General features: G+C 43.7%; 3 protein-coding genes across 3 annotated transcripts; 1 reads left to right on the forward strand and 2 right to left on the reverse strand.

Annotated features, from left to right (window-relative positions):
- Positions 1-14,859: 14,859 nt before the first annotated feature.
- On the reverse strand, positions 14,860-21,541 carry LOC307074217 (peroxisome proliferator-activated receptor alpha-like; the record flags this gene model as incomplete). The annotated part of the gene is made up of 3 exons (XM_079734238.1): positions 14,860-19,162; positions 19,658-19,901; positions 21,530-21,541. The coding sequence occupies 3 exons, from the start codon at positions 21,539-21,541 to the stop codon at positions 18,918-18,920; spliced, it is 501 nt and encodes a 166-aa protein (XP_079590364.1). The 3' UTR covers positions 14,860-18,917.
- A 13,951-nt stretch (positions 21,542-35,492) lies between these two features.
- LOC307074218 (peroxisome proliferator-activated receptor alpha-like) lies at positions 35,493-69,823 on the reverse strand (the record flags this gene model as incomplete). Its single annotated transcript, XM_079734239.1, has 6 exons — positions 69,700-69,823; positions 55,467-55,730; positions 53,286-53,452; positions 37,134-37,272; positions 36,019-36,224; positions 35,493-35,753 (listed from the first exon to the last, which is right to left on the reverse strand). Exons 2-6 carry the CDS (start codon positions 55,663-55,665, stop codon positions 35,493-35,495), a joined length of 972 nt encoding a protein of 323 aa, XP_079590365.1. The 5' UTR covers positions 55,666-55,730; positions 69,700-69,823.
- Positions 69,824-100,679: 30,856 nt separating this feature from the next.
- LOC307075074 (uncharacterized protein) lies at positions 100,680-102,048 on the forward strand (the record flags this gene model as incomplete). Its single annotated transcript, XM_079735581.1, has 2 exons — positions 100,680-101,881; positions 101,958-102,048. The coding sequence occupies 2 exons, from the start codon at positions 100,680-100,682 to the stop codon at positions 102,004-102,006; spliced, it is 1,251 nt and encodes a 416-aa protein (XP_079591707.1). The 3' UTR covers positions 102,007-102,048.
- Between the last annotated feature and the right edge of the window lie 42,131 nt (positions 102,049-144,179).

Here is a 144,179-nt window from a genome sequence, read left to right on the forward strand (position 1 = left end):
TAATAGATGTAAAAGATAAATGTTAAAGGAAGAAATGTTATTTTCCTGTGCCTAGCTGAGAGTATAAATGCATGTTACTGTAGATAGGGCAAGATACTCTTAGACATTGATGATTCGTACTAACAGAAGCTACAAGCATATGTGTTTTGTTAAAGCATATCTATAAGTTCAGTGGTGGCAGTAATAAGACACACAGTTCAGTTATAAAGAGAAGTTTATTACAATAAGAGTGAAGTGTAGCTTTCATGTTGAGAAAAGAGGAAGTAGTATATAGTGCCGCACACTTATACTGTCATGTTGATGTTAGTGATGTGTAGGCGGAGTGATACGTTTGGTGGGATGCGGCGTAGTTCCGGGGCTTGGGTGCACTACATGTAATGCAGGCTACACGTGTGGTAATAAAGTAACGTTCTTGGAGTTAAAGACAAGCCCATGGATATCCGTCATGTATGTCGAGTCACCCGGTCATGAAGAACTATAACACATAGTGTATTACTGGGTAATTACCACTGTTAATAAGAAGGTAAATACAGAGGAATTACCCGGTAAATATATGGTAAATTATAGTGTATTACTGGGTAGTTACCACTGGTAATAAGGTAAATACAGAGGGATTACAGCTGAAGTACTAAGTAAAACCTCCACTATTACCCATCAACTCAACTAAGTACCATGTAGTTGTAACTGTTTAAGGTTGGTAATAACTCAGATATTATTGTGTACTTCCTAGGAAATTAGACAACCAATTCTTCGAGACACCTATTAATTCAAGTTGCAATTGTAGTTATCCAAGGTTTATGATGGTGACAGCCAATGAATTACTTTTTCTTACATAGTTATTATTCATAGCTACACCCATTTAGAAAGGGTTTATTCGATTTACCTTAGAAACTATGGAATTACTTACCTGGTAGCAACCTCCGCAGGAACCGTTTTCCTCTAGTGTCATGGTACATCTTCTTAAATACTGGGTACAAAGCCATTTGTTTCCATGGTGTTACCACGTTATTACCATATAATTTGTAATAGATACATTCCATTGTCCATGCCCTGGAACTTATACCATGTATGTTCTGCAACGTTACTAAGTAAAACATTACAATTTACCCAGTAGGTAAGCTGAAACTCTACTGTAAAAGGAAGCTTTGTTTGTTTCCATGGTATTACCAGGTTCTTACCATATAATTTCTAATAGATTATTCCCTTTTCCATGCAATCAACACAAACTTGTACCATGTATGTTCTGCAACGTTATTAAGTAAAACATGACAATTTACCCAGTAAGTAAGTTGAAACTGTACTGTAAAAGGAAGCCATGTTTGTTTCCATGGTATAACCAGGTTCTTACCATATAATTTGTAATAGATACATTCCATTGTCGATGCAGTAAACTGGAACTTGTACCATGTACGTTCTGCTAGGTTACTAAGTAAAACATGACAATTTACCCAGTAAGTAAGCTGAAACTGTGCTGTAAAAGCAAGCCTTGTTTGTTTCCATGGTATTACCAGGTTCTTACCATATAATTTGTAATAGATTATTTTATACTTTTCCATGCAATCAACACAAACTTGTACCCTACATGTTCTGCAGCGTCGCTCACCAGTAGTTAAGCACTTTAATTTTAGTTATAAAACCCCGAACCACTGTTGATGAAAGACATATTAAAATTAAACAAAATCAAAGGCTTATCTTTCAAACAATGCATATCTCACAAACAGGCACTGAACACTGAAAGAATTGGAAAAAAAAAAGAGCCGTCCACATAAACTCAATTTAAATGTTACTTATGGTGTTTTGATAAAACACACAACAGTGTTATGACAAGTGTAGGGTTGCCACCCGTCCCGTAAAATACGGAATCGTTCTTTATTTGGCAATTAAATGTTGCGTCCCCAATACGGGACGCGATTTGTTCTGTATTTCCATAAATGTCCAATACACATGTCTGTCACACACACACACTAAATCTAACAATAATGATAAAAACAAAACACAGGGAATACCAAGGCCAGCGAAATTGTTGTGGCGGGATCTACGCAGGACCCACTCCGGTCCTCTGTGTGTCTGCGCATGCGTGTGGTGGTCACGGTTGCCTAGCGACAGACACCCACACACAAAACCCGCACCTTTTAAAAATGTCCACTGCACCCGATACTCCACCACGTCCTCAAAAGCGGAAACGCTTGCAGAAGTACAGACGTGAGTGGGAAGAGGCACATCCTTGGCTGGACAGCGTCAGTGGAGATGTTTACAAGTGTTACACCTTTCCTGTTCCTTGGCTCTCAGACCGTAGTCGGGGAGCACAGGGGAGACGTTCCCTCCAGGGCCGATGTCCTTTCGGAGGTAACACCCTTCACTATGACCGGCAGTGGGTCTGTTCACGGGTCGGTTCATAGGTCGGAAGACACGGGCACAGATTCTTGGCGTTTGGTACTTTATTTAACAGTACAGTATGGACTGACACTCGCTCGTTCACTCATTCGTCGACTCATTCGCTGACGTCACTCACACACACACACACACAGACATTCTCACGCACACACATACGCCACTCTCGTAACACTACCCCCACTCTGGATGACAATCAAAACAGAATTTCACTCCAGCTCAATAATAAACACCAACATGTCCATACAGATATACAGCCCCCATACACATTCAATCTAGTTGAAAGGATGCAGTATAGCTAATAGGCGTCGATTTAAGAGGAATGCCGATAAAGTGTAGCTTGTAGTACAAAGGCAAGAATTTAACAGTGTGTTGCGTTTAGTGCACATATTACAGTTGAGCAAAACAAACCTCGAAAAGGCATTAAAATACCTATCGCTCGGGCTACGAGTAGCATTTTAAAGGATAATAGTAGTTCTCTGTAATTACTCGAAATATTAACAGAAAAATACACCAAATGCAGTTTACCCCATAGTTCATACAACAACCATTACCGTCAAGTTTTTCTCTTTTTCTTTTTTTTTTAAGTATAGAAAATAACAATTAGCTGGAAGAGCCTATAACTTGACTTTGTATCAAACTTTTATCTTGAAGTTCTCTCTTTTTTTTTTTAAACATTGTAAACATTGCCCTTCAAGTCTTGGAACTGCCCATGAACAGGGGCACTCAATGAGCCGGGCGCTCAGTGAGCCACCCACTCACCAAACTGAGTCGGTGGTCTACGCCTGCACTGGGGCCTTTGAGAACGAGGGGTCTGAGGGTGCTGCACCGCCGCACCACCCCCACTGTCCTCGAAGTACACAGGGACGGAGAAGTCAAGGTGAGTGGTGGAGGGGTGAGAAGCAGCAGCTACAGGAATGTCCACAGCTGGATCTGATGAGGGAAAACTGGAGCTGTCATCAGTGTCGGAGAAGAGCTGGGGCAGACCCAGTAGAGTGTCAGCAGGATCTAAGTCGTCTGGGGGTGACACCTCCATTGGTGTCCAGCTCTGGGCTTGCTCCAGGGCCCAAGAATTATCCAGTGGGTCCCGGCAGCGATAAGGCTTTAGCTGATCGTGGTGCACCACCTATACTTTAGTCTTTGGCCCTTTCTGGATTCGATGAACCAGGTCGTCCAACTGACCCAGAACGAAGAATGGCCCTTCGTAAGACGGGAGGAACTTCCTCACTCTGTTCCTAAACTTCTTTGTTCCTTTGATGAGGTACCACACAGCATCACTAACGTTGTAATGTGTGCGGCAACAGTTCTTGTCATATTGTCTCTTGGCACGTTCCACAGACTCTCTGAGAGCATCTCTGGTGATTTGGTGCGCCAGCTCCAGTCGCTCTCGAAGGTGCTGAACATACTCAGGGGCTGAGGGAGCTGGTTTAGGGTCCGGCGGCAGGCCGGATACCAGGTCTAGTGGCTCACTCACTTCCCGGCCAAACATCATGTAGTTCGGGGTGAAACCAGTTGAACTGTGCTTTGTTGCTCTGTAGGCCATGACAGCGTAGGGAATCATGAGGTCCCAATCCCAGTGGCAACGCTCGGCTGTCGTGGCCAGGATCTTTTGCAGAGTGGCATTGAACCTTTCAACTTGCCCATCGGACTGAGGACGGAAAGGTGTGGTGTGTGTTTTGTCGATCCCGAACAGCGTGCACATTTTCTGGAACACCTCAGACTCGAAGTTCCGGCCTTGGTCACTGTGCAGTGTCTGCGGGGCTCCATAGCGACACACCCACTCGGAGGCGAGCACTTCAGCCACAGTTACAGCTTATTCGTTAGGTAGGGGAAAAGCTTTGACCCATTTTGTGAAATAGTCCTGTATTACCAGCAAATATCTGTTGTTGCGCTCAGTCTCATTCAGTGACCCCATAATATCCAAAGCGATGCGCTCCATAGGCGCTCCGACTCGAACAGTGCCCATGGGGGCTTGTGGTGTCTTCCGTGGCCTGGCTTTTGATGCGCAGCTGGTGCAGGTGTTACACCACAGGGAAACGTCCTCCCTCATTCTGTACCAGAAGTATCGGGTTTGCAGCCGAGCTACAGTGCGCTCTACACCAATATGTCCACCGACTTGTCCCTCATGCATCTGTCTCATGATGTCTGGCCGGAAGGTGCGGGGCAACACCACTTGTGGATAGAATTGGGTATCATCCAGGCAGTAGAAACGTCTTACCAGCACTCCATCTCTGATGTAGAGGCGTTTCCACTGGCTCCAATATGTCTTTGTGGCTGGGCTGCATGGTGAGACTGTTACCCATGCAGGACGTTCTCCGCTGGTTTCCAACCAGGTTCTGATGGGTGCAATGTCTGCGTCATCTTCCTGGGCTTGTCGCAGCTCCTCCAGGGACCAACCACCAAACAGTTCATTTTCTTTTGACTTAGTCAGGTATATTCTCTCGGGGGACCTTAAGTTGTTAGAGTCAGCTGGCAGGGCCTTGTCTACCCCCACTAGACTTACTTCTGTGGGAGCTGGGTGTCTCTCTACCCCCACTGGACTCACTTCTGCGGGAGCTGGGTGTCTCTCTACCCCCACTGGACTCAGCATCGCCTGGTTTATGTCAGAGTCCAAATTGCACTGCACAGCCTGGTGACTGACGTTCAACTGAGGAGGAGATGGGCTGGGGAGCTTACAAGGACAGGACTGACGGCAGGGTCTCCGGGAGAGGCTATCTGCGTTGCCGTGAAGCTGGCCAGGGCGATGGATGATCTCGAAGTTGTATTCGCCAAGTCTCTCGAGCCACCTGGCGAGCTGTCCCTCAGGCTCCTTCATCCTTGTTAGCCACCGAAGGCTGCTGTGGTCGGTGTGAAGCGCCGCCCTAGGAGATACTGGCGAAAGTGTGACGTGAAGTCGACCACGGCTAGCAGTTCTCGCCGTGTGGTACAGTAATTCTGTTCAGTTGTGGACAGCTTGCGGCTTCCATAGGCTAGCACACGTTCCACACCCTGCTGAACCTGTGAGAGAACAGCGCCGATACCGACGTCGCTGGCGTCTGTGTCCAGTATCATGTTACCTTGGTCGAGTGGGTAGCCCAGGATTGGCGCGGTCGTTAGCAGGCATTTGAGTTCAACGAAACTGGGCATGTTTCTTGGTCAGGGCATGGAGAGGTTCTGCAATGGAAGCAAAGTCTTTAACGAACCGCCGATAGTAGGATGCAATGCCCACAAAGCGACGGACATCTTGGAGTGACGTCGGTGTTGGCCAGTCCTGCACTTTTTGGACTTTGTTGGGGTCAGTGGCCACACCACTCTCTGAAACGATGTGACCCAGGTAGGCTACTTGGCCGCGGAAGAGGCAGCACTTAGACGGTTTTAGTTTCAGTTTGGCCTGGTGGAGACGACTGAAAACGTGGCCCAGCCACTGCAGCATCTGCGGAACGTCGCTGCCCAGAACGATGATGTCGTCCAGGCAGGTCTCCCACTGCATGCTGGCCAGCACCCGGTCCATCAAGCGCTGGAAAGTCGCCGGAGCATTACACAGTCCAAATGGCATGACATTCCATTCAAACAGTCCACTTTTGGTGCAGAATGCAGCTGCTTTGCGTGCTCTTGGGGTCAATTCGACTTGCCAGTAGCCGGCCGCGAGGTCAAGGGTGCTGAACCACTTGGCATCAGAGAGGGTGTCCAGCGTGTCCTGGATGCGGGGCAGAGGATATGCGTCTTTAATCGTGCAGTCATTCAGGGCTCTATAGTCTATGCAGAGGCGGTACGTCCCATCTTTTTTCTTTACCATCACTATAGGCGATGCCCAACTGCTGTTGCTGCCGCGGGCCAGCCCCGCCCCCAGGCTCTGCTGTATCTGTTGGTCAGCATCCTGTTTTTTCTCCAACGCCATCCGGCGTGGTGGTTGCTTGACTGGGAGGCCTGGCATGGTTATGATGTCATCCTGAACCAGGCTGGTCCTGCCGAGGCCAGTGGGTCCTGTTGAGAACACATTTTCATAGGTGCACAGCAGCTGAGCTAGCTGCAGCTGCTCCTCTTGGTTAAGCTCAGTAGAGCTCTGGGCATAGAGCTCCTGTAAGTGCTGGGGGACCGGAGGGGGGCTGCTGACAGTCTGTTCAGGCTGGTTGTGGGCAACCGCGTTTGCAAGCTGCAGAACCTTTACCGGCTGGAGGAGTCCCACGATGGCCCCCTTTTTAATGGTTACGGCACTGTTGCCCGGATTGAAGATGCGGAGGGGCATGGTCATATGGGGCTGAGCTTCCACTAAAACTTGGGCCACTAACAGTCTGTGTTTTTCAACAAAGCCTTTGGTGGGGCTCAGCATCAATCCCCCTTCAACTGGATCTTTAAGGTGGATGTTGCCTCTTACCACATACTCCTGCCCAGCCTCCAGCACCACCGTCCGGGCCACTCTCACTGCGTGCGCCTTTGGTTTGTTTTTGGAATCGAAATACGGCACCTCTTCTCCAAACAGCACAATCCGTTGATTTCCAAAATCAAGACGTGCCTGGGCCTGGCTCAGGAATGGATGGCCCAGGAGGGCCTCGTCACCAGCTATATCAGCAACCAGGAAGAGGACGCTCACCTGACGGTTGTTGATCTGGACAGGGATGTGAGCTTCGCCAAGCACGGGTATGTCACCAGGCCCAACACCGATCAGAGTCTCTACGATGGATGACTGAAGTGGAGGCCTGACATCTGGATGAATGGCGTTGTAATAACACAGAGGAAAAACACTTTTCCGAGCCCCACTGTCCAAAACAGCGCACACTTCTAGCTCGTACACAATCATGTGAATGTTCATTTCTTGACCCTGGGCTTTAAGGTGAAGCACAGCTGACCTTGAGCTTTGAGGGGACATGGTTGAAGTTAGAGCCCTAGCTGTGACCCCGGCCTGAACAGTTGTGACACCGAATCTCATCCCATTTAATGTCTCTGGAGCTTTTACCTCCATATGGTGTGTGACTGTGGCTGGGAGACGCAGGTATAAAGATGGCTGATGGGGAGGCTGTAGCATTCTTTAATTCCTCTTCGTCGGTTCCTTCTCTGATCAACATAGCACGGGGCCTGCGCTCAGCTATGCCACGGGCTCCTGAGTGCATGAGACCAGCGATATATGATGCTGCTCGCTTCGTGGTTTCATAGCGATGGGCAATGTCAAAGGCTTGGGCTAATGTTTGTGGGCGCTGCTCTAAAAGCTTTTGTACAATTTCTGCATCCCCTAGAGCATTAGTAAAGACTTCAACTCCTATGGCGTCCTGCTCAGCATCAGCCCTGTTGCTGTAGGCTACTGACACTCTCCCGTAGATGTCATCTCGCAAAACATGGAGAGCCTCACCTGGTTTGCGGACACGCTGTCTCAGCTCGATAGCTACTGCCGCTGCATGCTGCGAGGAAGGCCCGTATGCAGTTTCTATCTCCTCCACCAGGTGGACGTAGTCCCACTGGGCGGACCGGGGATTTCTGTGGATGATGGCCCCGGCTGCACCCACCATGCAGAACTTCAACTGGACAGCCATTGTCTTTGCAGACCAGTAGTTAGCTTTAGCACAACTCTCAAACCTGTGCAGGAACTCTGTCCAGGGTGTGGTGCCATCATACTGTCCGGGTCTCAAAGTGGGGACTCTTTCTCGATGATCATAGTCATCCTCACTCTCGGAGGAGGGCTGATGTGACTTTGGCTGCTCACCTTTGCGAAAAGAGCTCTTTAACTTCATAGTCTGACTGTGCCCTGGCTCAGGCGAATGTCCATAGTTAATATCCTTTGATGAAGAAGGGCAGGTGGTGCACAGGCATGTGGAGGCTGGGGGGCAACCAATCTTGGGGGTGCTGTGGATATAACTCCCCTGGTCCGAGGAAAAGGGGTTTGAATGTGGCGTTGCAATAGCAGCAGGTTGTGGAATAAAGTCACTTTGTCTGTTGGCCACACCACATTGAAAACGGTAGCTGTCCTCGTCGGGATTAATGAAGGGGTTCCAGCTCGAGAACTTGGGTTGAATGAGCTCACATGGCGCCGCCGCATGCTTCATTTTAATAGGCTCCACTTCAAGGTGGAACACGTTAGAAAGTCCATAATAACTTGTATTTCCTTCACTCATATTGTCTATGGTCTCTTCCACATCACCGTCGTTTATCGTTACGAACGGGTTGGACTTTGAGTAGCCGAAATTGCACGGGCTACGGCGGTTAGCGTCCACCATCTTAGCTTAGCTGAAACAGGTGAACAATGCTTCCCGCTTATTCTTTTGTCTCTTCTAACTTCTCCGGTTTATTTCACCGTTCATTCTTTGCTCACCACTGCCTTTCCGTTTGCGTGAGAGGGTCCCTTCGTGGTCGCCAATGTTACACCTTTCCTGTTCCTTGGCTCTCAGACCGTAGTCGGGGAGCACAGGGGAGACGTTCCCTCCAGGGCCGATGTCCTTTCGGGGGTAACACCCTTCACTATGACCGGCAGTGGGTCTGTTCACGGGTCGGTTCGTAGGTCGGAAGACACGGGCACGGATTCTTGGCGTTTGGTACTTTATTTAACAGTACACGTATGCTCCAAAAACACAACCAGACTCATTTAGTTCCTCCTAGACTGACACTCGCTCACTCGCTCGTTCACTCATTCGTCGACTCATTCGCTGACGTCACTCACACACACACACACACAGACATTCTCACGCACACACATACGCCACTCTCGTAACACAAGGCAAATCGTAAAATATGTCGGTGAGTGTTTATTTAAATATTATATATGGCTATTTAAAGAACAAATCATACTAATGGATTAAACGTTAATAAATGAATAAAATAAATATTATTTATTATTTTATTTATTATAAATAAATAAAAATGTTTGTAGAGCTTTCTGTGTATTCTGTGTCAAAATGTTTATATTTTTGTTCAGTGATCAGTGCATAAATTATATTATTAGTGTGGTTTAACTGTTTGGATGACCTGACTTCCTTTCAAGTCATAAGACAGGCAGCAGGCAAATACTGTTCAATTTAATTAACAATATGTCATCCCACTCCTCCCATCTAGGTTACCGCAGCTGAGGTGACACAGGTGTACCACACAGTCAGACACAACCTCAGCTACAACAGTGCTGACTGTGCACATAAACTGAATCAAAAGATTCTCCCGGATTCAAAAATTGTAAAAAGAAATGACTATCGGGAGAACAGAGGCAGTGGTTAAAGATGTCCTTGCTCCAAAGGCAGTGGTTGATGTTCTCAAGGCCCTCAAAACCCTTCCCATTTTCAATTCAGACAGATGCATCAAATAAAGACAACAGGAAGATGTTCCCCCTTGCTGTTCAATACTTCAGTCCAGAATGCGGGGTCACCAACAAAATGCTGGATTTCATTGAAAATGCAGATGAGTCTGCTGCTGGGATTGTAGCTCTCATAGAGCAGTCGCTTGACAAATGTGGTTTATCGTTTGATCAAGTGACAGCATTTAGTGCAGACAATACAAATGTGAATTACGGAATTCACAACTCTGTCTTCACCAACTTGAAAAAGAAACAAAAAGATCTGCTGCAAGGAAACTGCCATGCCCATATTGTGCACAACACAGTGAAGCATGCTCTTGACCAGGTCACTGTAGATGTGGAAAATGTTGTGCTGAAGGTCTATGCCTTCTTTTCCACATCTGTCAAATGAAGAGAATCACTCAAAGAGTTTTGTAGGTTTTGTGATGTTGAGTTCCAGGAAATTCTGCAACATGTCACAACCAGGTGGCTCTCCCTTAATCCAGCCATCACCCGGCTAATGCAAACCTGGATTGCACCGAAATCATACTTCATCAGCCTGGGGGAGGAGTGTCCCAAACAACTTCAAGCATTGTTAAAGCTCAGTGAGGACTCAACTGAGGAAGATGGAGACATTGTGTGTTTTCTGCAATAATATCCTCTCTCTCTTTGAGGAAGTTGTAAAGAAGCTGGAAAGTGATGAAACCACCTGTGTTGAGTTATATTCCATCATGGAAAACTTCAAGCAAAAGCTCACACAGAGACGAGATGACCAGTTCTATGGCTACTTAACGAAAGTGAAGCTGCAGCGTCTCCGTCCACGTGATGCAGACATGGCAAGGGCAGATTTTACTGCATTTCTCAACACAGCACTCTCATATGTTGAGAAATGTAGAGAAACTTTTCTGAAGACAACTGGTTGTTCTCACTGCAACCTCTCTCTCTGCACCATGGCACCATGACCTTTAGTGACATTGAGAGGGTGACCACCAAGCTCAACCTCATCCATAAAGTCAACATGGATGAACTTTATGATGAATGCTCCACAGCAAAACCCATTCTGAAGAGGCTCAAAGAAGATGCTGAAGATGAATGGAAATCCGCTGGCTCTCTTTCAAGTAGCTGACCTGCCTAACATGCTGTCTATCACTAGCCACATCCTGAGCATCCCAGCATCCACTGGATATGTGGAAAGGATCTTCTCCAGAATGGCCAACAAATGGAGTAACTGCAGGAACAGGTGCACCACAGAGCTCATGAGAAGTGAGCTTCTGATCACTCTCAACTTTGAGCAGTCCTGTTCAGAGTTTTACAACAGCGCTTTGAAAGACAAAGAGTTACTCAGTGCTGCAAGGAGTAACAAGAAGTACACCTGGAAAAATTAGTAACAGTTTTGAGGGAAGGAGTAATGTTGAGGGAAGGAGTAATGTTTTGTAAGTGTTTTTGTTGTTTTTTTGTACTGTTTTTTTTCGTAAAAATGTTCAAAGCGTCCCTATAGTTATGCACTTAAAAAGTTACATGAAGTTCGCAGTTTATTTAGTTTATATTTTAAAAGTTCATTGTTGCACACGCCACACAAAGAGATTTCATTCATGCACTTTATAAGAGAATGTTAATCGGTAATAAAGCATTTCAAGCTTTAAGTATGATTAATTGCTTTCTTGATCACCCCTTTACTAAAAACACCAGCACAAAATAAAACATACCACTGCTGCGGGTGCCCCGCCCAACAGGAGTTGGGCCCGTGGTGGGCGTCCCTTATTTTCATTTCTGAAAGGTGGCAACCCTAGTCACGTGACTAACATGTCTACCTGGAGGGCAACAGATGCCGACAAAATGGCGACGCATAGGGGCCAGCCAGAGGAATTGCAGCCTTGCAGACTTCCAATACTACAATCAATCAACTATTTAGACCATAAATGTTCAATTTAGATATCAAGAAAAGATAAACATACTCAAAACTTGTGATCCATACACAGCACCCGCTGTTGTGTTCATTGCTTTGAAGTTGGCAACGTCTCGACCAGAGTTTGGAGATATTTACGTTTATCTTATAGAGAGTCTGTCACCTTATACCGCACAAAAAATGAAAGCCTACAAAAGTACGGATAGCTAACTTTTTTTCAAGAGTGGATGGATTAACAACGTTGTCGTATGGGAGGTGAAAAACAGGAATATCTTCATAATCAAAGTAAAGTTGAGTGAGTACTACCATACGAACTTTCGTTCGTATGGTAAAACTGGTGACGTACTGGCAGATCCTTGATTAGGTTACTTAATTGCTAGAGAACATTGTTCTTGCCCGCCAGCCAGTCATTGTGACGTCACGTGCAAAGTATGAATACCACGGAATGTCCAGCTGGCGCAATTTCGCAATAACCCCAAAACAGTGGTTACGCCGATATATTAATCATAGAATACTGTTAGATTTAAACAGCAAAGACAGAGACATGTTAGAAGTCAACAACAACATAATTTATTGCAGCAATTTAAAATTTCAAAAATACATGCGCAGCCGAAATGTACCGATCATACGCCACGTCCCAAGGCAACCCTCTCACAAGGCATATAATAAAATCGAATTATTCCATTGCTCTTGTGTGGGAGGTCGCTTTCGAGCTGCACTTATGGTCTCCCCTCTGATTTTTATTCAACCATCGTGGTTAAAATGTCCTCATATTGATCAATGACAGAAGACATAGCCTACTGTACATGAATCATGCTGAGACCATCGTGTGTTGGAGAATTTCTGCCGGCATTTTTTTGTTGCGATTAATTGCCATAAAGCACTGTAGGCGCTTCCGTGAGGCTGTGATGAAGTTCATTATTTATTGGACAGTGTCTAGACAGTTACAAACATCCCTGACAGTGCACAATCGCCAAGTTGAGAGCGTGGTTTCTGCAGTCAATGTAGACTGCTGCGGGAAACTGTGCTGCGATGCATGCCTGAACGCTGCACGCTTTCCCGCTTACACTACCATCAAGGGTTTTTTACACTGCCAAATATGCCTTCGTATGTACGCCTTTTTTGCGGCATGGTCCGCACGTTTACACTGCCCGAGGTAAATTGCCTGCTTGAGCTAGCATCCCGATTTACCCTCCCGGACCCTACACACATTTGCGGTTTATTGGGTTTCACTTTGAATCTGATGTAAATACGATGGCTCCGCGGTTCCAGGGAGTTGCTTGGATAGAGGTGTTTCTACGCTGTCTCTACAGAGACAATGCAGCGATATCATCATGAGCAGTTCTAACTGGAGAGAAAGTGAAATCTGCGAGCTGCTGATCATGTGAGAGAAGGTTATGCAGTCACATTAAAAAAGACCTTGAAAGATGGTGCGATCTACGAGAGAGACACAGAGGAACTTTTCTTACGAGGCTTTTGTCGGGATAAAAAACAAGTGCTCAGCAAAATAAAGAATATGTTGGCGTTTTTCCACTTGTAAATATGATACTGAATTAATGGAATGTTGCATTTTTTATGTTTAGGCCTACACCAAAGATTCTAGACTAGAGAGTGCGCGCCAATCAATGAAACCTTATGCGGAATCAGATAAAGTCGGCTCTCTTTGCTGCGCAAAGCATGTTTCAGAAATTAGCACATTAAGATAAATGTAGTTGTCACACAAGCTATTTTTGTAATATGGAATTATTTCAGGGGGGAAAATGCTGTGAAAAAATGTACGCATGTGCGTTCAGGATTAGGACTGATATAGCATATGTCCGCCTAGGCCTAATCAATTGTGTTTTAATATCTTTAGAATTCATATTATTGCAGTCTATTCTTTTCGTAGGCTACTCTGCTGTTGGCCTTGATGGGGAGATATTTTAACCCTTTTTAACCCCATTTTCCTTCGACATTGCTGCGTCTCCCCCTCCAACAGAGCCCATTTCAGAACCGTGTCAGTGGACAGTTACAATCCTACGAACGTTCATGTTAAGAGGAGTTTCGGGAAACGCTCCAAAGAAATTAACGATGGTTCGCAAGCTCCATCGTGAGAATGATCGTACGAGCATGGATCCATCGTTATCGGGAAACGGGGCCCTGGATTTACAACTTTAAATTCTTCTTTAAAGTATCGTAGCGAAATACAGTTTCTGTTGTGTTTTATTTGGCATTTTGTGAATCCATTGATTTCTGTTGAAAGACTCATGGCGTGTTCCTGAATCCTCGGACACCAGCCTTCCGAGTTGCACGTTGCACGCCGAGTTGTTCGTCTTTGTGATTGTGTCATTGGCTGGTCGCTGTTATTGTTAGCTGCATTAGCCTCTTTAGCAAACCAGCCCGAAAACAAACAACACAACTTTACATTGTATTGCACGCACAGCAAGACCATGCAATGTATAAATTGTTGACCGGAATAAAGTAGCAATGTAATCAAGTGTGTAAGAGCATTTAAAGAGCATCAACATTAAAATGCCCAACGTGGTACAAATACAAAGAAAATAAATCTCTTCATGGGCGCAGCCATTTTATTGAGAGCGTCATCACTGCTCTCAGTCTATTCTCAGATTTCTGAAAGATGAAGACATAAAGGGGGTGTGCCTTCGTCCGAGGATTGAGGAGCACACAATCATTGCTCGTTGACCGGAAACAGAAAGGGGGGCTGGTTGTAGTCCTTTCGCCCGGTTAACAATATAATACATACATACATCCAGCAAAGAACAGTGTGCTGGCCAACACAGACTGATAGAACATCTTTAGAAGCCTGCCACACATGTCAAATAACCTGAGCCTTTAACTATGAGCCTTCTGAGGTAGAAGAGGCTGCTCTGACTCTTTCTATACAGGGCCTCTGTGTTTTCTGTCCAGTCCAGCTTATTGGTAATGCGCACTCCAAGGAACTTCTATGCGTCCACGGTCTCTATTTCAACCCCCTGGATGGTAAAGGGGGTTGGGGGCTACCTGCTCCGTCGGATGTCCACCACCACTTGGTCTTGCCGATGTTGAGCTGGAGGTGGTTCTCCTCGGACCATCTGACGAAGCCCTCCACCACACCTCTGTACTCGTCCTCCCTGTCCTCACTGATGCAGCCCACGATGGAGGAGTCATCCGAGAACTTCTGTAGGTGGCACGTTCCAGAGTTTAAGGTGAAGTCGGAGGTGTAGATGTTGAAGAGAAAGGTGAAAGTACTGTTCCACAGTAGTACTATGAGGTTTTTTATTGAAAATCATTGAAGGCATTTCTACCACAAGATGAACATACAAAGTTAAAATAAAAATAAAACATACAACACGTTTCATAATAATTAGCACATTTGTTTATTTACATGTAGTTCCATCAGAAACCATATACTGATGCAGATTGTTATTGATTTAGTAATAAACTATTGATACTGCTATACTGAAACCCCCCTTCCCAGAACACAGCTGTCCCTTTCATTCAGAACATTCTTTATGTATTTACCAACAGACAACCAGATCAACTGCCAGTTTGCTGGACATGGCTGTCAAAATAATAAAGAATAAACACTGGCCTTTGGAAGGAGAAAACTTTGTAAAAAGAGATGGAAGAGATGTATAGCGAGCCATGTTAGTCAGGGTATGGATATGATCGATTGCATTTCATATAGAAACACTACAATATACTAAAGTTGTGTTTGAACTTGATTTCTGCGTTGAACAGCAACATGTAGTTCAATCAGAAACCATATACTGATGCAGATTGTTAACGATTTAGTAATAAACTATTGATACTGCTATACTGAAACCCCCCTTCCCAGAACACAGCTGTCCCTTTCATTCAGAACATTCTTTATGTATTTACAAACCAGACAATCAACTGCCAGTTTGCTGGACATGGCTGTCAAAATAATGAAGAATAAACACTGGCCTTTGGAAGGAGAAAACTTTGTAAAAAGAGATGGAAGAGATGTATAGCTAGCCATGTTAGTCAGGGTATGGATATGATTGTTTGCATTTCATATAGAAACACTACAATATACTAAAGTTGTGTTTGAACTTGATTTCTGCTTTGAACAGCAACAAAGGTTCTGGTCACTAGTGATCTGAGCATAGTCCGCAAGAAATTGTTGACATAAGTGATGTCTGCTAATCTTTATTGGATGTGTGTTTATTAACATATATGCCAACCTTAAGTAGTCCATATTATACATGCCGTTAATGATTTTCTCTGAGCCATAATGTTAATCTGGATTAATTTCTCTGTATAGTTAAAGTCTTGTGAAAATGTAAAAAATGTTCTTAACCAACGGAGCAAATTACACAATTTGCGACACATGCTCTATGGACATGTCCGATTAAAGTGCCATGCACAGAGGACAGAGGACCATTAAAAAGTGTATAAAGTTTTGTGACGATAGCTCAATCAATGATGTCACAGGGTCAATAACAAAAAGGCACCACTTTGCCCGCAAAGGGGCGCAAAATCACATGTTAACAGCATTTACTGTGAAACCATGACTTGAATTCACTCCAAGGAGCTTTAGGAGACTTATCTCATCGGCCCAGAGTGGCATGCCCCCGCAAATTGCTAAAAAAAGGGTGGTTGCTGGGGTTGAGGCTGTGAATACCTTTCGAGACTGCTAGAAGTCCAAGACCTTACAATGTGATGTGAGGTACACATTTACATATTTGCAAACATCTGGAACTGCTCCATTATAAATTAACTGAAAGACACACCAGGAGGACTCTGGCCTTCACCTGCCCCGGTTCCATTTTACATATCTGGAGAGGTGTGCGTTACCTAGTGCGATGGATTCTGAGGGCTACGCAGGTGGCATAGACCTGTTTTAGCTCGGCATGCAGCTGTTTGACGCAGACGTATAATTAAATCTGATCATGGTTCCCAGCTGCTGTGTGTGAGAGTTCCATGGACACACAGCTGGTACATTTCATCTGAGGTAAAGTGTATGTGTTCCTTATTGCAGTCGATGCAGCAGCAAACTCAAGGGCAAGAGTTGGTAGTGATCACACCTTGCTAACAGGTAAATAATGATGGCGGCTGTTAAAGAAGCCATAATGTCATGGCTATACTCAGTTCATACCGTGTATATATATGCCCTCGAGATACAGAGTGGCACATATTGTGTCGCAAATGATCATTCTATCATATATCCTCATGTTTCCATCAACATTATACGGCCATACTCAAATCTGTAGTATCCATACGCACCTCTGTAGAGGTTGATATAGATCTCCTACCTCTTAGGGTGTGAGGGGCCCAGAAGACAAAGCTATCACTCTTCAAAGGCGTGGTTTTCTTAACGCGTATGTCACACTGTCCCGATATTGACATCAGATGGAAACACGATAAAGGAAATGTTCATATTCGGCTCTGATCGCAAAAACATCGGGCCATTCTTGAGGGCATCTTAAGCCATCGTTTGAATGCCGGTGGAGTTTCACAGCCTCTGGCAGGAACTTAGTGAGCATGCGTGAAAATTGCCGAAAGATCTTGCAAAGGTTCATTTTTGTGTTGAATTGGTGTGTCCATTTTACCCCTCGTAAGGCCACCGTGAGGGTATCTTGTCAAATCGTGTCATCTTCGTCATTACTTTGTGTGATCATCAGTGCCATCAAGCATTTTTCCCCTCATGAAGACAACACGAAGGAAACAAGAAGCTGCCCCATTGTCTTAGGATGGCAACACGACTATGTGAAGCCCTCACAATGCCGACGTGTAGCCATCGTATTAGAGTACGATGACATCAGTGGGACCACGGTGTCGGCAACGACAAATTTGAGTAGCTCAAGTGTTTCCCATGTGTCATGGTAACTTGGACATATAAAAGGCCAAGTCAAAATAAATTTGAAATAAAGTTGAAATGTACTGTATGTTCTCCTCCCAATAATCTCCGATCAGCAATTGAATTTCCCACGGACGTGAGGGCTTCGTGACCTAGTTGGAATGCATCGTACTCTCAATATGACGTTGTGTAGCCGTTGTGTAGCCATCGTGTGGCCTTCGTGTGTCCTGCGGGTATAAACTACAATAAAAATTCACATCTTCATGTTGCCTTTGTGTGTGGTTCGGGTGCCATCGTGTGACCTTCTGTGGGGCATCGTACTTGCTTCGGCTGTTCATTGGCTGTTGACGAAGTTCGGGAACATCTTCGTGCGAAATTCTAAATTCCATATTCGTATTGCCATCTGGTGTCAATTTCGGGACAGTGTGACGCCAGCATAAGAAAGAAACCAGCTGGTTATTTGGCTGCTTCTCACCTCGTGTTTCCAACCAACAAGAGTGTGAGAACCATTCATTTTGTTCATTTGGATTTAGGTTAGCAATGTGCACAATCTTCTTCTCTCGAGATCTTCTTTCATTGATTGACCATATCTGACCAGCCATATTCAGAAGATATTTGGATGACTTTGTTATGCTGTTGGAATGACTTCAACAACGGCTTTAGTCCAGTAACATCCATCTGAAATTATTTTTAAATCACTTAGTATTGCATGTAACCAATACTTTTTGTATACATTTGATCCAACATGGTAATTGTTGAGTATAATTGGTTTTAAGAGTTTGCATCATGGCAATACATATGTTCATATTAGATTTGCATTGTAATTGGAAATCGAGATATAAACCTGCTCCAAAGTAGCATCAAAAAATGGGTAGATATTTAAGGTGAATAACCACACATCCCTGTTACAGCCCAACCAGACAAATGAAGCATTGCACCCCATTGCAACAGATCATGTAACAGCTGGGGTCATAGTATGTCAAATGGTATGGGCTCAACAGTTGAACTTTGGTTAAAAGGATAATTCTGGGCCTATTCACAGATTGAATGATTCTAGCATGATCGGAAACGTTCTTTAGAATAAATGCGACATTTTTTATCTTTTCAAACATTCGCATATTTGCCTACCATTCTAGCTCAGCTACATCACAATATGAAGAAGAAAAAAACGCAGATTTTGGATATAATGGTTTCTACACACTAGAATCATGTTGGACAATCTGTGGATATAATGGTGTTTACACGCTAGGATCATGGCCTATTCAAGAGCCCCTGTGAATACGCCATGTGGTCCAAGATAGTTAACTTATCCTTTAACTTTAAGCTTATTAGTGTTTCTTGCAGTAAACGTTCAGCAAAGAACAAGCAACATTCAGTGACCCTTGGTTGACCCTTGTTGAATTTCATTTCCTGGTTTTAAGCACTTCAATCTACAATATTGTAAACTCCCCCAAGCAGCAACTAGAGGCTGCAGTGCTTTTCCTCACGTATTGTCTCTCTCTCATTGAGTACATGTCCCTGTAAATCAGAACATGCCTCTTTTTTACTCAGTACATGTCCCTGTAAATCGGAACATGCCTTTATTTTACTCAGTACATGTCCCTGTAAATCTCTTGCAGGAGCGGATGGAGAGACGTGTCCTCCGTTGTCTCGATGTCCTGCACCAACTGAGCATGCTCGGTGACCAGCTCCCGCAGGTCGGCCAACTTCTGCAGCAGCTTGGGGAAGAGGAAGGCATTATCACGGTGGTTGGCCACCAGGTGAAGCTGCAGAGCCTGCACAATGCTCTCCTGGAGTCGCTCAACCAGGGAGGTGTTCACTAACCCTGGACGATCTGACGAGACCGGGCAACGAGGAGAGGAGAGGAGTGTAGAGGAGAGAGGATAAGAAGAACAATTATGGAGGGAATGAAACCACAATGAGCAACGAAAACAAATGGATTTGTTCAGGACTCCCTCTAGATGAATATGAAAGCCCTGAATAAATTACGTTAACTAAACTAAATTTCGGAAAATTGCTATGCAGCATCTCAAAAGTTGATGAATATGCACATTTCTAAATTCCTCATACCCTCTCAAAATATGTATGGGGTTATGATTAATTAATAACGTTCTCTTTCCATCACATATTTCCAAATTCATCACAGTTCTATTTCTATCCTACAGAAAATATTTGTGCAATTGAACCGGAAAGCTCATAAAGTGTAATGAAGTAAAAATAGCAAAACATTCCTATGGAGAAGATCTAGGCTTTTTCAACCTTTCTCTAGAGAGGTCTTTAAAATATAAACGGGAAACGACCCTCTGGTGTGCGGGCTGGCGCACCGCACCTCCGCAGCAGATGATGGCGGAGACGAACAGCGCCAGGTCGCTGTCATCCAGCTGCAGAGCGTTGAAGCGCGTGGCAAACTGGAACTTGGGCTCCATCATGTCACTGAAGGGCCGCCGCAGACTTTTCAGGAACTCCCGGGTGATGAAGCCCCGGCCGCGCGCCACTAGGAGGCCGTCTTTATTCATGCAGGAGGCAAGGAGGGTGAAGAGGGCCTCGTACACACCGTACTTCAACAGGGTCACCTAGGGAACAGAACCGAGCACGGATAAGACACATTTCTACAATTCATTTCAAATTATATTTTGTCTGTGTATTTTGAGATTTATTTTTTCTAATAAAAATAAATATTGTATGTATTTTATATTAATAATGTAGTAGACCCTTGCCTTGTAGCAATAATGTACCTCTCCAGAATGACCCTATAGTTGCTCTAAAATAGAATGACCGTTATACGGTTTCATTGAAAATAACAGTTGACTCATAGGCTTCCGCCAAAGAGAGCAGTTTGTCCACATAATGACAAGGGCCCGGTTTCCCGAAACCTTCTTAAAGCTTTCTTCAGGCTACATCATTCGTAACCTCTACCTTAAGTTCTGCCTTAACATCTCGCGTGTTTCCCGAAACTTTCTTTGCTACGACTCTCTTTTGTACTTCGTTCGTTGGTAAGGTTGGTGTGGAGCACTCGTAGAACTTTCTTAGCTCTACCGTATTGATGTTTCAGCTCCTGACGCTAGTCACCGCCACTGTACAGTAACCTTTAGAAATCCCTGTTGCGCATGGAACTGCCTAATTGGCAGTGTTGTGTTTCACCAATGGTTTTAGGTCAGGTGTTTTAACAGTGAATGGAAGGAAGTGTTATGTGGTGTAGCAGGATAGACATGCAGGATAGGCCAATTTTATTAATTGTTCATTCCAAGTTCGCATCCGTAGCCAATTGATGTCAAATGAAACGGCATATTTTAATTAAGGATGTTGTCTCGGCTGTTCTTTATTTTTGGCCATGGGTACAGCAGGCAAGGTCAGCTCAACTCGCTTCCAACAATTTCAAAAACTTGCAACTTCAAAAGATTATTGTGAGCAATCGATTTCAGCACGTTCTTTCTGGACAGCGCCGTTTATGAACAACGTAAGGAGTGTTTCCTAATAAGACTCCTAAGAAACCGTTCGGGAACCACGCCTATAGAGGTAAACAACTTTGATAAGACTAAACGTAGGAGTCTTCATAGCGCGTTAAGAGTGGACGTTATCGGGAAACCGGGCCCAGCTCCTTACCAACAAAAATAGAACACTTATTAATATCAACAACCAAAGGAATAGTGGAGACAAAGTTCATATCACATTTTTATAAGATATTGCAGGAAGTTAAAAGAAAATAACTTTGATGTTAAAGAAAAATGGGAACTAGAAATGAACATAATAATCCCAGATGAGTGGGAGACTTCATGAAGTGAAGGACACAGGATAATAATAATACTAATAATAACAATAATAATAGTTCATTTTATTTTTTTCCGCCTTTCAAGTCCCTCAAGTCACCTAACAGAGTAAAAAATAAAAATAAAAATAAAAAGGATAACCATTAGTCCAAACTGGAAAGAAGGAATTTAAATTTAGGGATTTAAAATTTAGGGGGATAAAAGGCATAAAATACATTAGAAATAAGAACAAGGAATTCCTTCCTTTTAAACTTTAAATGTGATACTTTAGAACTCCATTTATCATATCAAAATGGAGCAACACCTCAGATCATTGCTGGAGGGTGTGTGGTTTGGTGAGAGGCCACACACATATATTTTGGGATTGTCCAATGATATAAGAATACTAGCAATTTGTACAAAAACATATAAAAAATGTCTCTGTATAGATTTACCTCTTTAACCATCACACTTGCCAACTGCCAACTGATCTTGAAGAGAACAGCCAAACATATTTGCTCAGAGTCCTTCTTTTAATAGCGAATAAGGCAATAACAGCCTCCTGGCCACAACCCCCAACAATTACACAATGGAGGGTAAGAATCCAAGAGGTTTACAACATGGAATGTACAACAACATTATTTCAACTGACAGCAGATGTATTCCTAAATAAATGGTCATCCATTGCCCTACATTTTCAATTTATATGAAGTATATGCAGAATTCATTTGTTTCCTATTTTTTATTATTTCATTTTCTTGTGTGGGTTTGCGCATGCACATTTGTGTGCACGTTTATATTGTTTAGTTTAATTTGCTTTGCTTTTCTATTATATATTCCTTTTATTATTAGTACTATTATTATTATTTTATATATTTTAAGGCAATGGTCATCTGAAATGTGAAAATTACTATTCATGCTATAATTATTACCAATTGTAGCATGTATTTATGTCATATCCCTGAGATAAAGATCTATCACATCCTTAATTACATCCAATCACACCCTTAATAACATCAATCACATCCTTAATTACATCACATCCTTAACATCAGTCACAACCGTTCAAATGAGGCTATTGATTTTCTGTTTACGAAAGGTGTCTGACTTGTTGATTATTTATGAAAATAGACATTTGGAAATGAAAGCTAAATTTGGAATAGTTTATTTAGCTTATTATATAATACTGTTCATGCTGACTGCTTTTCTTTTTGCTACGTGTCTATTCTGCGTGCTTTGCGCACCATCAAGGGAAAGGCGGTGGTTGAAAAAAATCTTATTAAGTCAACTGCTTATAATGGTTATTCATTTCCCAGTATCATTTCCTTAATTTAGAAGACAGTTTTGTTAATTTTTGAATTTTTGAAATTATTGGAAGCGAGTCGAGCTGACCTCGCCTGCTGTACCGTATATGTAGGCCTACTGTACTATTGGGGAAACACAACACTGCCAATATGGCAGTTCCATGCGCAACGGCGATTTCTAAAGGTTACTGTACAGTGGCGTCGACTAGCGTCAGGAGCTGAAACATCACTACGGTAGAGCTAAGAAGGTTCTACGAGCGCTTCAGACCAACCGTACCAATGAACGACGTACGAAAGAGATTCGTAGCTAAGAACGTTTCGGGAAATACGTGAGATGTTAAGGTAGAACTTAAAGTAGAGGTTACGAATGATGTAGCGTTAAGAAGGCTTTAAGAGGTTTCGGGAAACCGGGGCCAGAGCTTTTCCCATTCTTGATGACTTTGTAAATAGTGTCTAATTTGTAAGTACCTATGAAGTCTTGGTTGGATATATCATATTTCTCTTTGAGCTGTTCAAATGATTTTAGGACTGCTCCGTCAAACTGCTGGTCCAAAACCACGAAACCCCTTTCCTTCCATTTCCTTCCTTCCTTGTCCAGCCTAGCTGGGGAGAACTCAGTTGTTTGCTATCCTTATAGCTCTGGAATTGGTCATTGGAAGTTGAAGTTTTTTTTCATCATAATTGACCATATTTTGAAGGTGTTTTTACTAGGGCTGGACAAGTTAATGTGTTAATTATGTCACTGATTCAATCAAATAAAAAAGAAGGGGTATAAATATAAAAAACAATGCATGAAGTGAAAGTCAAACAATATTTTCCATAAAAATCTGCCTATCAAAGTTGTGTCCTCAGTTTCTGCCAACTCCATCAGATTTTCTTATAAGCCACAATAAATCAGGAAATAGCATGATCAGCTATATCCCTGAGGACCCCTTTTCATCTCCCTGTCTGTGGTGAATGCAACACTACCACAAATAAAAACCATGTCAATACCATATTTCTGTTAAGATACTTTTTTAAAACCATAGAGGATTGAATTTAAGCATTTTAGTGTGGTTATTGGGACACTTAGCAACTGAGGAAAAACTAGCTAACTGCAGTGTACAATACATGTTTTGGCAGGAAAATACATGCCCTTAAGTCAACTCCGTCAGACGTCAACTCCGTCAGGTTTTATGTCTGACGGAGTTGACCTATAAGCTGACGGAGTTGACAAATCCACCAAAAACCTCTTAATGTGCTAATATATCATTTGTGAATATAGTAAAGGGTTAAAATGTTATTTAAGGATTACATTTACACATAAATGTACATATATAGCATACATTACATTATTTAACCATACACATCTGACTTGTAGAGAAGGGGCAGGCAGTGGTCTGCTTATTATTGTATAACGTGTAACTTTCCCAGCACATATACATATATATGTATATCTCTACATATATATGTAGAGACAGAGATAGAGAGATGAGAAGCCAGTGTGTAGATTTTCATAACATCTGGTTATGAAAACTACATCCCGCACCTTGAGGATTTTACATCCATCCATCCATCAATCAATCATGTCAAGTAAATAGAAATCTGATTCTATAGTCTTATTTAAGTAAAATTTTCATTATTTCAATTTGTATTGTAGGAAAGCATGGCTAGACAGAAATTGTCAGTTGAGGAGCAAAGGAGAAGAAATAGAGAGTACTAACGAAAGAGAAGGGAAAAAATTAAACAGTGACCAAGAGAGCAAACATGCTATGCAAGAGAAGGAAAGACAAAGGTGGAAGAAGAGAGTTACAGGCAAAAAAGTAATACAAATAGACGAGATGGGAGACAGGGCAAAGAGGAATTTGAGAAAGTATTGGAGAGAGGCACAGAAAAGGTCCAGACAGAAAAGATCCAATGAAGATGCAGTGCTGGAGGCTCCCACCCCTCCAGATAGTCCGCAAGATCAGAATATTCAAGAATACAATGCCAGACACAGCAGACAGTCTCTCAGACAGGAAGGGGAGAGAAGTAAAACGAGAAAAAGGCATTCAAGAGCAATAAAAACTTTGAAAGAGAAGCTTAAAAAGGTAACAAAGCAACGAAACAAACTGACAAAAAGAATATCTTGAGGAAGAAAGGCTACAATTAAAACACCACTTGAATCCCCAGGCACAGAAACAAAGAAGATGCTATCAGGAAGCAAAATTAGGAATCCAAAAATCAAGAAAGCCCTTCTATTCCACAACATCCTAAGAAGAGAGCTGAAGAAAAACAAACAAACTCCTGGGCCAAGGCGTCAGGAACCAGCACTAAGTGTGTCATCAGGCAAGATTCTAAAAAAGTATCGTCTCCTTCACCAAATCCACCAGTTTGGGATAACCTACATGTTAATGAGAGGAAAGAAACAGACAAAGAAAAAGCCAACATTCCTAAAGGGTATAACAGAGACTGTTAAGGATTTCTTCCTGAACTCTGCACATGTGACCACTGATAAGACTGACACCATCACTAGGAATAAGATGAAGCAGCAGAGAATGATCCTGACAAACTCCATGATCAACCTCCACACTGACTTCCTCATAAGGAACCCCACTTTGAAGCTGAGCTGTTCTTCTTTCTGTACTCTGAAGCCATTCTATATTACAGCACCAAAAGCATTTGATCGAAAGACATGTCTGTGTCAAAAGCATGAAAATGCATACTTAATGCTCAAGGTCCTTAGAATATCTGGTGTTGTGAAGTCAAACAAACTGGATGACAGTTTTCAATTAGTTTGTTGCTCTCCAGCAAGTGAGGCCTGCCTTCTTCGCACCTGCTCACGATGTCTAAACAAAGGTACAGTTACAACCCAAGAGCAAGACAAAATCCATGTTCAGTGTAAAAAAAAATTCAAAAAATTCTTCCTTCAGTTTATGTTGTTTTTGTAATAAGGGACAATCTGATCTACATCCTCTTGTGTCTTATTTATTTAAGGAATTTGTTTTTACAATATTGAAATTAAAAAAAAAGTTTGAAAATGCAAATATTTAGAAATCTGGGTTTTCAGAATAGTGTGAAATCACAACTTAAGTTTATATATTGTATTTCATCACATATCAGAGTAACTAAACACTATTACAACATACTTCAGAATTTTAGATTCTTGTTGGATTCGAAGAATTACAATTTTATACTTTTTAGTGTGTCTGATGGAGTTGACACAAATCCAGTTCTGAAGGGATACATGTTTATTTGTTAAAAGTGTGTTTTTATTCAGAACCTGTTCCTTCACATGGTTAAATAGCTAAGACCTTTCTCTGCAGAAACATATAACTAATTAATATAGTGTGCGTTTAAAAAAAATGTTTTTGAAAACGTGTTTTGTCCCGACTCAAGAATCAGCGATGTGTTAACGCAATCTTATTTTAACGCGATTAACACAAATTGACACACATTCTTGTTTTTCCACTTTGAATTTGAAAGGTTTTGCTCACAGAATGTCAACATTCATATCAGAACTATTTTTTGATTTAGTTCCACTTACTTTACATTCAATTACACTTGCAGTAAGTCACTGCCTGATTACAATTGCAGTAAGTGACAGCCTGTTTACAATTCCCAAATCTGTGGCGCTACTTATTTATCTAATTTAACTACACTTGTAGTAACTGTTGGTTTACAATTTGTGGCATCCCGCCCGCGGGACCTCGGACTGGGCGGGTCCGAGGATCCGTAGTAGACGGGGTATACCATCGCCACCCTCCAGCCGGCGACAGAGAGCACCACGTCTCTCCCCCCAATCAGCGTGATAGGGGACACCTGGCCGGAGGGAGGGAAAGGACCAGGAGCCATCTTAAAAGGAGCACTAGACCGGGAGAAGGAAACGGAGTGAAAAAAAAATCCATGTTCAGTGGAAGCAGTGGGAGAGAGTTCAAGAAGACACAGTCAATGGAATCCACATCAACACTAAACTCGTCCAACACAGTGGCAGTCTTTCAGAGCTCATCGAACTCTATGAGCAAATACTCAGAAATGAAACCACAACACATGTGTGTTTAGTGCAAAACCAGTCAAAAGCATAGAGAAACACAATTGAGACTTGTGAAGAAAGTACAGCAATTGTTCACGTTGACTTTTCAGAATCCTGGAGATGCAAGTATCAATCTGAAGTACAGGCCTGCCATTTTGGACAAAATCTGCCACAGATAACGCTACATACCGGAATGTATTACATTAAGGGTGGAAAGGCAGGGTTTTGCACACTTTCAGAGTCAAAGAGACAGGATGCTGCAGCAATCTGGACACACATGGATCCAGTCCTAAAAGATATCAAAACGAGATATCCGCAGGTTACCACCGTGCACTTTTGGTCTGATGGTCCAAGTAAACAATATAAGAACAAGAAGAATTTTTTCCTTCTGTCTTGTATCCCCCCTACACTGGGGTTTGAAAGAACAACATGGAACTTCTTCCCCACTTCCCATGGTAAGGGCGCACCAGACGGCATTGGCGGAACAGTGAAAAGAACAGCTGAAAACCTGGTCCTGACAGGAAATGATGTGACAGATGGACACAGATTTTTTGAAAAGGTCTCAAACAGTCTGAAGAGCGTTCAACTGTAACACGTTGCAGAAGAAGACATGCAAAGGTACGATACACTTCTCATGCATCCTCTCAAACAGGTTCCCTCAACAAGACAAATACATCAGGTCATCCCACATGATAACAGGATCCACCACAGACAACTATCCTGCTTTTGCAGCAAGATGTTGGTTTGCCAGTGCTTCTGCCCAGCTACCTTCTATTTCCATGGCTACCCAGAGAAACAGCAGAGTGATACAAGGAGGGCAGCGAAGAAAAGACCTTTGGCCATGTTGTTGGAGGACATGGAAAAAGAGATGGGAGGGGAGATGGAAGAGGATCTGGAAATGGAAGATGTGATGGAGGAGGAGTTGGATGAGGAGTTTCTGAAAGGTCCCGAGGGTACTGTGACAGTTACGACTGTTAGCAGCCTTAATAATGGAGACTGGCTAGCAGTAGTATATGATGGCCACTGGTGGCTAGCCAAAACCATTGCTGTGGATACTGAGCAGCACGATGTGAAAGTGGAGTTTCTGCATCCCCATGGTCCAACAGCAAAGTACCAGCCTAAGCTTCTCACGAAGGATGACAGGAGAGATTAAGAACACGAGAGATCTACAGCATAGCCCGATGTGATGGACTTCATAGAGCGTGAGCATGTCCGACGCCTGTTGCTCAAGGCACAAGTGCAGGTTAGACAAAAATGAAATCTTAAGTAAGCTAATTGAACCTGATTGTAAGCTACAGATTTTGTGCTGCAGTATTGTTGTTAAGGAATGTCAATTTAAGATCACACCCAGTATGAAGTAGGCAGTGCAGGGCAATAACACATCCAACACACCCAACTACACACACATGCACATACACGTGCACACACACACACACACACACACGCCACTTTAAAAAAGAAAATCAGCATGAAGACCAAGTAAATGACTACTTCTACAAAGTAGAAAAGGAAGAGAAGAGGTGGATGAGGAGAGCAGGAAGTGCTGTAGGGGAGGTAGATAAAAACAGAGGGGGAGGAGGGCCCCTGGTTTCCCTTATTGTTTTTTGATATTTGGAAACGGTGTATGTGCAATATGTTTATTATAATTTGCTTTACAGTAAGTTCAATACTCTAATAACAAGGAGTAGTTTTAGTAGTAGTGTTTAAAAAGCACATTTGTTTAATAATCAGCAATGCACACACATTTTTTGTCAACACCGTCAGTTTTTCGTCAACACCATCAGATCTTCGTCAACAGATGTATGTTTTTGTTAATTTTTTGGTGAAAAAAAAATTCTTCCTTCAGTTTATGTTGTTTTTGTAATAAGGGACAATCTGATCTACATCCTCTTGTGTCTTATTTATTTAAGGAATTTGTTTTTACAATATTGAAATTAAAAAAAAAGTTTGAAAATGCAAATATTTAGAAATCTGGGTTTTCAGAATAGTGTGAAATCACAACTTAAGTTTATATATTGTATTTTATTACATATCAGAGTAACTAAACACTATTACAACATACTTCAGAATTTTAGATTCTTGTTGGATTCGAAGAATTACAATTTTATACTTTTTAGTGTGTCTGATGGAGTTGACACAAATCCAGTTCTGAAGGGATACATGTTTATTTGTTAAAAGTGTGTTTTTATTCAGAACCTGTTCCTTCACATGGTTAAATAGCTAAGACCTTTCTCTGCAGAAACATATAACTCAAATTAATATAGTGTGCGTTTAAAAAAAATGTTTTTGAAAACGTGTTTTGTCCCGACTCAAGAATCAGCGATGTGTTAACGCAATCTTATTTTAACGCGATTAACACAAATTGACACACATTCTTGTTTTTCCACTTTGAATTTGAAAGGTTTTGCTCACAGAATGTCAACATTCATATCAGAACTATTTTTTGATTTAGTTCCACTTACTTTACATTCAATTACACTTGCAGTAAGTCACTGCCTGATTACAATTGCAGTAAGTGACAGCCTGTTTACAATTCCCAAATCTGTGGCGCTACTTATTTATCTAATTTAACTACACTTGTAGTAACTGTTGGTTTACAATTTGTGGCATCCCGCCCGCGGGACCTCGGACTGGGCGGGTCCGAGGATCCGTAGTAGACGGGGTATACCATCGCCACCCTCCAGCCGGCGACAGAGAGCACCACGTCTCTCCCCCCAATCAGCGTGATAGGGGACACCTGGCCGGAGGGAGGGAAAGGACCAGGAGCCATCTTAAAAGGAGCACTAGACCGGGAGAAGGAAACGGAGTGACACGGAGGGATTATGCACCACGCCAGCGGACTAGAGGCTCACGGAGACCCTAGAACGAGGATACAGACTTTATTGACTCTTGTTAAATATACGCCGACTGCGGCTTAACCCTTGCTTACCGTGTGATTCCTACCGGGAACCTGACATTCGGGGAGACGGGCTTCCACAAATTGTACTAATTAACTGCCTGTTTACAATTCCCAAATCTGTGGTGTTCCGTAAGTTTCATATTCAATCCACACTGAGTAAGTCAATAAAACTCTCAATATCACTTGGTCTACTTTTTGCTTCTTAAGTACATTTGGTATGAATGATAATGTGTCATTCCATTTGATAATCTCATTTAACTTCAATTGGAGTGGATTTAAAATATAATTTTAAAAGTGTGATTAATCGCGAGTTTACTCACCAAAACTAAGCGATTAATCGCAAGTAAAACTTTTAATCGTTGCCCAGCCCTAGTTTTTACTCAATACATTAGCAATCTCCATCCCCATATGTCTTGATTTAAGAATGGGATTGAATCCAATGGCAAATTTGGGCATTCACTCTGCTCCATTCCAACCAGTCAGTGTCTTGGGATATTTAAGCAACCATTGATCTGAGTTGGGCTGCCCAATAATAGTTTGTCAGGCTGGGCAAGTCCATTTCTCCACTTTCTTTTGGGCAGAGTAGTCTTTTAAATTTAAGTCTGGGTCGCTTGCTTTACCAAATAAATTTGGAAAGCCATTTATCCAATATAGTAAAGGTGGAAACAGCAACATAGATAGGTAGTGATAGAAGAGAAAGAGCAACCTTGGAAAAATGTTAATTTGTATAGTTTATTTTCTTCATTATCAGAGAGAGTGGCAGGATTTCCCATCTTGTAAGTTCAGCTTTTATGTGGCCTATCAATTTCCCATAGTTGGCTTAAACAATTTTGATAGGTCTGTCGTAATAATAATCCAAGCATCTAAATCCTGGAGACCAGTTGAAATCAAGCCTTCTTGACAATTTAATTGGCCAGTGTCCAAATAAAATCATTGCCTCTGATTTTGATTGGTTGATTTGATAACCAGAGAGTTCTCCATATTTCTTTAAGGTGTCTATAAGTGCAGGGATAGAAAGGACTAGGAAACTTGTAAAGGTCAAGATATCATCTGTATAAAGAGATGTCTTGTGATCCTTACTTCTAATTTCTTTTATTCCCTAATTTTGTTTTACAGAAGCAGCGATGGGTTAAGCATTTATAGCAAAGAGCAGGGGGCTAAGACAATCCCCTTGTCTCAGCCTCCTCTGTAGGTCAAATAATTCATAACAACATCTGTTTACTCTTACACGTGATTTTGGATTCTTGTAGATTACTCTGACCCAATTTACACATTTCGAGGGAAATCCCATTAAAGATTGCGTTTTGTACAAAAAGTTGACCAATTTACTGTGTCAAAAGCTTTCTGTGTATCATATCGTATAAACATAGATGTTTATACGATATGATACACAGAAAGCGTTTGAGCACAAGTAATGATTTTAAGGGTTCTTCTTATGTTGTTAGCGTTAGCAAATTGAGCAAACATATTGCCCTAGGAATAAAAGAGTTCTTTGTCCTATTGGACTTAGAAAAAGGGACTCTTAGTCTCCGGCCTGAGGGAAGGGCCTCAAACGAACAATGAAGGGGATGATTTTTACAGTCCAATATAGACATTGCTTTCTGAGTAGTGCTGCACGATTTGGTGAAAAAGTCATATTGCGATTATTGTGGATATATTTCGGTTTGCAATTGCGATACAATAAACAAATGGTGTCATGAGTCTACTTGCTTGGTAATCAAGGAAAATGCACACAGATTTCTGATCATTTTAAAATGTTTATTTCTCAACTCAAATATACAAACTTAAACTAGCATAAAAAATACAAAAACTAAAAAATGTGTACAGTACTGTTTTCAAAATAACCATATTTTACAAAATTAAATAAATAATAAAAAAATATCGTTGTCAAAATAAAGGCATTTCTGCAGTGCAAACTTGTTAGGTTTTCTCAATAGTACAACTAAATAAAATAAATAGAATACCTAAGAAGATATATATAGATTTTTTATTAAATCGCAGCCTTTTGAGGTTATACAATCGCAAAGGCTGATATCGCGATTGCGATTCGATTAATCGTGCCGCACTATTTCTGAGTAACCTGCTTCTCATAAATGTTGAGCAAGGATACTTGTGGACAGCCAATCAACTTCCCAGCCACCTTCACAATATGGCAGAGGTTATTTTTGTCCCAAAGGCATCATTGTTGTCACTTCTTGCAAATAGAATCAGTATTAAAGCTAGGGTGGGTAATTTTTTTACTGTAATATTTGGCAAAACTGTCATAACAGCCAGTCAGCTATATGTAGGTGAAGTGCTCTAAGAATATCTGCACATTACTTTGCTCTCTCCTGCCTGTCTGCCGCCCCCAAAAATTGCCACCGCTCATGTACACTTTGACCAATCAGAGCGAGGCTCTGATTCTCCGTTGTTATTGGGTGTGGGACTGTCCGTTGGCCTTGGTAACGACGTTGGTGCGTCCCTGCGTGAGCGTTCACGAGCCTAGCAGTCTGACAGTTTTGCACTACTACGGCGGACAACAAATGATTAGCAATGTCTTTATCAACGGCCCCTAAATTTCCCATTCCCCGGATACCAACAACTAACACCGCTAAGACAGCAAAAAAAAGAGGAAAGACACTTGTTGAAAGGACATCTACTAAAAGGGAGGCGGAGAGAGCTCGAAATAAAACCAGAGTAAACATTGGCGTGGCTTATGATCGATGGAGAGTTACGTGACCTGAGAAACTTAAAATTGGATGCTGAGATGGCTACATTTCTTATAGACAGGTAAGGAATAGTGTTATCTCTCCATGGTATATTGTGAAGAATATGTAGTGTCGGCTGGTATGTTTTTTTACTAGGCAAAGCCACGATAACCGTTACATTACGGTTCTGTAATGTAACCGTTTCAATACGGTTCCGTAGGATGCCTTGCATCGGCCCATGGTTCTTTTGCGGTCCGTTTTATATGTTAGTTATGGTCACACTAACCTGTCGGAATAACACAGAGATTGTGCTCACACGTAGCCTAGCCCTCAACTCAACTGTGGACAATGTCCGAGTCACGTTTGTGTAAAAGCTACTTTGACACAACTGCCAAGATAAGCACAGCGAGGGAAGTGTAGCATATGATATTCCATGTTCCATATGAAATGTACAATTACTTATTACACATTTATAACGGCAATTGGCTCCCCTGATTTTTTTTGTTAAAGTATGACATGAAATAAACATACCTGCTCATTTGTGATTCGTTGAATCACACGGCCCGTGTTTCCACACGGGCCATGTCCTCTTGCCCTACCCTGTCAAGACCTCCCCGACCGCGACCTCGTCCCCTTCCTCTGCCCCTGCCTCTGCCCCTAGGCTGCCTACCTCTAGCAGCAGGCCGTCCGCTGACCCTATATATCCCACGTCCTGTGCTGCTAGGACCTGGGACATAATCGTCCCCAGACTCATCTGGGCTCTCTTCTTGTACACTCTTATAATGCAAAAAATAAGCGTTATTGTAGTATAATTCATCACTTCAAAACGTCAGTATATAATATTACTAGCTCTGGCAGCTTATGCTAACGAATTACAGTTGCAATTAGTTTACTATCTTGCTTGGCTGATACAGCTACTTTTCTTAGGCCTACCAGCGCAATTACAATGATTTAAGATAACATACATGGTATGTCTGTGAGTAAGATGTTGATGCTCAATATGTACTTATGTAGTTATCAGCACTAATGTTTAATTACCTCGGAATCGGACATGGTGTTTCGTCTTCCTATCAATGTAACTGAATTCACATGAACGCGCATAACTGACGTTCGGAGGGAGGAGCTACAGCAGGTAGAGCGTGGCAGGGAGGGACCAGAGAGAACACAACGGAATCTCAACGGCTGTTTTCTCCCAAATTACCCACCCTAGCTTTAACGTCAAATTTGACTTAATTGTCAACTCACTCACGGCGTCACCCGTCAGGCCATAAACAATGGATTGAATAAACTTTCTTATGGACACTAATAATGTCTTCTTGATAATCCCATGTTATTGAAATGGGTGCTTGATGTTGTGCGATTCGTCAGGATTATGTGAGGGGGTTCAGACCTTAACATGACACAGGGATGTTTTAAGTGCAAATGACAGAAAGACATGGAATTGTCATTTTAGGCAAGCATTTATTTCGGTAAACCGTTGCATTTTGAGTGCAATATTTATTTATAATATGAAAATATAAGACTTAAAATAAAAATAATAAGTCAAAATAAGATAAAATAATAATACATATATTTATGGGGGATTCATATATTTCAGACTGTTTCTGTTCAGGATTTTTTTAATTTTATTTTTCACAGACTGGGGGAGGCCAGCGGGGAGGCAATCCTCTGACCAATAGTGGCCGTGGCCCCCCCTGGCCCCCACGTGTCCACGCCCCTGGTTCTGACCCCATAGATAACAGTATCCAATCATTTTGTCCATCAGAGTTAACATGAATTTTCCAAATGTATATCCTGTGTTTATAAAGCACCTTATGCGACTGCTTAGTTGTAAGAATGACATATAACATCCACCATTGTGGAGAATAAGAACACACAAATAGAACAAGAAAAAAACAAACTTCCAAAATCCCAACTGTTCTAACAAGCATAGAATCAGTCTCAACAAGGATGGGGAGTTGTGACTGGTCTCTCAGGAGGTTGGCACACAGTGCTATTGCAACTGTAGCCTACGCTGATAAGCACAGATAGTTCCAGCACAGATCTAGGTGGACACGCCCACTAGTGATATCATATGGGGCAGATTTTCAAAACGGAATGAACTTGATCACCATGGAGAATGCTCTTCAGATCTGTGTAGGTCATTAAGTTTGCTCTGGTTGATGTTGAAGCCTCAGTCCAGTTATTCCGCAAAAGTCCCGTCTGGAGCGTCTCCCGTTTGTCCAATTGAACATGGATACCCATCTTTCTGAATGTTGTGGCCGCGTCTGCAAGGGTCGTGAATGTAATCGTTCCAGAACCCAGGTGAATTTTCAGCTTGGCAGGGAATGGCGATTGAGCTTTGATTTTCTTCTCTTTAAGTAGCTTCATCACGTCTCTCACTTGCTTGCGTATCTTCTGGATATCTAACGTGTAGTCCTGGTCAAAGAATATCTTCTGCCCTTTATATGGCACTCCTCCGCTATAGTCATTCCGGTGCTTCCATGCTTGCTGGATTACCGTTTCTTTGATTCTGTAGTCCAGAAATCTGACGATGATGGACCTCGGGGGACTCGCTGGATCTTTCGGTTTCATAGTGAGAGCACATCGCTCACTGACTATGTTTAGGTACAACTCTTCTGGCAGTGTCAGTGAGGTTCGGATGAGACTCAGTGTGTCCTTGTTAGATTCCTCATCTCCTTTCAGCTCATATATAAAAACGTTATCCCGTCTCACTCTGGACTCTAGGTCTTCCCATTTTGCTGACAGGCTGGAATCTGGTTAAGGTTAGGCTAGTTTTTTCAAGTTCTCCTCCAGGAGCTTAGAAATCAGGTTGCTGCATCGACCATGGCGTCAACGGAAGTCCTGACTGCTTGCTTTTCAATTTGGACAAAGAGCCTTTTGGTGTTTTTAGCAATCTAAACGGTTCAACATTCGGTTAGGCCAGAATTGCTCTGCAGGTAATTAAAGAAAAGCCGAGGGAGATACGGCGCACGATGAAAATGTGAGGAAAACATAAATGTCCTTAAAAAACGAATACCAAACTCTCCCTTTGTGTTTCTGGGTAAGTAAGAACTGGTGTTCTATTTCATTTAGTCTACAGCGTCTAGGCCTCGCTAACCCTGACCCTACATCGAGATAATGGTCAAAACCCCCCGCAAATATATATATTTTTTTTCTGCCTCTTCGGTTTTGTGTTATGCTTTAATGATAAGGACTAAACCATGCTGCAGTTCAACAGGATCAACTTGAATGACTGGAAGGTTCTCGAACTGAAGGTCTCTTGCATTATTCTTTTCATCGCACTGAAGGCCCAATGAAGGTGGGCCTTCATCACACTGAAGGTGCCAATGTGTATCCTGGATGTTTCCCAAACATTGCAGGATATAACTGAACTGACACCTAAAGTGCAGTGTTTAATTTGGGACCATTTAAAGCCATTTTAACCTGTTGATTAAGTGTTATGGTGTTAATGTGGACATTAACATGTTGACTCTATGTCACAAGAACCCACCAGTGAATAAAGTGTATCCGGCGAATTAAGTGTAAATATATTGTTTAGGTCACCTGGTCGTTGAGGTCGAGGTGAAGAAAGCCAGGGATGTTCTTGGCGAACTCCGTCAGCTCTGTGACCGCCTCCACTGAGGCGCTCTGGCAGCAGAGGAACAGCCGGGCCTCTGCCTCGCCGTGCCCCTCCACCAGGAGCTCCTTCCCAGCTGTGAGGCCTCTGACTGGGCCGGGGCTAGGCCCTGCTGCCCCTCTCACCTCCAGGGTTTGCTCCGCCGCCTGGAAGGTCTCCATGTCGTGGATAACAAATGGCTGGAGAGGGAAGGGAGATGAAAGGAGGGAGGAGAGGGGAAAGAAATTGGAGGGTAAAGTGGAGAGGAAGAGGTAAAAAAAAGAGTGAAAAAGAAGAGGCACAAGGAAAGATATAGGGAAAGGAGATGAGAAAATAGGATAGTGGAGGAGGGGAAAAACATGTAAAGAGGAAAAAAACAAGGATATTAGAGAATCTACATCTCAAAATGAAATGCCCTTTATTTTACCCATGTCCTTATCTGCTCTCCCCTCCCACCCCTCTTACCGGTTGGTTGGTCTTGCCGGTCAGTATCATTCTGGCCCTGTCCTTGTTCATGCTAAAGTTCCTCATGTAGGCCTGGTGGATCTGCTGCACCAGGACCTTGTGGTCGGGGGGCGTTAGGGTTTGCTCCGCCTCGCTCCTCCCCCCCATCCCAAATTCCACCTTCAACCTCTGTTTCTCCGACTGGGGAATGCGCCCGAAGCGGATCGCTGGAGGAGGAGGAGAGCAGGGTGGATATGGAGGAGGGCTTATTTCATCACTTGCATCAATCAGTCTTTGTGTCCCGATTACCGTCATAGCCGGGTTTACTAACTGCCATGTAAACACCAAAGCCAAGCTTCTAAATCCGCTTTTGAATGTGGAGGTAATTAATGCCATATATTTATGTCCCACCCCCCTGAAAATATTAGAACAAGAGCATGTTCAGTGTCTACACATACACCTACATTCCATATACTTCACATTGATAGGCCTTGGTTACTCTTTTCTTTTTCTTCAAATGGGAATTGTGGAAGATGGGCCAGATTGAATATAGGTCTGTTGTTAACACCTGAAACTTCATTGCTAACCGGATCCTTGTTCAGATTTCACTTTCCTGAGAAAATACTTCCTGGTAAAATAAGTCTGTTAAAATAGTGTGTAAGAGAAACCTTTGTGTTGTTCTTGTCGTTTAACATGGTCTCAAAGTCAAAGCCTTCCAATGGCTTGTCATGCATAGTTGATAAGAGGCTGTATTAAATGGGTCTGTTTGCCAACGTTTAGTGCCTGGTCAAGGTAAGAATTTCCAATGAAGTTTTACAATAATGAAACTCTGCCACCAACGTCCTGACAAGAAATCTGAAGTAAAATGTATAGCAGCATAGGGCAGTTTGGTTGTGTATTTACATAAAATCACAAATCTTAATAGCTGGTCATGCTGTGCGCATCTTTTTTTTAAGTTAGTGTAACTAAACGCGGGAAATTAAAGACGAGATCAGCGGTATGATTCCAAGTCACATTGAATTGACAAGTGTAACCAAGGCCATATATTCACATAATCACATCTCACTAATTTAAATGAGTAAGAATCAGATCAGAACTGAATTCAGAACCAGATTCAGAGCTGGTTGTATGCTCACCGTTGTGTGACATGCCCTCACTGAGACACTTGTGGAAGCGGCAGTACTGGCACTTGTTGCGGTTCTTCTTGTGGATCCTGCATCTGAGCTCACACTTCTCGTATTCCAGCTTCAGGCGAATCGTTCTCCTGAAGAAACCCTAGGGGAGGAGCAGTGTCAGGTCCAACCATCTCCTACTGTACCTGGAGGATACTGCTGAAGATCCCTGGAGATAGTGAATATCCTTATAAGAAATATCAGATAGCCTTTGAGCATTGCTGCAGCTATGTATCGAACAAGACACTGAAGCCTTGGTTATAGTCCAAAGAGGATGTGGAAGTGGCCCCACACATGGTTCAAATAGATTATATTTCAGGTTTTTTGCAAGAAAGTTTTACCAGAGATAGATTTTACAACAGTAATAAAACAAAAAAATATACACTGTTGGCCTTTTATCAGAGGAAAATACATGTGCCGTGATTGCTGTTCTGGCTGGATTAGGAAAGAGCTGTATTTATCAGATAGCTCCATTGGTGACGTTACTTTAATCTGATTGGCTAAATGTGCTGTCTGTCAAATGATGGAAACAACTCTACCAGGCTAGCCGATAGTGAGGATGGTTCTAGGTGTGTTCATAAATGATTTCAGAAAACATGGTTACAAGCTTGTTGTTGTGACTTTATGCCCTGTAAACATGATGCCCGCTGTAGCGGCACGGCCGCAGTTAACCTTTTCTCCAGCAGGTGTCGCAGAGGTGCAGGTTAACTTGAAGAACAATAATGAAATCTATATAATAGCAGACTACTTATTTAAAGCAATTGGACTCCACCAAAATAACTTATGAAGTATGTTTTCTAGAAAATTAGAAAATCTAGAAAATTTTAATTTAGCTACTTGTTTCCAGTAATGTACATTCATCTTACATATTAACCACAATAACCCTTTGAGACTATAGGTCCAACATCTTTATGCTACATTTTTATAAGAACATAAAAACATGCATTTAACTTATTTATAGATATTTTTATATTATAAAACTGCCTTGAAGCCTTCTGTAATTGTAACACCTGAATGTTTCACGTAATTTGCATATATATATAGGCTATGAATAAACAACGTTAAAAATGTTCGTTGTAAAAAAGGTTTGAAATGTTCCGGTTTATTGGTAAACACCTGTTTTAAAAATAATAAAAAACGTTATAGGCCTACATGCTTATTTTACCGCGAGATTTGAAAGAAAAAATATATAATTGGGAAAAACCTCCTTAGCAGAGTCATTAGATCTTTCTATGTGGGTAACAGTGTGTGTTTTTCATCAAATCCTTTCCTAGGCGAGTGTTGCTTGGCAGCTCTCTGCTTCATTCATAAAAACCTTTATTTGAAATTCTTCTGCCACTAATTTTGGCCCTTAACTACTTCCAGTTTCCCACTGCAAAACTTGTTAAAAATGTTTAATATTCAGCTTGTATTGGAATCGACGGCTTGTCTAATAAAAACAAATCCTTTCTAAAAAAAAAAAGAAGCGTAATTGGAATTAACTGGACGGATTGCAACGCAGTTTGCCCATTCTGCAACACTTCAAATACTTCAGACTTTTTTACCTTTAAACTTTGTTCAAATATTTAACAAATCACAACATTTTGATCTTTATACTTATCAAACAGATGTTCAATATACTTGATACTTCAAGATCCAACTAACACGCCCTTGTCGCTTCTGTCTAGCCTTCACTTCGCATCGACAGCCTCAACTCCACACAACTTTGCCTCCCAACTCCTTCTTGCATTGAAAATGTATTTGATAGCGCCGCCTCGGTGGCCAAGACAAAAGCCCAGTGTGAGTACACCTTAGCCTCAGGGCATGCACACGCCACGTGGAGATCTTCATTAAATCAATTCATTATTAGGAGTTCCGGCGGAACATGACACAAGATGGCGGCTTGACTTCTGCGCTCCCCGACTTATTAAGAAAATAGCCCTAAAGACATTGAGAATATTCAGAACAACAAACTGAAACAAATATGGCAGGGCTAGTAAGGCAGAGCTAGTAAGAAAGCAAATAGGAAAACTCAGGTCGCAACAGAGACACAAAATGAAGAAGAATGGTCTCAGCTAACGCAAGCTAGTCAAAGTAGTTCCCACGTGCATAGTGAGAATGATGGAGCAGAGCATACGACCTCTAGCTGCATATTTCGGGAGATAAAAGACTTCAGGCAGGACAATAACCAGCAGCATCGAGAAAAGAACAACACATAACGACAAACTCCTATGGGCTATGGGCAGGCTTATGAAAAAGCTAATGCATCGTCAACATCAAGGCTAAGCTAGTTGATCAAGAAGGGGATAAACGCCGGGATAACCTATGGATTTACGGTATACCCGAGAAGGATGAGGGCGACAATATGTATGGTTTCCTAGAGAAACTAAGGCGATAAACATTGTATATCTCGGAGCACATGGATGTCCGGATCGAGCGAGCACCTCGGGTTCAGGTCGCTAAACCAGGGGATGCATGGGTGAAACCCCGGTCTATTGTTGCCAAGTATTTCAAGCTACAGGGTAAAGGAAGAGGTGATCTACCTGCGGTGCTTAAGAAACGTTTTGAATCCTTTTAAGCGAAGAAGATCCTGAAGGAGTGAAAAAACTAAAATTCCAAAACCCCCACCAATCAAATCTCAGTCTACTATAATGATGGCATCCAGGCGTACCAGTTGCGCTAACCTGGAAATATTAGACCTTTTAAATAAATGTTTATTCCCTAGCTTGAGTTGCAAGGACTGAGATAGTTCTGTTTGATTAGAGTTACAAATACTGAGGACTCCTGCAGATAAGTAATAGAAAGTAGTCGGGACACAAAGATGCAGTGTGCATATCACTGGATGATATGCAACCATCTTTTAGGGCTCCTTTCTCGGAAAAGAAGAATTTCCCTTCATGAGTGCCTTAACATCAAAAGGCACTAGAAAGGCTTGATTAGATCGAACCTCACCATAGGAAGCAAAGGACACTAAAGCAGGTTTAGTGGTTCTAATGAATGAAATTCATCTTATACTTGTATATACTTTTGTTCTTAAAGTTCATAAATATTTTTGGGATGCATATTGTTTTTAAAAAAATACGCCACCTAGAGGGAGAAAGCAGGATGGGATCAATGTAGCACAAATGACTCAAAAGGCCTATGACATAACCAAAAAAATAAGACTAACCCAATAAAAAGAAGTACGATTCTGAGCACATCATTATACACATTATTACAGGAAACTCATTTTTAACTCGGGATGGGATTTTCAAAAGGATTTTACCCATCATACAAATCCGGCCATAGAAGTGGAGTTGGAACTTTGATATTAAATAGACTCACCTTTGAGAAAACCTCAGAGATAAAAGATAAAGAAGGAAGATATTCGTTGGTTTCAGGGAAGATACTGTAGAAGGTACTGTAGTAACAATACTAAATGTTTATATTCCACCAGGCAGCAAAATCTCCGTATATAGGAAAATATTTGAATTAGTGTCAGAAGCAACAGGCATCCTTATATGCGGGGGTGATTGGATTATACGCATCAATCCGAGATTAGACTACTCAAACTTTAACTTTAAATTAAATTCTTATGTCAAAACTGGTGGTGAAATCCACCCGACAGGGCGTGATTACACCCATTACTCTCATCCTCATGATGTGTACTAGTGGTGCAACGGTTCACGGGTTACCCGTGATCCGTACGGATCAACCCTCACGGTTCGGGACGCAAGTGATCCGCGGATCGGCGCATTTTTAAAGGACAATTCCGGTATTAACAACATCATCAAGTATCGTAGCAAAATACAGATTATGTTGTGTTTTATTTGGCGTTCCGTAAATCCCATTGAAACGGAAACCGGAACCGGAACCCGACATATTTATGTTTGGTTGTAGTCTTTTCGCTCGGTTCTCCGTATCAACAGTAGGGCTAGAACCGAGCGAAAAGAATACAACCAACCCCCCTTGCAATGAGCAATGAGTCTTCCAACCGAAATCAATGGATTTAAAAAAAGCCAAATAAAACACGACAGAAACTGTATTTCGCTACCATACTTGATGACAAAAAAGAAGATGAGGATGTCTGCATTGCCTGGGGAGAGTGTAGACTCTAAACTCTCCCCAGGCAATGCAGACATCCTGAATTTAAAGTTGTAAATCCAGGGTTAGGGATTATTTACTATCCATGTTAAAAAGAAGAAGGAATAATGCCTCAGATTGCAATTTTTTTAAAATATTGACTATGCTTAAAGGAAGCAGGATTATTACCCAATTTTTCACTTTATTTAGTTTTTACACATTTGAAGATTGTATTTAAAGTCACATTTGTCTTGTTATCTTTTTTGTTGTTGTTGATCCGAAAATGATCCGACCCGTGACTTAAAAACCGTGACACGATCCAAACCGTGAGTTTTGTGATCCGTTGCACCCCTAATGTGTACTCAATAACTTATACATATTTTTTGTTTTTATTAGAGTAGATCAGTGTGAACATTGAAATATTGATTTGTCAGGCCACACCCCAGTTAATAAGTTTACGGCAGAAATAATGGTGGAAGAATTGGATAAAGCTTTTTCTAAGCTAAAAACCAACAAGTCTCCTGGACCGGATGGATTCTCCTAAAAAGACTTTAGGACTGAATTAAAACCAAGCCTCCTATATTAAATAAAGCATTAAAAGAAGGAACGATCCCTCCTACGTGGAGAGAGGCTACTATATCAGCTATCCCCAAAGAGGGAAAATAATAGATTAGACTGGATAATTTAGGTCAATCTCTGTCCTTAATGTCGATTATAAACTATCTTACTACTATAATAGCAGGCCTGTCGCACCAGTTACTCAAGTTAGTCATGTGCGCATGTGCCAAGCAGTCTGCAGCTCACACACACACAGCACTCGCAAACACATACACACACACCACAGACACACGCACGAACATACAGGGAAGCGCACTCACACACACATGCGTGCGCACGTCAAGACAAAGGCAGCGACACATACACCGAAGCGTGCGCACATGCCCACGTACACACCGCACATCAAGACAAAGGCAGCGACACACCCGCCGAGGTAAGACGTTATGTTTTTAAACATAACGGCTCCGTCATCGACACACGCGCAGGTAAGAACACACACGCACATGCACACCCCGCAACGACACTCGCCCTTAAACATAACGGCTCTGCCATCGACACACGTGCAGGTTAGAACACACGCATGCGCACACACCGCAGTGACACTCGCCCAGGTAAGACTTTAAGTTTTTAAACATAACGGCTCCGCAATCGACACACACGCAGGTAGGAACACACACACACGCGCACACACCGCAGCGACCATTGCTCAGGTAAGACGTTATGTTTTTAAACATAACGGCTCCACCATCGACACATGCGCACAGATAAAAACACACACGCACACACCGCAGTGACACACACGCCCAGGTAGGACGTTCTGTCTATAGACTGTAGAAATTGCGATAAATGAAGGGAAGAGACAATTTCTCACCTCGACAAGTAACAGCAGGTCAGTCATTTTGTCGTATAAAAAACGTTAAACTCAAACATCGCACCGACCGGCATATCAACACACAAATCACGTGATCTTAAAGAGACGGTGTCCCTATAACACAATGAAAACATGTCAATAAGACAGTATGGTGAATTATGTCTATAAAGTCCACCACAAGACTACACCTTGTTGCTCGAATGTAATATTATCCTCCTCCCTGAGCCTCCCGAAATGTCTTGCGATATTGATATCCCCCTTCCCCCCTGCGGACTGTTTTAGTTATTTTATTTTTCTAATGTTTTCTGTGTATGCTATGTGTGACTGTAGGCTACTGCTGCCTGTCTTGGCCAGGACACTGGAAGAGATGTTTAATCTCAATGATGATTATTACTTTCAGAAATTTGTTACATTATCGACTGGGGTTTCCACATTAATGCTATGGATTTAATTACAACTAGAGTAATTAAATCCATACTAAAGTAAAAAAACTCTAGTATACATAAATTCTAGCAGGGAGAGTCGAAGCAGTCCTGCCCATGCTCATTCACACGGAGCAGACTGGATTTATTTCACAGAGACAAACGCATGAAAGTATTATACGTTCGTTAACTAGATCTAGCCATATTCAGGAACAAAATTTGCAGGCCTATTGGTTAGGCTAGGCACGGAAAATGCCTTTGACTCAGAAAGCTGGGATTTTTCTATAGGGTCCTTGAAAAATTTGGTTTCCATAATTTTTTATTAAGGTTTTTATTTTAATTATCAGCACTCTATATAATAATCAATCCGCCCAAATTAAAATCTATCAAAATCTATCAAATTAGAAAGAGACACAAGGCATTATATATTGCCACTGGCTCAGTGGACCAGACAAAGAAATAGTATCAAAGGAATTTGCATAAATAATGATGAACACAAAGTGGCACTATACACAGATGATATTTTAATGTTTTCAGTGGCCCAGAGCCCTTCATGGTCGACGAACTGGAGAAAGCCCTGCATTGACTGAATTGTGGTAAGGTAGCAGGTTATGACAACATCTCTCCAGAATTCATGAAACACCTTGGCCCCAAAGCTCTTACCTGGCTGGCCAAATTCTACACCCGGATTGTACATACAAACTCAATCCCTAAGAAACGGCGGACAGTAAAAGTAATTGCTATACCCAAACCTGGCAAAGACCATAAACTGCCAGCAAGCTACCGCCCAATATCTCTGCTCTGTGTCCCCTCGAAAATCTTGGAAAGCCAAATACTACAGAGTACATCGACAGAAGTAGAGTCAAAACTTAATGTAGATCAGGCCGGTTTCCGCAAAGGAGGCAGTACAGGGGAACAAGGACTGGCCCTAACCGCCTACATTGAAAAAGGCCTGGAGAGCAAGCTTAAAACAGGGACTGTGTTCCTTGATCTCACAGCTGCCTACGATGTGGCCTGGCACAAAGGCCTCCTGCTGTAACTCAGGAAAAATGCTCCCTGCCTGGGCAACAGCCACCATCCAAACTACAAACCCAAGCTCAGTCCTGCAACCAAGTCAAGCAAAAACAGTTTCCAGTGTCTTCCATCATCAAAACGCAGATGCCACCAAACAGCTAGACATCAGATTGGGTTGACACCAGCTCAAACACTCCCCGAACCCAACATACCTGGGAGTGACCCTGGACAGGACACTGTCATTCAAAAAACACCTATAAAGGAACAGCAGCAAAGGTAAAATCTAAACACAACTTCCTCTGCAAACTTGCAGGTGCAAAATGGGGTGCAGCAGCTCCCATACTGTGCACCTCAGCTCTGGCCCTGTCATATTCTGCAGCAGAATACTGTGCCCCTGGGTCCAGGTCACCCCCCACACACACACACACCAGGTAAACACCCAACTAAACAACACTATGCAAGTCATTACTGGGACTATCTGGCCAACCTCGGTCACCTGGCTCCATTTCCTATCCAACATACTTCCCACTAACACCAGACTAACTGAATTCACTTGTAGGACGCTCCAAAAGGTCAAAGCTTCCCCCCACTTTCCAATCAATACCGACATCTACAACCCAACACCCACAAGTCTCCAATCTAGAGGTCCAATTTGGAAGGACCCTCCACCCATTGACTTTGATGCCATGTCTGCTTGGCCAACAGAATGGGAATCCAAACATATCCAAAACAAACATCTGGTGTCAGACCCGACCCAACAACTCCCTGGCACCAACCTCCCTAGGAGACAGTGGTCCACCTTAAACAGATTCAGGACTGGTCAGGGTCCCTGCTTGGCCAGCCTTCACAGATGGGGAAGCAGCCCGAGACCACTGTGTGCCTGCGGAGGGGAGCAAACTATGGAGCACATTATTGAAGCCTGCCCTCTCCAAAGACTGAAAGGAGGTCTAAACTCCCTCCACAATTTAGATCAAGAGGCCACTGCTTGGCTTGAGAAATTTGCATTAGCTAAATAAATAAACTCCAAAACAAAAAGCCCATTACACTGAAGAAGACCCTAAATGCTGGGGAGGCTGTTGAAATCGGAATGCAGACCATTGGAAAATATTTTGGGAATGTCCATGGTTAAAACATTTTTGGTCATAGGTACATAAATGAATGGAAAAAATATTCCCCACGAAAATTCCTTATCACTTTGAAACATTTATTCTAGGTAAAGCTGACTTTTTTATGAGAAATATTGATAAATATTTGTTTCTAAAAAATATAATGGTAGCTTAGAAAAACCAACTAGACATGACATATTTAACACAATTAATGGGAAAAATCTTAATTTACAAATGGATGAATTCACTAAGGTATGGTCAAATTGACTTCATTCATGAAAAAGACCTAATGGATAAAAAAAAGAAAAAAGCTCCCAAATCGAACCCCTCGATGTGATGGATTGTTGCCCTTTATATTTATCGTTATTCTTATTATTGTCTATTCTAGTCTTGGGCAAGGAAAGCAATGTGCTACGTTTTTTATCTTATTTAAAAAAACAGCAACTCTAAAAAGGTGCTAGATTATCTACATACAAAGTTTTTCCTTTTTTTTTCCTTTCTTTCTTTCATATATTATTTTTCCGGTTATATTGTTCTAGAAAAGTAATCACAAACAAAAAACAGAAAGGGGAGTATTTAGGTTTTGCTGGTTACAAACAGTATTGATAGTTTCACATATACTGTTTTTATTTTCTGTAATAAACAAGCAATAACTTATTATCAATGCGTACACTGTTTATTATTAGTTTTTAATTAAAAAAACTATTCATTATAGATGTATATGTACATCTTGAATTACCTTTCATAGTCTAAGGGTGCCTTTTGGAGTTGGGCTTAATCTTACATTTATATAATAAATATGCTAATCATTAGAATGTTTTGGTGCCCCCTCCGGCACTTGCCCTACTCACAGCGCGCGTGTGTACATAGTGAAGGGCACTGGTTGAATGCCCTCAGGTACAAAACTGGTTTCTCTGTCCTCGAGTTTGATCAGCTCTATTGTTTATCAGATCTTATTTGCTTGTCCTGTAATCTGGTACTATTGTAGTGTCCATAATAATGTTCAACGTTGTACACCGATACATGAATTCAAGGCTTTAGGCAGTTAGGGACCTGGTTGACAGACTCAGCCATCCATGGACACATCACTCTATTATCACTCTATTAGTATTATTTAACCTCCACTGCCAGTCCATCCATACCACTGGCCCATCCTATCTGTCTGTACCTCCTGAAGCAGTACTGCCTCTCTGGCTTGGTCAGCCCCTCCAGGTCCCCGCTGCATTTACGGCTAAGGAACACTCCCAGACCCCAAGGAAAATAGTATTTTCAAAATATTTCTACTCAAACACACCTTTTTAAATATGCTTCACAACCTATGATTATTTTATGTTTTAGTTTTCGTATTACTTTTCCCATTTTTTTTTTAAAGAAATGGGGTCATGGTCCTGACACAGACCATTAAGATATTTTTTGTTTGTGTACGTTTGACAAAGCTGGAACAGCCTCGGCTTGGGTCTGGTGATGCGCGTGAAAACGTTCATTACCGTACGTCGAAAGGGGCAGGAGTCATGCTTCTTTAAAGTTTTCAATAGATCGCTGTAGCGTCCGCTAAGGTCCGGGGCTGGACTGGGACCAAAAAATGGCCCTGGCATTTTTGGCCATGGCGGCCCACCATGATTATTCATATGATATGAATGAACATGACAAGGAACATGACATACCAGAGTATATATGCGCACATTGTGTTGTTTCAAAAATGTAAATAAAGTGGAGTAGCCTACATGGAAGAAAGTAACCATGTTAAAAAATTGATACGGTACGGAACTTTCATGATGAAAGTTACCTGGTTATCTACCAATGATTAATCATCCATTTTAGCAAAGCAATGTTTCACTAATATCACATGATAACTGTAAGCTGTAACACCTGCAAACAATACATTTAAAGCCAGCTAAAATAACAAGTTGGACACCAAGTCTACATTATTTGAAAACAAAGGCTATAAAAGGCAACACACACACACACACACACACACACTCTAGGGCAGCATTACTCATTGCGCGGCTCGCAAGCCACATGCGGCTCGCCAAGCCTCTATTTGCGGCTCGCATGGCGGTAAAAATATACAGTGATATGATCATGCAGTGAATACAGATATTTAAAAAAACAATACAAACAATTATTTAAAAAATAAATCAACAGCGGCATTAAAAGGTGGAGATATAGCCTTGTCTAGAAAATATTTTTAAACTTGCTCGGCTCTACGCTGACAGCGGGGTTGCCAGATTGGCGGTTTTCCTGCATAACAAGAGAGAATGTGCTCTTTGGATGGACTTATTCTTATTAACTTATTCTTCAATAGCTTCCATGTAATGTGACCCAGTGTCTCCACATTATTCCAGAAAATAGCACACAGTCACACAAGTCTTAATTTTCCTCTCAAAGTGCACCAGATTGATGCATTCCAGGTTAAAAGGTACCAAATTTTCTTCCGGGGGAGAATGCCCCCGGACCCCGCTAAGGACCGGGTTCCCTCCACAGTTTCACAAAATTCTGTGGGAAACACTGCTTCAGGGAGGACATATTATTAAGCAGGCATACTTATTTATGACTGGATTTATAGCTCGTCCAGCAAGGACGAGGCTGTGCACAAAACTAGGCTTCTATTATTATGCATGTTTTAAGTCTGACTGAATAAAATTAGCCCTGTAATAATTTCCTATGTTGAGCATTTGCACACTTTCCGCCGACAATTTCCCCAGATAGTATTTAGTGAAGATGTACATACATCCCAAAACATTTTCATCGTTAATTTCACAGGCTATCATCATTTCTGTGTCATTCCAGTGTCTTTCTGACTGGGTACATGTGTAGCCTACGTCTGTGTACCTGTATCAATATGTGCAATCAGTAGGTGGTCACTGTGTCCAGTTGTAGGGTTTTGAGCCTTTTTTCTCTCAGCTTCTCTGCACCCCCCTTGCGCTTTTGTGGTTTCTTATCATCCACAGACAGCCACAGAAGGACACTCACTTCTCTCCAACCCCAGTCAGCTCAAAGGTCAAAATTTGACAACCTTGGTCAATTGGGAGGGGAGGGGTTGGCTGAGAGATTTCCTTGGACTAGCCCAATATCCATCAAGAAAATCTACCAATCTCAAATACTGTCACGTAGATAAAAAATATTGACTGTATACTTTTTTGATTCAATGATGATAGCCCCGACCCAAAATTGTGTGTCAGCCCACCAAGCATTGTACGCCCGATGGCCAGTCCACCCCTGCTAACGTCCTATTTGGATGAACTCAGCCTAGTTAACCTTGACTTATGTTTCTTTAAGCACACCAAGTTTAGTGATTGCCCAAAGTTACAAAAGGAGCCCAAAGGAGTACATCTTGAATATCGATATAAGCATTTCGGTATACACACAATTTCAACCACACCCTTTTGCGTAGTTATTTGCTCCTGATGGCTGTGTTTATAATTTTACAGACTTCACCTCTAGTCAGGTAGAACATGATGGTCTGCATATGGTATGTACTAAAGGATTTTTATCTAGTTAAAAAAACCTAGGATCCTTGTCGTTTTTAGTGTCACAAAATGTAAAATGGCGGGAATTCTATCAGACGGAAGTCATAGGTTAGTGTGGGAGATTTGTTCACCATGAGGAAGCACATATGGGAAAAGTTTCATGACTGAAACGGGATTAGAAAATGGGGTCAAAGTCCGCATTTTCAGTTGATTGCTATAGCGCCCCCTAACCCCCAATCAGGAAAATCTTCAGAGCAATGCATCTTGACCTATATGCCTTTAACTACACAAAGTTATATGATGATGATTGATTTGGTTCCTTCAATTTACTTGGACCATTGTGGGCTCTGGCGGCCATGGCGTTCTGTCAATTGACATCACATTGAGCAGTTATAACTCTCCCGCTCAAATCAAACAATTCGTCTCGGATCTGTGGTCATTTTAGTCCCAGGCCACAAACATTTTGAGGCCACGCCCTGATAGAAAATGTGTGGATGTCACCTTGTTCAGAATTTACCCTGAACAATTTTTGTGTCATGGGAGATCATAGGAGTCTTGATGTTGATATTAGCAATCTAGTATAAGTTTTAAACCATACCCTTTTGCATAGATATTGGCTCCAAGGATAAAACTAGGATCCCTAGTTTTTTTCAGTTTTTCACAAAATTCAAAATGTCGGAAAATCTATCTAGACGGAAGTTATAGGTTCTTGAAGCAAAGGTGTTCAGCATGAGGAGACACATATGTTGATCAAGTTGAATGACTAAGTCTAAGTGGGCCAGAGATATGCTTTCTATAGTGCCACCATTCGGTCAAACAGTGTCCTTTTTGCAAAGTAAAAAAAAATAATGAGTGGTTTTGGCTGTGTAGGTGTTTTTGGCAAAATACTAACTAGAAAATGCATTTCCTGCAGAAACGTGGTGAGTGCTGTAGTGCAAAGTGAGGTTGAAATATGTTTTAGTAAAGCCACATAGTTTAAGACTTAAAGAAATGTTAAATGGCTTAAATCAAGTGAAGGGATTTGAACAGAGTCCAAATGGAGTAAACAATGTAAACATGCATACCATTTAAAAAATAATAAATGTGGGAAACAAATAAAGTGAAGAGTTAAACAAATAGCTAATGTGATCAAGTTTAGATAGATTTCAAACATGATCTTCAAAATTATGTGTGTGTGTGGGGTGTGTGTGTGGTGTGTAGTGTGTGGTGTGTGTGCATCCACAGTGCGGCCAGTTTGAAATATGATCTGTTGTAGGCTATATCGTTTACAAAAAGGATATGATCCGTGTTGCATATTGTTTAAAAAGGAGGAGCAAAACATAACTGTCCATGAATAGCTTCGGCCTGTGAATAATTATTGAAGATATTAAGAAGGGTGAATGAGTGACGGGTCTATGGAGACTATTGTCATATTTACAATTTGTACTATTATATACATACAGATTAAACTATTTATATGACAAAAAAATAGCTTTGCCTGTTTCCCTGATAAGCTCATTTATTATTTTCAAGCATTTTAACCGCGTAAAAGTCATTATGATCATCTGTGATTCGACCATCGGTCTACGATGGGTCTGGCTTGAGGAATCAGACCCCACTATGACGATGAGGCTACGATAGGTCTGGAGGAATCAGACCCCACTATGACGATCAGGCTACGATGGGTTTGGAGGAATCAGACCCCATTATGACGATAAGGCTCTGATGGATCTGGAGGAATCAGACCCCACTATGACGATCAGGCTACGATGGATCTGCCTGGAGGAATCCAACCCCACTATGATGATTAGGAGTCAAGGACACCACTAGTCCCGTCCGTCTAAACAGTCTTTCCGATTCATTTGTCCTTTGACATTGGTAGGGACATCAACGTCCATTCCCAAATCTCTTTCCAAATGAAGCCACTATATAACTACCACACATCTTTTCAAACGTCTATACATATATTCAAAATCAGTTCCAACGATTTCGGTACTGATTTGATGTGTACAGACGTTTGTAAAGTTGGTAAAATGGCACACCAGAGCAATTTGTATAAAACCTGATACCAAGAGCAAACAAGGCACATCCAAAAAAAACTACACATCCAAAAAAAAAAAAACTTCAAATGTATTGTACATCGATGTCAGACATTTTGTAACAATCCAAATGTTTTCCATCCTGTATTAATCCTTTAAGCAGAACCATTGACTATGTAGTGTAGTGTGTGTAGAACAAACCGATGTCATCCTGCTGGCTCCTCTTGGCTGAAGGCCAACTAGGGGAAAGGTTACGCAGGAGAGCCACTAGCCTGACCCCTACCTCACCTGATCTACAGCATATACTCTCACTTACTCTCCCTCCCTCTCATTTATATTTATAATGTCCATCTCTATCTATCTATAACCCAGTGAACTACCCTTCTGGATGCTGTGATGTAAAATCCATAAGTTAGTTTTAACATTTAAACTTATTTTCTGTTAACTAGTTTGATTAAGTTCCCCTTTGTTGTTCAACTTTTGCAAAGAAAAGAAAAGAAACTGGGCTGTATTCTGGGCTCACTCTGCTAGATGAGTATATGTATAAGTAGTGTATAAGTAAGTAGGAGTATAAGTAGTGTATGTATACATTAAATCAAGTACATTTTCTCAAACTATTTTAAAAGCTATACTTCTAATACAAAGCTCAACTTTGCACAAGAAGCATCATGTGTCCTAGAATCAATCTCTCAAAGGAATTTCCATGACAATGAAAAACTCATCTGAATCACCTAAAGAAAGACTCTAGCAGATGCTCCTCCCACACGCCACCTGGATGGCTTAACTGGGCTCCTCCAGCACCAACACACAGATCGATGTGGCTGTAACTGTTTCTTTGAGAGTTGGCAAGATGTTAAACACAGAGCAGGTGGTGAATTCTAACATGTCAGAGCTCTCTCCTTGAGTCTGTTCAATCGATTGCCCAATATAGTGCAGGTGTGCAGCCTCACCCAGCTTGAGGGGCTAGTTAGTCTGGCTGGTTCCTAAGGCACCTTAAATAAACCAGAAACCACAGACAAACACCAATTCAGAGATTTCTCTGCTTATACCTTTAAAGGGCAATTCCGGTGTAAAATGGATTTGGGATATGTTTTGTATGATAACGAGTTGAAAAGTTTGTTTTGGAGCACAAAAACCGTATATAGACGCTTTCTTCAGTTGGATGTTTTTAGCCGATTCTATCAAAACGCTATAAACGATGGGGGCACTGGTAATGGTAAAAACTAAATCGCTATTTTAAACCACTTATAAGGCTAAAAGTAGCCAGACACTTCTTTGGTAGTATAATAAGGGTCTTAACATATAAATATATATTTATATATAATTAATAATTAACATAATTAATATATATAATTAAAAAGGACATTTTATGCACACAATACCATCAGTAGATCACCTGTCGACGCCATTTCGTTTTTAAGACGATTCGATAGGTAGATTGACGAACACAGAGATTGTGACATCCGTCAGCAACACGCAATCTCTGTGTTCGCCAATCTACTTGTTGTGATCTGTCATCTACTGATGGTATTCTGTGTATAAAATGTCCTTTTTAATAAACAATCTGTACACTTATAAAGTTCTCAATGCCTCGTTTTATATGGTAATACCCTTATTATACTACCAAAGAAGTGTCGGGCTACTTTTAGCCTTTTAAGTGGTCTAAAATAGCGATTTAGTTTTTACCATAACCAGTGCCCCCATCGTTCCAAGTTTATAGCGTTTTGATAGAATCGGCTAAAAACAGCCAACTGAAGAAAGCGTCTATATGCGGTTTTTGTGCTCCAAAACGAACGTTTCAACTCGTTATCATACAAAACATATCCCAAATCCATTTTACAGCGGAATTACCCTTTAATTGGTACAGTTTGTGTTTCCAAGCTCAAAGAGCACTCACAACGTGGCAATACAGCCTGCAGCATTGCTCAAAGCTAATCCATTGCCACTCATTATATCAAAGACAACACCTAAAATCATATCTTCTGAGGTGTGTTTGTGTGTGTGTTTTGGGTGTGTTCCTACAACGAAACTATGACCGAGGTGGGACCCCCTGGCTCGTCTAGTGTGCGACCTGGAGAAACCCTAACAGACAAACACACACCTTTTACCCCCCCAACCGCTACATTTGAAGCACCCACATGAAAGTGATGTACACGTATATGCAGTTGTATGTATGTGTTGGGTCACACAATACATAATATCATACAATATTAAATGTCTTTATTTTTGTAACTAATAATGAAACATAAAATTATGTTTGATTATTAATTTGAACTAATATGAAAAAAAACGCCTAGCCTACCCCTAGATATATGACACAAAGCAATTTGACGTTGACATCACATCGTAGTTATCGTGACCCTGGCTTCCCCCATCATTTGCCCGAGGGGAAGGAACAAATTGACACAAACATGCTTGATAAGATAATGGCTATAGCAGATAAAAAAAACTGAAAGGCCAAATGCACTTTTAGCCTAAACGCAAACACAGGGCTATTTGATTACCAGATTGAAATGACAATGTAACTTAAAAAAATGAGGTGGTTCAATTCCAGTCACTGCTCGGCTGGAGCACAGAGCACTAAAATCTCTAGATCTGTCTGGGTCTGGGTCTCACCTTGCAGCCCTCACAGGCGTGCACCCCATAGTGGAAGCCCGATGCCTTGTCAGAGCACACTCTGCACTGGAGGACAGGGGGAGGAGTCAGGGGGCAGGGCATATCCTCACCACCGGGATTCACACTGTTGGATACAGAGGACGGACTGGAGGCAGGGGTCAGGCTGTCTGCACCACCCAAGAAGAGGAAGAAGAGAGAGAGAGAAAGGGGTATTACCAATGATACCACAAATATACATAGCACTGGCACAATGCAGGCCACTGCCTAGGTCAACGGTTAAAGGGGACATATTATACCTGAAAATCTGCCCCTTCTGACATCACAAGTGGGCGTGTCCACCTAGATCTTGCTGGATAGATGAGCAACGTTTACTTCAGTCCACTGGGTAGGCTGGTAGACTGATCTATCCAGCACACATCTAGGTGGACATGCCCACTTGTGATGTCATAAGGGGCAGATTTTCGAAACGGCTTGTAAGGGCTAATCACACTCAAACCTGGTGGTATAATATTTCCCCTTTAAGGTCATGACCCCAGCTTAAAGGTGGCATTGTTTTGTTAGGCAAGTCTTAGATAGTCATAAAGTCTTAGATAGTCATGAAGTCTTAGATCGTCATAAAGTCTTAGATCGTCTAAGGTAGTTTTTGAAATCCAACTTGCTAAGCTATTTATTTAAAGATGCATTGGCAGATTTTAATGCAATCTGAAAGTTGTGGTTTGAATCAACTATGATTCTACACAACGTGTCACATGATTGATTGTTCTACCTAAAGTTGCAGGAGAAAGTAGGATTCAAAGTAGTTATATCAAGGATTTGTTTTGCTCTTTTTGCATTTATGTTTATGTCAAAGCTTGTGCAAGAACCTTTTCAAAGCATTCACCATTCCAAGTGCGAGATAAAATAATGAAAGTCTGTGAAGTGAACATTGTAGAAGCGTGGCTTCTGATGTATACAGCAAGCCATTCAATGTACTTGCACATCAATATCACTTGTGTCATCGTATGCATGCAGATGACGAAAAGGTGGACAAACATTCGGAACAGGCCACAACAAAACACAGCGGTCACCTGTAATTGACAACCGTCTAGGATAATGGCCGATCCACGGCATCGGTATCGGTCCGATATTGGCCCATTACGCTGGATCAGATATCGGAGAGGAGAAAGAAATATGATCTGATCTGCGCAGCGTGTCACGTGATAACAACAGTCAGTCGTCAATTACGCGCATGCGCATGAGAGCTACCGCATGAGAGCTACCTGTTGAAAAACCATGTCAGCAGTGTGGCTGTATTTCAACCTTAAAGAAGAAAAAAGTGCAACAGCCTGGGTCTGGCTGTTGCATGGCTCTCCACGGCTGTTGCCGAGGAGAGGCGCCGTCACATCACACGCACCAACCTCCGCTAGAGCAGATCACAGCTGTTGTGATAGCCACAAGCTTGGCGATCACAAAAGCTAACCATTTCGGACGTATGTGTTTATTATAAATCGGGCGTTTGTGTGTTGGGACCCCCATTTATATAGCTACAGGCTAGCTGCTTCTTACATATCCGATGTACTCCCGGTAGAAGCTAAATGCATTCGTAAACAATCTTTTTCACGTCATAATATCTAAACAAACAAAATGCCATATGAAAGAGACTCCAAGGAGTCCAACTGTACAAGCCTTATCGTTTTGTGAGCTTATCTCGATTAACTAGATGTGAAAGAATAACGTCAATAACACTTCCTGGTTAATACAAGTGATGACACACACGCATGCATTGCATACGCACAAGCACACACACTTCATTCAACCATTTCATACTATCAGCTGTAACAGCTCAGCTATTCTATGTATTATCTCAAATTTATTCAAACTTTAACCATTTAGCTATTTGTTTAACTCTTCACTTCATGTGTCCAACCATTTAATTATTTTTAAATGTGTGCATGCTTGTTGAAGCACCTTGCGGATTGTCATGCAAACTAGAAGAAAAAAAATCACCCTGGTCTGCTAAATGGCAAAAACAAAACTTCCAGGTAAATCGTTGATCACACAGTTGAATGCACATGGCAATTGGTCAAAATAAAAGTAGATTTAATGAACTGATTAGAGTCTTGACCTGTTGATTACCCTACACACACGTTTAGATCTTTAGACCATTTTCCAAGGCATAGGAGAAAGGTTGTGGCGACTCACCCAGTATGACGGTTCTCTCCGAGCCTGGCCCAGTGCTCTGAAGGTCCGGGAGGTCCAGTGAACCCAGTGTATCATTGCTGATGGAGCGTGATATGTCCTCTAGGTCATCCAACAGGTCACCGTAAAGAGGGCTGCCCAGCATGGAGAACCTGAGGCGGGCAGCCGGGCTGTACGCCTCCCCTGGGATGTCCACCATCATAGAGGGGGGCACAAGGACCCCTGGGGGTGCCTGCACACGTCAGCTAACTGGATGCATCGGCATACCTGTTGATGGACACACAGTAAGCCATTTGCAATGCTTGAGAATTGCTGCCGATAATAAGGTTGGGTCAACTTCTATTGCTGGCAAGACCAACAGGAAAAAACATTTCAGTTATCTTAATTGTCCAATTTTCATGAGAATATTAACCATTCAGTCAATAAGCAGACACTAATGTGCACAAGGTATTTCAAATAAATTGTATTAGATAGCAGATGAAGATTACACATCATGGCTTTGTTTCAATTTTAATCATTTCCTTAATTGGTGGCAAATATAGGCAACATGGCAGTGTACGGCCAATGCTTCATTACAACAACAAGTATAGGAAACACACTAATTATTAGTTAGGAAACATTTAGAGGAAGCATAGACTGCTGAGAACAAGGACCAACATAAGTTGTCTGCTTCGTTATCACAATAAACATAGAAGGCTGTTATTCAACCACTGCTGTTTCTTTCACTTAGTTATTGTATCCAGCTAGCTACCCATAGACAATATACTTATTTCCAAAGTGTTTTGTGTAGTTAGGTTATGCTGCCTGGTTAGGCCGTCTCAGTTAAAGGTTAAAGGAAGGCGCCATGCACCACACAGAACAAGACCTAACCTGGAATCTTCTTTTTCAAGCATTTCAAAAAAGAAACGTGTTCTTACCAATGGAACCGTTTCAGAATTTAAATTTAGAAAATCCAAGGTCAACTAATGTCAGTGTCATGTTATCATTAGCCTGCCCATCTAAAATATGGGATATACACATATAGTAATAATAATAATAATAATAATAATAATAATAATAATAATAATAATAATAAAACATTTTATTTGTAGAGCACTTTACATTCGAAAATCTCAAAGTGCTACAGAGTTTCAAGAAAAAAAAAAAAAAACATAATACATATACACTAAAAGATAAATTAGCAAAAGGCTTTTTTAAAAAGATAAGTCTTAAGGTTTTGTTTAAAACAGCTATAATCTGTGGGGCCTTCAGGTGGTCAGGAAGGGCGTTCCATAGTCATGGGGCAGCAGCGGAGAAAGACCGATCGCCCATGGTGCGGAGCTTGGTCTTAGGTGGTCTGAGGGTGTGTGTTGATGTAGAGCGAAGGGTGCATGAGGTGGTCTGGGGATTGAGGAGCTCCTGGAGGTGGGGGGGGGCATGTCCGTGGATGCACTGGTGGCTGAGGAGGGAGACCTTGTATTCAATTCTGAATGTGACAGGGAGCCAGTGAAGGGATTTGAGGATGGGGGTGATGTGTTCATATTTGTGCACCCTAATCAGGATCCTGGCAGCGCTGTTTTGTATGTACTGGAGCTTCTGGATGCTCTTGCCAGAGATCCCGATAAGGATTGCATTGCAGTAATCCAACCTGGAGGAGACAAAGGCGTGGACGAGCTTCTCTGCATCTGCCAGGGTGGGCCGGAGTTTGGCAATATTATGTAATAACTTGTTATAAACAATCAAATATGTATGGAACCTCTGTAAACAACCTTTCTGATTAAGGTATGTGTACTGTATGAATGATATCTGCAGTGTAGGGGTGTGGCGGAGTCATCACCCAGCAAGCTACGAGCCAAGGGGTCCCTTCCCACTGAGTCATCACTGCCCAGATGGACTGTCGGTCACCGTCATCATTTAGCACTCTCGTCATTATGGAGGAGGTGGGGGTTTATCAAGGTAATAGTATTGCAATAGTATGAGAGTATCTGTCGATACCTTTTATGTAGAAAATATTATTCACATGTTGAATACCGATTTTTCCGCCCCTGGCATGATAAATATGTCATCGATTTTTACATAGACGACAATTACATCGATTTGACCGATAATGTGTGCATGGGTGTTGACTACAGATGTTGCAATACTCAATATAAAATTGAACCGTTCAATCCTATCTACGGTTAAATTCTCGCTTAAGAATTGTGGCATTGTCGGTTTTGCAAAAAAAAGGAATAGATAGCTTTTAGATATGGTTCTCAGACGTCTCTGGTGCTTCCACAACAAGTAAAGACTCAAAGTGGTGGTTATCTCGACCATTGGGAACAAGGGAATTTGGCTTTGACTCCCTGAAGTCCAGATTGAACGGCGACATGGGTAAGGGATCTTTTCTGTTTGCGGACTCGCGGACTCCCGCCGGTCTCCCGGAGCTGAGCTCCCGGACTTCCGACTTCCAGCTCCTTCGGCGGGAGTCTTGGAACTTCCGGCGGCAGATCTCTGGCGGGAGCTCCGGTTGAAGCTCCGGCAGGAGTTCGGGAGTCCAACGGCAACAATCCCTTTCTCCTCCATGTCGCTGTTCAATCTGTATTTCAGATTGATGTGGAAGTGGAAGTACCAGAGACATCGGAGAACCCGACGAAATTTCTAGAAATTTCTTCTCTAGTGTCATTAAACAACATGATGTTGCATGACGTTTTGACCTTCAGCTTCACAACGGATATTTGAAGCAGTCCAATGTCTCTCATAAGTTTAACTGCGCAATGGATTGAGAATGATTTTATCCCGCGGAAACAGCTAGTGTGGGAACAGCTTCTTGATTCCCACACTAGCCAAGCGATCGCTGGAGCATTTGAGGACATGCTTCAGATGGGGGGCATCCCCAAAAGTTGCGGTCAGGCTGTGCTCCTGGAAAACGCAAAAAATATGATCAAAGTTATGAGTGATGCTGGACTCCCGAGCCTGCCGTGGGTCGCCAACACCCTCCAGCTGGATGTTAACGAGGGGCTTTTGGCTCAGAGAAGTGTTGATGCGGTGACAGTGGCACTTTGAACAGTTGTCATTTTAAACATTTCGCCCTAACATACTCCCGTCTGGAGGATATACAATTACAGCTCAAACGGCCAATAAGACTCCAACGTGCAGACTCGTTTGAATAGCACGTACTACAGTCTCTCATCGGGCAGAAGAGGGCCATAGGAATATTCGGGTCCGAATACAAGCTCCCCGACAATCTCACTGCTCACCAGTGGGCACTTCTGGAAAAGACTGTCCTGAATTGACCCAAAAATGTAGCTTCGCTAATGCATTGGCATTAGATTTGATTCCTGCTGTGACTTTGACTGACCAAAGAAACGGACAAAGACAATGGCATGAAAACGATGAAGGGAACGTTAGCTGCAGTCGTCAAAAGGCGCTTCACAGATAAAAACAAAACAAAAAAAAAAACACTCCTCTGCATTGCAACTGTACTCGATCAAAGGAAAAGTGTATTTCATTCTCTTTTTTGTGTGGCTGTGTGTTTTAATTGTGGGAGTGTGTGTGCAGGGGCGCAACTGCCTACTTTCTGGGGGATATGCAGACTCATAACAGGCTTCTTTCCACATCAGATAAGCATTTATGCGATAACCACTTGTTTCATGGTGCTTCAGTATTTTTGAAAGACACTGCCAGTTATTATACCCCACCACAAGGCGCGTGTCAGCAACTCTAGCTTCACCAAAAAGCTTACATGCAAAACAATAGACTCTACTAGAACTTTTGGAGTACAGTAACCAATCCCGCTCCACTTTCTCTCCATTTGACAGTACACGAAAACAGTATGCTTTCAACACCTTTTACTCTTATCTGAACTTGGACATGTCCCATCAGGACATTTCTGTGGGCCATTCTCAACCATGTACTGCCTCAATGAGTCCCCCATTTTGTGTGGTGAAGGCCATTCAGATGGATCTTCTGAGTTGCCCCTTGCCCCAGCCCTCTCCTCTGCACCTCTCTGTTCCTGTTCCTCTTCATCGTCAACTAGACCTCTCTGTTCCTCTCCCTCATCATCACCTCTCTGTTCCTCTCCCTTATCTTCACCTCTCTGTTCAACATTCTCCTCAGTTGTGATTGACTCGCCATGTCTGCCTGCACTAATTTCCCCAAAAGGACACAGTGAATAGGTTGGTCAGCAGAAATTAAAAACATGGGCATTTAGGTTTTTATGGCCTAACTAGTTTAATTATTCCTACCTGATGTCATCACTTGTCTCCCCTATAGGAGAGGCCATCACCGACCTCATGTCTGTCTCCCTCACCGCTTGCCTGTGTTCTTCTCCACTAAGTAATATTGTCAAACAAGCATTATTTAATAGCATTGAATAAATTACAAATCTTGCGAATGCAATTTTTTAATATAAATAATATTTAGAAATGAATCACTTGGTATCAAGTGGCTGTTCCTACACAAGTGGCTGTTCCTACCACCTAATATTAGACCAACCTGTTGCCTTCCCCTGTCTGTCCTGATTCTTTCTCTGTCTTCTTCTCTGCTTTCTCTCCATCCTCACACCTGAATGATATGAACTTTGTATTTAGGAGGTTTCAAATATACAGCAGTCAAACCACATAAAAAAACGGATTTTCTAATTTTAAATGATATCCTTATTGGATACATACTATTTGAACATGTTGGACCCAAAACCAAACAAAAAATAATGTAAAAACTGAGTTTAAAAATTATATTATTTTTAATTATTACATGGCTCTTCTCAATGCCGTGTAATGCTCCGTTCACTTGCATGGGCCTTCACAACTTCCGGCGGTGTCCTGTTCGCCCTGTCGGGGCTTTATTTTCCCGCGTTCTATACATTATCCTTTACCTATGTAGACTAATGGCTGCCACATTCAAAATCCTCATACTTTTAAGCACGGGAAAATTATATTTTTGTTTCAACTTTAAAACTCAGTTTTTACTGGGTCTATTGACATAAAACAAAGACTGGCATAGAGATTGAAGCAAAACAAAATAACCACAAACAAGTTCCATTATTTTTCTTGTCATGATCTTTTATATTGTAGGCTCAATTCCGATCAGTACACAGTTGCAAGACAACAGTAACCTGTCGTTTTACTAGAAGGCCTAGTAGATTTAGCTAACCTGAATATTTGCAAGCCTCCTCTTGATACACTGACATAAAAACGACTGTCTTTCAACCACTTTGAAAAGCTTTCTTTCAACCCTGCGCACTCTTTCTCCTTCCCAATCTTTCTTTTTCTATTTTGTGACCCAGAGAGCTTTCTTCTCTGCCTCTCCATATTAAGGTAGGATACCTGTCATCAGATGACAATAGAGTGGCGGAGTCACGCCCTTTCCGGTAGAGCCCATGGGACCTATGAGATCGAAAAATATGAATGGGTTTCAATGGAGAGAAAGTAATTATTTTCTGGTCCGAGTCTTTATATACCCTGGATTACACATATGTTGTTTGTGGATGTAAATGACAATTTTTCATGCAAAGAAAACTAAAAAAATTCACGAAGAAGTTTGATAAATGTTAGGTTTTGTGTGAGGCCGCTTTGTGAACTACAGCTCGTCGCTGCTCTCGACGCGAATGATACGTCACCACCCGCACTTGGAACTCCGGTACAGACATGGCGATCTCTCTGCTCCACTTCACTACTTTTTTCCAAGGGGAGGATAAAAGCATCGAAAGAGGTGAAAACCATTATAAGTCGGGGCATGTGGAGAGTTTCAGTTATGCCTATGAGATTGTCGGTCTTGTCCACCCCAGTTGCAGGGAGCGTGACGCTAGGGGTGTAACGGTACACAAAAGTCACGGTTCGGTACGTACCTCGGTTTTTAAGTCACGGTACGGTTCATAGTTAATGAAGGAAGCCTTTCACCCTTGCACAGTTAATCCTATGCACCCATCCATATGATGCATTGCACACATAATTTGGGTGATATGAATATAAGATGATTGCACAACAAGAGTGACACTGATCTATGTTTTTGTTTATTCTTTTAAAGAAATGGCAGAGAGGGAAACAAATCCAGTGTGGCAGCATTTCACCGAGCCTACTCCAGGAAAGGCTCGCTGCAACATCTGCAATTTGTTTGTGAGCATGGGGGCTGGAAATGCGAGGACGAAAAATACTTCAAATATGTGGATCCACCTGAAGCATCACCACGATGAGACCTATAATAAAGCACACAAATAAAAGGATGATAGAGCATCAGCTTCTACTGCAGCAAGTTCAACACAGCCTAATCTTATGCAGATGTTCGATGCCCAAAGGAAATGGGGTAATTCTGACACCAGGTCCAAAACAAGCTGATCTTGCCATAGTTCAGATGATTGCCACAGACAATCAGCCATTTACAGTTGTCTCTGATGTTGGTTTTAAAAGGTTGGGGACATTGCTGGAGCAAAGATACTCCCTCAAAACAGAAAAGTTCTATTGCACTGACCTCTTTGATGGTGTTCACACAAAAGTAGAAAACAAAATCAAGGAGCTGGTAACGTTAGAAAATGCAGGCCCCTATTTGTCATTTACAACGGATTGTTGGTCTGGGGACACAGAATCCCTAATTAGCCTGACCTGTCATTTCATTAACAGTGACTGGGTAAGGAAACAAATTGTCCTCAAAGCCATGCATGGCTCTCACACAGGTGAATATATCAGCGAGGTGTTCCTCAGTCTGCTGAGGCATTTGGGCATCGACACAGAGAGAGTCCTGCTTGTGCTTCACGATAGAGGCGCCAATATGGTTAAAGGGATGAGGCTCACCGAAGTACCAGATCTCAGCTGCAGTGCTCACACACTTCAGCTGGTGGTGAATGATGGGATCAACAGCCAGCGAGCAGAGAAGGACATTATTGCAAAATTAAAGTCTTCTGCTACCCATTTTAAACATTAGATACTGGCCAAACAGCGTTTGAAGGACATTCAAAAAGATCTTGACCTTCCCCAGCACAGAATAATCTAGTCAGTGCCAACACGCTGGAACTCCACTCTTCACATCATGGAGAGCATGCTTGAGCAGAAGCGGGCACTTACTGTATATGCAGGGGAACATTGAAAGATTGATACCTTAACAGCAGATCAGTGGACTCTTGTGGGCAATTTGATTAACACACTAAGCCTGCCTAAACAGGTAACACAGGAAATGAGCAGATCAGACTCATCAATATCATGCATAATTCCCAGCATCACCGTCCTAAAAATGCTACTTGAAGTCGAGGGTGCAAAAACAAGGGGAATCAAAACACTCCGCAACACTATGCTGGACAGTTTAAAGGCAAGGTTTGAAAATGCAGACAAGACCAAATGCTTGGTCCTCGCAACATTGATAGATCCGCGTTACAGGGGTCATGCCTTGGCATCAGGCGCACTGAGGTATGCAAAGGCCAGGATAAAGGAAGAGCATGCGGCTCTGTCTGAGGCTGAGAAACTGAAAAGGGCTTCCTCAGAAGATCAAGGCCCAGATCCAAAACGGATAAGGGTGGAGGAAGGAGAGGGGGAAGACGCTAGTCCGTCTGACATGCTTGAAAAGATGTATGCTAACCTTCTGGGGGCACACGGACCAACTTCTGAGGAGACTGATGATGATGAGGAGCAGCAGTTCACTCAGCAGCTGGATCAATACCTACGGCAGCCGTTGATCGACAGACAGACGGGCCAACCACTTGAATGGTGGAAACAAAATGCATCCTGCTTTCACCTTCTGGCACCACTCGCCAGAAGATTTCTCTATCCACCCCCCTCCTCTGTTCCCAGTGAGAGGGTATTCAGCGAGGTCAGCCAGATATATGAGAAAAAGAGAAACAGGCTGACGGGAGAAATGCAGAGCGTCTCTGTTATAACCTGCAGCTCCTAAACTGGGAGTATTAAGCATGTTTACTGAGGGGTGTGTGGGTAAAGAGTATTGGAAGTGGGGCAATGCGAATATTATGCACAATTCTTTTACGCACAAAAAGCTGTTTTTTGTTCTGTATTGCTGTTTAAATGTTGCTGATATTCCTTAGATATTATTGTTGCTACTGTGTGCAATAGTGTCATTATTCAATCTATGCTTAAATATTTATTTTCAGAATTTATTTTCAGTATTTTCAGCACTGAACTCTTTCTTACTTGTTCTACCTCACCTGTTTTTACTATTTGTTAAAATATTGTTTTTTATATTGAAGTTCAATAAATGTTTCTTTTTTAAATTGAGACTTATAACATTTGTTATCATCAGTGTAATTTTTAAGATGTAAATTGAGGGAGCTAAAGCAGTATCGGCTCTAAATATCGGTTCAAGAAAATTGGTATCGGCATATCGGCTAAGGCTGATGAAAAAAAATCGGTATCGGCCCTAAAAAATCTGTATCGGTCGATCCCTACACTGAATGAGCTCTCATCATCCCCATACCTGGACTCTGTTGTGAAAGTTTTACCTTGCAACAAAAGGAATAAATCAGTTTTGTATTTTTCCCTTTAAGTTAACGTTCCAATGATGATAGCAAGGTTGGATATAAAATGTCCAATACAGCAAGAAACAGGACATCCCCCCAACACACACGTCATCCACACTGAACATCTACAGAAACACAATTAAAAATATCAAACCAGAATTCTTCCACTTCCACTACTTGGTCAGGTCATTGTAAAAAAATTGTGATCACCTCAGAAAATCTAGCTTCAAGGATTTATATGTACACATATTTCATAAGATATTGCCTAAATTGCATATTTTATTTTTAAGACAAAGTTTAATAGAAAAAGTATTTCTCTTCATATGAAGATTAAACTGGTACAAATGTATGAGGATATATATAAAAAGGGGGGAAATTTAAACAAAAACATATTTTTTTGTAATTTTCAGGACTTTGTCCTGGGTAGAGATTAGTGCACACATCCCATGTTGTTCAATTGGGTCATATTAGTACAATTTGAGATATTCTCTGCTAAATTAAGTGCATACAAATCTTACCCAGGACCTCTACTAACTGGAGCAGGTGAAGTGGTACAGTGCTTCACTGGCCACTAAGTCCTTGTCTCAAATATGTAGCAGCAGATGTAGATATTTTCTCCCTTAAGCTGCAAGAAGCCACTTCCCTGCAGTGAGTGGATCACACTCAATATTTTTCTATTTTATCATTTTCTGGCTGTACGTCTCATATTTGTATTTGTCACGTTTGCAAATCTGCATTATATTGGAAGCAGGTGTGGAGCACGCATGGATGTGTTTAAGTCACTGGTCAGTGACCTAAGAGCCTGTGTCTTTGCCAGAGTTTCCTAACCATCCCCTTTCTTTTTGTACATCTAGCACTTAAAAACAAGCAGAAGACCACCAACGATTTAGTCATCAACTTGTTTTGAGGCTCTCACTCCCCTACATCATCACTGATTGAAGAAATCAGGTTAGTGACTCACAGTGTTGCCACAGTTACCTTGAAAAAGTAATCAGATTACTGATTACTAGTTACTCCTTCAAATAGTAACTTAGTTACTTTACTGATTACTTGATTTTAAAAGTAACTAAGTTAGATTACAAGTTACTTTATTATTTACATTTAGCTGCGACAACACCTGCTGCCTCAAAATAAAAAATTACAACCGGTTTTGCCAATACTAACTTTTTGCCCCCCCGGCAACAATTCCTCCCCCCTGGGTTTAGTTCTCTGGCGATAACGTAGAGGCTCCCACGCGCTCTCTCTGCTGCCGTTGCTCCAGCGCAACACACACACACCACCACGCGACTAATTATGCCGCTAATAACAACTGGTGGCGCGGACTTCTCTGGAGAGTCAAGGTTGACAGTCGCCTCTGATAAATTTGGAGACTTACGCTTGACACACACTCTCAGCCAGCCAGCCAGCCAGCCAGCCAGCCAGCCAGCCAGCCAGCCAGCCAGACAGACAGTCAGACAGACACCATCACTCTCAACGCCAATCGGTGATCAAGTAAAACAAATAATAACGCTCAGTGACTTCAATGATTAATTTTAATCTGATTACTGGTTTGGAAATAGTAACGTCTTAGATTACTTGTTACTGAAAAAGGTGGTCCGAGGCCAGTAACGCGTTACTAAGTAACGCGTTACTAAGTAACGCGTTACTGGCATCACTGGTGACACAACAGTTATTGTATATCAAGACCCTTACCCATTCTCTATAGATTTGTGTTTTGAGAGACAGTGCTTCCCCTATATATATGGTTTCAAAAACTACTGATGGTATCATTGTGAGGTGCTGCATCACATGAGTTGTCACAGAGGTAATTGTGCTCTTTCTTACAGATTTTTTATTTGATCTTCTGTTCTTACAATTGTCCTAATCAGAGTCATCCAGTGCATTTATTATGTTAACTGTAGCACTTTCCCTGGACAAGGGGGCAAGAGTTCTGCTGGGGCTTTATATAGCTAATCTGAGAATAGAACGTTTGTGTTTGTGTGTTTGTGTGTGAGAACAGAATCAATTTGGTTCTCCAAAACGTAATATGTCAAAGATCATTATGACTTACTCCTAATTTCAGATATCAATAGAATTTAATAAAATGTCTCAAAATTTTGCATGTGTGTGCGCGAGAATGGCAGTGTGTGTGTGAGTGACTTTTGACGAGCGAGGAGAGTGAGCGGTTGCACATGTCAGTTTAGTGAATGAACGAGTCCAGTTGTGTCTGTGCAAACGTATACTGTTAAGTCAGTAGAACTACAAATAAAGTACCCAGCCTGTCAATAATCGGTGGCCGCTTCATTCCGACCTATAAGCAGACCCACTGCCGGTCAAAGTGAAGGGTGTTACCCCCGAGAGAACATCGGCCCCGGAGGGAACGTCTCTCCTGTGCTCCCCGACTACGGTCTGGGAGCCGACAGCAGGAAAGGTGTAACTATGCGTTCACACCAAAAGCTGTAAAGCGTTTTGAGCGATAAACGCCCATTCAATTTCTATTAGACATGAGCGATAAAGCGATAGGAGCGATAAAACGCTTGAGCGATAGCTTTAAAGCTGTAAAGCTGTAAAAGAGAGTTGAAAACAGCTCAACTCTATGCAAATGAGCTAGTAGCGTTTCGGCTGTAAATGACCGCCAGCCAATCGGAATGTAGATGTCTCTCGCCAGCGTGGGTCCCAGTAAACATACACGAGAACTTTAGTTCCTAGTTCCTACCACACATTTATTCCTTCATCATGGTGCATGAGAGAATAATTGGGGCTATTGTAGGGCATCGTATTTGTCCGCGATTGCAACGTGAATAGCCAACGTGGTCTTCTTATAGCCCGATCATTAACTAAAAAACACAAAGAAAGAATAAAGCATCCAGCATATGATTCACAATGTACGCAATCCGCATTACGCAAAAGGGATGGTCGCACAGTGGAATGCTGATGGAAACCAGTGGACTAGCGGTGGGTGGAGATGTGCGCGCATTTCAGAAGCAGGGAGATACTGCACAAAAAATTATTTCTAATTTGTCAGTTTGCCGTGTGTCTGCCTTGCACAAATGCTCCCGTTCAGCGGATCTTTTCCATAATAAACAATACCACGCGCACACGCACACACACACACACACACACGATAGCGATCAACTAAGCTATAATCTAGCATATAAGCAATCGCTCCATTAATTAGTTATTGAGTTTTTCATGTATTTATGCTTATTATTCTTTTTCTATTGACTAAACGTATGACTATCTTGTGTTTTTGTGGCTCGACATCAGCAGCAGCACTTGCCTCAACTACGAGCGTGCAGGCAAAAAGCGCGGCTCATTTAAATGGAAAAGCAAAATCGCAAGAGCGATATGAGCTGTAAATATTTTGGGCAGTGTTGCGTTTTGGGCTATTCAGTGATTTTGCATCTTTTACAGCTTTTGGTGTGAACGTACAGTAACACTTAAATTTCACCCAAGGCTGAGCATGTACATGTCTTTCTAAATGTTGGTCATCAACGATGTTGTAAAGTAGTAACTTCGGGCATATCTGTCAAAATAAATGTTTTTTTACGATCTTTATATTCTCTGATATTATGAATCTTAAAGACTGCGTTGGGTTCTCCGACTTCCGCAACAAGTAAAGACTCGTAGTGGGGGTTATCTCGGCCATGGTGGAGAAGAAATTGGGGGAAAGGAACTTTTGCTTTGAGTCTCTGAAGTCCAAATTGAAACGTGACATAGAGGAGAAAGGGATTGTTGCTGTATGCAGACTCCCGGAGGAGCTGCTCCGCCGCCACCGGAGGAGTCTGAATACGACCAAGACAGCGGTCTACTGAAAACATCCTTCTCAAATGCTGCGGCCGCAGCTGCGAGTTTGTTGTTGCTACTGACGTAAAGTGGCCAACCGATTCAACTAGATGCATTCAGCCCTCTATTTTATGTGATGTGTGCTAGCAAACATGGACAGGTACAAGACCATATTTTCCCCCTTATTTTCTTTATTGTACACATGTCCACATACAAAGGATGGGTGTAAACGTAGTCTAGTGGGTGGCTAGATTTATGACATTATGCTCATCATTTTGTCAAACTATTGACAGGTTGAGATCCCAATCAATACAACAGCTCTCAAATTTGTGACATCAGATATGTGAAAAGCTCACAAAGAAGCTTAATCAGTTAAGTTATGAAAATATATGTAATTTCTAGCATATAAGGCAAGGATGACAGTAAGGACTTCCTCTAAAATACTGAGATTTGTGTTTTATCAAGCTGAATAACGAAGTAGGGAGACTGTTAACTTGTGTTAAACCTCTAGCTGTTTTTGCAGAAGACCGAAGTTCCAGGGAATATGTTATTTAAATACCCAGATCCAAGGTGTCATAACAAGCAAGTACAATGAAGCTAATGGGCAAAGCGTGCAAAAACGACAAGCACACAAATTGTTGGATTTGAAAGTATGTGGTAGCAACGCAAATCTTTTTTAAACTTTGTTGCCAGTCAAATGCGGTTGTGCATTGGAATATTTCCAATTATAAAAACCAGTGTTAGTGCAATCTGAGTTCACTCATTGATTTAATAACTGGGATTGAGGCACGTCATGCATGTCTGAACTCAAACAGCTGCTGGAAAAAGTTAATTTGACCAATTTACAAAAAAATAATAATAATCTCAAGGTACTTTTGCATTTGTTGGAACTGTAGAGCTTTTTAACAAATTACAATTGATTTTGTTTTAATATCCTCCTCTACTAGCAAGTCCTGAGTCCAGACTCACTCAAAACATTTAGCGGTTCACCCCAAGGCTGAGAGAGGGATTGAAGAAGTAAGTGAGGAAGTTGTCTGTGTGCCTCTGAGGATGAAAGTGCCATTCACAAAATTAACTTATGCAAGATCTCTAAATATATGATGTACAAGATATAAATAACATTATTCTCATCAGATGTTTTCACCCTGAAATATACAGCAGTGGAGAAATGGCATGAGGCTATTATCTAAATCATAATAACTATTTTTCATTCCCACCTCTAAGACTAGCAGGAAACGTGTTTCCAGGGAGGATTGGCTGGACTTATTGATTAATTATTGGAGCCAATAAATAATAACAGTGTGATGTAGTTAACATAGGCTATAATTAACAATCCATCATTTGGTTGATGTCGGACCACAACAAATACATCAAACTAGACATACAATGACACACCAACATCGTCTCCACTGGTTGGGCTCATGACCTCCGGAGGGGCGTCATATTATGGAAGGGGGCACATTATGGGGGGGGGGGGGGGGTCACATTATGGAGGGGCGGTCACATTATGGAGGGGGGTCAATTATGGAGGGGGGTCATATTATGGAGAGGGGGTCACATTACGCCATCCAGTGAAGAAGCATATGTCAGTTCATTTGGACTTGCCCGAGAATGAGAAAAAAAGCCCTTCTCTCTCAAACGTGATATTCCGCAAGTGACGTTTTAAGCGAAGAAGAGAAGTAACATGTGCATGGGACATGATTTAACTCCTCGCTTCCACAAGTTATGGAATGTTAATGACATTTATAACATCTAGCTTACATTGCTGTCGAAGATTGAGTCGGTGTCGGAGGACTCTGATCTCACGCAGTGGGCGGACTTCAACAAACCGTTTTTAAAATCATAATTTGATTCCCTACAATCATTTCAAAATACTTGATACACTGTAGAGCTGTTCGTGTAACTCTATAGCCTTATATTACGATTATTTTCTATTGGGATATGAAACGTAGGTAAACGGTGTGGACCTTATATTAAATCAGATTACCCAGATTTAGTCAGAAAATCAACAATAAATCCCCACATTGGTAAATCGAAGTGATTCAAGAGGCCTACCTCGGGTCGGTGTCGAGAAGGCTACATGTTCGAATCCCAAAATGAGATCAGCATTCACGGTGTGTCGGTATTTAGCCAGTAGGTTGTCGGTCATGTCCTGCGACTTGTTGCGCTAATGCATAACTTTTCCAGTGTGGCTGTTGATCGGAAGTGACGTGTTTTAGGACATTTTATACTCACAAGTAATACGCATAAAAGCGGCGGCCCATACGTTTGATTCGATTTCAGTGGTGCAGTGAGGCAACGAAACAGAGGAGCCCCGCGACACGGGGTCTGACAACTTAACTCCTGTTATATTATTATACTTACCCAAGACATGCCTGGCACTACTGGGATCTCATTGGTGTATTACCATCAGTATCCACTGCGCGCGGCTGCCTCTAGCTTCGAGTTGTGTGTGTGTGTGTGTGTGTGTGTGTGTGTGTGTGTGTGTGTGTGTGTGTGTGTGTGTGTGTGTGTGTGTGTGTGTGTGTGTGTGCGTGTGTGCATGTGTGTGCGCGTGCGTGCATGCGTGTGTGAGAATCATTTAAATACCTTAAAATAACTTATTTGGAATTGAAATGAAGAAAATCAAGTCAATCAATGAATTCTTATTTGAAAAATGTGGTGAACTTTAACGACACGGTTCATCTTTTATTTTCAAAACGATTCATATGGATATTAAATGTGTTAAGTGAATGCCGATTGTGACCTTTCCAACTAAAGCCAAGAGCCAGATGTTAGGGGATGTTATTGGGGTTTTTATCCAATGAGAAAGGGGCTTAATATCTTTGCAAATACAAATTAAAGTTGTAATTTGCAAAATTTTCTTGGCTTGGATGGTTGCTGCAATTCATCAGGGAAGGCAGTAGGTTGTATAGTTATCTCATAATAGGGTCAAATCACAACCTTTTACCTCAGCCCGCATCAAATGCCATTGTCTCTGTTAGCGACACTCCATCAGTTACTCAATGAAAGAGTCCCTGTTTTCCCACCAGATGTGATGTTGATTAGAAATTACAAAACAACCATCATTACAATGAGTTTGAAACCAGAAGTAGGGTTCATCGATCAGTCCACCATCCCACCCAGTGGATTTTACCAAGGGACTGATCCATCCATCATACACCACGTCGGTATATGGTGACCAGATCCCAAAAAACCAAATGTGGGGCAAAGAATATGTTTATGTCTGACAATGTGGGACATGTTATCAATGCTCAGAGGTAGCCTGAGATTTGTGTACCGTATATATATCTTAACTTAATGTTTTGTTACTTTCTGTGTCACATTGGAAAAATGTAGTTATATAAGTAGTTTCCCAGTCGTACTTTTAGCTGCGTTTCCTTTTCTTTGTGATAGTTTTCCGCCTAAATCTGCATAGCATGTGACTTTGTGCTGACCCGCGATTTCTCATAGCCATATGGTTGACCCATGTGTTTGACCGACATCAAACACATCCCCATGATGACAGCCTTCCCGGCCTTCTTCACAGCCATTGGATAAAAGACAGATTTGAGAAAACGTTTTCAGTGGTTTGACTTTTGAAACTAGAGCCAATCAAAATCAACTCTATATGTGAGATGGATAAAAATGCTGTGTAGTCCCACAGGTTGCCTAGTAACGGGGACACTGGCGAGTCTAACGCCGCTCTGTCTGGCTTGTTTTTATTCAGTATTTTTAATATATTTCACAAATGCATTGAACATTTTGTTGATTTTTTTTGTCTATAGTAGTTAAGCCAATTTAGCCAAGTTAACTATTTATATATAGTCACTTTTCCCTATTGTAAGTGAGACAGTTTTCTTTTTTACATGTTTTATGCGTGGAGTCGTAGTTGCATGACAGGTGGGGGATGCTGGTGCGTTTCGGCCGCCGCTGCTCACCAAACGATGACGCGTTTGGCTGCTGCTTCTCGCTCTGAACATCATTCTGAACATTATTTTGAACATTATTTTTAAGTTCTTTGGTGCTGCTTTCCTGTTATTAACAAGCTACCTGCCTACTTTTTCGACCAGCCGTCTTGGACACTTGGACTTCTGCTACAGGATCCATCGCCCTAACCTGGTCGAAGGTAAACCCGGGCGGGCTTCCACCTGTACAGGTACGGTTGCGTTGGCCCTCTCTCTGGCTGGACCGCTGCCTTCCTTTCGAGCCAACCCAGCTCCCATCTGGCGAACGTGTTTCATCGCCGCTCAGTTGAGGCGACCATCCACCTCCAGCAGCGTTTGCTTCTTCAGAGCCTCGGCCATGGCACTTCAATACTCAACCATGCATCTCCGCCAGCTTTTTCCCCAAATGCCTCCTTCCACTGAACTCATCACCACACTAAAGAATTCTCGACTTCTTCTCCGTCCCCGTTACATTCACCAAGGCTCCCGTTGTAAATGTATGTACATTCCACTGCCATAAACAGTATTCCATTGCTGTGGTCTGATCGCAGTTCACACACCGGCTCCCGCACTTCCTCATCGCGTCATCACAACAACACACATCATCAGAATTACTCCAGCGTGAACACTTTCAACCTCCGCCCAATCCCTACTTCCGCTCAATCAATTTCGAAAACAAAAGTACCTAAAACTCGCCCTCTTCAACACAAGATCGCAAAAACAATAAAAGCCTCATTCTCAACGAATTTATCACCGACAAGCAACTTGACATCCTCTGCCTAAATGAAACTTGGCAAAAACCCCTGGACTACTTTGAACTCAACCAAACTACACCTGTTGGATATTCTTACCTGGACAACCCATGCTCTGAGGGCAGAGGAGGGGGTATTGCTGCTGTTTACCATCAAGACCTCCAACCCCACCCACTCTCCATCCCTGCTGGCCCATCATTTGAATACCTGGCTTTCAAACTGCCTGGCCCCAAACCTCTCATAATTTCAATCATCTACCGCCCCCCCCCAAAACCAACCCATCATTCCTACCAGATCTTTCTGAATTCATCACTGCACTATCTTCAATCTCGCCATCTGTTTTACTCCTCTGCGATTTCAACCTCCACATTGACTCCCCGGAATGTAAAAACGCTATGGACTTCTTGGACCTACTCAACTGCTTTAGCTTCACCCAACACATCAGCTTTCCCACCCACATCCGTGGGCACATCCTAGACCTGGTTTGCTCCACTGGCCTCCACATCCACAATGTCTCCAGCTCCGATCTCTCCATCTCTGAACACCTGGCCATCACACTTGTTATTGACATTCCCGCCCCCGAACCCAAACAGGACTTTCCGCAACCTTAAATCCATCTGTCCAGTTTCTATCTCACCCTGCATATCAAACAATCTCTCTGGCCTCACCCTTTCTGTACATCCAGCCCCCATGGACCTCGTCAACTTCTACAACAACACACTGTTTACCTCCCTGAGCAAACTGGCCCCCCTGAAAACTAAAACTGTCACGTTCAGTCACTCGGCCCCCTGGTTCACCCCAGAACTTCACAAACTCAAAAAACAACTTAGACAACTAGAACGACTACACAAGAAAACCGGTCTCACAGTACAGTACCTCGCCTACAAAGAGCACATGCACCTCTACAAATCAGCAATCAACAAAGCCCGTTCTGTCTTTCTACTCTGGCATCATTCATTCCGGATCCTCCAACCCACACACTTTTTTCCACCATAAATAAACTCCTCAAACCCCAGGATAACATCTCATCCTTATTCACCCCGGCGAAATGCAATAACTTCCTATAATTTTTTCACTCCAAGATAGAAATCATCCACAACCAGCTTGCCACCTCCTCTGCCACAAGCCTTGACTCAGAACCTCCACTTCCTTCAACCCCTGACCACCAGCTTTCCTTCTTCTCACCCATTACCACAGCAGACCTCTCCAAAATACTCTCCACAATGAAATCTTCCACCTCTCCCCTGGACCCCATCCCTTCTGAAAAAGCCTGTCTCAAAGCCTGTTTCACCTCTCTCGCCACACTCATCAGAGACACCATCAACTCCTCCCTAAACTCTGGCACCATTCCCCCACCTCTTAAGCTTGCTGCCTTCACCCCCCTCCTTACAAAAACCCGGCCTTGACTCCGACGACCCCAACAACTTCAGACCCATCTCCAACCTCACATTCGTCTCAAAACTACTGGAAAGAGCCGTCGCAACACAACTCAAGCAATACCTTCTCTCCAATAACCTGTACGAAACATGCCAATCCGGCTTCCGAACACACCACAGTGCTGAAACAGCCCTACTTAAAGTCACCAACGACCTCCTACTCTCCTGTGACTCCAGCTCCCTCACCATTCTCCTCCTCCTCGACCTCAGTGCTGCCTTAGACACGTCAATCACTCCATCCTCCTCAGCCATCTGCAATCCAGTGGCATCACTGACTCCGCCCTCTCCTGGTTCACCTCCTACCTGTCTGAAAGATTTGAATACATCTCCATCAACAACCACAAATCCCACACCATCCCTGTCTCACACGGAGTCCCCCAAGGCTCAGTGCTTGGTCCCATCCTCTTCATCCTCTACATGCTCCCACTAGGTCACATCATCCGCCACCATTGTCTTTAATTTCACTGTTATGCTGACGATACCCAACTGTACATCACCACCACAGCCATTACTCCGGCCATCCTATCCACTCTCACCAATTGTCTCACTGACATCAAAACCTGGATGAACCACGACTTCCTCAAACTCAATGGCAATAAAACTGAAATTATCATCTTCGGCCCAAAAAACATCATCCCCACCTCCCGGAACTTCTCACTTTGCATCGGTCACTCTGTCACTCCCTCCCCCTTGGTCAGAAACCTCGGCATCATCATGGACCCCACACTCTGCTTCAAGTCACACATAAACAGCGTCAGAAAAACATCCTTCTTCCACCTCCGCAACATACCCCTAACCCTAACCCTAACCCACTCTTTCATCCTCAGCTGCCGAAACACTAATCCACGCCTTCATCACTTGCAGACTCGACTATTGCAATAGCATTCTGTATGGCCCCTCCACTATTCTTCAAAAATTGCAATATGTACAAAACTCTGCTGCCCTTACTAACTCCCCCTCCAGAGAACACATTACTCCCATCCTCCGTCAACTTCATTGGCTTTCAATAAAACAACGCATCAATTTCAAGATCTTCCTCACCACCTACAAAGCGCTAAACAACTTTGCACCCTCGTATAAACAGATCTCCTCCATTGCCACTCCCCCACTTGCCGCCTACACTCCACTGATGCCAACCGTCTCACCTCCATTACCAAGACCAAGTATCGTACCCTGAAGGACAGAGCCTTCGCCATCGCCGCCCCTAACCTCTGGAACTCCCTCCCTCTGGCCATCCGAAACTCTGTTCATTCAAAAGTCAACTTAAAACCTATCTCTTCAGGACCACCTACAACATTTGACAAATCATCCTCCACTATCTTCCACTCTCTCCCGCGCTCTTAATGTGTTGCCTATTGTTGTGGTGTTATTTATTTTTTCTCTTTTGTTTGAGTGTCTGTACTATCTGTATGTATTCCTTTCTTATTTGTAAAGCGTCATTGAGTATTTAGAAAAGCGCTATAAAAAACTGATCATGTGGTGGGGGAGGGGGGTTCTCTTTTATGCAGGCTGGTACGCCCCCTTCTTCTTCTTCGTCGCCTTTCTTGCTGAAATGTATTCAAATGTCAAAGTATACTACTCCAACTCCTTAATCTGTAATCCGACTCCGTAACTATGGAGACCCCTCAAGCATTCAAAGTTCTCTGTCGGGATGTCGGATAAGCAATGCAATTCGCCGCTCTTATGTGTTGACTACAAACCATGTAAATAGTGTTGTAAATAAACTTCCAAAGCTTTTTGAATCTAATTTGGTGTTTTATTGGTCTTTAATGTGCAAAGTAACCAATGTGCAAAATAAATAAGGTGCAAAGTCAAACCAGAGGACCAATCACAGCGCTTGCCATCTCCGTTGCGTCGACGGAGAGGGTCTCCGACAGGCTCCCCGGCTACGGAGAGGGCTCTCATTGTCTAAGTACAGCACTCAATGGAGGACTACAATCCAGCCTAACTTTCAACATCAACACCGGCTCCCTTCTTTGCACATTTGTCAACATCCGGAACATTCACTAGTTAGATTTTCTCAAACAGAAGTTTCAAAACAAGATCTAGTAGTAAGTACGGGTAGCATAGCACTAACGTTAGCCAAGGGAGGCTCCATGATTTCTAAATCTAATGAGAGAGGTAAAATTGCCATTAAGGAAGGAAAGCATAGTATGCCTTGCGACTATGCTTGGCAGTATGCCTTGCGAAACCCAGTATGCCTTCCGAAACACTTCATAATGGGCGTTCTTGTGTCATAACAGAAACGCCCAAGCCTGCAGCTGGACCCTTCTCAACCTATCAACCCTACCTTTTGAGGTCCCTAAAGGGTCGATTTTAAGATGGCTTGTAATCACAATCACAGCTGGTGGTAAAATATTTAAAGCAATGAGCTTAAGGTAAATTCAATTTAGAGATGTTCTTTTTTTTTACGGAAGAAACACATTTAAATCTTGACCCTGGGGCAAACTTACTCCTGTAATACCAAACAGAAAAGGTAATCTCTCCTGCCAGATGATAGGGCAGTCACTTTAGGAAAGACGTAAGTAGTATAGTTATCCGACATTTGGGAAGGGACCCTCAGACTTTACAACCAAATACCTCACCACAAAGGACTGCTCTCCTCAGACACCCTGAGGGGCACCTCTCCCCAAGGACCCCAATAACCTAGGAGGAAAGTTGACTAAAATTAGGTTTTGATAATAGCCACAATTTTACTCATCCTAAATTATTCATAACATGCCTGAGAATACAAATTTCAACATCATTCATTTGTTTACTTACAACATACTGCATATCATTAATATATCACAAATCGTCAACCTCATTTCATTCAATGGTCTGAACCTCTCACATAACAATTCAAGAACAATTATGAGATAATGAGGTAAAAATGCAGGAAGTAGTTATATTTCAAATATTTAAATGTAATTGTATGTTAAATATTTTAATGTAGTTGTATTGTCTGTCATTTCAAGAAGTTATTCTAGATTGGCTCGCCCTCCCTGGCCAATCACTTTCCACCTTGTATCCCTGGTCCAAACAGAGGGAAATGAGATAGCTAAATGGGTTAATTGCCTGCTATCAGTTGGGTGAAGAGATCGAGAAGAAGGCAGAGGCAGAGGCAATTAACTTCATGACATTTGCCCTTAAATAAGTGAATATGTTCACTATGGAGCAGGGCAATTATTGCCTTTAGCAATGAAGACACAGCAAAGAAATTGCAAGAATCATGCAAATATAGACGTTTTTTTTCGAATAATAAGTTATTATCAAATATTTAGTTTTAAACTGCATAAGATGCACTTGAACCGATTTGGGTAACCCTTCCTTTTACAGTCCCCTAATTACTAGGTATTTACCCGGTAAATATATGGTAAATCATAGTGTAATACTGGGTAATTACCACTGGTAATAAGAAGGTAAATACAGAGGAATAACCCGGTAAATATATGGTAAATCATAGTGTATTACTTGGTAATTACCACTGGTAATAAGAAGGTAAATACAGAGGAATTACAGCTGAAGTACTAAGTAAAACCTCCACTATTACCCATCAACTCAACTAAGCACTGTGTAGTTGTAACAGTTTTAGGTTGGTAATAACTCAGATATTATTGTGTACTTCGTAGGAAATTAGGCAACCAATTCTTAGAAACACCTATTAATTCAAGTTACAATTGTAGTTATCCAAGGTTTATGTTATTTACAGTCCAAGTTTAATGATGTACTATCTAGAAATTAGCATAGTACTTTCCAATAAATAACTTTTTCTTACAGTTATTATTCATAGCTACACTGTTTAGAAAGGGTTTATTCGATTTACCTTAGAAACTATGGAATTACTTAACTGGTAACAACCTCTGCAGGAACAGTTTTCCTCTAGTGTCATGGTACATCTACTTAAATACTGGGTACGAAGCCGTTTGTTTCCATGGTGTTACCACGTTATTACCATATAATTTGTAATAGATACAATCCTTTGTCCATGCCCTGGAACTTATACCATGTATGTTCTGCAACGTTACTAAGTAAAACATTACAATTTACCCAGTAGGTAAGTTGAAACTGTACTTTTAAAGGAAGCCTCGTTCGTTTCTATGGTATTACCAGCTTCTTACCATATAATTTGTAATAGATTATTCCCTTTTCCATGCAATCAACACAAAATTGTACCATGTATGTTCTGCAACGTTACTAAGTAAAACATGACAATTTACCCAGTAAGTAAGCTGAAACTGTACTGTAAAAGGAAGCCTTGTTTGTTTCCATGGTATTACCAGGCTCTTACCATATAAGTTGTAACTGGTTATTCCCTTTTCCATGCAATCAACACAAACTTGTGTGACGGTCGGGATTATTGCCGCCGCCTTGTAGGGGTAACACAATTCTTGGTCTGGAGAGGACTGAGTGGGACAGGATGTAGGTCCCCCACACCCAATGCCTATGGCTTCAATGTCCAGGTGAGTGGACACGTTGTGCGCTGTTTAGCCGTCTAGTTCCACGGTAGCTTACTAGACAGGGGAGAAGTAGGATTCAGGATGTCCTGAGGGATCGCCTACAGTGTGTGTGCAATGTTTGCGACCTGACACCTCCCCCCCTACTTTACTAAGGTTTGGCTAAACAGGTGAAGCGCCCCTACCCCCAGATAAGTAGCCCAATACAAAGTAAATAAAATAGAAAATGTCTGTCCTTTACCTCTGATGTTTACTTAACATGAAACACAGCTTACTTCAGAGAAATGGTTCAAAAGACACTCGTTCAACACAGTATACATACATTGGTTCCATTCAACAATAACATTTAAACCAGGAAAACATTTATCACATTTCAATGTTAAATCACCCGACGTGCATTTAACGTTTGAATCACCATCACAATCACAATCCAATTATAACACTTTATATATACAATAACAATTATAATACTCGGGCAAGAAAGACTCTTGTTCTTCAGTCCTGAACAGGGGTATGTGCACGGAATGCACAGCGGTGCAATGTTCCTTCCAGCGCAGTGCGTGTGGATGTGTGTGTGGGTGCATGCGTGTGTGTTAGTTCGTTCAGTCACAGTTCTGTTCGGGCTGCGCACGGTGCGTGTGTCTTCTGTTTCAGTGTAAATGGTTAGGTGGGGGGCAGGGGTTACGATACCGCAGCAGAGGTCGCACTTCGTGATGTGCGATGGCTGGCAGGGCAAACTTCTCCTGAAACGTCCCCAGCTCTCGGGCAGCTCTAGGCAACCACGTAGGACATCACACGGAGGGTCTCTTTTCCCCGTCGCTTTCACCGATGTGCAGGCTCACCAACGAAACACCTAAAACCGCTGCACCACTCTCAGCAACCGAGCAGACGCAAAACCTAACCCCTAACTTGGTACTAGACCCAACAAAAAAAACAAAACGGAAAAACCAGCATACAACCGCACCACCTCGCCGTGCACACCGCCGGGCTTCCTCACTCTCTTCCCGCCTGTTTTCCTCTCCGGTGCACGTGATGCGTTTTAATGGAGCAGTCTATATTTGTACCCGTTACATTCCCCCCTGCGAAACCCTGCCATGCCATCAAACATCCAAATGACGATGCGATCTCCGAAAAAGAACAAAGGCAGGTACAGCACATTGATCCATATGAAAATACCCACCGGTAATTTCTCAATACAGCTAACATCTCGAAAATTACATAAGGAAGCCTCAAAATAGTTGATAACAAAAAAAACACGGCATCATAACACTTCAGTACTCAGCACCGAAATACATGGACATACATAAAGGTAAGTACAGCACAATTGAGGTTGCACAAATTATTTCAAAACATAATCACTCCTTAATCTGGAGGGAAGTGTACCCCTGGTCTGTCTTTGAGACCGTCTAAGTTCGCACACACTTTCACTCTCACTCCCTGCGTCTGACCCACCCGTAGTTCCCAGCTCTTCAAAGATGGGCCTAACAGTTTCACCTATGGCCTCACCCCCAACCTGACCATCACTACTCGAGTGCCCCTCCACTACGTCTCTATCCCCTGTGTTTGCGTGGGGCGTGTGTGCAGTGGCAGGGATGCAAATGTGGTCGGGACAGCCTGTGTCAATGTCAGGGCCAGTGTCTTTCCGGGGCTGGTGCCTGCCTTCAGGACGTGCCGGGGGTGACCGGAAAATACAGAGTCTGAGTTGGTCACGGTGTACCACTTTTGAGGGGCCTCCCTTCTCAGGGCGGATGGTGTAAACAGGGATGTCACTGTGATTTTGTGCGACCACGATGTAAGGAAATGGTTCCCACTTGTCTCCTATCTTGTTTCTGCCCCGATGGGAGTGATTGCGTAGCAGAACACGATCCCCCGCTCTCATGAGGGCCCCGGCAGCTCTGCGGTCATAGGCTCTTTTCCTTTTTCTGGATGCGTCCTGCGCCGCAGCGTTAGCAACTTCTACTGCGGTTTTGAACTTCTCATGGTGGTTCTTAACCCAGTCATCTAGATTATCCACTTCTTCATCCTCCAGGTCCTTTCCCCCTAAGACGTCCATCGGCAGCCTGGGATCCCTGGCGAACATCAGGTAAAAAGGTGCGTAACCCGTAGAAGAATGGATTCGACTGTTGTAAGCCATGACGAGCTCAGAAAGGTGTTCGTCCCACCTCCTTTTCTTCTCTGCAGGCAGAGTCCTCAGCATCTCGTGCATGGTTCGATTGAACCTTTCACATTGGGCATTTCCCTGAGGGTGGTAGGGGGTAGTGCGGCTCTTCCCTATTCTGTATATCTGGCACAACTCTTTTATAACATTAGCCTCAAAACAGCGCCCTTGGTCTGAATGCAATCGTGCCGGGCATCCATAATGGACAAACCAGTGCTTTATGAGGTTCTTGGCCGTGGTGTATGCAGTTTGGTTCTTGGTAGGCACGGCAACTGTAAACCGAGTGAACATGTCGGTCAGGACGAGCACGTTTTCGTACCCCCCATTGAATCTCTCAAGCATGGTGTAGTCCATTGCCACTACCTCAAGGGGTGCCGTAATATTGGTGCATGTCATCGGGGCTTTAATTTTGGGAAATACGTCTTTTGCCAGAGTGCACCGTTTGTTTCAATCCTGGTCTCTCCAGGCATCTGCTTACGTTCATAGAATTCTTTGAGCCGGGTGCCTAAAGGCACTTTGTCGCCATAAGTCTTGCCTAGTGCTTCCAATATGCCCGCTGCATCATTAGCTTTGTCGTCCATCATATACTTCACCGTGAGTTTAGCTTCACCTTTAAGGTACTGTTTAATGAACTCCGCTTGGTCGTCTATGGGGACCTTCATGACTTTGAGGGCAGATTCCATTGATAAGATCCATTCCTCAATATCCACATCACCTTGCTTGCCACTGAAATCCAAAATTTTGCGGTCTCTGGGGATATACACCGTAGCTGCAGGCGGCTTCTCATTCTGCTGATCTATGACTGCCTTAGCTAACGCTAGAGCCTCTCTTTGCTCACTTCTAGCTTGTAGCAGGGCCTCAGCCTGGTCGTCGAATCTCGCCTTCATCTGCTCAAACTGTTCCCTCAGTTTCTCTAAATCGGCCATGGTTTCCACTAAAAATTATTGCTTAATCTATCCTGTTCATGACCCCAATTGTGACGGTCGGGATTATTGCCGCCGCCTTGTAGGGGTAACACAATTCTTGGTCTGGAGAGGACTGAGTGGGACAGGATCTAGGTCCCCCACACCCAATGCCTATGGCTTCAATGTCCAGGTGAGTGGACACGTTGTGCGCTGTTTAGCCGTGTAGTTCCACGGTAGCTTACTAGACAGGGGAGAAGTAGGATTCAGGATGTCCTGAGGGATCGCCTACAGTGTGTGTGCAGGGTTTGCGACCTGACACCTCCCCCCCTACTTTACTAAGGTTTGGCTAAACAGGTGAAGCGCCCCTACCCCCAGATAAGTAGCCCAATACAAAGTAAATAAAATAGAAAATGTCTGTCTCGTTCAACACAGTATACATACATTGGTTCCATTCAACAATAACATTTAAACCAGGAAAACATTAATCACATTTCAATGTTAAATCACCCGACGTGCATTTAACGTTTGAATCACCATCACAATCACAATCCAATTATAACACTTTATATATACAATAACAATTATAATACTCGGGCAAGAAAGACACTTGTTCTTCAGTCCTGAACAGGGGTATGTGCACGGAATGCACAGCGGTGCAATGTTCCTTCCAGCGCAGTGCGTGTGGATGTGTGTGTGGGTGCATGCGTCTGTGTTAGTTCGTTCAGTCACAGTTCTGTTCGGGCTGCGCACGGTGCGTGTGTCTTCTGTTTCAGTGTAAATGGTTAGGTGGGGGGCAGGGGTTACGATACCACAGCAGAGGTCGCACTTTGTGATGTGCGATGGCTGGCAGGGCAAACTTCTCCTGAAACGTCCCCAGCTCTCGGGCAGCTCTAGGACATCACACGGAGGGTCTCTTTTCCCCGTCGCTTTCACCGACGTCCAGGCTCACCAACGAAACACCCAAAACCGCTGCACCACTCTCAGCAACCGAGCCGACGCAAAACCTAACCCTTAACTTGGTACTAGACCCAACAAAAAAAACAAAACGGAAAAACCAGCATACAACCGCACCACCTCGCCGTGCACACCGCCGGGCTTCCTCACTCTCTTCCCGCCTGTTTTCCTCTCCAGTGCACGTGATGCGTCTTAAAGGCGCAGTCTATATTTGTACCCGTTACACTTGTACCATATATGTTCTGCAACGTCGTTCACCAGTAGTTAAAGGGTAATTCCGGTGTAAAATGGATTTGGGAAATGTTTTGTATGATAACGAGTTGAAACGTTCGTTTTGGAGCACAAAAAACGTATATCGACGCTTTCTTCAGTTGGCTGTTTTTAGCCGATTCTATCAAAACGCTATAAACTCGGAACGATGGGGGAACTGGTTATGGTAAAAACTAAATCGCTATTTTAAACCACTTAAAAGGCTAAAAGTAGCCCGACACTTCTCTGGTAGTATAATAAGGGTCTTTACATATAAAACGAAGCATTGAGAACTTTGTAAGTGTATAGATTGTTTATTAAAAAGGACATTTTATACACACAATACCATCAGTAGATCACCCGTCGACGCCATTTTGTTTTTAAGACTCGATAGGTAGATTGACGAACACAGAGATTGTGACATCCGTCAGCAACACGCAAGCTCTGTGCTCGTCAATCTACTTATCAAGTCTTAAAAACAAAATGCCGGCTTGACAGCTCTGCCTCACCTGGTGATGTACAGTTTACATGCCAGGGCCTGAGCATGGCTCAAGGGGTCTCTGGGAGGCAAGCGAGGCTGTTTAGATGGGGTAGGACACAGCTGTTCCTTTTCAGATGTGAGTTCCTTTTCAGCTGCCTACTCTTGTGGCTCAGTCCATAACTCATTACGTATCCAGTGACGTGGATGGTTGGCGGCTGGAGTGCTTCTGCCATGATGTTGACTGTTGTGGCGGTACTCCTTGTTTCCACTGTCCACAGTATAGGATTGCGGAGCACTGTGCTGTCTGACTACCACCGCTGGTGACCATGTGTGGCTGCCAGGATAAGGCTGCATTCTGACCTCATCTCCAGGCATGAGAGCAACACAAGGTTTGCCTGTTCTCTTGCAGTCATAATAGTAGTTTTGATTGTTCTTAGTCTGATCTAGCAGACACTTGACTTTCAGTGGGTCATAGGCCGTAGGTGCTAGGAGCTCACGTGCCATAGGCCGCTTGTTGTGTGGCCTCCTTCCCATGAGCAGTTGAGTTGGTGAAAGGCCTACTGACTCAAGGGGAGTAGTCCTGTAACCCAGTAGTGCAAGATGTTTGTCTGGTGCCTTGTGCCAGAGCCTCTTCACAGTTTGCACGGCACGCTCCTCTTCACCGTTTGAGTGTGGCATATGTGGGGAAGACGTGACTTGTAGGATGCTGTAACTCTTGCAAAAGTGCTTAAACTCCTCTGAGGAGTACAGTGGGCTATTGTCGGTCCTCATGGTTGCAGGGATGCCGTGCCTGCCGAACTGCGCTTTAAGTGCATCTATGACAGTACGACTGCAGGTGTCTCTCAATCCATCCACTTCAATGAACTTTGAGTAGTAGTCCACAAGCAGTATGTAATGTTTCCCTTCAAATTCAAAGAGGTCTGATGCTACCTTCTCAAATGGAAGTTTGGGTGTTTCTGTTTTTTTGAGTGGTTGTCTAGGCAGTTTATTCTGAGAATCTGCCCACAAAATGCAGACTACTTCTTCAATTTGTGCACTCATACCTGGCCAGTAGAGGGCCTCACAAGCTCGCTGTCAGCCTCAGCATGTGGTCACGCATGGTGGGGGGCACTACTATTCGGAGTCCTTTGAAGATGAGTCCATCGGACAATGCGAGCTGGCTTCTCGAGTCCCAATATGGCTGAATCCCAACAGGCACTTCACGCCTGTGCTCTGGCCAGCCACACTGAATAACCTGTTGGAGACAGCTGAGCTCTTCTTTTGTGCATACTTGTAGTTCTGTATATTTCTGATCACTGACGGAGACAAAGTTCAGCATGGAGATGCACTCTAAGCCATCCATCTTTGGTGTGTTCTCCGATAGCTGTGCTCTGGAGAGTGTGTCCGGGAGCTCCATGTCTTTTCCTCTTCTATACTTTACATTGAGATCATACCACTGCAAGCGAAGACGCATTCTCTGAATCTGCATGGGTGTAGACAACAGGGATTTCTTGAAGGTGTCTTCGAGAGGTTTGTGATCGTTGTACACTGTGACATGTGTTCCAAATATGTAATTGTGGAACTTGCAGGCATGGACAATGGAGAGTGTCTCTTTTTCAATTTGCGCATAGCGCGTCCCTGCGTAAGTTAGTGACCTTGAGGATAAAGCTGATCTTCTTGCAGCAGGACTGCTCCTAGTCGGCTGCTGCTGGAATCACAGAATAACACAACAGGCTTTGCAGGATCAGAATACTTCAGCACTGGGGGATGTGGGCACAGCTCTTTCAGTTTGTCAAACGCCCATTGCTGAGCTGGCTGCCATGCAAGCTCCACATCTCTCTTTAGGAGCTGGCACAGCGGCGCATCCACTTCACTGAGGTCAGGAATGAACTTCGACAGGTAAGTAACAAAGCCCAAGAAGCGGTGGACACCTTCTTTATCCAACGGTGGCGACATGCCCTGAACAGCTTCCACTTTCGCTGGGTCAGGCTTTAGACCACGGGTGCCCAACCTTTTTTGACCCAAGATCTACTTTTCAAGTAGCCAACCTCCCGAGATCTACCAGTCTAGTGTCAACATTGCAAACCCACACACATCGTTCCCAGCCTGCAGTAACTAACCTCACAACACTTTTTCTTGTTGTCACACAACCACTAGACATCACATCACAAACCATCCCTCTCTCAAACACACACACAGACAAATTCCTCTCACAGTTGCCAGTTTGGATAGTGTGCTGTAGCTCTCTCTCTCTCTCTCTCTCTCTCTCTCTCTCTCTCTCTCTCTCTATCTCTCTCTCGACACACACATGTCAATCTGCATGATGAGCAATAGCCATTACTGACCTTAAAATGAACAGTATATGACAAAACAGAAAAATAACCAGATACAAAACAGGTAGATCTCTTGAGTTAGAAAAAAGGAAATCACTTCCTACCTTAATGGGAGACCTGGCATTGGGAGGAGGAGGCTAACTTCTCGTAGTCAGGAGTGTAGGAGCTGGTTGCAAGGCGTAGGCAGGCTGCAAGATGGTCATCTGTCATTGTTGATCTGTTCTTGGACATGATGATTTTCATGTGCGAGAAAGCAGACTCGCAAAAATAAGTTGATCCAAAAAGAGCTGTCAGGTTCAAGGCACATCTTCTGAGATTGGGATACTTCTCCTCCACCAGTAGTTTCCAGAACACTGCATGCTGTCCTGGTTGAGCGGATGTTGATCTGGCTTTGATCTCAATGTCATTTTGCAATTTCAGAATCTCATCCTCAAGAACGGAGCTTTCAAAGTCGAAAAGTGATTTGACTTTGGCGGCAATGTCACCAACATCAATACTTGCAGAGAATGGATAACACAAATAGCTGGCTACAGGCTCCATGGATGCAAAGTCAGTAAAACGCCTCTCAAACTCTGACGAGATACTCTGAACACGCTCCTCATAACGTGCACGGTCAAGCTGTGTCACACCTTTACCCTGATGTTGTAGTTCTGCTTGCATGTGAGGGAAGTTGCGCAGGTTACCACGCTGCAGCCTGCTTGACATCAGCTGTAGCTTGCTTTTAAACGTGTTTACTGAACTCATCATGTTGATTACATCTTTACCCTTACCCTGCAGCTCTAAATTCAATTCATTGAGCTTGCAAGTGAGATCAGTGAGGAAAGATAAATCTAAAAGCCACTGGTGGTCCTCTAGCTTTGTATGGTAATCCACATGTGTTGAAAGCTTCAGGAAGTCCTTGATTTCAGGCAACAGCTCTGTGAATCTGGCCAAAAATTTTCCTCTACTTAACCACCTAACATCCATGTGGAGCAGCAGGTCTGTGTGCTCAGCACCATTCTCCTCCAAGTGAGCACGGAAAAGCCTTCTCTGCAGACTCCTGGCCCGAACTGAACACACAATTTTCATTGCAATATCCATCACTTCTTTCATATTTGAAATCTTTCCACACAACGCTTGTTGGTGAATTATACAGTGATAATTCAGGATATCTGGGAAAGATGCACTTTCTTTGCACAGTGCAATGAGCCCACTGGTGCGGCCCATCATAGCAGGCGCCCCATCAGTTGTGATGGAGATCAGCTTGAAGAGCATCAGTTTTTTCTCATTAACGAATCCCATGAAAGCATTAAAGATATCCTCACCTCTGGTGTGTCCTTTTAAAGGCAAAATGGTGAGTAGCTCTTCCTTGGTGCTCATGTCTTCAAAAACCATCCTGATGAAAACACACAATTGTTCCACATCCACCATATCAGTCGACTCGTCAAATTGGAGGGAAAAGCACTCACACAAGTCAATGTCCTTCCTTAGCCATTCCCTCACATCGCCTTGTGGTAGTATTGCGGGAGAGTTGCACTTCTTTAATGGCCTTCACGATCTCTACTTTATTTTATATATAAGTCTTCAAAAAGGCTATCCGCTGCTTTGAGAAAGGCTTCCTTCACAATATCGCCGTCTTTGAATGGCTTCTTGTGTTTAGCAAGGACGTGACTGACGCGATAGGAAGCAACAGTTGCAGCCTTATTAGCCTGGGTCTTTGGTTTGGTGAAGATTGACTGCCGTGCTGCAAGCTGTGCTTTCAAATCCCGCACTTTTGTGGCACGTAAAGGCGTTTCTGCAGGGAAATCCCTCTCGTACCTCCCGTGTACTGTTTTAAAATGCCGCTCCAGATTCCCTTTCTTTGCCAACGCCACCGTTGCATTGCAGATCAAACAAACAGGCTTTGAATGAGAATAAACAAAAAAATAATCTTCCTCCCACTCAGGGTGAAAATGGTAGGTTTTAGCTCGTTTCCCCTCGGCCATGTCAACGTTTGGGAGTGCGTAACTACTGCTGACAGCTTTCAACTGCTGTTGACAGCGCATTTCATGCGGGAACATAGGACCCTTTTTTTTCTTTTTTTTTAAGTCCTATGTTCCCCGTTTTTTCCCAAAAAGGGTCCTATGTTCCCCTGTATTGATACATACCTGGGAGCATAATACCCTTTTTCTGAAAAAGGGTCCTATGTTCCCGCAATCTATCAATCTTTAAAAAATATTTAAACTTTGAACATTCGCGTGATGACAGCCAATCAGCGTTCAACAGCATGGCCACTGAGTGACATGTGTAACGTAACAGCCAATCAGCGTTCAACCGGCCAACTCAGTGCAGTGCAGTCCGAGGTGAACTGCAGCATGGAGGAGGAAGTGGTTGTTGCTGTTTGCGACTCCCGGAGCTCTATACATAACATAATATAATATAATTGTATATATAATATCACGGCCAAAAGCTCGGTGCGCCTCCGGATGGCCGTAGAGCGGGGAGCTCTCGTTTTTTTTTCTTCACCCCTCGCGGTCGACTTGGGATCTGTCGGCGGTCTACTGGTAGACCGCGATCGACTGGTTGGGCACTCCTGCTTTAGACCATCAACTGTTATCAGGTGTCCCGAGGTGTATGTGGCATTTATTGAAGTTAGGCTCTGCGCAGAACTGCATCGTGTTCCTGCACCGTGGGGGCAGCTATGAAGATGTCGTCCATCACGCTCACAGCTCCTGCAATGCCCTCGAGCATCTGGTCCATGATGCGCTGGTAGATTTCAGGCGCAAATTTTATACCAAAGGGGAGTCTAAGCCATCTAAACCGACCTATTGGTGTATTGAAGGTTGTGAGAAAGGATGATGATTCATCCATCTCTATCTGCAGAAATCCTGATTTTGCATCTAGGACTGAGAAGGCTTTAGCACCTGGTATCATTGAGACCTCCTCTACTGTTCGCATGGGGTGATGTTCTCTCATTATGACTTTATTTAGATCACTTGGGTCTATGCAGATTCTCACCTTGCCATTTCTCACTACAGCGACCATGGAACTCACCCATTCAGTCGGTTGCTCAACTTTGGTAATGTAGCCATCTTCTTCCATTTCATGCAGTTTCTCCAGTATCTTGCCTCTGAGGGCAGCTGTTTGCCTTCGTACAGGATGAACTACACCTTTTGCATCTGGTTTGAGCTTTATGGTGTATTTACCTGGTATGGTTCCAGTGGTGCGCGTCAGCTCTGGGAACTCAACAAGTCCAGCAGGAACATGCTGTGTTTCAGAATTGTCAGGGTTCCGTGTGTAACGCTTCTCTGCATCACTCTCCAGTAAGTGAAGGCTCACAATCAGCCCCAACGCCTCAGCTGAAGCGCCACTGAGCACATCCTCTTGAGCAATGTCCAAAATTTCAAACACTGCACTCACTTTACACTTTTCCGACTTGACTTGTAGATTAACAGCAGCTACAGGCATCAGCCGGTGATAAGAGTATGAGCGGAGCACTGTCCCAGAGAGCTGCAGCTCACCTGTGTGGGCAAGCAACTGCTAGCTATTTAGAGTCAATGTGTTCCACTTTGCCCCTGTATTAATTCTGAATTTCACTATTTTAGACAGAATTTCCAATATGACCACCCGTTTATCAACAGTGGGGTCCTCGGGCTGCATCATATTTATGCTCAGCATTTTCTCATCATCTGGTGAGTCTTGGTCTGAGTCAATACTTACAGTGTTTGCTGCATGCTTGTGGCACACCGCCAACCAGTGGTTGGGTTTGTGGCAGTAGGAACAAACAGCATTTTGCTGGACACTTTCCTTGGTTCCACTTGTGCTGTGGGTCTTTTCCACACTAAGTGTCGTTTTTTGACAAACTGACCGATGCTTGTTGTCGATAACTAGAATTCCCTTTGTAGGGCATTGTCTTACTTGACATGAATTGCTTCGGTTTTGCAGACACTGCTGATATCTGTGAATCCTCTTCTCTTACTATTTTCATTTATTTTTGCGATACTTCGAATTGCTGAGGAGGTTTTATGGCTTTATCTAACGTGAGGCTCTCGCCTCTTTCAAGCAGCCGTTCTTGGACCCGCTTCTCTCTCACTCCAGAGATTATGGCGTCAATTAGCTTATCGTCAGGCTGAGGATACTCGCAGTCCATCAGAATTAGCCTTACATCCTTCAGGAAGTTATCAAAACTTTCCGTTGGCCCTTGCTTTCTTTGTTTGAAACGGTGCCTGGCAATTCTCTTATTTTTTCGAGGTCTGATATAATTGTCAAATTTTTACAGTACCTTAGACGGATCTTGCTTTTCTCCATCTTCCCAGGCCAGCGTCTTATAGACCTCCCTGCCTTGTTCTCCGATCCATGTACCTAGCCAGCCTGCCTGTTGTTTAGGCGCCAGGTCAGAGAGGGGAACCTCAAAGACAAACGTTAAGTGCCTATGCAATCTTGAAAACTCTCGATACAAATCCGAGGCGTCCCAATCAGTGTTCTTTCGTTAATGAAAAATATGACGAAAAATGTTCGTCAACAACCTTTTTTCCATGACTAAGACAAGACGTTGACAAGCTAAATATTTTGCACGTGCACTTTGCATGTGACGTCACGACGACTGGTTGTTGGGCAAGAACAATGTTCTCTAGCAACTTAGTAACCTAATCAAGGATCTGCCAGGACGTCGCCAGTTTTACCATACGAACGAAAGTTGGTATTTTGAGGTGCTGCCGTGTTGCCAGATTATGCCAGATAGTTGCTGTGCGATTGGATGTATTAACTGCCGAGGAGTGAAGCCGGGGTTATGTTTTAACTGGATCCCATCCGAAAAGGAGAAAAACTGTATTATTGTCTATAAGATTATAATTTGCCATAAGTAATATGTATTGTTTAATTTCACATTATAACTACGATTATTTCAAAATGAAAATAACCCTCCCTCTGCCGTAATGGGGAAAGCCCGTGTTGCCAGATTTGGCGGGAAATCTGGCCCAATCTGGCAACACTGGCGGAGGCGTCACTAAATGATCCTAAGCAGTTTTATTTCAGAGTGCAGCAAAAAGCTCCACTGCGCTGGAACTGCAGAAATGCTTGAAATGTAACTTGTGTGGATGCTACCGCATTACTTGGTCAATAAAATAGCTACTTAAAAGTTATTTGATTCAGAAAAAAGCTATTTGTTGATCGTTTTGTGGGTAGCTAGATAGTACTCACTCAACTTTGCTTTGATAATGAAGATATTCCTGTTTTTCGGCTCCCACACGACAACGTTGTTAATCAACCCACTCTTGAAAAAAAGTTAGCTATCCATACTTTTGTAGGCTTTCATTTTTTGTGCGGTATAAGGTGACGGATGCATATGTAAATATCTCCAAACTCCACGTCTGGTAGAGACGTTGCCAACTTTAAAGCAATCAACACATCAGCGGGTGCTGTGTGTGGATCACAAGTTCCGAGTGTGTTTAGTTGATTGATTGTAGTATTGGAAATCTGCAAGGCTGCAATTCCCCTGGCTGGCCGCTGTTCGCCGCCATTTTGTCGGCGTCTGTTGACCTCCAGGTAGCCATGGTAGTCACGTGACTACAAAGTATGAATAGATCTTTGATAATAAAAACTATGACAAAATGTAAGTTTAGTTTTCGTTGACGAGACGAGATAGGACTAAAATGTTTGTGGTGTGCTGTTTGGACATTCAAAATGCATGATATTTTCCAATCATTACCCTCCCGTCAGATTCTTAAGCAACGGAGACGTTGTTCACTCCTCCAGTAAATAGGACGGAGCTACGACTTGGCAACGGGAGGTATAGTCCGCTCAGCTATGAGCCAGAGAGCTAACGTTACGTTAAGCATTGTACATATTTATAAATGGATATCCGTCCCAGCCTTTATACCACAGATACTATAGGGTCTATAGCATGTAACAGCGTTTTCTGATTACAGTTTAATGCATTTTTCACAATTTAGCAATTTAAAACCCACAATTCAGCTCTCGTTTAGAAGGCTGAACAGACAATTTGACTGGAACTACTTAGCAGGGGTCCATATATCAGAGGTTAGCAGGGTTCGAGTTATGATTCCATATCTGTGGGGGTCTCTTAAAAAAAATATATATAAAGATGCGCAAATAAATATAGGCTATTATGACACGGCTCTTCTCAATGCCGTGGAACGCTCCGTTCACTTCACAACAACGCCAGCGTCTTCGGTTGCTAAGCGAAGTCAACGTCTTTGACTAACTATTTCTCTGCTGATCAACGCTACGAATGGTAACAAATAAACTGCAAAAAGACACACCATGTGAAGTTATTTTTTCGTTTGGCAAGTAGCCACTCATTATCGAAAATAAGCCCCTTCAGGTCGAAGCAAGACACCTCCGTTTCGCAGCGGAGTCAGGTTCGCCCTCTCTGGACTTATTTTCCCGATAATGACCGGCATTCTATTATCCCTTACTTAACGTCAATATTACTATGTATGTGGAAGGGAAGATAGCTTCATTTGTAATTAGAATATTATGCTGCTGTATTTTCAGAGACCCCCACAGATATTTGAGTTTGCTGCTTTCGTGGGAGCCAGACCTCTCTCTATGGGAGTGAGCTCCCACCGAACTCGAACTGCATGAATGCGGCACTACGGGTAATGCAGTGTTTTTCCCCTAGGATGGAGTTGCAGCAGCGGAGGTGAAATGTTTTTTTTTTCGCAATTGTTTTTGTGTGCTCACAAAACACACCCTGCCGCGAGGTTTCTATGTGTGTGCACAGTAATGAGCAGGGGACATATGGAGAGATTGAACATATTGCAAGTATAATCTTTAAAAACATTATTTACATTTATTTAACAAAAAATATATTATATCAACAACCACCCTAAACAGTAAAATCACATAACACAAATACTACAACAATCGAAAAGGTCTGTGCCTCAAACCAATGCATCTTCCCAATCCCTCCCCTCTTCCCATCACAAAGGTTGTAGTAGGACCATAAAGAGGCCATGCCTCTATTAAACAAGTTTTGCGGCTCTAGAGTCAATAATGGCAACGCTACTGAAATTGTTGCTCAATAAAAAATCGTCAAAAATAAGAAGAGATATATTTTTCAAAACTAAAGGTTGTACTGGGACCATAAAGAGGGCATACCTCTATGGAACAAGAGGTATTTTGGGGCTCTAGATTCAATAATGGCGACGCTATTGAAATTTTACCATTGTGGTCGTTTTCAGTTTTGCACTTTGCAGACGGTCCCTAAGCTCGCGGCTGAAAGCCAATACAATTCACCGTTCGCTAAAGACGGCTCGTTTGGATGAAAACAACGTTGTAGCTGGTTCTCTGGGTACCGTGGTGAAGTTAGTTTGAGGTTGGATATTCGACGATATTCAACAGATATTCAGCCATTCATTTCCTATGGGAAATTGCTTTTTGCTCAATAGCTTCCGAGTTATGGGACCCAGAGGCCCCAGACCAATGTAAACCTGTCCTACTATGTGGTACTAACAACACACACCTCACTAAAAATTAATATTTTGCACCTCCTATTTTATTTGAATATTTTAAGAATCCCATTCATTTCCTATGGGAAATTGCTTTTTGCTCAATAGCTTCCGAGTTATGGGACCCAGAGGCCCCAGACCAATGTAGACCTGTCCTACTATGTGGTACTAACAACACATACCTCACTAAAAATTAATTTCGGCAACCCTTGGCACGCGTGCCACCACTGGCACGCAGCAGCATAATCATTGGCACACTTGCAAAAAATAAATAAATATATTATATATATATATATTTTTTTTTTTTTCTCTTTATTTCTTTATTTTTCTCGCTGTTTTGCTGCAGCATAATACGGAACCCGTAAAGGGACATGGGGTAAAAAAATATTTTTTTACGTTTCTTGTGTTGGGGCAAAATAACCTGCTGAGCACATCACATGTACATTATAAATATAGCTAACTCCTACCCTAGCTTAATGAGCACATCACATGGCAGTCACCTTATAATATAGTCAACTTTTAACACATAACACATACATGAGAATATAGTCAGGTCAGGGCCAGAGCCAGGGCCCCATATCTCCTCCCGGCAGATGGTAGACACTCAGACAATGCACCAGTCATCCTCAAGGATGGGAGGACCACAACAGGTGATGCTCTGAAGCTCTCCCCCGTAAGGAGGAACACAAGAAGATATACATGCATACACTAGTGCCTGGGAACCAAGGTCAAGTAAAAACACACAGAACCACACACATCTCAAACGCACACACCTCATCACGAGGAGATACAGCATAAGACTGTATCACTCTGGGACTCTTCACCTTCTTCCGAAGCAGACCTTCCACGGAGGCGAAGCTCCGGACGAACCATCAGCGCTGATTAGGGACTTAGACATATTCGATTTCTCACGCTTATGACTTTGTATAACCGTTGCCACTTGACTTAATAAATCCAAGGTCCTCGTGCCGATAGACTTTATTACCTCTCCGTCTCATTTCATCTGGTCCAGTAACTAGCCAGACCGTTTTTCCCAACAATTTGGTGACCCCGACGTGATTTTTTCTGAATTGGACCGCAACTGGGAAACGAGAGACGGAGAGCGGCACGGCCTCGGGACCCCGGAGAACCGGACCGATTCCTGCAGTCTCACCTCGCGATCGCCCAACAAAAGGTAGGCAGAACCTGTTGATAAAATCCAAACTCTGCATAGTTATATAGGAACCACATTAGGAGATGAGACTGTGAGAACGGTTCGCTACGGGATATCTCGTGGGGGCTATTAGGACTGCACCCCAGCATTTCCCCGTAAAACCCGATTGACCCCGAATGCGTGACACATCGAATATCGGCTCGTTGCATGGTGAAAGAATACCCTCGAGACCATAGGGCCTATAAGAATCGGTCAGTGATACAAGACTACCGATGGCCAGAATATATATGCCTGAGCCATTGAGTGGACTCAGAGGGATGCCTGGGCCGGGTTCGGAACCCAGATGGAATATATGCCTGAGCCATTGAGTGGACTCAGAGGGATGCCTGGGCCGGGTTCGGAACCCAGATGGAATATATGCCTGAGCCATTGAGTGGACTCAGAGGGATGCCTGGGCCGGGTTCGGAACCCAGATGGAATATATGCCTGAGCCATTGAGTGGACTCAGAGGGATGCCTGGGCCGGGTTCGGAACCCAGATGGAATATATGCCTGAGCCATTGAGTGGACTCAGAGGGATGCCTGGGCCGGGTTCGGAACCCAGATGGAATAATCTGTGTATTAAATAATTCTATGTGGTGAGAAGTTTAGAGTCCTTTATCAGGGTTAAAGTCCCTTTGCAAAGGAAACAGCGTGTGTATGCGCGAGTGAACGAGAGGCAGTGTGTGTATGCGCGAGAATAAGAGAGAGAGAGACGGAGTGGCTGTGTGTGTGTGTGTGTGTGTGTAAGAGGCCCAGAGAGAGAGAAAGAAAGAGAGCGAGCGTATTTTTGGGCCGGCTAAAATATGGAAATATGTGTGCAACGCTTGCTTGCTTTGCTATGCTTAACGCTATTCTGCTGTGTCTGATGATTGTGGGTGCGGGACACAGAATGAGAAGTCTGTCGATATGTTTCTGGGTGCGTCTGCGAGAAAGAGGGAATCTGTGAGTGAATCAGTGGGTGTGTATGCGTGATAATCTGTGAGTGAATCAGTGGGTGTGTATGCGTGATCCGCTCTATCTTTGTCCGTTAAAACGGGTAAATGTAGGAATAGATAGATTGATAATAATGAATAAATGTCTCTCTGACGTATTGCGTTGCTCTATGGCGTAACCAGCGGAAATAGATAAATTGACAATGATAAATAACCTTTTTTACTGTGTCGCTTCAATTTACTGTTTGAACCGTTAAAACTAGACCTAGACAAGTTGACAAGGATAAATGATATCTCTTTTACTGTGTTTCTTTGAATTACTGCCGGACCTGTCGCATAGATAAACCACAATACTAAACAACATCTCTTTGCCGCGTTGGTTGACGGTTTAGTCTGATTGACGCAGATTAATCAATAAAGATAGATAACGATTATTGGCTATAAAGAATATCTGGATGTATTGAATAACGTCTATAGGCCCTGTTGTTGTTTTTTGCTTCCCTCCCCCCTGTTTTTTCCTCCTTTTTCTCGTTCTCCTCCTCCAAGAGTGACAAAAGTTACCCCCTAGTCTCTCATCCGCTCTTGTGTGTTAGACAGGCCACACAGAGTTATAGCATCAGGGCCGCCATTTTTTGAGTTCTCTCGCTCAGTCCGAAGCCACACCTCCCCCTCCGCCAAAAGTTTAGCCACTCCAACCTTACCCTTCCCCAGCCATAGCGCCCCCTACCACTCCAACCTTGCCCTTCCCCAACTAGACTGCCCCCTGCCGGACCACTCCAACCTTACCCTTCCCAAGCCACAGCGCCCCTATTGGACCACTCCAACCTTACCCTTCCCCAACCACAGCGCCCCCCACTGGACAACTCCAACCTTGCCCTTCCCCAACTAGACTGCCCCCTGCTGGACCACTCCAACTTTACCCTTCCCCAACCACCGTGCCCCCCACTGGACAACTCCAACCTTACCCTTCCCAAGCCACAGCGCCCCCCACCGGACCACTCCAACCTTGCCCTTCCCCAACTAGACTGCCCCCTGCTGGACCACTACAACCTTACCCTTCCCCAACCACCGTGCCCCCCACTGGACAACTCCAACCTTACCCTTCCCAAGCCACAGCGCCCCCCACCGGACCACTCCAACCTTGCCCTTCCCCAACCACCGTGCCCCCCACTGGACCACTACAACCTTACCCTTCCCCAACCACCGTGCCCCCCACTGGACAACTCCAACCTTGCCCTTCCCCAACTAGACTGCCCCCTGCTGGACCACTCCAACTCTTACCCTTCCCCAACCACAGCACCCCCCACTGGACAACTCCAACCTTACCCTTCCCAAGCCACAGCGCCCCCCACCGGACCACTCCAACCTTGCCCTTCCCCAACTAGACTGCCCCCTGCTGGACCACTCCAACTTTACCCTTCCCCAACCACTGTGCCCCCCACTGGACAACTCCAACCTTGCCCTTCCCCAACTAGACTGCCCCCTGCTGGACCACTCCAACTTTACCCTTCCCCAACCACCGTGCCCCCCACTGGACCACTCCAACCTTGCCCTTCCCCAACTAGACTGCCCCCTGCTGGACCACTACAACCTTACCCTTCCCCAACCACCGTGCCCCCCACTGGCAACTCCAACCTTGCCCTTCCCCAACTAGACTGCCCCCTGCTGGACCACTCCAACTCTTACCCTTCCCCAACCACAGCACCCCCCACTGGACAACTCCAACCTTGCCCTTCCCCAACTAGACTGCCCCCTGCTGGACCACTCCAACTCTTACCCTTCCCCAACCACAGCACCCCCCACTGGACAACTCCAACCTTACCCTTCCCCAACCACCGTGCCCCCCACTGGACAACTCCAACCTTGCCCTTCCCCAACTAGACTGCCCCCTGCTGGACCACTCCAACTCTTACCCTTCCCCAACCACAGCACCCCCCACTGGACAACTCCAACCTTACCCTTCCCAAGCCACAGCGCCCCCCACCGGACCACTCCAACCTTGCCCTTCCCCAACTAGACTGCCCCCTGCTGGACCACTACAACCTTACCCTTCCCCAACCACCGTGCCCCCCACTGGACAACTCCAACCTTACCCTTCCCAAGCCACAGCGCCCCCCACCGGACCACTCCAACCTTGCCCTTCCCCAACTAGACTGCCCCCTGCTGGACCACTCCAACTTTACCCTTCCCCAACCACCGTGCCCCCCACTGGACAACTCCAACCTTGCCCTTCCCCAACTAGACTGCCCCCTGCTGGACCACTCCAACTTTACCCTTCCCCAACCACCGTGCCCCCCACTGGACCACTCCAACCTTGCCCTTCCCCAACTAGACTGCCCCCTGCTGGACCACTACAACCTTACCCTTCCCCAACCACCGTGCCCCCCACTGGACAACTCCAACCTTGCCCTTCCCCAACTAGACTGCCCCCTGCTGGACCACTCCAACTCTTACCCTTCCCCAACCACAGCACCCCCCACTGGACAACTCCAACCTTACCCTTCCCAAGCCACAGCGCCCCCCCACCGGACCACTCCAACCTTGCCCTTCCCCAACTAGACTGCCCCCTGCTGGACCACTCCAACTTTACCCTTCCCCAACCACCGTGCCCCCCACTGGACCACTCCAACCTTGCCCTTCCCCAACTAGACTGCCCCCTGCTGGACCACTACAACCTTACCCTTCCCCAACCACCGTGCCCCCCACTGGACAACTCCAACCTTACCCTTCCCAAGCCACAGCGCCCCCCACCGGACCACTCCAACCTTGCCCTTCCCCAACTAGACTGCCCCCTGCTGGACCACTCCAACTTTACCCTTCCCCAACCACCGTGCCCCCCACTGGACAACTCCAACCTTGCCCTTCCCCAACTAGACTGCCCCCTGCTGGACCACTCCAACTTTACCCTTCCCCAACCACCGTGCCCCCCACTGGACCACTCCAACCTTGCCCTTCCCCAACTAGACTGCCCCCTGCTGGACCACTACAACCTTACCCTTCCCCAACCACCGTGCCCCCTGCTGGACCACTCCAACTCTTACCCTTCCCAAGCCACAGCGCCCCCCACTGGACAACATCAATACCAATCCAACCCCGACTCTCGATCACCCCCTGCTAGAAGAATTATCCCGGTGAATAATAAAGATAAAAAGACAAACCTCCCCGCACCCGGCCTCCAGTGCAAAGGCGTCCACGACCCCGACCACCCCCACACCAGGCTGCTAAGGAACGGCGAACACACCCACCATGTCGGACGAGCAACGGACCAGAGCGGTGGGCTGGTTGTGCCTCAACGCTGAACCGGGAAAAATATTGAAAGGCCAAGACCGGAAGAAATGGGAGAACCGATGTGATGTCTACATTAAAACCTGGCAGAAAGAGGGCGTGATCCGAATGGGACCCCTCGACCACACCGGCCGGGCCGCCATACACGCGTACATTGGCAGCCAGTATGAGCGGGCAAAGGTCCGTCGCGACAATGCAGGAGCCAAGACGGGACGAAAGGATGCACTCGAAACCCTAGACCGGAAAAGACAAAAGAGAATCTTAGTATTAAAAGCATTGGCCTCTTGCCTCCCGCCCCACACCCTAAAACCAGCCCCCTCCTCCAGAAATCCCTTCCTAACGGACCAAGTAACCCCTACCCAACCGAGCCTGACAGCTTCACCTTATCCCTCCCTACCAAAGGCCGACGAGCAGGCCCGCCCACCTCCGTACAACCACTCCCTCCCCTATGCCCCGACCGACTTCCAGGTCCCCGGGCCCCCCATCTCATGTGCCCAGTTATCGAAATAACCCACGCCACATCTCAGTCCCCGGTCACGGTGACCTGGCAAAGACCCCCTCCCCCGGAACCGGAACGAGCCAAAGAAGGGGTCCACTGCACAAGGACAAACCACCCACAAAGCAAGGAAAGCCCGAAGCTGACAACAGCTCCCTCCCCATGCCCGATGATACCAGGAAGGACCGGGCCATTGGGGCAAGAACCATCCAGCACCGAGAACTGGACACCCCCCTCCTCCAGCTACAGCCAAGCCCAGGCCCCCGAAACCAGGCCACCAACACCAGGGGAAGCCCAACCGGAAGCAGAAAGGATGCGTACGCGGATCGGCGTACCTGGCGCCAACACATTGGACTTGGCCTCCTTCCTGATCAACCTATCGTCTAAAGAAGAAGAAACGGAAGTGACAGTAGCAACAACAGAAATGAGAAGACACTCCGGGATTCCCCAGGGGAGACACGGAAGACACGAGGAAAGAGACCAAAGAGGTGAAGAAGACGCAGACACCGTGGAGTGGGATCCAGTGGGAACGAGATGGAAAGAAGAAGCGCTGGAAAGAATGTCCCTCGGCATCGAGACAGAAGTCCATCTCCTGTCTCGACAGCTGCGGGAAAGGAGCGAAGGCAGAGATCAGAGGTGGGGAAGAGGCGCAATCCACAGGACAATTGGCCCGGGCAGATTACAAGCCCGAAGTACCGCAACCCCGATCGCGACCCTGCCCATCACCAGCACTCCACAAGCTGGCTCCCCGACACAACGGAGCCAAGCCCTCGACCGCCGGACGAACCGCGACCTGGATGAGGGTCCAGGACTGATGTTCCCGCTAATGGACACCCCTGCAGGACGAGCGATGTACGTTCCCTGGACCCACCGCGACCTCAAGGGACTAGTGGAAGACCTTCCCCCGATCAAACAGGGGGCGGGCAAGTGGATCAGAAACCTCGAGCGACTGACCACAGCTGACCGGCTCACCATGGGGGACATCCGAGCGGTCCTCATGAGAGGAGAAGGACCCCGGGCAGTCAACGACGTGGAAACCGCAGCCAGAACCACCAGAGAGCCGGACGACTCCCCTTTCGACCCCTTCCGCCCCATATGGTGGGAGGCCCTGAGGGGCCTATACCCCCCTCAGAACTCAGCAGCATGCATGACCGGCCTGAAAAGAAAACCCAGTGAATCAGCGGGCGAATACCTCACAAGAGCCACTGAACGATGGAAAGACGGATTCGGAACCCGACCAGGAGCCTCCGCCGCCACCGAGGCCATGTTCCGGATCGCGGTTGAGACGGGTCTCTGCACCAAGACCCGCGAAGGCCTCAAAACAGTGATTGGACTCGGAAGAATGAACGCCATGGACTGGGAGGAGGCCATTACACACCACGTGAACCTGGAGCAAGAACGGGAGGACGAGGACGTCAAAGAAGACCGCGACCTGAAGAAACGACTCTTGCGCATGGACGTGAAGAAAGCAACCCAGGAACACAACCGGGACAAGAAGGAGTCCAACAAAGACCACGCCTCCGAGATCATGCCCCTCGAAGTGGCCACGCCTCCGGCCCCGCTGCCTGCCCCCAACCCCTTGGTACAGCCCAGCGGACCCCCTCCGACCCAGATGCAAGCCCCTCCCGCTCAAGCATGGGGGCCCCAGTCCCCGCCGTACCCGTACCCGTACCCGTACCCATCGTATCCATACCCCACACACCCACCCTCGAACCCAGCAACACAGACGGGACCCGGGATGTATCAGAACCAACAGTCCAAACAAAGAGGCGGATTCAAATGGAGAGGAAGAGGCCGGACCCCAAACACAAACCCCCGGTCCTACCCCTGCTTCATTTGTGGGCTCACGGGACACTGGGCGAAGGAGTGCCCCCAAACGGGACAGCCAGCGATGCAACACCACCAACAGAATCATCAGCAGCACCCCGGCCCGACCCGCGGTAACCCTGGAAATGGACCGACACATGCCTCAAACCCCGGGACCCCGATGTACCCTCTCTGGGAGGACCCGGGATACAACGGTCAATATTGACGGGACCCGAGAGCCTCGAGAGGGACCCAGGTGGTGAACCTGGGAACGGGAGCCCCAATGGTGGACGGACTCGTAAACCAAACACCAATTCGTTTCATGGTCGACACCGGAGCAACAGTATCCACCATCGGGGACCTGAACCATGAAATCCCGCCCCTCTCCACTCGAACCCTGACTACCATGGGGTTCTCGGGAATAGAAAAGACCAACCCCTTCACCACCCCCTTGCCGCTCACCATCCTGGGACAAACCTTCTACCACTCCCTCCTATATGCCCCCAAGTGTCCCACCAACCTCATGGGTAGAGACATCCTGAGCAAAATCAACTGCCTCATCAGCTGTTCCCCCGAAGGGACTACAATGACGACAGAAGCCGACCAACCGCTCCAGATGATGCTGGTGCATGAACCCCCGCCCCGAAGCCCCCCGTCAGACGTATATTGGATCCGGAACATGACTACCCCGGACGGATTCAAGCCCCTAGAAGAAACATACCGAGAGTGGGCCCCCTGGATCCATCAACAGGGGGACTTCTACCCACCGCACGACCCCCTCCACACGACCCTCAATGTCCTTCGAGACCCAGACGAAAGCTACGACGAACAATGGAGACGCACCATGGAGGGAACCGGCCAGAAGTGCCTCTACGAAACAATGTTCATCGGACCTGAGGGGGTGGCGGCCCTCACCCTTCTCACCCCGGATCAAGAATATTGGTACCGCCTCAAACCCGAGTCCCGACCACACGTGACCCTGGCAGTAGCCAAGCACCACACGGCTATGAAGCTGGGGCCCATGGTCTGCCGAGCGACTCAAGTACGAGAGTGGGCCCCCACCGACAACCCACACATTCACCTAGCCCCTGACAAAGGCTTGATCCGGGTCTCCTTCCCCCAAACGGCCTCCTGGGGGGTGGCAGAACGAGTGGAGTGCGACCGACCGCTCGCCCCTGAGGAGGTCGACACCCCCAGCCCCCTGGAAGCCGAAGACCCCGACGTAAAGATCATGCTAGACGGCCTCCCTCAGAATCTCTGGGCCACCGGCGCCTACGACATGGGGTTTACCCCCCAACACAACATCCAAATACCTCTCAAACCCGATCAAACCCCGATTCATCAGCCCCAATACAAGGTCAGACCCGAGGCAGAAGCAGGGATCACTGCCACCATACAGGGACTCAAAGAGGTAGGAGTGCTCCGGCCCTCTCAGTCCCTTTGGAACACCCCGATTCTCCCAGTGAAGAAGGCGGACGGACTCACGTGGAGGATGGCCCATGATCTCCGCCTAAGAAACGACGCCACGGAAGGACCCCCCGAGAGGGTGCCAAACCCGCAGGTGGCGCTCCACGTGGTTAACCCCGACCACCTCTGGTTCTCTGCAATAGACCTGGCCAACGCCTTCTTCTGCATCCCCCTGAACAAAGACTCACAAGACATCTTTTCTTTTACCTGGAGGGGAGAAAAACTCACCTACACCCGAATGCCACAGGGGTACCGATCGACCCCCACCATATTCAACGACTGTGTGCGGAAGGACCTCAAGGACACTGTACTTCCCGACGGAGTGGTTATGGTTCAATATGTAGACGACATCCTGCTCGCCGCGCCTACCAGACAAACCTGTGTGGATGCTACCAAGACCCTGCTCGAAACCCTAGGGAAAGCAGGGTACAAGGTCAAGCGGCCCAAACTACAGGCTGTCCGGCCCAGGGTGAAATTCCTGGGGAGGCTGATCGGAGAAGATACCAGAGACATGACCCAGGATACCCGAGAAACCATCCTGAATTACCCAAAACCCGCCACGGTTCGCCAAATGTTGGCCTTCCTGGGCCTGTGCAACTACAGCCGCCAGTACCTCCCGGAATTCACAGAGCGAACGTCCGAACTCCGCCAGATGGTCACCACAGCCGGGGCCCGAAACCTACGGGCCCCGCCGACGACTGTGTCCCCGCCGGGCCGGACATCTACCCGTGAGTGCGAGTGGCCTCTCCAGATGCACGGCCCCGGCGTCCTGTTTCCATCACCGTCGGCTGACACCCCACCGCAACACCCCTTCCCTCTTCCCCCCCCCCCGCCTGTGACGTGCTAGTAACCTCTCCAGGTGGGCTGCCCCATTCCCGTCCCCGCCAACGGCATCACCCCCCTCCCACCTGAAGCACCCACGACGCCCGGACCAGGGATCTGCGTTCCGGGACCAGGGGCTGCGGCCCGCTCCCTTACGGCTTGAGGGCACCCCTGGCTGTATTCGCTTCTGTACGCTTCACTGTTTTTAGCCGCTCCCATATCTATGCCCGCGTCTACGCAACCGACGCCGGGAACGTAAATGTTGTTGTTTATATCGCTGTCCCACTAGATGGAGCTCGGGGATTCACACGGGCGAGATTCCAGGGGCCTTGATTGCCCGTTTATCAGACGAGGTCCTGAGCGCAGTTGAATAAAAGGGTCTAATGCTCAGGTGGCGCGTTGCGACCACCTGCCCATGATGACGCTCAGGACTATTCCATGGTTTCAGTTGTTCCCGTGCCCCGGGCCTACCCTGGATGCCCCATGCGTGTGATTGCTTGTTGTAACACGACCAGTCAACTCCTCCTCACATCCTTAGTGTGTGGTCCTCTGGGGATGGGTTGAGGGGGATTGCCATTCGCTATCTGCCTCATATCTTCGCTATTATTTAGGGACACGTTTCGTGGTTACATTTCTTTCCTGTGATCGTTAGTGTATTTGTGTGATTGTTGCATTTATATTGTTATTGTTTACTAATGTTATGATGGTAGTCCCGCGCTGGAGTCCTATCCCTCGTACCCCTAATGAGTAAAAGTCGTCTTGCGACGACTTGAGGGGGATATGTTGGGGCAAAATAACCTGCTGAGCACATCACATGTACATTATAAATATAGCTAACTCCTACCCTAGCTTAATGAGCACATCACATGGCAGTCACCTTATAATATAGTCAACTTTTAACACATAACACATACATGAGAATATAGTCAGGTCAGGGCCAGAGCCAGGGCCCCATATCTCCTCCCGGCAGATGGTAGACACTCAGACAATGCACCAGTCATCCTCAAGGATGGGAGGACCACAACAGGTGATGCTCTGAAGCTCTCCCCCGTAAGGAGGAACACAAGAAGATATACATGCATACACTAGTGCCTGGGAACCAAGGTCAAGTAAAAACACACAGAACCACACACATCTCAAACGCACACACCTCATCACGAGGAGATACAGCATAAGACTGTATCACTCTGGGACTCTTCACCTTCTTCCGAAGCAGACCTTCCACGGAGGCGAAGCTCCGGACGAACCATCAGCGCTGATTAGGGACTTAGACATATTCGATTTCTCACGCTTATGACTTTGTATAACCGTTGCCACTTGACTTAATAAATCCAAGGTCCTCGTGCCGATAGACTTTATTACCTCTCCGTCTCATTTCATCTGGTCCAGTAACTAGCCAGACCGTTTTTCCCAACACTTGTGAGCACGAGAAAGTATATGGTGCGCACGAGAAAGCATCTGGTGCGCACGAGAAAGTATCTGGTGCGCACGAGAAAGTATCTGGTGCGCATGAGAAAGCATCTGGTGCGCACGAGAAAATATGTTGTGCGCACGAGAAAGTATCTCGTGTGCATGAGAAAGTATCGTACGCACATCGTACGCACACATCACATATTTTCTCGTGCGCACCAGATACTTTCTCGTGCTCACCAGATACTTTCTCGTGCGCACCAGATACTTTCTCGTGAGCACCAGACTGAAGCCCCGAATCTCACGTCAAAAGCCCCGGATCTATTTTAAGCTTTTGAAGTTATGACAACCCTGACATGTTCCCATGTTCCCTGACATGTTTCGACTGGTAGTGATTTTCACCTCTTGAAATTGATTTATTTTCATTTTGAAATAAACAACACATGGAAGCAGTGTTAAATGCCATCTCTCATTCGGTTGTTTAGAACGGTTGCCAGGACAACGTGACGTTTTCTAAACATTCACGTCTCTCAGCAGTCTTGTTAAAGTAGCCTCAGGGTGTGTAACAAACATTACCATGGACATTAGAAATTATTTTTCTAAACCAACATCCAGTGATACCGTAGCAGCAGCAGCCCCTGCCAATGACCAGTCAAATGTTTCAGGTCAGTAAAATTTGCTTGATGCGCGCTGGCCGGGAGCAGTAGTGCTGGTGCTAGTGCTAAATAGCCTGCATCGGCTAGCTAGGCCGCTATGATAATTACTCCTTTCACACAAAATAGATTACCAGCGTTGTTTAAAATGTCAGAAATCCGTTTTTCTGATTGCGATTCTGTCTCAGCCAATATTGTACAGTGTTGTGTGTACCAAATGCTACCTTAAATTAAATCTTGAGGTCCACTGAATATCATGAAGAGATAAAAAATATCCATGTCTGACATATCGGTTATTTTAAACTCAAACTTTATTAACGATTTAGATAAGAAATGTACAGATATCGCGTTGCTGCATTCGCTGTTTGACCAGCAGCCAACATGTAAACGATGTTACCGATGCGTGGCTGGTGCTAGACTGTCTTGTTTACTTTCAGCTTGCATCCATATCCACGTTAATTTAACTTTTGACCCTTTTTTAAATGAGTTCTACCAAAGTGATAGATGCGGACAAACCTCTAAAACAATGTAGTACTTATTTGTGTGCATATGTATAATACGTCAGTGCATTATCATGATTATTTTAAATTAAAATGAAATAAAATTGATAATGATAATGCACTGATATTTCAGAGATTTAGGATTTGTCAATGTCCAGCAGGTCACCCTAAAATGGACTAGAATGCAGGAAATCGCATTTTAGAAATTCAAATTTTTTTGGGGGAGCACCCCCAGACCCCCCCTGGGCTAAGCCCCGGATGTACACAAAGTCTGGCTCCGCCTCTGATGCTGCTCATGGCCGCTTTCCTCAGTGCTAACATTTCAGCGTAGCAGTAGGCTACTTGTCTAAGATGATGGCGCCGCCAACTAAGAAAGTCAATTTGAGGGCATTTCAGCCATCATGGACAGAAGACTTTGGTTTCGTTTTTCAAAAAGGCCGTGCTGTGGGCACTTTATGTTTCGAAAATGTTGTATGCCGAACCTCCAGTGTGAAACGTCATTTTGAGACCAAGCACAAGAAAACATTAAAAGATAATGCAGATAAGGCAAAATCAATTAAGCGTGCAGTGTCTAGGTATGGGAAGCAAGCAAATGCCCTCAAAGTCTTTGTCATCACTAAAAACCATGCCACTGAAGCTAGCTATCGCATTGCTCATTGCATCGCAAAACATGGGAAGCCCTTCACGGATGGCGAGTATATTATGGAAGCTTTTCTCGGTTGCTCCGATGCCCTGTTCGAAGGCTTGCCAAACAAAGAAAGTATTAAGGCAAGAATAAAGGACATTCCCATGTCAGCAAGAAGTGTCCAGCGTCGCATTGATGAAATGGCAGAAAATGTCAGAGCGCAGCAAACAGCAGGGTTAAAAGATGCTGTGGTGTTCAGCATTGCGCTTGACGAGAGCGTTGACGTGAATGACATTCCACGTTTGGCAGTCATGGAAAGATATTGTGATTCAACTGTAAGAGAGGAACTCTGCTGCCTTAAGCCAATGCCTGGCGCGACAAAGGGCAAGGACGTAGCCACGGTGTTTATGGATCATTTTAACAAGCGGGGGATCAACATCAGCAAAATCTTCGCAATAACAACGGACGGCGCTCCCGCCATGGTCGGGAGACACAGGGGAGCTGTCAGGTTGATTGAAGAAAAGTCGGCCACCCCATAATGAAACTGCACTGCATTATACACCAAGAAAACCTGTGTGCAAAAATGTCCAATTCGGATCTCAATGAGGTGATGGCTGCTGTGGCGAAGATGATCAACTTTATAGTGAAGCGATCTCCACTGACGCACCGACAGTTCCAGTCCCTGCTCGAGGAGATGGACAGCGCATACAGCGATCTCCCTCTCCACTCAGCTGTCAGGTGGCTAAGCTGCGGAAAGGTTTTGGAGCGGTTTGTCGGCTGCTTCTACTACTACTTCCGACACTTAAGAGAGCTGTCCTCCCAGCGCAACATCAGCAACGCTGAAATATGCGCATATATGCGCGAAGTTGAGTCGGTGTTCACAACAAGATTTGGGGACTTTAAGAGGTTCGGACCCATTAGTCTAGGTCCTGGGGAAGATTTGTATGTGCTTCATTTAGCGGAGAATATCTCAAATGTTATAGACTAATATTACCCCACTGAACAATGTGTGATGTGTGCCAAAATCTCTATCCGGGACGAAAGTCCTGAAAATGAAATTTTTTTTCCTTTATAGATATCCTAATCAATTTCTACCAGATTAATCTTCAACTTAATATAAATACTTTTTGTATTACACTTTGTCTCAAAAATAAATAAAACATGCAAATTAGGCAATCTCTCATTAAATATGCGTACATATAAACTCTTGAAGCTACAGATTTTCTTAGGTGATCACAATGTTTACAGTGTAAGAATTCTGGGTTGATAGTTCTAATTGTGTCTCCAGGGTGGATGCTGTGTGTGTGTTTGGGGTGGGGGTGGGGTTATAAATACAATTGTATACAAACACAGGACTTTTTTCAAAGAAAGAAAACAAGCATTTTATTGATATACAGACATTTTATATCCAACCTTGCTAATATCATAAGAACGTTAACTTAAAGTGAAAACTACAAAGCAGCAGGTTAATTCCCTGTGTTGCAAGGTAACACGTCAAGTCCAGGTACTGATGGAATCCAGGTAAGGCGATGATGATGAGGGCTCATTGAGTGATAGGATTTTTACAACTATTGCCTCCCTTGCATTTGCAGTACTTGCAGCAATGGATACCAGCTACCCGACAGGGACATCCATTCTTGTGTGCACATTTGGCACATGAGCAGGGATCTGGCAACCCTTCAGGTTTTGAGATTACAATCTCAGGGACTTATAAACTGCCCTTTCTTATAAAACCATAAGCATCTGCATTTAAGATTGAGGTGGCGTCTGTAAATGGTGCTTGGACCCAAAGCTGCTGTTGATAATAGGCTCTTTGTATATGTTTTCCTGCATTAGTTGAGGTGCAAGCAGTTCTCTCAAAGTCCATCTTGAGGACATTACTATCGAACGCAGCAATGCGCAGGTCGTCAAATGTCTCCATGTCTGTTGATGGTTTGAGACATTTGACCAAGAATCTTTCAGCCATTTGTATTGCACTCTCTGTTAGCTGTGGACAGTTGAAATTGAGAATCAGAGAAGAGTTGTCTGGTTTGCGGACAGTGTTCAGAGCTGCAAGTTTAGTTGAAATTTTGCTAGTTGTATCACACCCAGTCAGCGCATGTAGTGCTGGGAGGCACTGTGTGAGCTCGTCTCCCAGTGCTTTGCAGATATCATGAAGTGGTAATATTGATCTTTTCACTCCTGAGTTATGGATAAGCCAGAGCTCTTGGAGGCCAAGACTTCTCCAATTGACTGTTATGTGGTATAATAGGCACACAAAGACATCTGTGTCACCCGATGACAGTGTCAGTGATGTAGATCCTGTGCGGTGACTTAAAATGTCCTGCACATGGAACATCATCCTGTCATCAGCTTCCTCGTGTGTGCAGTTGAGCCGAGGGAATGGAGTAGCACTCGCTGCTGACACAATCCATGACTGTGGTGATATACCAAGGTATTGTGGTTTGGTGCCTTTGTAATTGGTGGTCAGCCACTCAACATAGAATGCCTGAAAAGCAGTTTTGCTAATGGAAGATGACCAAAAGTTCTCTAATACCACTGGAACATTTTGGTTTGGTGATACCACATCAAGGACAACCATGTTTTTTGATTTTCCTCTTCTCTCCCTCTCTCCATGTTTGATGCTGTCCTCTCGGTAAGTGTCGAAAACTACATGGATCTCATCACAGTCGCCTCCAGCTTTGGTGACCATAAATGTCAAAGCATTAGCAAAGTCGTGGAATGTCTTGATGGGTGGATCAAGTTTCTTTAAGGAGACCTTTCTCACCAATGCCATGAAGTCGATAATGATGGCGTGTGTTTGCGGGGGGGTAACTGGACCTTTTATATCTATTTGTGGACACAACTTCAGTCCTAAGTTGTGATTTGGCACTCTTCCTCAAGTAACCGTCTTTGTCAACCAAGAAGAATGCAGAGTTGGTGATCTCATGTTGGAGTAGCTCCTCAACTGTGAATCCCCGGTGACACCCGTACTCAATAAACATGAGAGCTTTGATTGTCTCATCTTTGATGTCTGCTTTGGAAGCCAAGTTCAAGGTGGTCTTTGGCAAAGTAAACTTGACTTTACTAATAGTCGAGTGTATCGATATCGACTTTTTTCTGAGTCGATCATCGGTAAATTTAGCACAAGTAGCACTGCCCTCTGTGATGCAGCACAACAACTTGTCGACATTTACCTTGGTCACAATTTCTCCAGTGAGAACATTCTTAAGCATGCCCTGGTCTCTTAAAGGACTGCATACATTGAGGAGATATTCCTCTATGTCTTGCACCATCTTAACTACTTTAGTTGTAGTGCTCAGGTTGAAGTCATGATGAAGCGAGAGTTCTCCTCCAACATCATCCCTCATCTCAAGGAGATCAACATACTGGTCCTTTTTATGCTTGATGATTCCCCAAAGAGCTACTGCTTCCTTCTTCCTGGTGACCCCAATTATCCCTCCACTCACTTTGGCAGGCCGGTTGTAACACTGCTCTAGTGCCTGGTCAAATGGCACTCCACTACCTTTCTTGGTGGTGTTCACAACAAATCCACCATGTATGTATGAGTCATAGAGGAGTGGGAACTTCTCCTTCAGTTGATAGCAGTCTTGCAGGAATAATGGTGTCCTATCGACAATAGTTTGTTCACCCAAAAAAGAAGAACAGTGAAGTTGCCCTCTCTATTGCACTGAGGTAGAGAATCCAGTCTCCAGAGCGCAGAGAGTTGGTCAGATCCCTCAATATTGGGAACAAGTCAGAAACATATGTGCTCCAGTAATTAAAGGACTGGGACTGCAATGCCTGTTCCTTAAGGTAGACTTGAAAGGCTGCATTGATGATGTTAGAAAGCTCCTTTTTGGTGTTCCACTCTTCATTTGAAGGCTCTTGGGACTTCCAGTTGACCTGCAGTGCCTCTATCTCTGTTTTTCTGTCAGGGTATTTGGAGAGGAATGCTTCCAAGATCATGGATGTGAGGACCTCGTGTATCATTGAATGGGCAGTGCGGGCCCTAGCATAGTGAGAACCAGAGATCACGGTCTTAATGACATCAGTACCGTAGCACTCTGTTTCAACTAGAACATCAAAATTTCCAGAGGGTTCCAGGTATGTACCAAGACAGGCCAACACAATTTTCTCCATATGAAACCCACCTAGACCAAGGAATATATTATTAAACTGGCCTGGTTTCATAAGTTGGATTTCCTTGGCAATACGTTACACACCTTCGTCGGCCCACAAACCACCATAGGCATCTCCCTTCTGTTTAAGCACATCCTGAAAGTTAATCATTGTGGTGAAGATTGCATCAAATGTTGTTGCGGGATAAGGAAGGATGGGGGTAAGAATTTTGGTGGTAGGATGAAAGTTGGCATTCACAGTTGCGCTTCTCAGAGCTGTAAATCCTGGGACACTGTCACTGACATGTGTAACTTTTTTGGAGAAGCGATTGGCCATCCACAAAAAATAGTCTGAATTTATTGACTTGGTGGACTCGGTTGCTTTAGCATAGCCGTCAGTTGTTGTGGAAGAGGGGTCTCTCGACATATCTTAGACTTCTGATGCTTCAATGGTGGAGCTCTTTGTGTTTGGAGTAGGCTCTGATACCTTATAGTCAAGGTGTATCTCCCCGCGCTCTTTTACTGGCCCCATCCTGATAATCTTTTGGCAAAGGACTTTAGACCTAAGCTTTACTGTGGTCCGGCTCTGAGTATCAACGGACCTTGCAGAGATCTCACTTTCCGCTGATGGTTTCTCTACACTGATTGGAACATTTTGGAAGATAACAAGGATGGTATCATGTGTGGAGCCTGTTCCTGCCAGGGTGCTTTCATTGTGGTCGAAGTTATCCATTGCCCCATTTAATGGGCTTGTTGCTTCTAGGACAGCAGGGAGAGGTACTCTGTTGTTACCTGCTGTAGTGATGATACGTTCAGCGAGGTCAACATCAATCCTCTTGACCGTGTTGTAACTGACACATATTCCGTGATGGTTAAGAGCAGTCACCAGCTCTTTTGATCGTGTCAGACTGTGCACTCCTTGAGCCACCATAACATGAAAAGGTGTTGGTTCCTTGCCCTCGGTAAGGATGTTATGCAGAATTTGAAAGACTACATCAGTCTTCAGGTGGTAAGTTGTTTTCCCCTTAAACATATAGGAGAAAAACTCCTGCCATCTTTGTGGTCGGTTCTTAATGAAAATGTAATTTGACAGTTGGAGGTCTTGTGGTTCACAGAAGCTCTTCTGTAGTCCAAAGCTGTATTCCTTCAACTCCTGCGCCAGCTCAGTTGCCACCTGTCTGACAGGTGAAACTCTCAGGGACTCTACCAAGACCTCTGTAGAACTGTTGGTGGAAAGTACCATCTGAGATGCTCGTTTGTTACCTGGGTATGTAAAGCAGACATTGTCTCCATACAGCTCAATGATTAGCTGCTTTGCAGCTCGGTTTGACACTACTTGAGTTGAACCTTCATTGAGTCTGTCTCTGATGGAAGTCAGACTGTATGATGTTTTGCTCAAATCAAGCCCAAGAGCCAAAAATCTAGCCTTCAATGAGTTGTCCTCAGCTGTTATTGAATCCTCCTTTTCAAGATTTGTCAGGATGTCCTCAATTTTGGCATTATACTTATTAAAATACTCTTTACGGCAAGGGTCATGATATTGGATATCAGCCGCAAAAACATCATCTACCTCGCACATTACCACTGTTTGGGTGTACACATGGTCCTTGAACAACATGGCCACGTTTAGTAATTTCTGGGCCATCGGTTTTTCACAGATTCTGAACAATTTGTGTATTTTCTTCTGTTTAACTGTTTTGCAATCTGAACCACAAAAGATACATACATTTGTAGTTACACTGGTCTTAAATCTTCCGCTTCGACGCTCAGTTGGATCATTAATAGGTCTCTGCTGAGATGGCTCAGACTGTTCTAATGGCTGGGTTGTGTGATCAGCCTTAGCCATATCCCTTTGAAAAGTTCTGTAGCAGGATTTGGTGTGGTATTTTATGATCTCTTGCTTCTGTCAGTTGAAGAACCCTAGCAGTTCGAGTATCACATATCTTAGTTTGTTTGGCAAGCGAAACAATAACACCCCTGCCAATTTCACCACTAGAGAGGTACTCAGATTGCTTCTTCTTCTGACATAGGATGCACTCGTCTAATTTGATTGGTTTAGGTGAAGCACAAGGAGCTGTGAGAGGTACTTCATCCTGAAAATAAACAATTATATACTGTTAGGTTGCTCAAAAAAGCTAGACTATTTTTTTTCTACCATAAAATATTTCCTACTTCAATCAAAAGTTGTATTACGCATGGCATGTCACTTTTCTATTTTATAACCCCCAAAATAAAATAAATGAATTAAAGCTTATCTTACCATGTTTCCCGCTGTAGCCCAGTCCAATTTTATTATTATCTATATGAGTTGTTCTCTCACTCTCTCCAGATCTTTTGGAATTTTGTAAAATAAGGTTTCAAATATGAGTTATTGGTATGTACCAACATATCTGTTCTTTGTGAGGGACAACTTCATGATATGAAGACACTGAAACTTCATCAACTTGTCTGAGACTATTTGATCACAAGTTCTGATTTACTGGTGATGACATTTTCCCCATTTTGCAAAAAAACTAAACAAAACACTAGCAGCTAGCTAGGTAACAAGCTGTAGTTAGCTAGCTACAATACACACATTAGATATACAACTGATACAAATTCATTATAATTATTTAATCACACAAGATTACAACTCATATGATAATGACACATTATAAGTGTACACGCCAACACAGAGAAAAAAAAGAGTAGATTTCCTTACTTTTCTTGATCTCACAAGTCATCTTGCTTGACAGCCATGTGCTCTGCTATGACCTCAGGTTACTATGGCTACCATGTAAACTTTTGTTGAAAAAAAAGTTGGAGGTGATGACGTGATGACAGCAATATTAAGAACAGCTAGGAAATGTAAGCTTTTAAAGTTTAGGTTAATTAATAACTGGCAATTCCTGTATGTTGCTAGTTGTATGTAATACGTAATAGTTGTAACTTTTTTTGCCATTTTATTTATATCAAATCAAAATGCTTACACTGTTCTTTGACCTCATAATCATGGTCATTGTGAACATTGTGATCACCTCAGAAAATCTCTAGCTTCAGGGGTTTATGTACGCATATATAATGAGATCGCCTCATTTGCATATTGTAATAATATTTTTTAAGACAAAGTGTAATACAAAAAGTATTTCTATTAAGTAGAAGATTAATCTGGCAGAAATTGATGAGGATATCTATAAAGAAAAAAAAAAGTCCCATTCACCCTTATTGTGATAATAGTGTCACCTATAGTGGTCATTTTCAGGACTTTCGTCCCGGATAGAGATTTTGGCACACATCACATGTTGTTCAGTGGGGTAATATTAGTCTATAACAGTTGAGATAGTCTCCGCTAAATTAAGCGCATACAAATCTTCCCCAGGACCTGTACTACATGTTCTCTTTCCTGATCAAGCCCGAAAGCTTTAATGGACATGAACTGGATTCATCCCTGAAAGACTGGTTGGATACACAGGACATGGAAATGCAGCTGATTGATCTGAAGAGCTCAACACTCTGGTTGACTAAGTTTGCAGAGCTACGGAAACAACTGGAAACCACAGCAGTTGAAGATCACAGAGCCTGCATCCTCGCCTGCTGGGCGTCTGCACCAGAGAAGTTCAGCTGTCTCCGGAACGTTGCGTTGGCTCTGCTGTCAGTCTTCGGGTCGACATACCTCTGTGAGCAGGTATTCTCACACATGAAATACGTGCTCAACCCCTCCCGCAGTCGAATAACGACGGAGCACTCTGAGGCATGTGTGCAGCTTAAAGTCACAAACTACAACCCCCAGATATTGGAGCTCAGCCAAGCCAAGCAGGGTCAGGGATCACACTGACTGGTGGACTTATGGAACTTGTGTTGCCTGTTGCTTTGTCGTCCTATTGTAATTGTTAGGTTACGTGGGGTTAATGGGTTTGGGGTGTTAATTGGTTGTGTGTGTTGTTGAATGTTAACATGTGTGTATCGTTGCCACCCCTGTCACTGAGAATGACATGTTTGTTTGTTGGGTGTGCTGTTTTCTGTATGGTTTGTTATGAATACAGGTAGTCTGCAGTCGTGCGGTGTATGGGACGCAGAACTACAATTTACCAAAGCCTGACTCTGTGTGCTTCTTGGCCGCCGCTACAATATATATGGATATATGGAAATATATATGGAAATAAATAAATTCCAGGTCTTTTGGAAATGTTAGGAGTCGCTGTGTCATGATTCAGCTTAATATTTAATATATTGTTGCTTATGGCACACTCACTAACGAGAAAATGTCAAACTGGCACTGCATGACAAAAAGGTTGCTGACCCCTGACCTATACTATTCATTCAGATTCATAGCCTACATCCTGACTTGCAGGGCCTGGACAAGCTTACACTGCATATACAGACCTACTTTATGGCCATTCCACCAGCCATTGCTATTTGACCCATTGTTGTTATTCTGATATTGAGACAAATCATGATCACTGTCCTATAGCGTCCATTTTTTGTGAGTCTCAATGTCTACTTCAAATGTAGTTAGAAATATGGGACAGTTGCTTCATTTTGTTTAAGACCAAAATAATATGGAACTTACTTGCTCGTTTTAAGTATAACATTGCTTGGGGAGGCCTATTCCTCCACTGAAAAGGGTGAAAAAGTGCTTACAACTCTCTGCTAGTTAACATCTATCTCTTCTCTACATGTAGTTGTGTTGGGCGAATGCTGCTGAGAGAGGTAGCCTATTTGATTGATTCGCTGAATTGTCCAATCATGTGGTGAACAAAAAAGAAAAGCGATACCATTGGCCTGGGGCGCACACTGGTGCGGTCCGAGGGCGGATTTTCTTGCGCCAATGAAAAGCTGTCTCTGCTTGATAGACAGCAAAAAGATAGCAAGCTTACATTGACTTCAACGTGGCCGGCGCCCCTGACTTGGAGGAGGGCTTTATTTCGAATGACCAATAACTAGCCTAGCCCAAATCATTGACGTTCAGACGCATTTAAATGGTTTCTGGCAGTGACAAGTATCTTGCACAATTAAACGAGGATAAACGCTATTTATTTTTGTTGATTTATTTTGTATTGATAATAGTTGATTTATAGTTGGCAGATATATTCAAGTGAATAATTCACGGAGGGGCGGCGCCCTAGCGCGCTGTATTGACCCACCACCACTGATCATTAGTCTTTTAAAGAGATAAGCAGGAGCTCTCGAAAGAGATACATGCGGCACTACGGGTAATGCATTGGGACAGAACAGACGTAACTATTGGAGTAAATCAAACTCAATACATTACGTTTGCAGATGCATCGATTTAAATGCAACTTATTACCGCTGTATCAGCTGTTCTTTCCCAAATAATTTAACCAACGTTATCATTTACCCTAAAACGAGAAATTTTGTTTCGACAATCCACATCATCATCATGATATTTCAATTAGGCAAATCGTTCGCATATTTGTGCTGAATATAGCCTACTGGTGTGTAAGCTTATGTTGCAGTTCCGATCTGCCATGGTATGTTAAAATAGCAACACCAACTGCGCTATCCGCTAGTGCACTTAGACCAGATATTTGTCGGTCAGTTGCGCAACTGCTTTATCAATCTGTAATATAGCACCATGTGTCATTTGCGCCGGAACACGCCTCTGCTTTTCGCCGACACGCCTCTCAGGGCGCACGTTTAGTGGCGCGAGTTTGCTGCGGGGGGAAAACAGCTTTGCGCCGGGTGAAAACTAGCAACGACGCATGCGTCAGTGTAGAAAGTCAATTGCGCTGGGTGCAAGATTGGGTCCTATGTCTAGTATTGGGAGACAGGGAGCGATGGCTGGGGCTGCTGGGGACAGTGTGTGTGGGAGAGGGAGATTTGGCGGTTTGAGGGAGAGGGCGAGAGTAAGATAAGAAGTGGTTAGAGACATGAAAAGGAAATAAAGAAAGATCAGTGTTAGATTAGTTCCTGGAGATTATGAGATTGAGTTACCAGTTTTGTAATTGGCGAGGGGGGGAACAAGAGTAAGAGAGCAAACAAAAAACACCAGCTATGAGGTTGACTTCTATCTGGATGTTGAAATCACAGAGAAGTACCAAAGTGGTAACCTGACTCTCGCTAGATGAATTTCGTTCCACCTAGCTCCACTCATCCATCTGGGATCGCTCCCATTCAAAGTGGGGCCATCTTCAGGGATATTCACTAGGAGGATGTCTTATTCTTCCAAGTATACCCCAATAGCACCTGTTGGTCAGTAGAACACAGAAATATTTTATTTCACTGGGTAACTTAACAGACACAGCTTGAAATTTAAAGTAGGAGTAAAGTGTGGTCTGAACGCCTGGGTGTGTGGATGAAGGAGGAGGCTGAGGAGAGGGCTGCCAGGGTTGAAATGTTGTGTGGTGTGATCCAAGTCTCAGCGAGAGTAAGGAAGTCCAGGGATGATAATAATAATAACAATAATTCATTTTATTTGAGGGCGTTTTCCGAAACTGCAAAATAGCCCCAGGGAACGTTTGGGCCAGAACACGCCTCCTCCTTTCGCTGAACCGCCCCTTGGGGCGCAAGATCATTCACTAATTTACCGGAGCGTGGCGGCGGAGGGAAAAGAACACTCTGTGCCAGTTGCAAACTAGCAATGACACGTGCGTCAGTGTAGAAAGTCAATTGCGCCAGATGCAAGCCATGCGCCATGGTGTCAATGGCCGAACTCAGATCAAGGAGGAAGAGAATGGTGAGATCCCAAGGAGGCGTAGCCAGAGATGAACCCATCTGTTATATTAAGGCTGCTACTGAAGTTGCTGATTCAAACATGGGTTTACATGGTTATATGGTTAATACATTTGCAAGGCAATCCAATAAAAGACAACAGGTTTATCAATGCAATCCGTTATAAGTGAAAAGAAATTACTCACTTTACAAATAGACAACCTTATTATTTTAATAGACAAGCAGTTTGGTTCAAAACTGATATGTGTACCAATATCAGCATTGAACCAAACTGATATGTGTTGAACGTATTGGTGTCAAGCTCAGTGTTGTACTCAACCATAATATTGTTGAACCAAACTGATCACACACACACAGTATGTGGTTATTTTATGATACATACATACATACATACATACATACATACATACATACATACATACATACATACATACATACATACATACATACATACAAGTTAGTTCCAACCAAGTAGGTTGATTGGACACGAGGCATTCCATGAGTGCTGATATAGAGTAAAACAGCAGTGGGACTTTTAGCTATACATTCATCACTCTGCTTTACACCTGTGTTCTAATAACCATTAATGTTAATGTTATTAACGGTCTTCAAGTAGCTTAGATTGCAACAAACTTTGCACCGCAAAGATGAACATGTTTCCAGACATAACATTTGAGTTGAATTACGAATGGTCGTCAGATGAGGACGAAGGGAAGGGAAGAAGCCTGGATACTTCAACGCAAACCTCCAGGTGTGCTCATATGACATCAGCCAACCTCGACAAATTAGAGAAGAGCAAAAATGAAACCAACACTGTAAGACAAACAACATGGGCTTTGAACTGCTTCAGACATGGCTAAGTCTCAAAAATATATAGACATTGTGATGAAGAGAAACTTCTTTTTAGGACACGTCGGCCAGCAAAATATTTGATTTATTATTAGAGCATGATCATGGGAAAGTACAGGCAGAAAAGTTACCACGGATACATTCAGTGAGACAATAGGTGAACAAGATTCTTATAGGGAAACGTTTGCATTGTGGGTAGGGAATACACAGGTAAGTGGGAGTGACCATAGTGGAGAGTTTAGGATTGGCAGGAGAGGCCAATTTAACTGCAATACACTATGGGGAAGTGGACATGGCTGCAAGAAGGTTAAAGGAATCTACATAACAAAGAAGTCAGTCGATTGGCGTGGCCTTAGTATCAGCCATAGTGGCTCCAGTGGGAATGCAAATGTGAACTTTCTTAACCTCTCTCAGTTAGAGAAAGGAAGGGATGTATATTAAGATACAGGGAGAATGTATACAGTTCCTTTTAATGTGAAAAGTAATAATATAAACAAGGTTAATATAATTTATATACGATTGTATATTATAGTTATGATTGATATTTCCACGACAGTCCCTCTCTTTTTGATCGTAAGATCAACACTTTTACAGGCCAAAGTGATAATTATTGGAATACAAATTAATACAGTATGTGAACAGTAATGGTGGTTCTCTAGTGGTTCTAAACATTTTATCTGATTTAAAGGTAGGAGTAAAACTACCTGAACCCATTATAAAAACCTATTGGCTGTAGGATAAATAATGGGGGTAGAAACCTTGACAGTTATTCAGACATACATTTTAGCAGAGTTGCAATTGATAAGGCATAATCATGAATATGAAAATTGCCTATAATGAAACTGAGACATGCAATGATAACATGTGTTCTTCAGGGTGGGGGCAGGCTGCCCCCACCCTGAAGAATACAGCAGCAGGAACCCCTGCTGCCCCGGGCAGCAGGGGTTCCTGCTGCCAGCAGTTCAACTTGGTTATCAGAATTGAACCTAGTTCTGGTTGTTAGAATCTGAAAGAAAGAATAACAGATTGAAAAAAAGAATGAAGAAAGGAAGAGAGGGACAAGGAAGAAATTAGACAAATAGTAAGGCCACATAGAAGTAGATTCTTTCACGTCTGTTTTTTTTTTTTTCAAACAGCATGCAACATGCAATGCTTCATGTGCTTAAGTTTAGATCCGACATCCATGCACTAAAAATAACAACTTTATACTCTGTATTATGTAGCTATGGCTGTCATATATCGCATGCAATTGACTATATGCATGTATTACGTGAGATGTATGTGTTTATTTAACCAGGATTACAATGTTGGTCTGTCTGAAGCAAATACAAAGTCCTTGAGGAAAGTGGTTAGGGTTTAAAAATAAAGTGTGTGACTGTTTATATAGTCACAAATATCCTGATGGTGTAAAATGATTGTGAATACATTAACTGCTAATACATTAACCTGGGAAACATACAGCATTTCTGTGTTCTAAACATTTGACAATAACCAAGTCAGAAACGTAGAAGCTAGTTTTAACGGTCATTAGTATGACCTTAATTTAAGACAAAAGACATGGAGATGAACAATGGTCTAGCAATTCTAGAGTAGTGTGATGCTCAAAGCTTAAGAGCTATACCATATGCATATGTTGTTCATACACTAGTGTGATGTGTTGTTCTGCTGTATTGGTGTGAAAAGGAGAGGGCTGGTTTTTAGTGAGAGATACAATAGCTGCACAACCATCCAGACCAACCTATACCTGTGTTGGGGGCTTCGATGTGTCACTGTGATATAGATACCATCTCTTGATGCCTTCTAGTTAAAGAACTATTCAACAATCCATCTTACAATATAACTAATAACCAATATTTAGAATAAAACTCAGAATATTCTCGGTATAAAGATAAAGATAGTATTATTGCAGCTTTTCTAGTTACTCTGTTATTCTGACTCATTTAAGAAACTTGAACCAAAAACTTTTAATCTCGAACCAGCTGGAGTACGAGGGTTTACTGCATCATGCTTATGCCACAGGATTGAGAACTGTACATTATATCAGCATACTGGGGCTGTCACGAAATGTTTTCGGAACGAGAAGCATGTTCATCTCCTCCTGTTGTGAGGGTGTTAGAAGATGAGGATCAGGGTCTGAAGAGGAGTACAGATCAGGGTTTGAGGGGGACAGTTATGGGGGGGGGGGAGTCTTAAGTAGGAGCTGGGAAGATAGAGGGTGTAGCTTTAGGCCCCGTCTACACAGAGCCGATTTTTTAGTGAAACCGCATAAGTCTTGTGCGTTTCGGCCAACCGTCCAGAAGGAGCCGGCGAATCCGGTGCCCGAAACCACTCATTTCTGAAACCACCCTCTCGGAGGTGGTTTCAAATCTATCCGGTCCGATGCGGTTTCGTGTTAGGATTCGTGTGGACGCCTGAAACGCAAACGATGACGTCATTAGCCCCCCAACAGGACGTCAGAGTTGCGCTGAATTTTATATTTATTATTTTATTTGTATTCCTTTTGTAGCTTTAAATAAAGCCCCTTCATAAATGTAATTACTAACTGTACATTAAAAAGTATTGCTGCTCAATTTAAAAGGTTGAATCTCCTCGTGACTGAATGTTTGTATACAGCGCGCAGGCAGTATGCGCGCAGGCTTGATGCGCTCCACTTTTTTCTGTGGAGAACCAGCGCCTTGAATATTTACTACAGCGTTTCTACAGCTCATTGCGGTTTCACAATGACTCCGTCTTTACGGAGATATTCCTGAACCGCATAAAACGAAACCGGATCGTTTTCGCCTGCTTCGGCTCCGTGTGGACAGGGCCTTAAATGTATGTGTTGGTTATTTTCGTTATGTTGACATGTTACTATCACTTTCAACGGTAAATTCTAGGTACAATCTCTATTGAAAACAAAGTGTCTCTCTTCCAAATTAAACATTCCTGCTTGATGGTAACTCTGGTTAGCTTTCTTATTCTCTGTAAACAGGCCTGACTTCCATATTAGCCAATTGTGTGGTTAGTTAAAGATAGTGTTTTGTATTGCCATTGCAAGTCAGACAGGATGAGAAGAGAGCGAGTTTGTGAGTTAAGGCAGTTCATAAATGTTTGTACAGTAAAGGTCATATTTGAGTCCATTGTTATTTCGGCACTTTCCTCCCATATGCGTCTAAAACATTGAGAGAAATCTACAGGGGCTTCATCTGGTTTCGGTATGGCTTGAGTAACTACGGAAAAGTCTGCTTGACCTGATGCTTCGGCTCTAACCACTCTTTCACAGACTGTGTCCAACCAAACATCTAGGGAGATGTTGTTTCCACCTGCTTCTGTCCCCCATTCAGTTCTGTGAGGGACTTGAAACAATTCTCAAACTAACTGCCATTTTGAATCATATGCCAATTTTAGAATGATTAACACGTCTCCTGGTAATGGATTGTAAATTGTGCACATTTGATTCAACAAATGTAAAAAAGGTGTTGGCGCGCAAAGGGGATCTGAAGCATCTTTTGCCATTGATTGTACTTCACTTGGTGACCAAGGTTTCAACATCGCTGTGTCGCCTATTGTTATTTTCGGGCATTGCTCGATTGGACGCGACTGTGTATTTTTCCGGTGAGTACGGCCAGTGAGAAGGTCTTAACGGGTGGTGAGGAGATTGTAATGGGTACTGTTGGTGCAGCGCTAGATGCTGTACCTGAAGCACCGAGTTGATTCGATTCTTTGGATTTGCGAGTGGCGATTGCTATTGTGGCGAGTTCGGTGTCGTCTAGTTTGTTACCTGTGAGAAGTTTTGGAAACAATCCTGTACAGTCTTGGTTAATGGAAAGTCCTACTTTACGCGCTAGTTTCTGCAGTCTGTTTAGGTCTTTAGCGAGTTGACTTTGGCTCCATTCACAAAGAGTAGCAAGGACGGTTTTGTCTATTATGTTGTTTTGGGTTGTTTTAATAGCGTCTACTTCTGCGGCTGTTAACTCTATTTCAGTCATTAATTTATCAACGATTTCTGTATTGCTAGTTGCCGTTATGTCCAAAAGAGTTGTTCTACATGCTTCTGGCCAATCTGGGTTGATTTGCATAGTTTCTTTTGAAAATGTTAGACGGGTTACTGGAGTTGAGTTTTGTTTAGCTGGTTTCGGTATTGGGTGACGTTTTTCCACGCAAATCCATGCATCTTAACAATTCACACAATAATGTGTGTAATAAATCCCATTTCGGATCTGGTCCAGATATTATTGTTTCTTTTTATTCTTGGAGTTTGCAAGAATCAAAAGAACCACCTATCGTCCAACAGCCATCTGTCCACTCGTACACATCATAAGTAAATGAAAAAACCAAGTTCACACCTTCTTCTCTCAAGACTATATCTGCGGGGGATCCTGGTGGCACTATTGGATCGTTTTTTTCTTATCATAGCAGGCTCTTACCAGCTCCACTCTTTTATTAATTTGCTCAGATACCGTCACTGTCGCCTTAGTGTTCCGTTTCGACGAATTGGCACCCATTTTACCTTTTCCTTATGTCTGTGGGAGTCAGAGGTTTTCTTGGAAAGAAAACAAACACAGAAATAAATACACACACACCTGATGCAACAGATAGGGATACACGAAACAAAACAAAAAATCTTGGGTTATAGTCTTACGTCATGAATTCTTTAATACTAAAAGTATGTCAATGTAATTTAATAATTTAAAAACATGTGGAACTCAACGTAAATGGAGACCACAGTCTGTTTGACAAAGAAACAAAGAAATGTTACCTAACTCGATCATATTAATATATTTTGTACAAAATCAGTACATCAGAGTAAAGTCAATGTCTCAAGGGAGCCTGATTTATTTATATCTATGTTTGTTTCAGGGTACTCACTTGTGGTTTGTCAATCAAACCTGTTAGAGTTGAGTTGTCCTGGCTCTGGATCAGTGTCCTGAATTGCTGTGTTTTTCGGACATGCGTTACTTGGACATTACTATTATCTGAAAAGGATCTCTGTACGATCTCTCAGATCATATTAATACAACTCAGCAGTAAATCTATAACAATAATTGCATCCAAATACATTTTGAATTTCGGGACGACGTAAACTGCTTCTCTAGCGCTGTGGAGAGAAGGGTCTACAAGAGGTTGTAGACAACATGAAAGCAATGCATGGAAAGACAATTTAAGATAGAAATGCGGCGCGAAAAATACAAAACATAACAACTGGGATGAGACACAACAATGTTAGGAAGTTAGTCGTGTTAGTGTTAGTGGTTTTAGTTATTAGTTCATCACCCTTTCTTCATACTTTTTCTTTCCACAAATGAGGGGGGCCTATTTCCTCAGGTGTTTCAGTGCCACACTTACCTGCTGGCACTGTTTGTGTCCGTAAAGGCCAGACGTTATTTCTCTATTATATTTAGTTTTACCACTCATCTACTTTTCTGAAACAAGATAAGTTTAGTAACATGACAAGAAAAGTTTAACAGTGGTTAAATCAAATTTCCCGCTGTCGTCGGTGTCTTCAGGTTGGGAGGCACCTCTATTGTGTACATTCATTCAGGCTCAAAACAACATGAGGCCACTCAAGTCATCCTACTTGGTCTTCCTGTGGGCGCAATCATCACCTGTATTTGAAATAGACCTCTTGTCTACATTCATCATACCTAGTGAAAGGGCAAAAACAAAGTGCAGTGGTCAAAGATGGTCAAAGGTGCGGGTCAGAATTGCTTATCTTCCGAGGGACATACACTACCCGTATGTGGGGTCCAAATCTGGTTTATTTCTACTTAGTGAATGGAATTTACTTGAGAGCCAATTGTCCTACCCCCCTCCTTTTAATGTACGCAGTTCTATGGAGGGATTATTACCCTTATTGAGAGTCGTATTTTAGCGAGTAGAGTCAATACAAAGGAATCTCCGATAGTACAGGACATCTACTCATAGGAAACTCAAAACATTGCAGTCCAAGGTCGGGATAAACCTCCGCCAACACCCCTGCATAGGTCACATTAAGACGAGAGTTGAGTCTGCCAGTGCAGAATCCTGCTAATGATCCACAAGGCACAAGCTTTCCATTCGTAGTAACAAGCAGTCTACTACCGGCCAATCATTGATGCCTACGTAGTACAGATCATCAATTTGTAGGGATAATTCTTGGATTTTTTAGCATAAAATATCAGCCTAAATAAGAATTTAAATGAAACCTCATGCTTTTAGATCGCTCTTCCCGAGGGCGCAATCATCACCCTTATTTGAAATAAACCACTTGTTTACATTCATCATACCAGAAGCAGGAAGGTCATAGGAAACTCAAAACGTTGCAGTCCGAGGTCGTGATAAACCTCCGCCAACACCCCTGCATACGTCACATTAAGAAGAGAGCTGAGTATTTGTTTTAGGGCTAACCGCATCCAAAGGTCTGGGTCAGATACTATTCGCATGTGTTCATCTATTTTCCAAATTCCGGATCCCGTCAGAGGGTCAGAATGGCAAGATAGTCATTTAAAAAAACCTATCAATCTGATGATCTCATATTGGGATCATGCCGTAAACGCCATTTGATGAAGAGAAACTTATTTTTAGGACACGACGGCCAGCGGAATATTTGATTTAATATTAGAGCATGATCATGGGAAAGTACAGGCAGAAAAGTTACCACGGATACATTCAGTGAGACAATGGGTGAACAAGATTCTTACAGGGAAACGTTTGCATTGTGGGTAGGGAATGAACAGGTAAGTGGGAGTGACCATAGTGGAGAGTTTAGGTTTGGCGGGAGAGGCCAATTTAACTGTAATACACTATTGGGAAGTGGACATGTCTGCAAGTCTGCAAGCATGGCTGCAAGAAGGTTAAAGGAATTTCCCTAACAAAGAAGTCAGTCGATTGGCCTGGCCTTAGTATCGGACCTAGTAGCTCCAGAGGGAATGCAAATGTGAACTTTCTTAACCTTTCTCAGTTGGAAAGGGGAAGGGATGTATCTTAAGATACAGGGAGAATGTATACAGTTCCTTTTAATGTGAATAGTAGTTAAACAAGGTTAATATAATTTGTATATGTAACCCAGGTTACTAGGCCCTTATCCTAGTCCAGCTATCAGTTAATTGATTAGATCAATAAATTAATAAATGATAAATAAATAAATGTGACAGAAATAAATAAATAGTTTGATTTAAAATAATCTTACATAAAATGAATAAATAGGATTTATGATAAAATCATAAATATGTCAATAAATAGATTTAAAAGATTAATACACGCAAGTTTATTTACATCTGTTTTAAAAAGAATGTTTTGTTTATTTCAAGTGTGGCGAATGTGCCTTTCTGGAAGTGTAAAAGATTCAGGTGACATGAGGAGTTCGCGCGATGTGAAGCGGAGTAACCAATCAGACGCCGTCAGGGTGTACGTGCAGGCGTGTTGTTTTTTTTTTCTCCCTCTCTGCCGGACCGTCGTCGAGGTGGCTGCATGCTAAGCTTCGGCTGCAGATATTACCGTTTTTGTGAAAGAAAGACAGATATTCCAAAGTCTGAATTAACTTTATATCGTCGGCGCAGAGAGCGAAGTCTTTTTCTTTTGCCGTGGTTGGAAGCGGACCGTGTGTTTGTGACGGAGACGGAGGAGAACCGGAATCTGGACAGACGAGCCGTGTATTCTTCCTTGTACCCGGAGTGTGTGTGTGTATGTGAAGTTGAGCCTCTGGCCGGGTTTTTTTCTTTGGTATGGATTCCTGGGTTTGAGATCTACACAAAGACTACTTCTTCTGCTGAGGATTTCCTCCTGTTCTGTAAGGTAGAAGGGACCTCAGTGGTCGTGGCGAGCTACCCAAAACAGAGACTGTGATAAATTCAGAGACTGAATTTATTGAAAACTGTGGTCGATATCTCATGTGTGTGTTGACACTGTAAACATTTTATTTTTATTTTATTTCTTTATTCAAAACAATATAACACACTTAAAACTTACCTGTTTGTCGTGTCAATTCCTTACTCTGTCACTCAATGCATTTGCCAGTACCCCTTTCTCCTAGAGCGATCTAGACTTCTGTTTTACTAGTCCACGAGGTAATTAATGCACTGATAAAATATCTGTATCTCTTAGTTTTAAAAATCAACAATTAGAGCTAAGGCTGGTTACAGAACTTGGCGAGCTAGCCAGGAGAAAGTGGAGTATTATTGAGTGACACGAGTAAAAGGGTAAGCAACAGTATAGTACAATGGATATAGTGAAAGATGAAAAGATAAATGTTCGTAACTCAGTTATTGTTATTGGGTTAACTCAAACTGAAGTAGATGAGGAGCTTGAGAGCCACCTGAAACACTATGGCTCTATTAACAGAGTACTAGTCGTTGATGATCCAAAATCAGAGTATCATCTCTGCTCCATTGTGGAATTTGCAAATAGCTCTGCAATGCACACATTTAGACCTATATTGCCAAAAGAGTATCAGAGCTCAGCTAATGCAAATGTTACCTTTAAGGTGCTCTCCTTAGATAGTGTTTACACTAGCACTGCTAGCAGCAGCGCCACCAAGGGGTATCTTGAGGAACTACAAGCCATAGCTGATAAAAGTGGGAAGTCATTTGAAAGTGTACTTAAAGAGGAACTGATGAAGATGAGTGCAGGCAAAGTTGTGAACCTCCCCGCTGACACTGAACCAGTCGAAGACTCTCAGTTAAACACATCTGATGCAACTGGTCAGGAGATTGGAAATATTAAAGCGCCACCACAGGTCATGCAACAGCCCTCTCTTCTGCTCGGATCTGTCTCACCTGAGATAATCAGGAACTTACCAGCTGTGTTCCCACCATCTCCTCCACCCAGTCGTGATCAGCGTGGATCGAGAGGTGATGCCCGAGCAGCATCAACACCAGCTCTGCCAAGGCCCGAGGCGGCTACTCCGAGTCCACAGGTGATGTCCTTACCTACCAGTGTGAATGGTCAGTGGCAGCCTGCTGGCTTGACAGCCGCTCCATCGCCTAGCATGGCTGCTAACTTGAACACTCAACACCCAGCGTCACAGTCCATCAAAGCCAGTGGTAATGGTGACAGTGCTGCAGTGACACATTCAGTACTTACCATGAGTGATGTTAATCCTGCTGCTGTACAACGGGTCGTTGTTGAACATGTCATGCGAGCTAATGAAGCTATGTCTCCCATGCACTCTTCATTTCGCCTCAGACCTTTCTCTGGGAAGTTTCCTCGTCCGAACAGTGAACTTGACTTTGATACTTGGAGAGCAAATGTTGATTTATTCTTGACAGATCCCTCCATGTCTGACCTGCACAGAACACGCAAGATCTTGGACAGCTTATTGCCTCCAGCTACTGATGTTATCAGGCATGTCAGCCCTCAAGCTTTGCCATCAGTGTATCTTCAGCTACTTGATTCAGTCTATGGCTCTGTAGAGGATGGAGATGAGCTGTTGGCTAAGTTTATGGGGACACTGCAGAACAACGACGAGAAGCCTTCTGATTATCTGAATCGCTTGCAAGTAGCTCTGAGTGCTGTGGTCAGACGGGGTGGTATCGCAGAGAGTGAACGAAACCGCTACCTCCTGAAGCAGTTCTGTCGAGGCTGCTGGAATGATGGCTTGATCGCCGATCTCCAGTTGGAGCGGAAAACAAATGCACCGCCCTCGTTTGCTGAACTGGTGCTTCTGATCAGAACAGAAGAAGACAGACAGGCAAGTAAACATAACCGTATGAAAAAACACCTTGGACTACACAAGCCAAGTCCTGCTGTCCCAAAGTTCAGAGCTGCATCACAACAGTTAGCTGCATACAGTTGTGCTACCCCTGAGAAAGAAGTAACTGATACTGATGTCTTAAAGAAACAGCTTAACGAGATACAAGCCCAGGTTGCTGTCATGCAGACTACAACCCCACGTAGAACCAAAGTCAACTATCCTGACACAACTGAAATCAGCACATTGAAAAGACAAATTACTGACATTCAAGCACAGGTAGCAGATATGAGGGAAGCAACTCAGGAAGCTAAAAGCGATCACCTAGAAGCAACAGAGATTAAAGCATTGAAACATCAGCTTGCCTTTCTTCAAGCACAGGTGAATCCACCCCAAGTTCAGAGTCATCAGATACCATCGCCTGCATTCTCAAGAGACTTCTCCATGACAGCTCGACACCAGTCGCCCAACAAGAGAGTGAGTGAACAGTCCAGTTCAGGGCCATCAGCAAACAATAGGCCCCGCCCATGGTACTGTTTCCGCTGCGGTGGAGACGCTCACCTGGCAGTCAACTGTGAGAGAGAACCCAATCCCCTCCTTGCCGAGGGAAAGAGACAGCTGCTTAGAGAGAGACAACGGCAATGGGATCAGCAAAATGGCAGCACTAACATCCAGCAGTTAAACTACTAGAAGCCCCTGTTGCAGGGCAAACAGGGACTAAAAGATCAACCAAACGCCCTAGAAAAACAAAGCAAGTGGCTAGCAAGTGTGGTAATGCTAACACCACCTCCACCATACTGCCGCCCAAGCTAGTTGGAACAAAGTGCACTGCTCAAGTCACTATTGAAGGCCACAAAGTTAATTGCCTGCTAGATACGGGATCTCAGGTGACCACTATCCCGCTGTCCTTTTTCCAGACTCACCTGTCCCATCATTCCTTGAAATCCTTGGACGACCTTTTGGATGTGGAGCTGCAAGTAGAGGGAGCCAATGGACAGGCCGTGCCTTACCTTGGGTACGTAGAACTCAACCTGTTGTTTCCAGAGGAGTTTTTGGGAAAAGAGACTGAAGTCCCTACGTTAGTGTTGGTTGTCCCCGATGTGAGCAGTGTGCCCCAAATCCTCATCGGCACCAATTCATTAGACGTCCTCTATTCCAGCTATGTTGAAAGGCATGATTGTCGCCCTCAGTCATTCCTTCCTGGCTACAGAGTGGTTTTGAAAATCCTTGAAGTACGGAAAAAGCAAGCAAGTACTGGAGCTCTTGGGCTGATCAAGGCGCGAAGTAACACCCCCGAAGTGGTGCCAGCGGGCAGCACAGCTGTTGTGAAAGGGCAGGTCCACATGAGTGGTGCTCACCAGGACAAGTGGGCAGTTGTAGAGGCCGCATCGTTGTCGTCCCTTCCTGGCGGATTGCTGGTTGCTAGCTCCCTGTGCACCTTACCTGTCAAGCGCCCTTGCTCGATGTCAATCCTGCTGAGGAATGAGACCCAACATGACGTCACCATCCCTCCGAGGACAGTGTTGGCTGAAATTCACGCCTTTCAACAGGTGATGGGAAAGGATCCCTCCGCTGACTTGACCGCTCCTGAAACCAAAAAGATGGAGTTTGATTTTGGGGATTCCCCGTTACCACCGGAGTGGAAAGAGCGAGTCACAGGGCTGCTCAATAGCATGCCTGAGGTTTTCTCTCAGCACGACATCGACTTTGGTCATACCAACAAAGTAAAGCATCACATCAAGCTGAGCGACAACACTCCTTTCAAGCACCGACCCAGACCCATCCATCCACACGATGTAGATGCAGTTAAGAAACATCTTCAAGAGCTGCTAGATTCTGGTGTCATACGTGAGTCCGAGTCCCCCTTCGCATCCCCCATCGTTGTCGTGCGGAAGAAAAATGGCTCTGTGAGGTTGTGCATCGACTTCCGGAAACTCAACTCACAGACCATAAGAGACGCATACGCTCTACCAAACTTAGAGGAAGTGTTCTCCCTCTTGACTGGCTCAAAATGGTTCTCAGTCCTCGATTTAAAATCGGGCTATTACCAAGGCGAAATGGAAGAGGCTGATAAACAGAAGACTGCGTTTGTGTGCCCCCTGGGTTTCTGGGAATTTAATAGGATGCCCCAGGGGGTTACCAACGCGCCAAGTACGTTTCAGCGATTGATGGAGAGATGTGTAGGAGATCTCAACCGCAAGGAGGCGCTGGTCTTCATCGATGATCTCATCATCTTCTCGGATACCTTGGAGCAACATGAGTCAAGATTACTACAGGTCCTCAACCGACTTAAAGAGTATGGTTTAAAATTGTCATCAGAAAAATGTATGTTTTTCCAAACCTCCGTTAAGTATCTTGGTCATATTGTCTCCCAGCACGGAGTTGAGACAGATCCGCAGAAGATTGAAGCCTTAAAGACCTGGCCAGTACCTGAGAACCTCAAACAGCTGCGCTCTTTCCTGGGTTTTTCTGGGTACTATAGACGGTTTGTGAGGAACTACTCAAAGATCACCAAACCTCTAAATGACCTCACAGCAGGGTACCCACCTCTCAGGAAACACAGTCAAGGAAGAGGAAAAACTCACCTGTACTTCCATCCGAAGGAATCCTTTGGGAAGAGGTGGACTCCAGAATGTCAGAGAGCGTTCGAAGAGATCATTGACAAGCTCACCACCGCACCTGTTTTGGGATTTGCAGACCCCAAACTCCCATACGTCCTTCACACTGACGCGAGCACGACAGGGCTTGGTGCGGCTTTGTATCAAGAACAAGATGGACGGATGAGGGCTATCGCTTTTGCAAGCAGAGGTTTGACAAAGAGTGAGGCGAAATACCCTGCTCACAAATTGGAATTCCTCGCGCTAAAGTGGGCTGTCACTGCTAAGTTTAGTGATTACTTGTACGGTACCGACTTCACTGTCGTCACCGACAGTAATCCCTTAACTTACATCCTGACTTCCGCGAAGTTGGATGCCACGAGTTACAGGTGGTTATCAGCTCTATCGACATTCAACTTCAAGCTCCAATAAAGAGCAGGAACTCAGAATCAGGATGCAGACGGACTCTCTCGTCGACCACATGGGGAGCTCCTGGATGATGCTGTGTCGAGGAAAGAGCGTGAAAGGATCCAACAGTTCACTCTACATTACCTGAAGGATCAGGAGAGTCCAGATGTTGTTCTCCCAGATGCAGTGAAGGCCATATGTGAGAGGCATGATGTTGAGTGGTCTCACAAAAACTCCACATGTCCATCAGTCGCACTGGTCGAGTCTCTCACCGTCCATTCCGATGCTCTGCCCAGTGGTTTCCAGCGGGAAGAGGATCATGGACTCCCTGTGATTGGTCATTGGACTGAAGAGGAGATGAGAGCAAAGCAACAGGCCGACCCTGATCTCAGAGTGGTCATTGAGCACAAGGAGTCTGGAGACATTCCCTCACCCACCTTGAGACAAGAGCTTCCAGAACTTGTTTTGTGGCTCCGAGAATGGAAGCGTCTAGAGTTGAGAGGTGGAGTGTTGTACAGAACGCGACAAGAACATGGACGAGTAACACACCAGCTCGTTCTACCAACTGAACTCAGAGCCACAGCACTGAGAGGACTACATGATGATCTAGGCCATCTAGGCATAGAGCGGACCCTCGACCTCGTGAGGTCACGATTCTATTGGCCTAGAATGTCCGCATGTGTCGAGCAGAAGATCAAGAGGTGTGAACGTTGTGTACGCCGAAAGACTCCAAACGAAAGAGCAGCTCCTCTGTGTAACATCAAGGCCAACAGGCCTTTGGAGCTGGTCTGCATGGATTTTCTCTCGGTGGAGCCTGATCGGAGTAACACAAAAGATATACTGGTACTGACAGACCATTTCACGAAGTACGCAGTCGCGATACCAACTCGAAACCAGAAAGCCCAGACTGTGGCTAAGTGCTTATGGGAAAACTTCCTGGTGCATTATGGATTTCCGGAAAAACTTCTGAGTGACCAGGGTCCAGATTTTGAATCTCGCACCATCAAAGAACTGTGCTCCATTGCTGGCATCCAAAAGGTCAGGACTACCCCTTACCACCCCCGGGGGAATCCAGTGGAGAGATTCAATAGGACCCTCCTCCAGATGTTGGGCACTCTGGAAAATAAAGACAAGTCTTGCTGGCGAGAATTTGTCAAGCCTCTGGTGCACGCCTATAACTGCACGCGGAATGACGTGACCGGATTCAGTCCCTACAAACTAATGTTCGGCAGGCAACCCCGGCTCCCAGTTGATTTGGCGTTCGGTCTCCCTTCCAGCTGTGAACCCAAGTCACATTCCCAGTATGTGCATGACTTAAAGGGCTGCCTAGAGGAAAGCTACCGAGTTGCCACTGAAAATGCCTCAAAGACAGCTGAGCGCAACAAACAACGGTTTGACAAGAGAGTCGTCGAGTCCACACTTGAGGCAGGAGATCGAGTCCTTGTGAGGAATGTTCGGATAAGAGGGAAACACAAGTTGGCCGACAAATGGGAACCAGACATTCACGTAGTGGTCAGACGTGCTGGTGACCTACCTGTGTACTCTGTCAAACCAGAGGGAAAAGATGGACCACTTCGCACCTTACACCGTGACCTCTTACTGCCGTGTGGGTTCTTACCTGTGGCTGAGCCCGAGCAACCTCTGAAGCAGACTATCGGCAAACCTAGAACAAGGAGACAGTTGAGAATGGAAGCCGCAGCCGATTCTGAGGTGGCAGATGACAACTCAGAGTCAGAAGGCAGTGACTACTACTACTACTTACCTGGAGAGACATTGAATTCTGACTTCATTGAAACAAGACTTTTGACCCGGCCAGAGACAGCACCTGCTAAGGAGAGACATCTTGGAGAGACAAAACAACCCACCTCGTCTTCAGCTGGTTGGTTTCCTGCTCCTGTCGACCTGGAAGAAAGGACAGAGACATTAATCATGGAAAAACGAGACAGAGGAAAGAGACGTACACCTGAAAGAGGGACAGTACAGTGGATGCCTGTGGAGATCATTCCATCCAAGTCAGAGAAACCTTCAGTTTTCAGGGATGACACCTCAAATGAGCCAAGCTGTTCTGGATGGAAAGGAACCTCAGCAGTTGTTGTTCCAGAGGCTGAGGTCACCTCAAGGCACAGAGAAACTGATCCCCCCAAAGTGAGAAGAGCTCTGTTTGGAAACTCTCAGGACACCCCCTTTGACATTTCAAGACAGGAGGATGAGACCTTACCTGTTCAGCCGAGCATGTCGGAGTCTCCCTCCAAACATTATGGATGAAAGTCTTCCTGTTTTCTCAGACCTGTCATTCATTGACAGCAGCAAGGATGAAGGATGCTCTGTCAATAATACTTGTGAGGATGTGTCAGTGGACAGGACCAATGAGGGAACTGCAGCTGGGACATCTGGAAGAGGAACCTCTCCAGTCATCGTGGGAGAGAGTGAGGGTGACAGTGTTCCCAGACGTTCCCAGAGGCGTAGAGAACAACCTGAACGACTACAGTATGGTCAACGGGGAAATCCCTTGCTGTCTATAGTCCAGTCCCTCTTCCAAGGCCTCAACCTTGCTTTTGCCGATGCACTCCAGAACCCTGGCTATGCAGACAATCCTCCAAGTAACCCCAAGGCCAATTCATAGTCATGTGGGTGTAATGGGACATACACACCTTTAGAAGGGGAGGGTGTAACCCAGGTTACTAGGCCCTTATCCTAGTCCAGCTATCAGTTAATTGATTAGATCAATAAATTAATAAATGATAAATAAATAAATGTGACAGAAATAAATAAATAGTTTGATTTAAAATAATCTTACATAAAATGAATAAATAGGATTTATGATAAAATCATAAATATGTCAATAAATAGATTTAAAAGATTAATATACGCAAGTTTATTTACATCTGTTTTAAAAAGAATGTTTTGTTTATTTCAAGTGTGGCGAATGTGCCTTTCTGGAAGTGTAAAAGATTCAGGTGACATGAGGAGTTCGCGCGATGTGAAGCGGAGTAACCAATCAGACGCCGTCAGGGTGTACGTGCAGGCGTGTTGTTTTTTTTTTCTCCCTCTCTGCCGGACCGTCGTCGAGGTGGCTGCATGCTAAGCTTCAGCTGCAGATATTACCGTTTTTGTGAAAGAAAGACAGATATTCCAAAGTCTGAATTAACTTTATATCGTCGGCGCAGAGAGCGGAGTCTTTTTCTTTTGCCGTGGTTGGAAGCGGACCGTGTGTTTGTGACGGAGACGGAGGAGAACCGGAATCTGGACAGACGAGCCGTGTATTCTTCCTTGTACCCGGAGTGTGTGTGTGTATGTGAAGTTGAGCCTCTGGCCGGGTTTTTTTCTTTGGTATGGATTCCTGGGTTTGAGATCTACACAAAGACTACTTCTTCTGCTGAGGATTTCCTCCTGTTCTGTAAGGTAGAAGGGACCTCAGTGGTCGTGGCGAGCTACCCAAAACAGAGACTGTGATAAATTCAGAGACTGAATTTATTGAAAACTGTGGTCGATATCTCATGTGTGTGTTGACACTGTAAACATTTTATTTTTATTTTATTTCTTTATTCAAAACAATATAACACACTTAAAACTTACCTGTTTGTCGTGTCAATTCCTTACTCTGTCACTCAATGCATTTGCCAGTACCCCTTTCTCCTAGAGCGATCTAGACTTCTGTTTTACTAGTCCACGAGGTAATTAATGCACTGATAAAATATCTGTATCTCTTAGTTTTAAAAATCAACAATTAGAGCTAAGGCTGGTTACATATACGATTGTATATCATATGATTGATATTTCCACGACACATTGACATTCAGGGCCCTATCTTGCATCCAGCGCAATTGACTTTCTACACTGTATCTCTGCTAGTTTGCACCTGGCGCAAAGCCAATTTTCCCCCGCAGCAAACCTGCGCCAATAAACTTGCGCCCTGAGAGGCGTGTCGGCAAAAGGCAGAGGCGTGTTCCGGGGCCAAGTTACCTCCCCTTTCTCTGCCTTGCCCGCCCAGAGAATTTGGCTGGCGAATGAGACAATGAGCTATGACCGTGCGAGCAGCACATGTGTGTGTGTATGTGATTACACACACTGTAACGTAAGTGTTGTACACTTCTTTGTTAGAGAAAGGGATTGTTGTCCGCAATTTTCTCCCGCTTGAGCCCCGCTTTCCGCTGCCGAGGGACCACCGCCTCGGTGCTGCCTGCTGCCTGCTGCAGGAGGCGGTGGTGCCTAAGCGCTGCCCGCTGCCCATTGCCCACTGCCCTCTGCCGAGGCGGTTGTCCCTCGGCAGCGAGGCTCCGGCGGGAGACAATCGCGGTCAACAATCATGGGCAACAATCCCTTTCTCCTCCATGTCGTGGTTCAGTCTACTTCAGATTGATGTAGACGTGGAAGAACCAGAGAATTCGGAGAACACGACGCAGTCATTTGAGATTAACACGGTCAAAGGCTGTGTGCGCCTCGCCATTGCGATACAACCACTGTAAACAGCGCATGCTACCGTGGCTGCTCAGGGCCACACCCCCACCCTCCTCCTTGACCCGCCTCTCTCCTCCTCGTTTGCATTTAAGCTACAGACACCAAAACGGCGGGTTTGGGGAAAGCTCAATGTGCGACTTGCTTGTAGTGGCTGTAATTCTGCACCACGGCTGAATTTCAGGAAAGTCTTCAAATACTGTGTTAGGGGCCCACTTATATCTATATTAAAGCATCCATAAAGTAGCATGCTATGGAACCTTTAAAATGACCAACGTGATACAAATACAAAGAAAATAAATCTCTTTACGGGCGCAGCCATTTTTGTTGATGAGTAGTATGGTCGGCCTCACTGAACTCGCTCTACTTTAAGAATAGCGAGCGGGACCGACCAAAAGGGGGCATGCCTCAGTGAAATGCCGCAAGAAAGCTGGGAGATTTGCACGTACGACTTGCACGTACCGGCGTACCAACCAAATGGATTACAGCAATAGTATATAGGACTATTAGGTGGGAGAGTTTGGAACGGCAAAGCCCCAGCCGCGCACTGAAGCTTTGGGAGAATCAAGGTGAGAGGTCTCCTTTTGAAACCGGTAAAACAGTCCTGCAAGCTAAACCCTTCAAACCTAAAAACTATAGGTTTTTATATTATAAACTATAACTATATGCTGTAATACAAAACCCAAAAGTACCGACTGGCAAACGGGTAGAGAAGAACCCAAGGAATACCGAGTAGAGATACTCGAGGGAATACTGGGGATAGAATACCGAGGAAAGGTACTCGAGGATAGAAAACCGAGTAGGGATACCAGAGGAAAGAATACCAAGTAGAGGTCCTCGAGGATAGAATACCGATTAGAGATACTTGAGGATAGAGACTAGTGAGTAAAAGTAGACCGGGCCTGGGGAAAGGTAAAATTGCAATTGAGAAAGTTTATTGTTGAATGTTTTTAACCTGGTCTAATGGACATGAAAAAATGAAATTGATGATATAGCCGGTGAATTATTGCATGAAGTGTATTTTATAAATGTTTGAGCCCCCTCCCCACGGGCCGAACAGACCCCAATCCTCAGACCCCTAACTGTACGATCCAGACCCTGATAGAAAGAGAGTCTTCAAAAGGAAAGCACAAAAGGAAGTGGGCTGAGCCAAGTTGGGAAGGACCATACCAGGTAGCATTAGCCAGCCCTTATTCAGTTTCTCCAAAGACAAGCCAGGGGCACCCTCGTCCCACTTACACACTGCAAGCCAGCCCTGACCCCAACGCACACACTAGGACAGACCAGAGCAGGTCTAAAACCACCGTCTTCGACAGAACAAGATGATGTATAAATTACTAGTTACAGGCCTAGTGCTGGGCTTAGCCCCAGTAACAGCCAACAGGAGGGGGAACTTGCCACAATATGTATACCCTCCAAAGTTGGTACTATTCGGATAGTTAGCAGAACAGGACACATAAGTTAGACTTTTGTGAGGTGGTTGATTGGTGTATCCCTTGGAATCGCCAAATTGCTACCTTCATCACTAGGTGATGGCCTCATTGTTACTGCCCTATCAACCCCACAGGCTAGCGCCCAATTTCAGGCCTACATTGCTGAGACTGTACACAACCCCGCTGATCAGTTCCTCCCCACTTGCAAGGAACCCACTGGAATCTGAGAACAAGGTGCGCCTGAGGACAACCTCCAAATGCCCAAGCAGGGTGGTAATTGGATATGAACACAACTGGTTAAAGAGAGAAAAAGGGGCCACCTTCCTCCTTTCAGTTCCCACATGTAAAATATTTTGGTGTTTGAATGTTTTGTATTTGAACGTTTTATGTTTGAATATCTTTTATTTGAATGTTTTATATTATGGTGAACCTGCAAGGTATAATGCCATCGGCGAGGCCAGTGTGGTCAGGTTCCCTCCCAGGAATAGTCAGACTGGAGGTTTCCCAGATCGGTTGTATGGTAATGATTGTGAGGTATTGCATGGCACTGTTGAAAAATAGGTTAGTATGGAAATTATGTGTCAAAGGAGGGAAGAAGATAGAGAGATATCCCACACATATTTTTAGTTACACTGACACAGTTGACGTGACCTTAGACAACGGGACGATAAGATTGTGACACTATGTATCTGTGTCTATGATGCCCAGCCCACCCCATACACCAGTACCACCCCACATCATTGCCATGGCTGATAACAACCAAGCACTGGGCTCCCTCCTTGAAATCTCTGTCTGCAGATATAATGTTCCTTCAGGAAACTGTGGGGTCAGAACAGTCCCATTAATAATGAATGCACAGAGAAGGATTCACAAATGTGAATGGAGAAGGATTCCTGAGGTGCCTGTGAATCCAACTACACCAGGAGAGTCTCAAAGATTCACATATAAATACAGATCAGTTCACACACAAATGCAAACAAGTTCTCAAATGAAAAGTGTCTTGTAAATTCAGGTTTAACGAATGTAAAACATCCAAAAAAAAATTTGTATGCAAATTGCAAATATCTTTTTAATTCATATATTTATGGATTTATATTACATTTATTTAAAACAAGACACATTTGTGTGTGGATCAGAAATGTGTTTGTGAAACTTATTTTTGTTTAAGGATTTATTTTACATTTATACATACCGATATCCATTTGTGTGTGCATTGAAATGTATTTGTGAGAAGAGAGTAATTTATATAAAAATCACAAAATACATTTGTGAATCCTTCTCTGTGCATTCATTATTAATGCGACTGTTCTGACCCTATAGGAAACACACATCAAGCAGACTGCTTAAGGGAAACTTAAGGTCAGTTGGGTGGACTAACTATATGAAGCAAATTTCACTGCTAAAGCGAGGGGGTGGCCATTCTAATTAGGAAAAATATCCCTTTTTTTTAAGTTCTCTACAATTAATGATCCCAACGGTAGGTTTCTACATACTATTGACAACTAATGTTGTTAACGGTATTAGTCAACCTGTGTGTAGTAATGCGCGATATAAACGATATACGATATAAACGATAAAAAAATGGCCTACGGTAGAGATTTTAATTATATCGCTCTATCGCGATAATGTATGTTGACGCAAAATACAATGTTTAATTTTTGGTTTGGTGCGGTTCCTTTTCACATTGCAATTTTCGCAACAGTGCCAGAATTCGTCAACAAAACTGCATGTGTGCAAAGAACGTTAAATCATTGGACAAAAAGGTCTGGGACGGGGTAAAGCGTTAAAGAAAAAGGGGGGGGGGGAAGCACCGGTGAAAGTAAACAATCATTGTTATCCAGCGTGATATAGATTGATCTGCGGACTGGTCCAACTCCTTCTCCCTCATCCTGACTCGGAATGTGTTAAATGCATCGGCATTTTTAAGTTATGTTTTCCAGCATACTTTTTACTTGCTTTTGTCGGACCGTCGGGTGGTGGCTCAACATGGAGCAAAGAGGAGACGGAATGTCTTTTGGATATCGGACCCAAATATCCAATAGACGTTCCGTCTCCTCTTTGCACCATGTTGAGCAACGTCTCCGAGACCACCTCTCCGGCTGGGTCAACCTCATTTTGATCGATAAAAAATGTCACGCAATCGACAAAAATCGTAACAATCAATGATCGATCATCAATTAATCATGCCCATCCCTAATTGTCAGTACAGTGTCTGTTCCTTATCTAGAAAGACACCCGTTTTTCCTGTTCTCTGCATCTTGGGTGGCATTTAAGAACCAAGGACTTAAACTAAGTTTAGTGCCTTTTAGAATGGTTTGCACTAAAGGAAAGAAACCCAATACTAATTTTATTTATCTGCAACATTATGTTGTATGATTACAGTATTTCACAATAAATGATCTCGAAATGACATACTATATTTCTCTTTTTTTTTTAAATATATTTAGCAGTTTGGCTTTCCTTAGGGTCTATGTAACCTGTTCTGAATTTGTTCAGATTTTATATTGTGATATATATCGTTATCGCAAGAGGCTGCAATGTATATCGCAATATGGATTTTAGGCCCTGAATGTCAATGTGTCGTGTGTGCACCAAATTTTGACAACCCTGACTGTTTTCAGAAGGTCTTTGGCTTGGTTCCAGACATCTCCAGTACTAGTGGTATAATGGGGGGGGGGGGGGGGGGGGGTGAACTTTAACTGTGTGCTAGATCCCCTTGTACTCAAGCAGTTTTCCTAATTCCTTCAAAAGTCGAAGTCCTGCATCCGCCTATACACTCTGGCTGATAACCTCAACCTAGTTGATATATGGAGGCTCAAGTATCCAACTATAAGAGACTATTCCTTTCGAGATATAGGCTTCAGAAGGGGTTTGTACAGATAGTACAGTACACCCTCTACTGATGTCAAAACAACAAATGCATCAAAGGTTAAATGCAGTGTACTAGGGTTACTCTTATTTCAATGTTTTGTACAGCCGACCTCCTCAAAAACATTTCATTCTCATGCTCATGAAAAACTATTAAATCGTGTCCCAGAGCATGATTGACAATTTTTTGTGCTACACAGAAGGAAATGTAAACCAATGCATTCTGAATGTGGGGGGGGAGAGAGAGAGAGAGAGAGAGAGAGAGAGAGAGAGAGCAAACAGTACAGTGGACCCAAGTCAGGGTTAGCACCTTCTAAGCAGACCTCAAAAACTGAAACGAATGTGCTCCACTGAACGAAATGTAAACCAATATATTTTGAATGGGAGCGTTTCTCAGACAATTTTCGTGCTCCACAGAACAAAACGAGAGAGAGAAAGAGCGAGAGGGACGGAGAGAGGGAGCGAGAGAAAGAGAGAGAGGGAGGGAGAGAGAGAGAGGCATCAGAAGGGGTGTGCGAATGCAGTACAGTCAGTGCACCCTCTAGTTATCTGTCAATATTTCCGAAATCTCCTCAAAAAAGAGAATCTCCTCAAAAACTGAAATATATTTTTCGTGCTCCACAGAACGAAATGGAAACCAATGCATTTTGAATGGGAGCATTTCTCTGACAATTTTCGTGCTCCACAGGACGAAACGAGAGAGAGAGAAAGAGAGAGAGGGAGGGAGAGAGAGAGAGGGATCAGAAGGGGTGTGACAGACAGTACAGACAGTGCACCCTCTACCTATACATATGTCAATATGTATAGTTTGTACAGATAGTACAGTACACCCTCTACTGATGTCAAAACAACAAATGCATCAAAGGTTAAATGTAGTGTACTAGGGTTACTCTGATTTCCCTGTTTTGTACAGCCGACCTCCTCAAAAACATTTCATTCTCATGCTCATGAAAAACTATTGAATCGTGTTCCTGAGCACGATTGTCAGATTTTTATTCGTAATACACAGAACGAAATGTAAACCAATGCATTTTGGATGGGAGCGTTTCTCAGAATATACACAGGTATATGTATATATATATATATATATATATATATATCTTTAAAGATATATATTTATTATATATTGAGAGGCCCTCTTAAGCCCATCAGTCACTTGACTCCGCAGTGCAGCAGTGTCTCTCTAAAATGAATCCACTAATTTGATCTAGTGTCTCTCTCTATCGCTCCCTCTCTCTCCTTTCCACTGTGTTTCGAGAATTTATATTGATATAACGAGAAAGGATGTAATGATAACGGCAAGAAAATAAAGGCTCCATGGTTATAATAATTTAAATTGAATTAACTTAAAGCGTGTAACGAGGAAACAAGACGATCTAGTTGTGGGCCAGCAGAGGCTGAATTTGATTGTTTTTATCGTTTTTATATTATGAATATATTAATATTATCTTGTTATACCTGAACCACACTTCCACATTGGTCGAAGTGGATTTTCAATGGTCAAATACAGATCTTGTTTTAACGATAATTGAATAAAAGCTACATGGTCTGCTTATATTATAACTAAATAATTGTATATTTATATGTATAATATATATATTTCAATATTTAATTCAATATCAAACCAATGCCTTTCAATCGGGAGATTTTTTTTTGACTTCAGAAGGGGGGGCGGGCGCCGCAGTGCACGCTCTATTTATGGATTGGTCAAAACCTCAATTCGATTTATCAGATTTTTGCTGCAGACCCCCTCAAAAAATGAAACTAATCACATCCCTTAAACCAAGTCTCACACCAGCATGTAGTATAACAACGTTGCTCCACCGTGGAAAACGCATTACAATAACGGCTCTAATCATGAGACATGCCCTATTCTTTTCAATGGGCCTGCGTCCACGTCACTTGACTGTCATGGTTTCTATGGTTGTTGCCATCGACCGCCCCCCATATCTTTCTATTCTGTTTTTATCAGTCTGGTGGCTAGTAACGTCACTCTGAGAGATGCGTACAGACAAATTTAATGAGGCAGGGTTATTTTAAATATTTTAAAATAAGTTTCATGTGTGAGAGGTCATTCTAACCCCTGAGTGTGTACTGAGTGTGTATTGACTATTTCTATTTCTGATTGAAATGGTCATTGCAAGCTTCCTATGTATGTCTAGTGTCGCCCTGCTGTCAACAAAGCATGGCCTGAAGTTCTTCCCAGACCTACACCCTAGCCTTCCAACATGCATATTTGAGAATCAGGCCTCTCTTTAATAATGACAAAAAGTTATGAGAGAAATCCACAATAAAGTGTAATTCCGGCGAAAATTGAACCCAGGGTCTTTGTTTTGGCATGAAAACCCATCAAATAAGGTATCTAAGCCCAGATACCTTTTTCATTGAAAATCAAGTATTATATTTTGCCCGGCGCATTGTTTGGCGCCCATGTTATTGGCTTGGGGCATTGAGTTTTGCTTCCAAATCAGCATTTTTTAACCACTAATATTGTTAAAAATAGCACCAAACCGCTGCAGTAGCATGACTAGGGTCCCTACACATAAAACAAAGCACAAACAATTTAGTTTGCAAACCCAAAGTTTATTTAAAAAGACAGTTTAACAAGCATTACCGGTAGGTCCGTGTTTACAAGAAGTCCACACAAGTCGATTGCCGAATGCGCCAGAGTTCAGTTCAAGGAGGAAAGTTTTGGAATTTATAATTGATATAATTTATATTTGTAAATAATATATAGCAAGTGTTGACACGTAAATTAAAGGACTTGCATATGTAAGTTACAGTTACAAAATATTTGTTCGCTACAATCAAGCATGGCACGTTGTTGACAGAAGACGCACTGCACACATGATTGACTCATGGAGTGAAGGACAGCTCAAGCACCGGAGAAGACGACCCATCTACAACTTGAAGTCAAGAGAGAGAGATGGTTTGTGTTTGTGTTTTCCCCGGCTGCGGAACAAAAATGAAAAGTAACACTCCAGAAACTTTCCATAGACTGCCATTGTGGTACAATGACCGATCTCTGGTAGACCAGTGGCTTATTGTTCTGAATATGGATATTGAGACGCCAATCGAGACGCTAATGCAGAAGGATCACAGTGTCTGCAGTGCTCATTTTGATAAGGACAACTTCATCATTCCCAAAAGAGCTGCTGACCCAAAGAACCCAAAAAGAGTTTAATTGAAGAACAATGCTATTCCACGAGTGCGGCAAGTGGCTACGTATAGACTTGAGGTAAAGTTGTTTGCTTATTTGTCGTGTTATATATGATTGTTCACAATTGGTGTGGGGGAGGATGCGTCACGAAACAAAGTCCTAGAAGCCCTAACGTCATTTGAGAAAGTGAAAGTTGTGAGTTGTCAGATAGGCTAACCTCGACTTATTGTGTATAAGGATTTGTGGTGGGAATTTCCGCACCACGTCTATCGTTTTCTGTGTCAACCGTGTAGAATAAAGTCATCAGAACGTTTAACAATTGCGGTCATATATTTGTGTAATTATGGTACAATAACATACAACGAACAATAAAACAAACGTTGCAAGTAGAAGTCCATAGCATTGCCTAAAGCCAGGAATTCATATTGCCATTGTAGGGCAGCATTGCCCCCCAATACTACCTTACCATTTGGTTAATTAAATGGTAATCTATCAATTGAAGCTCCTCAAGATGCAAAAAAGGGGAGTTGTGACCGTCTTGCTGAGATGGGTGGGGGATGGGGGCTGAATGGTTGTGAGAGTTGAATGAAGTAGCCTACATGTTGATCCCATTTGTAACAGCAGAGCAAGATCCGTTTATGTTGCTCAAAGACAAATGCTGCATACTAAGCTTTCAGCATTTTACAGTTCAGATTTTCCGTCATCAGATACAATGAATGATTGAACCTGTATGGCACAGAAGTAGCTGTTATATTAGTATAAAATGAATCCACTAATTTGATCTAAGTAGGTATGCTACATTTGATACTGATTTCGGTGTTGAATATTCTCCTTCAACATTTAGGCTAGTGGTGTTCAGTCTTCTGGAACACACATGGACCTTTCAGAGCTGGCTGGAGTCCCTCAGTCTACCCCAAAGAAGGGCAAAGACAACAGCGCTGAACAGTCCACATCTAGTCTGCCCTCAGCTTTGACATTATCCCTGACTAGTCAGGAACCAGCCGTGGTCAGGCCACGCACAAAGCCCACACTATCTGGCAGATACCTGGCACGGCCTTCAACGTGGAAACTTCCAGAGGTAAGCATTGCATCACAAGGGTTACCGTTGATGTTTCAAGCCAACTGACTTGACATTGTGAATTTTTATTTATTTTTTTATTTTTTATTGCAAGGTATTAGGTGCTACATCGGCATCATGGATTCTGCCTCATTCTGCCCCAGAAGACGTTTCACCCGTGAGTACATGGCTTGCTTTTCCGGCCCTGTATGCTTTGATGTCAGTTGAACTCTGATTCAAAAACTTGCTTTGTTTCATAAAATCCAAAATGTATCCCTGTAAATACCACAAGAGGATGTAGATGATCCTCTACATGAAATGAGCACAAGCTTTGGTGAATTTGGACTAGACGACCCAGCTGACGATAGCTTCAAGCCACTGAGTGACACCTCCACATCTAGTCCAGGATCGGGTTCAGGTTCTACATCCATTAAAGGCTCTGAGAATACCACGGCAGACAGGAGGTGGTTGGTGGATGAGCCTAAACTGATGGAACTTTTTAAAACATGCCGCCAATGCAGAACGGCCATTGAAGACAAGACCACAACACAACATGGAAGCCAAATAAAAAATAATTGGAGGTGCCTGCAAGGACACAGTGGAGAATGGGAATCGTGCCCGGACCAGAGGCAGATGGGACGTAACAACATACTGACCTGTGCTGCCATCTTGTTTACAGGAGCAACCTTCACCAATATAAAAGACTGGGCACAACTTGTCAACCTACAACTCCCCAGTAAATCATAATACTATGCCATCCAATCCAAATACCTCTTTCCAGCTGTGAACTACGCATACAAGGCACAGCAAGATAACAACATAGAGCATGTCAGAGAACTAAGTGCTTCCGGACAGAAAGTTGACTTGGGAGGAGATGTCAGGTGTGATAGCCCAGGTATGCATAATTACTTATTCAATTTGAGTGTCATTTTGAACACCATAAGGTACAGCTATATTTATGTGTATGTATTTATTGTACAGGTTTCAGCGCCAAATTCTCTGCATACTACTTCCAGGACGATGCAACTAAAAATATTCTCCATTTTGAGTTAGTCCAGGTA

The sequence above is a fragment of the Pollachius pollachius genome, assembly GCF_949987615.1.
Source record: "Pollachius pollachius genome assembly, chromosome: 4".
Classification (NCBI taxonomy): Eukaryota; Metazoa; Chordata; class Actinopteri; order Gadiformes; family Gadidae; genus Pollachius; species Pollachius pollachius.